Raw genomic sequence first — 117,605 nt, forward strand, 5'->3', positions numbered from 1 at the left:
GAATAATAAATACTTTTTCTATATTGATGTGAAAACATGGAAAAGAGTGTAGAAAAATGCCGGTAATTAATTGAAATAAACTTTCCCTTTCTTTTTTTATGTAAGCGTAAAATAAACATGATGTGGATTCACATTTTTCAAATATTTCATTTAATAAATTGCAAAATATGTGGCAGCAATATGAAATAGTAGAACAATACAGCGAAGAAGAAAGAAAACATTTCAAATCCGACAAAAACATCGTGATACTCACATGACAGACGTTCCCCAGCTGGTTACAGCAAGGCACTTTTATAACTGACAATAGTACTATAACGGGTCAGAACTGGTTCGGATTCGATTTTTTAATACGTTTTTGTATTGATTTGTTTCTCATTTAAAGAGAGATATAGAGGTGGTTTATTATGGCCAAATTATTTGTTCGCTCTTTTCACTGTTATATGGTTTGTTTACTTTCTAACAGTTGTCATAATGAACTTTCATAAATGGAGAATTCGAGAAAAGTATAGTTGATTCAGTACTATGTTTGTTAAATATCCCCAAATTATAAGTATCTATAAAATATTTCTTTCCTTAGTTTGTTTTCGTAAAAAAGTATTATATGGAATGTTTCATTAGAATAGAACTTGCAAATATTTATAATATGAAAATACAGAGAATATTTAAGAATTGTAAAGAAAAACTAAAGAACTTGAACTCACTAAAGAAATTGAAATAGATGTGCAAATTCTTACACACGTTCGTTAATTTAAGCTAATTTAATAAAGACTGATTTAAAAATACATTTTTATCAATGAAATAAAAACTGAGCTTTTCAATTTTAATTGTTTTTTTGTTTTTTGTTTTTTTACTTTTTGATGTTTATTTTATTATTATTTCTATGATGAAATCTTTAGGATATTTTCCCTCAAACCCACTATTTAAGGGGGTGAGTAGATTTGCACGATTCATTGACTCGAAAATTAATTTAAATAGTAGATTTATTGATAATAGAACACTAAAAATATTAAAATTCTCTGTTGTCCTAAAAACACAAGTGTACAAAATTAAAACTCCAGCATATCACAGGAAATGTGTGAAGATTGATGAAAAAAACCCATTGGTATAAGAATAAAACAAGTCAATTAAGTATAAGTTTTTAAAATCAATTTTGTAATTCAATAAGCTTATGCTGTTTGTTGTTGGTGTTTTTTTCCAAGAATGCATAAAAAATTATATTTATTATAAGCGCCTTTAGATAGAGAGGGAAATTACCTGACAATATATCACTTATCGGATACACAATATTTTCTGTTAATAGAGGGTTGTTATATATAACTCAGAGGGTTGTTAGTAGATATCAAGAGAAATAAAAATTGCAGAGGAACATGGTGACGTAAACTACGTTGAGAGGTTGAAATTCGAGAAAACATGTACATTGGCTTCAACGTCACTCTGAAACAACAAAAAATACAATATTAACTACAAAAAGATTCATTTGATTTATTATTTCAAGAATTACTGGAAATGGGGGTCATTGAAGCTTCTTGCATGCAGAAATATGATAATAACACTTCTCTGATTCCAATAAAATTTATTTATTTTTACTTGCAATATTTTATTTACACTTTCCAAAATTTTATTATGTTTTTTCACATGGAATATTCTAAATCAAATTATTATTTTTTGTTTGTTTGTTTCTAGGATAGCTTAGTGTTACCACTTATTTTAAACTTGATGCAATAAATCAATGATGATGATGATACGATGATGCGATCAAAGAAAAATATTGTCACTAGTGACATTGTACAATCCACAATGATGTAAAAATAATTTCCAAATTCCCTCGAAGATACCAGATATGCTTTTGATGGCTGCCGCAGCGACAGAAATCCACGTTTTGAGATTCTCCATTGTGTCCATTGACTTCGCATAAACGAATGATTTAGGTGAAACAGTTGAATAAAAATGGACCAAAAGGAAAGCCAAGCAATGGATCCCGCCCGTCCAGTATAACTTCTTGATATGTAGCATAGATGAAACTACGCAGGAGAATTTGCAGGAGACCATCATGCATGAACATCATGCCTCGCAGCAGTGCGACTGGCACACTTTGCAACATTTCTAGAAGGATGTGTTGCAGAAGAACGAGGTTCATTGCTTCATTCAAGAGTTCGGGCAGTAAGTATGTACCCAGAATCACCAGGAATTTCTACCAACAGGCTTGTGCTAAACCTCTTTTGTAATTTCTACCTTATACTGAATGGGGACATCCATCACCCGTATGTGTGCATTATGTGTATTCATAATTCCTTCTGGACTCAAGACTCGCAAGTGTTTTTCGTGATTTTCACTCTCTCGACATGGGTTGCGACACCTGTTCCCTTGTAATTTTTATTTCTCTTGTCCTCTATTAGCAATCCTCTGGGTTGCCAGTCTATTAAACCTCTGCACTCGGATGGTGCCTCTTCACTCACCATTCAAGACGGTGCATCCTTTTGGCGTTTTGTTTATTTAATTTTTTCAATTTTGAATTTTAAAAACGCCTACAGAATGTAGATTAAATTTTCAAAGAAATTCAACTTAAAACAATTACGTATGTTTATTTTTCAGAGCCATAAACAAATCTTTGTATTAGGTGAATAATTATGCATCGAATTACTTTTCCGAAGACAAAGGGTTAACACTCGATGTAGATCTGGTGTGCGCTGAAATTGAATTTTCTTGTTAGAGATTTTAAAAAGTTATAAGAATATGAGTTACAAGGTCCCGCTGATATACATAATTCCATTTATCCACACTTGAGGAAGACGATATTTAACTTTTCAGTTTGTTTTCGCATTTCTCCATTAGATTTGCCGTTAATTGTGTTGCCATGAAGCATTTTGAGAGTTATTTTTTTTTATCTTATGACAAAAAAATAGATATTTCTGCTCTTTTTTGTGTTGTGCATAGTTTGGTAATGAATTATCCAAATGAAATGAATTCCATGCTTGAGAATAAAGATTTATATCTTCTATTTTTATTTTAATTAAGTTCTGCCGACTCATCTTTGTATACTTTGTAAGTTATGAATCAGTGTGGATTGTAAGTGAATAAAAGAATTGCCTAAGCAACAACTATGTGATAAAGGCAAGCTGGCCCTTGCTGGGCAACATAATGCCAGATTCTGAGAATCCTATCAGTTAATTTCCAATTCAGTGGCCCTTCTGCTAAAGAAAGTGAACACATCATCGAAGGAAAGACTTTATACCATTCCACCGCCAAACTGAAAAAGCCTAGTGCCAATGTGTTCCCAACCTCATATATTTTGTGTACTCGAAACTTGAATACTTTTTGCATATAAACGAAAATTATGTTAAAATGACTTAGGACAGACAGAATTTATGTATTTTCGTCTCGGATTTAAGGGATTAAAGTCACTGTTCAATTAAATATCTCCGCTCAGACAGAGTTCATTTTTATTAATACACTAAGATTTGTTTAGTTTAGTATAATTACATTAACGTGCAGTTTTAAAGCAACATTGGAGATATTTGGGGACGGAAATAGTAATTTTAATCCGCGATCAGATGACGAGGAAAACACTTGAGCTGGCACTCATCTCCAAACTTCCATGCCACACCAGCGAGAGGATGTTTGATCCTTAGGGATTTAGCGTGCACCAGATCTATTTACACGACGGTCCTTCGGTAGAATTGGATTTCGAATTTGAAATCCTCCGGTTCCGTAGCGAAGTAATACATGAAAAATCGAGATTGTATGACATCTAATAAAAAATATGGTAAGTCTAAAAATCTAAACATTACTTCTAGATTCTAAATATTGCTTAAATTTTAGACTTCTCCAATTTCGAAAAAAATCACTTATTTAAATGTATTAGGTTTACCAAATTTTATTTCTTTAGGTAAATTGGATTAGTGTTTTTGAATTCTCCTTTTTACATACATGCAAAAGTAGAACCGACAGACGATCAATCCCTTGATGAATGTTATTTCAAATTCGATACGTATCTATATTAAAAAACTAAGCCAAAATATAAAAAAAAATTTTAAATACTTTTCCCAAATTTTATATATCTAACTCTTTCAGTTTTGCTCGGACAAAAAGATAGATAGACTTCCTCTGAATGGATATCTTCCAAAATTTTATAGAAATCTATTAATTTGGTGTAACGAATATGCATCAATTTTATCCTTCTAGCTTAAGGCGTTTTTTAATTATCGTGCTTTTGACAGACAGTGACAGTTGACAATTGACAGACAGATATAATTTCCAAAATGAGTTTTTTGGATTCAGAGATATCTAAAAAGTAAAAATTCGTCAGATTCTCAAAATGATTTTTTGTGTGTGTGGGATAACATTGTATACGAGAAAATAAAAATTCTATTCTTTAAGATATAAAATTTAAATAATTTCTAAAATATAAAAGAATGCATTCAAATAAATGCTGTCTTATTACAACTTTACAAAAATCTCCGGGCTACATCGGATACATCGTGCTAAACTGAAAAGCTGTTTAAATAACTTTCATGTTTAAACGCTTTAAATGCTTTTGAAAATGCCATTCCGAATTATTTTTTTCCAGAATTTATTATGATTAAAATAGAAACGTTTATTTTGTGATTTAGATACTCAGTACCAATAATTTGCTCTTTCTATTAAAAAAAAATCCCCAATTCATTTGCTATAACGAGCATTATTTTCTTTAAATTTTTCATTCAAGCTTTGTTAAGGAAAATCATCATTCTCTGCAAAGTTATTTTTAAATATCTGACAGAAATGTAGTGGTTAGTAGAAAGAACTGGAATAGCCAATTTCTTTACCATGTGGAATCCATTTTTCAATATCATTACCATTACTAGCACGAATTTCATAGTGAATAAGAAAAAACACATTGGCACGTGTTATATATAAAAACTTGATTTAAGGAAGTAGTATTGAATCTGCAGAAAATGAAGTGTTCGCCTCGACATTATTTCTATTCGAATGTAGAACCACCACTTCAACCGTTGCCATTATTTCTGTACAAAATGTTATGTTACAGTACGACTATTCTTTACAGCAGACTATAAAGAATAGTCGTGCTGTACAAAAATACATGATTTTTAATAGTCACATTCATTAGAAAATACATATAAATCCCGAAATAATTTTATAAATATCTGCCTTATTCATAATTTGTTGTACATGGATTCTTGGAGAAAAAAAACTTTTTAAAACTTTACTTTTAAAACTTTTTTTTTAATTCAATGTCAGTAAAATTAGTTTCAAAGCTTCTGGACTTCAGTTATGAAACTCAAATAGGAAAAGAATAGTCGTGCATTTCGACTGTATATATATATATATATATGGTCGCGCATTCTTCAACTGAGTTGAAGTATGCTATATCAGATGTCGTCCTTATTTTTGGCCGTGTCCCTTTGATTGCAGAAGTTGTGGACGTGTCTGCTGAGTATTATATCTTTGAAACTATCTATAATAATATTATATATTCTGACAGTTAGTATGATTAAATATACGAGAAAATGCCTTATACTGTTATAATGGCTTTTATTAAAGACCATGCTATATTAGATGCCTAATTTTTTTCCAGTAATGAAACAATGTACATAACATGTACTGTAACATAACATTTTATAAATAAAATAAAATTAATGTAAAATACAAAACTGAAGTCAAATAACATTTTCTTATATTATAGAATAACATAAAAATATATAATAAATATTAATGTACTTTTTAGCTAACTATTGAGTTGTAGTAGAGCCTTTGTCTATAAAACCTTTCACAGCAGCATTCCGTTTGATGCGAGATTCATTTTGACTTTATCTTATGGAGATATTAAAATTATTACAAAATTCTTGATTGTTTTTTCCGTAACATCTCTTTGTTCCGCGTAAAGATATTGCTAAGAAACGTCTTATCAAAATAATGTGGCTGTTACTCAACCAAACATTCTCACCTGACAGTAATAAAAATCCTCTAAAATTACTTTTTCTTCTAAATGTTTGTCATAAGTGTTTCTTGATTTCGTTGTTTTAGTGTTTACCATATAAGGCTCATTCGGAAACCTGTTTTTACATAACATTTTCATTATCTTAAAATTCAAAATAAAACCTTTCATTAAAAGCAATTTGATCGTTATACTGGATTTATGTATTTATTTATTCAATATCTTTTAATTTTATATCCGTTAGCGGTAACTCAAAAAAATATTTCATATTTTTTCTGAGCAAATTACTGAAACCCATTTTCATGAGAGCAGTCATTGAAAGTCGTGTATAATAATTTCTTCAAAGAATTAAAAAATATTTTTATACACATACCGCTTAATTTTTAGCTTTATTCTACAGGGAAAAAAATCGAGGAAAATTATTTCTTTTCGTGGAGAGATTTCATTAAAATTTTGATACAGATTTGTAATTTCGTTATAAAAGCTGCATGGGGGATTTCGACCACGCAGATCGCTACATTTTTGAATAAACGCGTTCACACACACTGATACATTACACTGACACTGATATACACACACATAGAATTCGAAAATGAATTGGGGACGTACATTATATGCGGAATAAAAATAAATCATGACGCGTTGCAATCTAATATTGGATTTTTCAATTTATTTTAAATTCCCATAAACTATCTATTACAAATTGTATTACACTCTTTTATCATCTTGATTTGATTATCAAGGGGAAATTCCGTAATTTCCAGTCTTGTTTTGATGTGCTATAAATTTGAATATTTATGTATTCTGGTGGCATTATTTTAATATTTTCAGAACTTAATTATCCATTAATGGATTAATTTAAAAAAATTGCTTCCAAACGAATGGAGCACCTAGAGATGAGTTAAAGAAAAAAAATTGGTCTTCTTATTTTATATTATTTATAAAAATGACTATTGACTTTGAAGACTATGATTTCAAATACAAATAAATAAAATGAATTTTTTGAACCTCTACTAATAATAAAGATAAGTGTGTGTGTGTGTGTGTGTGTGTGTGTGTGTGTGTGTGTGTGTGTGTGTGTGTGTGTGTGTGTGTGTGTGTGTGTGTGTGTGTGTGTGTGTGTGTGTGTGTCGTTTAACCTACAACCACCTAATTTGACACTTACAAAAGTTGGAGGAGAGAAATTTTCATCTCTGAGCAATTTTTTTTAGTTTTAATTAGGATGTTAATTAATTAAAAAGTAACCTGAGTTTCCCCATTTTTCTCCGATAAATTCCAAAAATATTATTGCATAAAAATGAATTCGTCATCTTTTCAATATTTAAAAAAAATCATCCTTTTAATTATATCAATTGAATGTTCATATAAATGTTTTCTGAATTTTAGCAATTTAGAAAATGTTTTCTTGCCTAATTACCGACAACAAATGCATTGTTTCCCTGAAATTCAAACTGTTTTTATTTCTTCCTATGTTGAAAGCTAAATAAGAAGTAGTTTGTTTGATATATGTGTAATTTACGAGACGAATAAAAAAATGAAGTTACAATACCGTTAAAACTAAAAGATAGATGAACCAGACGTTTTAAGTAGCTCTATTATTGATTTCCACTAAAAAAGTTCATATACACGAGGAACAGAATATATGTAAGACAATTAAAATGAAACTAATTAAATGTCTGACAACTGACATGATCATGGATATGAATATGTAAATTAATTAAATCTAACCAATGAATATGTAAAATTTAATCTAACCAATATCTCTAACTGATCCCCAAAGGCGAATAGTAAAGAAATAAAATTTGTGTTATTAAAAATTGGTTTTATTATTTTTCACTCCATCCCTTTGAAAAATCCAAATAGTAGTTTCCTCTTTTAAATCTGTCTAAAAATTTATTTTTATTATACGAAGCAGTGAAAGTCGCACATTTTGCGAAGGTCGTCTACTGAAATGATATTTTTATTTTCTTCATTTGATAAGTAAAACATGGCAGTTGTAAATTCGATAGCAGTTGGAGTGTCCTTGCACTTTCCTGCTTAAAGGTTATAAATATTTAAGTTATCTTGCGGCCCTTGATATTCGTAATTATAGACATTACAGTTCAGACCTTATATGCAAAATATTGAAGCTATATGACAAAATCTATTCTTCTAACATTTATTCGACAGTATAGAAAAAAACTGAAATTCAACGAAAATTTTTAAGCATCTCTGAATCCTCAATTTAAAATAATAATTTTCTATAGTATCAAAACTGTTCCCATATTTCTCTAATAAAAAACAAATTGGATATAATTTTCATTTGATGATATTGATTCATGTAATGTCTTCATTACATGACGAATTTAACTAGACCTTCGATCTTACAAGGATTTTCAAAAATATAATTATTTAAATTCTTCATCAAGTTTAGAAAAAAAGAGAGATTTTAAATATTAAATTGAAAGAATTTTATATGAAAATAATATATTTTTAAATTTTAGTAAACATTTATTTAATAAATTCTCTAAAGCATTTTAATGAATTGCTATACTGATTGAAATTCTACAATGTATTAAATCATTTTCTGGAAATCGTTTTATTCTGTAGAAACTTGCAAAAATTTACAATCAAACTAACATTCTTAAGAAAAATATGCGATAGGAATATACGAATTATTTTTAAAAGTAAGTTATGGGCAAATTTGATTTTATAAAATATATTTACTTAAAATAATTTATTTTGTTTTGAATGTTCATCAAAATATAGAGAAACGTATTCATTCCAAAGACTCTTTTTTCTTAGATGTTTCAGATTTGCAAAAAGGAAGCTCATTTTTGTGAAAGTGCATATATAGTACGCACTGTCAAAACAAGGTTATGAAATGCCAATACTTTCTCCAATAACATTCTTAAATCAATTTATTTAACTTTGTCAGCATATTCTTACAAATCATTCATTTTCCGCGTACTTGCGACGCTAACCGAAACACTTGTCCTTCTGTCGCACAGAGCGGAACATTCTTTTTCAATCTTTTAACGCATGCGCATTTGAACTCCGCGCTTCATTTTAACAGGCGGTGATCGCTCTCCATTATTGGGATCATTCGCGAACTGCTTTGGATCTAGTGAAGAAGGAATGGTTCAAAATGGGTGAAGATTTGGGATTAAAAACTTTGAATGGATGTCAGGATGAGAAAAAATTCAGAAATGGAGCAGAAGCCGGAGGAAAGGAGAATGACGGTGAGTGATCTGTTTCATTAAATATTCACTCAAAATTATTTTTATGCGATTTTCTTTTTTTTAAAATTAATGAAGATATTTTCTAAATGTAATAACAATGTATTCTATTCAGTCAGATGCTGGTGAAACGCCGACAGTAAAAATTTGAATTAAGGAAAAATTTGTTTAATAATAATTATGAAACTAAACTAACTAATTAGTATAAAATGATATATTATATTAATTAGTAATTATTAGTACTGCAAGAAAAACCTTTATAATAACGAAAAACAATAAGAACTGCAAGATAATAATAATAAAGCAACAATAGTTTTAAATTAAGAACATTTAACTACTAAATTAAGAAAATTTAATTACTAAATAAATGAATTTTAATTATGTATAGATAAATTATTTAAAGAATTTTAATAAATTAAAATAATAATTATAGCCTAAAAATCAATATTTTATTAATTATATTCCTACTTCATAAATTAATTAGAATTCAGAAATACGTATCCCAACAGATGCTAAGTAACATTTACACGCCGCACTGACGCCATCTAATTACTACTTGAAATGAAATTTGGTTAAACTGTAATGATGTAACTGTTATAAAAAATATAAATAATTTGAAAAGAAAAAAATGAAACAATAGTATCATTCATGCTTCTCTAAATGTTATGAACGGCTTTGAAAAATTCTATCTTTTAGAATTTTATATGAAACTAGTTTATATAAATTAATCATAACAACATGAAAGTATATTAGTATGAATGCTCAGTTTTATTTTTCGACTTTTATTTATTATTTGAATGATATTTATTACTTTATTTATTATTGTTTTTATTTTTATTTTTTGTTTGAAGATCATATAATTCAGGATGCTTTTCCCAGTTATAGAACTTTGCAAATAAATATTTCCAGACTAGTTTATTATTGATATGCCAGCAATGATTTTAACAAAAGGACATGCAATGAATTTAATCTAATAAAATTCTCCAAGAGTTTCTTTAAATTGCAAAATAATATCGAAAACATATAGAGCATCAAATTTTAAATGCGATAGAGTATGTAATTAGCAATAAAGGAATAAACATAGATTATTTTTTTTTCAAAATTGTTATGTATGATTTGAGACGATATTATTAAGATTTAAAAGCGACAGAAATTATGTAAGACTTTTCTTTCACGTAAACAAGGTGAAAGTTAGGTGGGGCTTTCAAAGTACATTTGTTTGAAAACAAAACATCTGCTGATTTAAATATAACCCCCCATACTATCTCCAACCAGGAAACAAACGAATCTACGGACCAAAATAACTTGTTTTGTTGAAGTTAACTTGTTTGCCTAACAATTTGTTAATATTTTAAATACTTCTTGTTCAAAAAAATAGATAGTAAGTGAACAAAGAGTTCTCTTCCTGTTGGAATATTTATCAAATTGCATCTATTCATTTTTGAAAGCAATTGATTATAAATACAAAAACATTTCAAATTAACATATTCGTGTATCCATATCTAATTCTATAACAACTAATTCATTCATTATTTCTACACTTTCCGTCTTATTCTGCTTAATTCTTTTGTATTTTTTTGAAATTGCAAATTATAATTTTTAGAATTTGCTATCACATATTAACTTATTTAAATATTTAATCTAATTATTTTAAAACTTCATAGAAAATTTGTCTTGTAACAAATTTTTGGGTTTCTCATTAATTATATTTAAATTTGAACTTGGATCATTATTTTAAGATAAAAATTTCATTGAGCATATAGGAACTTTTATAGAGTTGCAATTGTAGATTGTTTTAAATTTTTGATAACAAAAAAATACTTTAGAATTCATCTCTCGGCCTTATCATGAATATCTACATAGAACTTTTATAAAATGTAGTCAAAAAAAGATTTTGTAAATGTATTATATCCTTAAACCATATCGATTTTTATCTATAAAATAATTATAAATGTATTAAAATTTAAATTTAGGTTTTATTATTTCGTAAATGTTATATTTTTTGGCAATGATTACTGAAATATACCAAGCAATTTTTGCTCTTTCAAAAATAAAATGTAAAAAAATATTCATTGAATTGTAATAGCTTGCACGGCGTTCTCTAATTACATACTTTTTTCAAAATTTGTTTTTGAATCTTATTACGACAATTTAGGCTCAAATAAATATGTTTATTATTTTTACGATGGAATGCCAGTACGGAAACAATTAAATTTATGCACCAAAAATTTGTACATCATATTTGTTCATTGTCAGTGACGATTGACGTATTGAACGGTCTCTGTAAATATGATTTTTGCATAGCTTAAAAGAAAAGAAAAAAAAATATATTGTGGTGGGATATTGATTTCATGCATCTGAAGTCTTTTATGAGCAGAAAGAATTTGGTCCAAAAAGTCATAATTTTTTTGAAATCGTGGAAAATTTTAAACATCTCGTTAAATGAAATTTCTTAATTAACCTTGCCACACATATATAAACAAACCGACTGACACATTTTCAAAAATGGTTTCGTCGAACTGAGTTATAAAATGTAGAAAATCATCAAAATGTCTTGTTCAAATTTTTTGACAATTATAATGCTTTATCCAATTTTTTCTTCAAATAATATGGAGAGTAATTCTTCGCATATTCTCAGAAAATAAATTATTTTTGGATTAGCATGATGTTGTGTCATACTTGCAATATTTTACATTTTCTTGTCTTTGATATATGTTTCTTGGACATTAATCAAATAAGCAATAAAATTGCACTTTGAAAAGGAAGTTCCTATCAGAGAATTAACGTTAATCAGGGCATGACAGCTTTGTAGCCGGTATATCTGACAATTATTCAAAGGCTGCTTCTGGAATGCGATCAATCTTCCTATCCTTTTCTGATGACGGAACTGTCTATTTGTTGGTCTATCTATTAACATGACAACTCATTAACATGTAAATCTAGACTAATGAAATTCGATACTTGGCCTTCACTTCTAAATTATATATCTGTATTAAATATTGGACTAAATCGGTAGAAAGGAGGAGATACTGTCACCCAAAATAAATTCTAAATTCTTTCGTCTATTTGTAGGTCTATCTATTAACATGACGTTTCATTAACATATCAATCTAAAATAAGTAAATTCTATACTTGGCCTTCACTTCTAAATTACATATCTGTATTAAATATTGGACTAAATCGGTAGAAAGGAGGAGATACTGTCACCCAAAATACATTCCAGATTCTTCCGCCTTGTTGGTTTATCTGTTAGCAAGACGACACGTTAACACATCAATCTAGACTAATAAAATTCGATACTTGGCCTTCACTTCTGAGTTATATATCTCTATTAAATATTGGACTAAATCTGTAGAAAAGAAGAGATACTGTCACCCAAAACACATTCTAAATTCTTGTGTCTATTTGTCTGTCTATCTATTAACATGACAACTCATTAAAAGGTATCTGCCTGGGTTCGGAAGCGCATTTTAAAAAAATCCTTTGATTATCTTAGTAGATTTTCTTGGTGATTATGACTCAAAATAATGAATAACATCAATTAGAAAAATATAAAAATAATTTACTTAATTAAATTGAGGTATATTAAGTAAAATTTGAGGAAATTAGAGCAAAACACTCTACATTAAATTCAAATTTTCCAATTTGAATTATTTTTCTACACAACATAGTTATTGTGCTTATAAAGGCAATGAACTTAAAGCTAAAAAAAGTATACAAATGAAAAAAGTTATGGATCTTCAAGCATTTTTATGATAAAAATACTGTAAAAATCATAGGTACTACTGGCAATAAAGTGCTAAAAATAAAAAACTATTAATGTTAAACCAAAATCCTTAGTTCATTGCCTTCATAACACTTATGGTAATATATATACAAAATCTCAAGAAAATGTATCCATAAGCTTTTGTGGAACTATGTTTTGCGTAGTAAAATTTTGACAAAAAACATATTCTTTAAAAAATGCCTTTAAAGTTTTTATTAGTATACATCTAAAATAATATTTCATTTTAAACACTTAAAATGCACCACTTCTGTAGCAAATGCCTTCCTTATTCTCTGTTTTATTAAATTGTTTTTCTTTCTGATAGCCCATTTTATTTTTCTAGACAATTTTGTAACAGGCAAAGAATGTCTTTTTGCAGAAACAATTCGCTCGTTGTCGAAGCTACTGTATTGTGTTAGCCTGAAATGACTTGGAATAATACCCAATTCATTAAAAATTTCTATTATGATAGAAAAATCCATCATTGAATAACAATACAGCTAATCCCTAAACTCAAAGTTTTTAACTAAACATGCGTATTTTTGGGAATATTTATCCATAATAGATTGTTCAAACTTTCATTAACATTTTGTGCTCTCCCATGAAGGCATTTTACCAGAAGATTTTGGTCACGTAATTTAATATAAGCAGGCTTAATAAAATTCATAATATTTTTTGGGAGTCCTATACTTGAGTCTTCATAATTCTGCTTTCTGAAAGTGCACGTTGGTATTTGCACCAAGAATCCTTTCCCTTTGGGCGTTGTCCATGCATTGAGTTTTTATTTCTGGAACAAACATGAGCAAATGCAGCAAGTGGTGCACTTTGAATCTGCAATAAATTACCAGCATTTGATCTTATTGCAATGCCGTAATAGTTTTGTAATATATTTATGACAATATCTGTAAGCTTTCGTTTACAAATTTCGTTAATAAATTTTTTAAAGCTCTCAGTTGAATAACTACTCGCTTTTGAATATGCCCTACACATTCAAATTTCAAAACAGAACATTTAATGAATTTTAATGAGTGAATATTAATGGTATTGAAGTGCAAATAACTGACTTCCGGTTATTTCCGTGCTACTTCCGGTTTCGTTTTCGTTAATCTTGATTTAAAGAAACATCTATATCTTCGGATATAATAATCGTAGAAACACAGCAAACACAGATTTGGAAACGTAAATAATTGGTCTTTCAAAGGAAACAATAAAAAAATTGTGATTTTTAGACAAAAACTGACTTGACAACCTAGGCAGATATCTTTTAACATGTCAATCTAGATTAACGAAATTCGATACTTGGCTTTCACTTCTAAATTATATATCTGTATTATTAGACTAAATCTGTAGGAAAGAAGAGATATTGTCACGCAAATACATTCTAGATTCTATCGTCTATTTGTCGGTCTATCTAATTAACACGACGACTCGTTAACACATCAATCTAAACTAATGAAATTCGATATTTGGCCTTCACTTCTAAGTTATATATCTGTATTAAATATTGGACTAATAATCGATTTAAAGAAAGCGATACTGTCTCTCAAAATACATTCTCGATTCATTTAACTACATGACGAAGTTAAACCTAAACCATACCATATTGTGGAATTATGCTAGTGTAGAACTTTCCCTCCTGTCCACACTTTTTGACATAAACATGTGCTTCAACAAAAATCGTGTTTCTTGTCTGTAACCTTGAATTTTTTCATTTAAGGCCATTCACATGATAGAGCAATTTCCTGAAATCGACAATCACTCATAGAAGGACACCGTTATAGTTAATTATACATTGATTTAGATGCATTGTAGTCGATCATTGAGGCCCAGCCGATAACTCAAGATAAAAGCTCAGTACCGGAAAGTGTAACTTTGTTAAACGTTCTAAACGACAAATAGCATTTTAAATGCCTTCGTCGTATAATCATTCGGCATGAGTACTGATGATTCTGGCATCATCACAAAACATACAAAAAATCACCAATTAATTAAATCCAAGAACATGGGCATTTGAAGGTCACGTTATTCTAATAAGCAAATTTTTCCCTCCTTTCATTTCATCTTAATTCTATCTCATATACAAAATAACAAATATAATGTATTGTCATTTGTCAAATATAATGTAAAAACTTGGATCTTTTTCTGACTATACTACGAAGCACGAAATGTTCAAATGCTAAAATCTGAGCTCACTTCTAAACAAATGGCCGAAATTGTAATCAAGAGGAAGAATGAGAGATCATCTGAGAAAAAGTTACGCTCCTTTTTCTTTTGAAGCCAGCAAATTCCTTTGTATATCGTACGCATTGCAAATAAAAAAAAGGCAGATGAATGGCAATATGTAAAAAGTCATAGCCAATGGAAGTGTTCTGCAATGAGTCATGATGTGAATATATGTTCTCTATTCACATTATTATAACCCATACGGTACTCAGCCGTGTCGCATGCAGTTGAGAAACTTATGAAATATCGTTATTGCAGTTGTAAAAGTAATAATATACATAAAAAAAATCATCTTAATGGAATTTATTATATGAAACTTCTTCAAATCACCAACTGATGGCAAATTCATAATTCCGTTTAAAGAGATGTCTTAAAACTTCTTTCATAGATTACATCCAAAAAAATCTATAAAAATACAAGATTGCACTATTAAGACCCCATACTAAATGACACTTTCCTACTTTTTTTATTGCTTTTTCAGTTATGACGCTCACAAACAGACACAATATCTAAGATATTTGCATAAATTCAAGAAAGAAGATTCGTCAAAATCTCGAGGTCGTATTTCTTAACTTATATTCTATACTTCATGCAATCGAAAATAAAAAGAAATGAAAGAATTTGGAATTCGTGCGAATTGCAAAAATATGTGCGTGCTCATTTTTTCACAATATACAATAGGAGGAGAAAAACATATCATGAAAAATCATATAAATTATCAGGCGGATCTCCCCAAGACTTTCTCACATTTTCACTAATAAAAGTGAGTTTGTGTTTTAGACGCGTTTTTTGCCAACCGAATTACAATTACAGTCACAAAATCATATACAAAATTAATTAAGTCACTGCGTTTTTGAATTCGGGTTTGCATGCTTTTGAAAGTACAGACCGACAAACGTCCAACCCTTTGTTAGATACGGGTTAAAATTTAATAGATGTGCATAATTTAGATGATAAATCTGTGTACCGAATTTTATCTATCTAGCTCTCTTCGTTCTGTAGTTATCATGATAAATTATATTCAAACGTCAGATACAAAGACTTACTCTGAATGTATTATTCAAAATTTGATGGAAATATACAAATTTGGAAAATAGATCATATACCAAATTTCATTGATTAAAGTGTTTTGATTAAAGTGTTTTTGGGTTACCTTTGTCACAGACATTTTCCGAAAATTGGTTTTTAGAATTCAGAAAGATCTAAAACGTGGAGATTTATTAAAATGTCGTGGTAATTATAATATCTTCTTAATACTTCGAATACGGAAAATAAAAAATATGATTATTTCTTTAAAAATTAAACGAAAATTTGACATCGCCACACTTAAAAGAACCAGGTGCTCTACAAGCAGCTTTGTCAAAGATTTTGTCGATTCATGAGTTATTTCACCGGCACTATTATCTCATGTCTCGAAACAATCTCGTATATAAACAAATAGGCGATGAGATAATAACGCGCAGACGCCGATTGTTTTGAAAGACGCCTCACATAAAACTTCGAGATCTCTCTTTTATGGTTTCTGGAAGCAATTACCATGTGCCGGCATTACGAAACGTGTAATCTCGGCTATAATAGCAGAATAAACGGCCTTTAAATGCCAGCGACCATAATTTAAGGTGCAAAGAATGTTACAACCAAATGCCAAATGCCTTTGAATTTAAAATGGTTGTAACTTTTGAATGCTACGGCAAACTATAAGAAGGAACAATCATATATAACTAATCGCATAATTGGTCACATAAGAAAATCTTATTGCAATGAATGAATTGGTACGTAAATTTGCATAAATTGCGAAATGGATACCCCTAGAAGAAAATTTCCTCAAAAGCCGAAAAAAAAAAAAAAAAAGAAACACCTTGGAAAAATATTTCATATGCTTACAGTTTAAACTTCTGAATGCCCAACTCAACTTTTTTGTATATTCACAAAATATGACATACCTTCATTGCATAAGTGAGAAAAAAAGTCGATTATATATGTATCTGCTTTGAAACGTTCCTGCGCTTTGTGGCCCAAAGCAATGAACATAAGAAGTCTTTCTTTAAAATGCAAATTAATTTGGTTTCACATAATAATAAAAAAATGTTCACTCAATCAACATGATAATGATTTATTTTAGTTTTAACTTTTTTAGTAATTTGCAGAAATATTTAGGTTCTTACTTACTTATATATATATATATATATATCTCTTTATATATATATATATATATATATATATATATATATATATATATATATATATATATATATATATATATATATATATATATATATATATATATATATATATATATATATATATATATATATATATATATATATATATATATATATATCATCGAACAAAAATGGCTAAAGTAATAAAATTCTTGTCGAATTAACCATAATTTGTAATTAATTATTTCCGTACTTACAAATAAATATATTTAATTATTGTGATAGATAATAAAAGAAATATCAACCACCATTTTAAGCAAACTGTTCTCCCATCATCTATGTATTTAAAATAATTGGTAAAATAAAAATACCAGTACTCCAACCATTACCCCTGCAACGATTTCGGCATTTTTTTTTTTCCATATGAAAGCTAATGATACTTTGATACATCATCAGAGTAAGACTTTGCTTCAAAATTCCGTCCAGTTCCGGTAGAAATTTTAAAAACATTATTCTGTTGTACATTCTCCGCAAAAGAAAAACTTTGACAGAATTCGCCAGTTCACGGCCATTAAATAAAATATTCAATATATGGATTTCGCTTATTTTTATTTCATGTGAGATCTAATGACACCCTAAATATGTGATCAAGAGTTGTCTTCACCTTCACTTCCATTTTAGAAGGATATTGCACAATAAATACAAAGCCCCACTAACAACAGTTGGATCGATTTCGCCACTTAGTATAGCTCATCAAGCAGAATGTCAAATCATTACTATGCATCCATAAATTAAAATAATACTTTCTTTTACCTTTATAAGATGAATTCCATAAAAAAATTATCAGTATGACAATATAGTTATTTATATATAACCATATTTATAATATTAATATATACTATAAATATGGTTGGCGAAGGCGGTTGTATGGATAAGATTAATATACTAATATTAATCTACTAGGATGTGCTCCACTTTTTTGCTACAAATATATAATAAAAGTATAACAACAACAGCATAAATAAAAAATAAACAATAATTTATATTAAATTATACTTGCACAATAACGATAGAGAATTATGATTAGTTAGTTATTCTTCAATGTTTCGAAATTATCAAGATGATGAAAATTAGCAAAATCGATCTATTTAATGAGGTTCTTACAACATTTTCTTCAAAAGAAAAAGGACTGATTAGACAATCATTGATGGTGTATTTAGAAGCTATGGGCATTCATATGAAATAAAAAATTTCAAAATCGGTACAATAGTTGTGAATGGGGAACATAATAACTATAACTGGGAATTGATCTTTCCCTTTTTCTCGAAAATTGAGAGCGGTGGGGCCAGGTGACCATTGATGACGTACCTATTGTACAAAACATTTTTATATGAAACAAAAAAATTTTGTAATCAGACAAATGATTCTGACTTGGGGACCAATTCATTGAGTTACGTTACCATTTTAAATTTATAGAGTATGATACTTTGGTTTCCTAATCTTAACAAACAGATGTCTGTAAAAGTTCCACCGGACTTTAGTTTTCGCTTTCATGCGCCGAAATTTCAGGTCCGAAGCCTGATATATCGAGAAAATTCCACTTAAACCAAAGAAGCTTCGTGTAAGTGAATTTGGTGCATGCTAACTCCGTCGGCCCAAATACCCTCCAATTGATGAAGCGCTTAAGTTTGAGATGTGTGCCGACTGCAATACCGTTCTCATCATTTGACAACGTTTTAAAATTGCGAGGTCTGTCTCAAGATAATTCTCTTGCTACTAAAATTGAGCTTAAATGTAATTTGAACTAAATCTTTAAATGGATGACAATAAATTAATAAAGTAGCATTTAACGATTTTATTAAAAATTCGATACAATTAAAATACCATGAAAAATTGTTAACCGGATTACAAACGGCAGGAGTAAAACCGTTTCTCCCTTCAGATTTTTAATCCCAAGATATAAATAAGGATTGTAATAAAAAGCCAAGGAAACAAAGAAGTGAGAAAATAAATAAAGCATATAATTTTTAACCCAAGAAAAGAACTAATATAACATTCATTCAAATTGCAGTATTCAGTTGCCATAATACAATAATAGTACAAAAAGAAATAAGATTAATATAATTTTTATAATATATTTATCTTTCTTTATATTAAGCTATTTTTCTCTATTAAATTTAATTCTTTATGTAAATAATTTTCTAGGCAAAACTAAGCCAAGCTGGTAGTTTTCCATGTGTCGTTGAGAACCTTAGTTATTTTTTTATTCCTTTACTGGCCGTCTTTCTCCAATAGTTGGTTCACCAGAATTAATGCTCGCTAAAATTTGCAATTAGATATTTTATGAAACTTGATATCTTAATAACTTTTTCAGCAGAATATTTTTAAGCTTCAAATTTTGATGTTCGTATTACCCATACTATTCGTTGAACTATGTACCTCCCTAATATTCTTTCAGCTCCTTCAAAATTCGAACTTTAAAACGGAAGTGATTAATGATAATGAGCGGAAGTCCAATACGAAACTATTTTTACAGAAATCATTTATGTTTTGTAAAGTATTCATACAGGAAGTAGGATCGTTCAGAATTTCTTGCAGGTTAAATTTTAATTTCAATTTATGTAAAATAAATTATTGAAAAATTTCCTTAATATATTTTTTTAATTAATTAAAAATAGAAACTTAAAATTTATGTGTTAAAAATTGATGTCATTAAAAAGATAGTATTTAAATTTTAAGATGACGTAAAGCTCATTTTTGTGTTGCAATATTTTCAGAAGTTATCAGAGAAAAACATGAAAAATTCGTTTAATTTTTAATTAATTAAAATTTCAAAAAAAATTGTTTTGATGTACACATTCCTACCTTCCAAAGTTCATAAAGGTTTGGAGTTTGAAATCAAACAATCTATCCTGAAGGTCGCCAATGCATGTAGAAACATCTGTATTGTAAGCAAAGAAAGATAAAGAAGCTTAAATGTGTTAAGACTCAACTGGATTTCACAATCTTTTAATTGCTTCTGATCTATGTGTAAGACAATTCAATGCAAAGCAGGCAGGCTTTCAAAAAGTTACTCGACGGAATCATTTGATCCTTCTTCAGATGAATTCTGTTTGCTACCCCTTTCATTATAGTGTTTTGCTATCCTCAATAGGATGTTAACTAATACAATTGTGGACTTAAAGTCCTCTTAGAAGCAAAATTATTTGGATAGAGTTGACAAATTCAAATATATACAGCACAGTGAACTGAAAACAAACAAACTTATATCTAATCGTGGCTAACTTAAATCTTAACTGCTAGAGAGAGGATGTAGTTCCAGTGAGAAAAGTCATTTAAATGGAGTAAAGAGACGCATTTTGTGTTGTTTTAGACAAAAAAAAATGTAAAAATAACGAATTCGTTTTTTTTATACAACCCCAATCCTTTATTCATATTTAGTAAAATATTTTTAGCACACTAAAACTTTAAAAAAATATTCCACTGCTCTGAGACTAAAACTGACCAAGTTACGAGGTTTTGAATATAACACTTTTTACAAGATTTTAATCATTTCAATTCCTTAAGGAAGATCATCCAATCTATGTACCACGTTTTCTCATGGCAGATGTGGATTCATCTAACATAATGAAATTAAAAATTTTGTAAATCGGTTAATTAAGATCACACAAGAGTGCAGATTTGGTTTTGCTTAAGAGATTATTGTATCTAGAAATCTTTATTAAATAGAAATATAGATGAATAAATAAAAATAATAATTTCGTAATTTTCTTAACAGTATATTTAATGATTCAAACACCCCAAAATATAATTTTTTACTTTCTTAATAATATTTATTCAACTGGAAATATGTTCCTCTCTTTTACAATTTAGAAATTAAATAATGGGCTACTATTAGACTGGACACTCTGTGCGTTCATTAAGCATTTGCATTATTTCAGAAGGCGCTTAGTAAGAAAAAAACCCATTTAGCAGTGAAACCAACTATCTGTGACTCATTATTTTTATCATTATGCGAGAAAAACTTTACTGGCATTATGTTATATCAATATTTTCCCCTTGACTACCAATTTCTTTCATATTTTTCCAACACGTTTCCAAGGAAAATAATTTTTCTTATTCAGAAACAAAATTCTAATGAACGCATGATCTTGTGTTTCGTCAGGAACAAAGCTTTGAAAGAGACAAATGACGCATTCTCTGTTATTCACGCTGACACGTGCAAATACCTTTACCTTGAGGGTCCTCCATGAATGATAATATTTCGAATAATAGTGAAAGGAATAGAAAATGCGCCTTCAAACCTTAGAAACCTGAAGTTAAATTGCCCAGGACCATAGGCAATCGAATTTAATTTCATTTCTGAAATTACATTACTAATAGATATTCTTCTATGAAAAATATGAACTAATGAGATTCAAATTTCTACAGGTTAAATGGCATTTCATTCAACGAGCATCATGAATGCATGTTACGATCTTAAGCTAACAAATCTTATATTTTTCTCATATATTTGAGACTTGCACTAAATTCTTCTTCTCAAATCGATACCTTTTAATCTAACTTCTTCGGGCTCTGGTCAGAGTGTTGCTTTAAAAAACATGATGTTAATATAACTAAACTCGGGCTCCGATCAGATTGAATAGATTAAAGAAATATCTGGTTGAGTAATACTATTTCAAGTGTTTTTAAATATTCGAAATTTTTAAAGTTGTTCATTTTTATCATTTTTTATGCTCTATTGATTATAATAGAAAGATCTTTATCTTTTTCTCGACTTTAACACATTTAAATTCGACTTTAATAACACTTTTCCCTCGACTGTGCCTGATTATTATAATTATTATGTTTTTTACATAAGAAATTTCAAAAATTAAAACGATCGGAAAGGCAGAATCCTAAAAAAAATATCTTATTTAAGGCAGAATCCTAAAAAAAATATCTTATTTAAGGCAGAATCCTTAAAAATATCTTAAAAAATCACTATTTATAAACCAAGTTTATTTTAATATCGACAATAAACCTGCTGCCATCAAAATATTACTGTTTGAATGGAACGTAAAAATTTATGAGAAGACTTTCTTTATAATAGTATATTTTATTTTACAAAGAAAACTCATTAATTATTATTTAATCAGAATTTTCCTTTAATAAGTAAAAACCAATACTCATTATTAAAAATGAACACCAAATGAAAACTTCTGTTTTTAGATGTTATTTTGGGTGACCTAGCTTAGAAAATCTGTAAGAATTTTATTTACTCTTTTAAACCTAATTTCGAAACTTCATCTTTCGTTTCAGTTTATTCTGATCTCTAGATAATGGGCTTGTTTACGTAGTATGTCATATAATAAAACTAACCCTAACACTGCACTTTTTCCCTTTACAAAAACTGATAAGGCTGTCTTGGAAAATCAGATTTCTAATGATTCTCAGGGTCACTGGATAAAAAAAAAGCAGTTTTGAAAGTGTAGCTATATAAAATGTTGAATTAAATTATTAGAAATCAGGTCTGCACCCTTGGATTCTCTATTAAGAATTCCATTTAGAATGATTAATCAGGACTGATTTTTACTGGTTTTAGGCAAACAAATAGTTTCGAATTTAATAAGTTATTTTAAATGCAATCAATGTCAACTATACCTCTGACCATTTTTACTTTTTAATTTATAAATTGGACCATTCCGTGGAAAATTCGAAACAATCATTGAAAAAAAAATTTGATCTATTTATAGCAGTCAAAACTTGCATTACATATTTCAAGATTTTTTTTGAATTCAACAATATTTTTTTTATATTAAAGCCACAAAAAATAGCATCATATGTCCTTTTTAATAAGTTCTTGGTTGAAAATCTGCTGACTAGAAAATATAAGAGTAGAATACATTATACAGCATTTTATATTAAGATAACATCTATCGGAAGGTTTTTCCATACATGTATATAAAAAGAAAAGTTATCGACAGTAAATTTTTACAAAATGAAAAGGTATGTGGTAATTGGAGATGAAACATAAGAATCTTAGAAGTATATCAGCAATAACATAGAACAAAAAACTGACGATTCGTCAATAAAAAGCCGTACATTTAGTTTTATGATTTCCGAATCTTATATTTACATTCTTTGTAACAGTATTTACTTTCATACATATTTATTTAATGTTTCTAAATACCATTACTAATACAAATTTATTTTTTCAGAAAAATTAATTGTTGTCACCATAAAAAATGAAAACGTCTAGCTGTGACGATTTGCTGTCATTATCCTAATAATTATAATTGGCACCTGGCGTATTTTCCTTATGAGCAGAGACATATCAGAACGAAAATCACTCATTCGAAAATAATAAATCCAAATTGCCTCATTTTGAAACATCCAAATGGAGTTAGCACATGAATCCTGTACATTAATATTTTTCGCCGAAATATTATTTCAAAGTTATATGTAACTAATGATAATTATATAAAAGTTTTCTTCAAAAAGGTCTGATGAAAATTTATAAATGGAATATTCTGGATGAATGTCTACTAATGAATGTCCTTTATCTTGAGGAAATCAATTCACAACCATGAAGTGTTCAGATTTTTCTAATATAGTTTTATACGATTCATATCCTTTAAAAGAAGGAAGGACTCCTAGTCCAAAATTATGGATGATTCTCTAAAAACGCATTTGTAGTTCTAAAAACATTCACACATTTGTGGAACTCACCGATCTAGTAAGAACAACTATTCTGCACACCTAAATATAAACAGAATGTGCACAATATTGGTTGCATTATGTTCGATTTTCGAAGATATAAATTTGAGAAACTTTCTGTTCTATAAACTATTTTCCATCTCAATTCTACCTTGAAATATTTCGCTAAATCGAGTTTCATTCTGGTATAAGCATCATCTCCAGGCGCCGAGGATCTTATAACACTGAAGGATGATTCTCATACATATACGTCTTTTATAGGAACCCCATGAAAAATCTATTTGATGAAGTTCGGTGAGCGAGGAAGGTATTCTGTGATCCCCCCCATAATCTATTATTTGTTGCCCTAATATGTCAACTCATTATTTTTGTAGTTAGAGCCGGGGGGGGGGTTCTTATGCTTTCTTCAACGTAAATCGTGTTTCAATCGAGGACAAACTAACGTACTTTGCGTGCATTGTATTCGTCGATTTCATGTGCCCAAAATATATTTTCAAATTAAATCAGAAATTCTCCATAACTTTGACAAAAGTTTTTGGTCTCTCTAACGAGATACCTATAAAGATCTTATATAACGAGATATGAATGACTCTAGAATTGATAATAGTAGACGTCATGAGAATCTTCTTTCTGTAGTACATAGGCATCGTCTTAGTGGCTGTATCCTAGCATGGACAACCAGTTGTTATTGGTGCAATGGATTTGCGTCTGCTTCTTGCTGAGTATGTGATGACGAATGATATGATCTAATCTATGTAAGAGCTTTTATGGCAGGAGAAAATATCTCAAGGAATTACGATTTTAAAAAATTTACTATTATATCTAAAATAGATTATAACAAAAAATTAACATATTTCAGAAGAATAAAGCAATCCAATTTTTTTTTCTTTATCGTATATGAAGAGTAAAAAAAGCATTCCATAATCATCAAAAAAAATTCGAATTCGATATTTTGATGGATCTCCACATTTTAGACCTCCACAGTTCGAGAAACACATTTCTGGAAAGTGTCGGTGATAAAAATAACCCAAAAACATTTTGAACTAGATAGATAAAATTTGGTATACAGTCTTTACCCCAAATTTGTAGATTTTTATCAAATTTTATGCAAAATCCGTTCAGAGCGAGTATGTCTGTCCGGCTAATCGAATATAAGTTAACTTGATAACTACAAAATGAAGAGAGCAAGAGGGATAAAATTCAGTAAACATATGTAACATCAATAGTGTGTGTCTCAAATCCTAAGCCTAATTCATCGAATGATTGAATGTCAGTCTATCTGTACTATTTTCAGAAACATGCAAACACGATAAATGAAAAATGCAATGACTTAATATACCAAATTTTGTATGGGATTTTGAGACTACAAATGTCGTTCTGTGTCAAATTTTGGTTCTATTTGATTGGGAAAAAAAGCGTCTAAAACAGAAATTCGATTTTCATATACTATTGTTTGCATGCCATGGTTTAATCTCCAAAACACTTGCTAAAGATTATGGGATATACTCAATAGAAATGCTAAATTCATGGCAAAGGACAATATTTTGTAAGTATGCCAATGCCATACAAAGCTTTTTCTGGGTCAATACCTTTATTAAAGACTATGCGAGAAAGTTTTGAGAGCACCACTTTCACTGGTTGATATATAGTTTATTCAAGCCATGAAAATACTTAATAGTCATTTCAAACAGTATTGTATTTAAAATGTATTTTGTAGAATTTATCGACGCTTGGTTTATAAAACTTAAGCAAGCGTTCTGAGTTTTGTGAAGAATAAGATTTAAATATGGTTTTAAAACTAATTTATTTTACATAACTTCATTATGCGTAATTTTTCTTTATTTCAGTTTTAACATTTACTGTGGATGATGCTGTAAACAGAGCTGGTTATGGAAAATTCCAAATACGATTATTAATATTAGCTGGTATAGGATGGGTAAGTACAAGTTCACAAATAAAATTTGCCTTGAAAAAAATATAATTTTTGAAATAATTATATATTTTAATTGGCTTTAAAGCTAAATTTTAACATTTATTGAATTGGTTGGTAAAATATAAATTAACAATTTATCCAAACAGTGCAATAAACTATATTAAGGAAACGTGTTTTTGTGAAATATTTCATTTTCCAGATAATCACACATAATGAGAAAGAATTCTGAAAGAGAAGAATGATAGCTTTTATGGTGTCTGACAGGGAAAGAATTATGGAGGAAATACCTGACAATTTCGAGGACATATTCATCAAAATAAGTTATCTAATTATGTAAAGCATTTATTTTAGCTTACAGTGCTAATACAAAGTATAAAAGAAAAGGAAATGAAATAAATAAATCTATTATAAACAGATTTTAAAAACATACTTTTAGTTCTGTAATAAAAAGTAGATTTTTTTTTTAAATTCCACTTATTGGACTTCACTTTGATTCATTATTATAAATATTACGGAATATTAAAATGATTTTTTTCAAATGCTGTCCCATTGAATAAAATCTTAATTATATTAATGAATTAATTGATTGTTAATTGCTAGAAATATTAAGTATATTATTATCGAGAAGAGACAAGAAAAAAATGTCAAAAAATTGAAAAGTCATTTATAAAAAGCCATCTTTACTAACACAAAAATGAATCGAGTTAAATAAAAATGTTTAATTAATTGTATCTTAACCAAAAAGTATTTTGTAGCATTGGTAAGAGAAAATTAAGCTCAAACGCAAAATAGATTTGATAGTGAAATCGCATTAATATAAAAACGTAGTTTATATTTCGAGATTTGACTTCGGGGGGGGGGGGTTAAAAAGTAGTTTCTGTAAAATTTTTTTCTTGAATATTACATTTGTCGTCAAAGGATGTTCTCTTTAACTTTGTTGTTGTTTCTTATCTTTCCTGGATTGAACATCAATTCAAACCAAGTCCAAGAGATCGAATCGTATGATAAGATTGTTAGCTAACTCCCCTTCATTCACCAGCTGCCTCACAAAGGCGCCAATACATTCATTCATATGAGGGGAGAAACGTCGGCCGAGCAGTGGCAAGGGGTATACATCTTTTGGTCTCTGAAGAAGAAAAGACTTTTTATATGGCCAAATCTTAGCCTAGATAAGATAGATCTTTAACTTTAATGTTGTAATGCAAGTTTGTAAATTCGATTGCTAGCTCATGTTCCTTCTTTATCCTTTGATTATCGTTCAGAATATATGTGGTAGTCACAATGTAGACCTTATGAAGTTTCGAATGAAGTCATTAAACAAACTGACCAATTCAAAATACCCTGCATGGGTACCAATTCCAGTCACTAATTTTCCCAATAAAGTAAAAGAAATTAAAATTTGAGTTGCAATTAAGAAAAAAATCCGAAAAACTTTTAATTGGAGTTTGCTTTATGTTAATAAAATAGAATTTTGTATTCGAAATTTCTCTCAATTCTTTATGTACTATAATGTTGAAATTTTGGACACTTAATGTTTAATTGTCAATTAATAAATAGATTTAATTAATTTTAAGACCATACACATAATTTCATATGATAGCGGATTTAAGAAAAAAACCATAACACGATTCTATAATATAAATTACCAAGAAAGCTAGAAAGTAATAATTAATTAAAATAAAATAAACCTAGCTTAGTTCATAAACAAAAAAGTGCTTTTAAACAATGTTTTGATTCGTCCTTTCGGAACAAATAAGAGAAGAAAAAAATGGATATCGAACAATGTTTTGAAATGAGGGAAAATTGAAATGTTATTAAATTAAAGAAACACTTATCTGAAGAATTATTTTTGAATCAGCTGCATAAGACACGAGTTAATCAACTAATTTTTTAAAAGAAAAATCACCTTCAAAATTCAAACAATTTCTTCACAACAGACATGTTTTGACATTAAAGTCGAAACTAGAGCTACATTTAGGAGAAAACTTATGTTAAAACAGAAACTGTTGAGCGAACAAATGATATATTTTTGTATCTTCTATTTGAGACAATCAGTTTGAATTTTTGCATTTCAGATCCAAAATTGTAAATATCATTTGTCATTTTCTAAAAAAAATAAGTTTTCTACTTATTGAATAGAAAAATATCGTTGCATAAAAAAGTGATTCATTCATTTATTAACCTAGTATAGCTGACCTCTGTTTGTTGAGTGCTGTCATCGCAGTAGGGCTTAATGGGAAGTTTTGAAAGGCGCATTAATAGATATTAAGCTTTCAAGGGCTGAAACATTAAACGGCCAATTTATTTGAAATCGCTCATTAATATAATAAGTTGACTCCCGCGTTGCTTAAAGTAGATGACCTTGGACTTCAGCAAGTTGGTCAAAAGTGAAACCGAATTAAAAGAAAAATATTCAACAAGGCTAATGAAGTGTGATATTCAATTACAGTGAATAGTAAAACTCCATTCGAAACTATAAACATTTACACTTTGGTAGGATGAAAATTAAATTTTTTACTCCTTGACCTTCGAATTTATTTGACTTCCAATTAGATGAGACATCTTATTTGGATAGTCCGTTCCTCTTTCATTCCATAAAAGATAGCAAAGGAACTTGAGATCTTGCAGCGTGATTTTACAGTTCAAATTAATTACTTTTATGTCTTAATGATAGATTTTAATATAAAGTTTTGCAATTCGATGCTCGAATTGAAGTTGTCATTGTACACGAAAGAATTAATAGAACAATTAAAACAAATTTTCACACTGATAAGATTAAATTCTCTGAAATTAAGAGTAGCTTAAAAGAAAATATATTTGCTTTCGCTTCCATGTTAACTTTTATTTTCTCATATACGAAGGATAGCGAAAGTATTGTAATCACCAAGAAATTCGAGCTGAGGATTTTGACGATTCTCCATATTTTAGACCCCCCCCCCTGAATTCAAAAAAACGCCCACTTGGAAAATGTCCGTATGTCTGCGACAAAAATAACTCAAAAACTTTTTGAGATAGACAGTGAAATGGGTCTCTTCCCCAAATTTGCTGATTTCTATCAAATTGTGAGCAAAATCTATTCAGGGGAAGTCTGCTTTTCTCTTCTTCCGAAAATAAATTAACACGATAACGACAAAGCGAAGAGAGTTGGACGGATAAAATTCGGTACACAAATTCAGCTATTCCTATAGCGGTATCAAATTTTGAGCCAAATCTTACAAGTGGTTGACCGTCTGTCGATTTGTACTTTAAGAAAGATGTAAATACGATTACTGAAAATCGCAATGAATAAAATAGATCAAATTTGATATGTGAATTTGTGGCAACAGGTGTAAATTCTGTGTCACTCGGCTGGGAAAAACCCATTTAAAATTGATTTTCGGAAACAATCAACTGCGTGCCAGGGATTAATCGCTAAAAAACTCAACATGGATCGCATAACAAATTTAGTGAAAATGTTAAATTAGTATCAAAGGTTAATAATTCGTAACTATTGTACGTCAGTACCCTTCTCTGGGATAAAACTTTTGTTAGAGAGTATGCGAAAAAGTTTAGGGGAGACCTTTCCCGTTGGTTTCATTTGTTTGGATTTTGGCGGGAAATACGTAAAAGAAAAATCGCCTCACTAACTATGTAAATTCTGGATGCTCTTGAGTATAAAATAAACAAAGGTTGCTTTACTGCATTAATGGGCTGACCATCGATGATGAGCAGTTCGTTCTTCTTAGGAAGGAGTTTCAGCATGAATTGCTTGTAACGGCAGTTATTTCACAATGATTCCCCAGTTTGAGATTGTTTCATCATTCGCAATACTAAAATTCTAGAGCAGGATGAAAGAACATTTTCTTTCATATATCAGTAATAAGGAATGATTTTGACTGTCAAATAATCACACGATGTAATTGGTTAATGATTCATCGCTCATGACAGGCTACACATCTTTGCATGGGTTTTACATATGATGCTCATAATGAGATCATTATGGTACACAGTAGCTATAATATTATATATTGTATATAAACATGACCCGAATATAATATAGGCCGTTTAATTATATTAGTTTATGTCCTAGTCATAAGTCGCGCTTTCGCTTTTCGCTTATTCAGTTATTTGACTAACGATTCGTGGTGGGCTGAACGACGACTTCCTCGTGACTCCAACCATGGGTCCGGTTATTAGAATAAGACCTGAGTTTGTTTCATATCTTCTACGATCTTCAATGCAACATCTATAGGTAAACAAATGGCTCTTATGGATTTAACGTGTACCATGCTCACATATACAATAGTTCATGAATTAAATCATTCCTAAAGCTCAGATTTTGCTATCAAGTCACTGGTCAAAATGGCTTTCAAGGCTCCATGCCTCGTAATTTTAGAATAAATAGATATTAATTTTCAATATAATTATGTGCTGTGCACGTTGCATTCGCTTGTCCACTGATTAATTTATAGCTCAACATGTTGATATTTTATGAAGAGCTTTTCTAAAAAAATAATTATATGTATTTAAACCATCTAACACTAAACGTGTTCTAGATAAGCGGACGCCTTAGATAAATTGTGAAAGGTTTCAAAAAGGACACAAATCAACTAAAAAATGCTTTTAAACATTTTTATCATTATTTAACAAATGCATTAAGAAATCTATATATTTTTTTAAATTTTGACTGAAGTTTCTTTTAACAATATATATATATATATATATATATATATATATATATATATATTTGTTTAACAGTAGTTTGTAATCGAAAATGTATTGTAAATATGAAAAATTAATAAAAGTGTATTCTTTCCCCAGTTCTCATAAGTTTATTCTTTGTTGTTTTTCTGGTCATTTAAAGAAATTCTCTTAGATTTTATTTTTACTAGAACTGATAAAAGAACTTAATTTAAATTTTATTAATTTTATGTGTCTGGGAAATTATTTATTTTGATCAAATAAACCATTGAGAGATGAAATTCACTACTTTTAACCTATGATTAGATGACAAGAACAGCAAATGAATTGGACAGTTCCACTCTCCAAACATACTTTTACTCTAAGGCAAATATATAAAGTTTTGGACTAAACATTTTAGATCAAATTCTGTCTCCTAGTAATTGAGAATGTTGGGCAAGAAGTAACTTATAATACTCATGAATACAATATCTTAGAAAGAAAACGTCCCATACGTGAAAAGATTTTTTTTATAATTTTGAAATGAGATGCACTTATTTATAAAAATCATTTAATTACCTATAAAATCCATAATGTGGGTGACGAACTGGTCTCCAAAGGCAACTAGTAATAGTTAAATTCTTGATCAAACTGTGAAAAGGACAGCATATATAAATTTTTCTTTTACATTCTTTTATTTTTCTGCGCGAGCCGCAAGTTGCAGCTGTATGATGTTATAAATAGAAGGGGAAAAAAAGATTATATCAAGAGTTGCTGAATTAATCGGTATTGTGCTGATAGTCTTTATTAGGTGCCTAAAAAAATTTCCGAATTTTACGTTTCTGATTTCTTTCACTGCTTTTACGAACAGAAACTCTTGACAACAACGTCACTTAGAAGTATTGAAACACTGTATTAAAAACCGTTGTGTAACAAAAAAAGTTTTGAATACATTTAACCACTCGTAAAAAAAATCCAGATATTACAGCTTTTAATCCTGATTTATTTTCCCTGTCATAATATTTTTTGATATAGAACGAGTTAAAAATGCAAAATTATTTTATAATACCATCATATTATGACCATTACATTCTTGTTGATTATTTTTTAAAAGATGGAGATTGATGGAATTTTGATTGAATGGAATAATGATTAGAAAAATAATTATGTATAGTATTATGGTATGCGAATGTAGGTCATTTTCCATTAAGTATTTCTAATAAACTCTGTTGTTTTGTTTCAGATCGCAGACGCCTGTGAAATTTTCATCCTGTCCGTAATTGGCGATTTCCTGGCATGCGACTGGTCAATGCACAGATGGCAAATTGCCTTGTTAACCTCAGTGAGTACAAAGAGAAACTATTTGAAATATTTGAAGCAGGAAATGTTATTAAATATGATAAGAACCAATTGACCGAATGTGGATATCAGCAATAATGTTCTGACCCTGTTTCATTAAAAGGGATGTGAAGAATAACCCAAATGTTCTAGAAAATTCAATGTTGAGATTTGTTATGCTATTTTTAAATAAACGTTTTGCAGCTGTATAAATACGATCGTTCGTTCAAAATGTAATGATTTAATAATTTCTTGGTTGAAAAAAATGAAAACAAAATTCAATTTTTCGTTTTATTCGTTCTCTTCAAAGTTTACCACATATATTTATTGGATTACCCATGATTGTGATCGTATGCAGAAGGCATTCGTCAATATAGAAATGGGTTTTATAGAATAAAATAGAACTAAAGATATTTCATTTTGAAGAATTTCTCACTATATGCTAAGGCAGCCTCTTTTTCTCTTTTCATGTAACTCTATACCAGTACATTGACATAGAATATATTTTATATATAAATAAAAATTCTGAAAATAAAACGACAATACTGAATATTCGTGAATATTCGTTTCAAGATGTTTAAAATATTTTGAGACCAAGTTGAAATTAAAGGGACAAATAAAAGGCTATTAATAATTATTATAAAGAAACCTGCATATAATATAATTTTTTTTCTTAACTGTATCGCTGTGTTGTATTAATCATCCTTTTTTTTTAATTTTTATTTTCGTTCATAAACAAAAAATGTATGTTAGTTTAAGTAAATAAGTAAATATGATTATAGAAATAAAAAAAAAATGTTATTTCATTGAAACGTAATTTCATGTTAGACATACTCTGTGTTTGACGAATATATTCGTTATCGCTAAATTTTTGCTACACAATTCAGATACTCAGTTTCCTAAAAGGTCAAACTGTTGACTGGTTAGTTATCTTTCTTCTTCATAATTTGAAGGAAATAACTCAATTTTTATCTTTCGTCAAGATTTTTTTCTTGAGAAAGATAAAAATTGACGAACGCAATGCAGCGAGATGAGAGCAATGCAGTTAACGTACTAGAGAAGCAGAAAGCAAGAAATGGGAGAAAGTGTTCAGAACTTATGCAATTTTTAGAAGGAATTGATAGATCCAACGTTTTCTTTCTGCAGGTTACGATTAAGCAGATGTTACAGTTAAACAGTATTAGGAAATTATTTTTAGAAAGTAGATTAATTAGAAATTATTTATATATAAACATCAATTTTTCAACTTATTAGTTAACCTGATCCATAATTAATATATTAAAAGCTCTCATCCATGATGATCTCATACAGATTGAAACCGCTCAAGTATGTGATCCAAACAGCTATTTCCTTGTTGTCGCATTCGTTGTTGAGGAATTGAATCTACAATATAATTTCTTTGTAAATTGTTAGAATTAGCTTAACATATGAAATAAGAACATAATTGTTATATTCTAACCTTAAAATATTTTTCAAGATAAAATAGTACATTTTCAAAGTTCTCAAATAAATTACTTTTTTAGATCGTGTTTGTCGGAATTTCAATAGGAAGTCCAGTTTTCGGAATTCTTGCAGACATTTATGGAAGGAAAAAGGTGAGATTTTTTTTACCAATCTTTTTATCATGTTTCATCAAATCAAATTATCATTAAATTATTTTCATATCATCATTAAAGTATTTAAAAGGAATATCACTTTAATACGAAAATAAACGTTATTCAATTTCGATGTCATTTAGGTTTTGTAGTTTTTTTTTAAAGAATAACCAGGAAGATGTATACAGAGTGGGCAAAAAGTCCGTAAAAACTTTAAAAATTCATAAAACCCCGAAAAATAACCAAATGTTTGCAGGTTTAGCATTGATTGGGCGTTGTATTTTTTTTAAATAAGAAAAAAAAATTCAAAAAAATCGGACAGATAGTGTTGGTACGAATGACTTAGTTGGAAATATGCAAACGGGACAGGCGATTATAAATACTTACGCTCTTGACTCAAAACCAGTTCTCCGCTGCAATGCCATGTAAGTAAGTGAACAAGGATGCTAATTGGGAAAGATAAAGTTTTATTGATTGGTCAGGCTGTTTTACATGAACCGGGAATCAGCGACTATTTCACTGCGTAAGTTCTCACTTCAGAAAAATGTGAAGACTGAAAAAGGGCCTTTAACAGTGGCTGGCATTATAAAGCTCGTTCAGCGATCTGAAGAAACTGGATAGCTGGAGGATCGTGTAATGTCTGTACGACCAAGTCTAAAATAGACACGTCCGGCTCGATTTGCAGCCCAAATGGAAACATTAGCGTGAGAATCCGCTGCAGGGACTAGCAGTGCAAGGGAAGCTGACAGAAGCCAAGTTTCCATGGCCTCCAGATCTGACACCAACAGACCAGCTGTCTTTGGGAAAATTTAAAATCGCAGGTGTATCAATCCCGTCTATCCAATCTGTTGGAATTGAAAGATGTAATCTGCCGAGAGCTGTCATGTATACAGCCGGACATGCTGCACCTCTGCCGTTGCTGGATTTGTGACACGCCTGCAATGTGTTATCACCTGTGGTGACGGACATGTGGAACATAAATGGCTATAATAAATGGTTTGGTAACATTATTTTTATTATTTGCGTGTCTTTCTGTTCACTTATGTACAAAACGCCACCTATTGGCTGTTTTTTTTTCATTATTATTATTTTCTTATCTTAAAACAAATCCCGTGACTTATCGATGATAAATCAGAAAACCGTCTTTTATTTTGCTTAATTTTTTGGGTTTTATAAAATTTTAAAATTTTTATGGACTTTTTGCCCACGCTGTATAAAACTGATAACAAATATCCAAGATCATTTTTTTATTATTCCCTTTCTACATAAGTTTCGAACTCTTCCAATAGATGGCGGCACAATACACCAATTTATCGGGGTGCAGTTCGAATTTTATCACCTTATTCACTTTATTATTTATTTCATTTTATTCATTTTGTTATTCGCAAATAACGAAAAGTTCACCATATTACCAATAGAATTTAATGTATGCGCCTAAAATGAATAAAAAATTTGATTCCAATGCACAAATATACAAAATTTGAAACAAGTTTCTCGTGACTCTCGAATTAAAACAAAAAAAAATCTCTCTTAAAATTAAATTGATCAATTCTCAAACACAACAAAATGCCCCCATCCCACAAATCGATCTTCCATCTAAAAAAAATTCTTTATATATAGAACTTTTCCGTGAATTGAATTTTTCTTGTTTTTCTATATCGAATAAAATATCTACCTATTGATCAAAAAATTCTCACATGAAAAAGGATATGTAGGTATTACAGCCAAAAGTGATCGCTAATTTAATTCATAAGAAAGAAAGTAAATGATTAAAAAAACTTTTCCGTTGAAACTTTCTGTAGTAAAATCTCTCGGAAATCTGTAAGTATCTTGAAAAAACGAACAAACACTTGCCATTAGGACCATATCTATTCATCTTTTAAAAATCTTTGTCTTAATATAAATTATTATAAAAAAAATTTCATTTCGAAATTCAATTTATTATTGTTGTTCAGTTTCTAACCTCTGCTTCTTTTCATTTTTTATGCAACCATAAAATATAAAATATCTCATTTAAATTGCTTAAAGATCACAACCGAAAAAAAATTTCAGATAAAATAGTATCAAGAAATCAATTATATCTGGCACTTTTCTTTTTTTTTCTTTTCTCTATTTGGTAAAATAATTTCAATACTGGCAAAAATGAATCCATAAAATCTGATAAATCTAATATATATATATATATATATATATATATATATATATATATATATATATATATATTATAATCTTGTAACATTAATCTAATGTGCTTTGAAAAATCTGCATTCTCTTTTTTCGATTTTTTTTTCTTTCTTTTTTTTTTTTTTTTTTTTTTTTTGCTAGTGACAAAAAAAGAAGCGGATTCCTGTTTTTCAAGCAAACCATTCACTTGCCCTAATTGTATCCTCCATTAGAAAAAAATATATTTTGATTATTTTTTATAATTATTAAAATTATTTATATATGTATATATATTATTAATTTATTTATATATAAATCATTTTATTTTTAAAATAACGAAACTTAATATATATTTTTATTTTATTCTGAATTATTATCTTTTTTTTTATGTTTCTCTTCTTTCGGTTCTATTCTTTCGTGTACGAAGTAGGAAAAGAACTATTGTAATAGTCAAAAAATATGAACTTGACGTTTTGATGAATCTCCACATTTCAAACCTCGTACAGACAGTGTAAGACCTTGAAGATCGCAGTGAAGAGAACTATTATTTATTTTCTGAAACGCTTACAATCAATGGAAAGAATATGGATACTAATCAAGGGCATAAATTATGATTCTTTTGAGTAAAACAAAATAATTAAATTAATTTATAAACAAGCCTACCATGGAGTCAAGAGATATAAATTAGAACTTACACTTAAAAAAAAACAGTAAATACACATAAACTTAAAAACAAAATCATAACGTCCGAAAGGCGCAAAATATAATATATTGCACAGTAATATCAAACAGAATTATAACAATTAATTAAAATACAAAGTAACCATACCAAGCTGATAGAAAGAAAATGCACAATTAATTTTAGATTCCAAACACGGTAGAGATTTATTTACTATTATTTATGTATTAAATGAGTGCCAGCTATTTGTCAGTTGCAATGAAATCTTCGAAATGCAGGATTCCAAGCTCTTGGCGCGGCTCCACCGAAGAACCGCAACCTAAGCCAGTTCGGTGTCTGTCGAATCCTTCGTTGGCGCGTTGCGGAATCCTCGAAAAGAGGGCTCACTACCCGGCGCTGGCCAAAAATTACAAGGTTTGTTCCAATGCAGTCCAAGTGTTACTTTAAAGCGGAACTCTAATATAACTAAATTAAAGCATGCCAGCTATTAATCATAAACAAAAACCCGCCAAAGATTGTTCGGTACCAATTGTTAATAGATCTTAGCTCAAATATCGTTCACCCACGGCATAAGGCTAATGTAAAAGTACCGGATTTCTTTATTATATTATGAAGCACAAACTTTCATATGCGAGATACTGAAATTAAAAATCTGAGCACTCATGGAATTTACGGTATTACCCAAGCTTCACTATTTTATACGTTGTTGAAAGGTTAATGCGTTTATTAGATAGTATACGAGAAAGTTTCGGCATCGATTCTCATATTTTTTTCAACATGCTTTCTGCCATTATTTCTCGATCTCTTTCAGATATCGAGTCTATTTATTAAGAATAAATAGCTTGTTGAAGCTGGTCCTACAAATAAATGAGATGTTTTCTTTATTTTACATCTTTTTACTAAAATATATATTTCTACATCTCTATCATTTCTTGATAAATTTTTTCAGTCTCTGGTGGGATCTTTGGCCCTCCTGTTCATCTTCGGATCTGTGAGTGCTGCCTCCCCTTCTTACATATGGATGGTGGTGTTCAGAGGGTGCATGGGATTTGCAGTTGGTGGACTGGCACAGGGGTGAGTACCATTTCTGTATTACTTTGTCATTTATTTTAAGGAAGGTACTGGCAGTTAAAAAAATCGTTTTGACCTTTTTCGTTTTAGATTGACACTATGCACCGAATACTGCCCAACAAACATGCGAGGAAAGGCCGGCTTGTATTTGTGTGTAGGTAATTTCCAGCACTTCTTAATTCGTATTGTGTTTATTAACTTTATAGTAGCATAATAACTCGTCAACATTTATTCTATTACTCTATAGTGGAGAAATATGTTAAATGAAATCTAAGATTATCTTTCAAGATCTTTTAGTTTGATAATAGAATTTAAGGATCTGCTAGATTAGGATTACTTGTTATAGCTATTTTGTAGGATATTAAGGATAAAACGCGCCATTTTTATGATTCGAATCTCTATACTTTTAATCTGGAGTTTCATTTATTATATTACCATAGCATATCAAAGTAGAAAAATGTTTGTTTATAGTGAACCTCGTAGTTGCGAATCTCTAAGATGGCGATGACAACATCATGCCAAAATATCAATTCTCAAACTTCATGCAACACTAATATGAAACTATTAAACTTCTATTGCGGAAATAACGTCCATACAGCAAGTTTCAGGTCAAATCAGACAGGAAACTCTAGATCTCTTGTCCCAAATATGAAACTTGTCACTAGCCCTCTCTCCCTACACTTAATATTTACTCTAATGGAGGAATAAAGATTTCAACCCTGTTTCTTGGTCAGAAAAGTGAGATTAACAACAGACCATTAATGCTAATTTAGGGAGCAATATTATCTCAAATTATTTGATAGACTTTACATACATCTTGATTTGCATTTTCTGGCCGTATTTTTTTTATTCTATTTATTTGAATGTGAAAATTTTCTTTCTAGAAGTCTTGTCAAGATTGAAATAACGACATTAAATAAATCCGCGCTTGCAAATTTTTCAAAAAAGCTTACTTTTAAGAATCTTAATTTTCTGTAAAAAACAATCCTGTCCGGAATTAGCCAAATTAAGTAAGGTATCCTTCGATTAAATATTTTTCTTCTTTAATTTTATGTGAAATTCAGTAAGAAATTATATTAAGTTTCCTTTTCAAAAAAATTTATTTTACCTCATAGAAAAAAAGCCACAAAAGTATTTCGATAAAAGTAATCAGCTTTGTTTTTAAAAAAGATTTTTTTTCTCTTTAAATAAATGAAATTCTTTCACATTTTGTTATTAATTATTTTATTACGATTAAAAATTTTATCACGACGTTTGATTATTCTGATTCTTTAATAATGTATTTCAACGCATTGCTTTGTCCAGATGATTTCAAATCCCTTCAAACCAAGTTTGTCTCTTAGTTAAAATGTGATTTTTAATTATATTATATTTTTTCTTCACTTAAAATATTAGAATAGATTTATTAAATCTTATTCTACATGGAGTGTCCATTCTTTATAAGATTATGTTTTTTCATGCATCTTAAGATATTTTTCCTGGGTTTTTCTTTCAGTATTTTTGGTCAATTGGAACAGTTGGTGTGACGCTTTTAGCGTGGCTCGTCATGCATTACCTGGACGATTGGCGTGTCTTGTTGATCATTGTCGCCCTGCCTTCTCTGGGTGGAGTGGTAGTTTGGAAGGTAATCTCCATTTCGAGTATAAATCTTACTTTTACATCCATAAATGAATGTAATCTGAGGCAATTCTAACTTCACAGAATTTTTTCTTAAATTGTCCATAAATCAACTCTTTATGTCTCAAAAGCAAGGTATGATTTTTTTAATGTTATTGAATATCTACATTTTTAAATTTCTGCATAAAATAGTATTTTAAAAAAGCATCCATGGAACAAATATATATAAAAGCTAAAAGTGTATTGAAAAGTGGAAGGAAATTTTTTTAGCTAAAAACAGACAGAAAAAAAAACTTCTGGTTTATCAAATGATTTGCACAAAGTTCTGCAGTTAACTTAAGAAGAATATTACAAAATTCCTGAACTAAGAAATAGATTGTGTTTCTATCAAGTATTCAAATATTGCCTTCCAACTGATCACAAACTGACTACTCCGACTGGCCTGAAGGCACACGGAAAAATTTGAATGACCGGACCGCCACAACAGCAATACTAGTGGGAACTGTGGTTGAGTCCTAAGGGCCATCACCGGCCACGATACACCCTTTCCCTAAGGAAGTACGTACCGTCATCGATGGGAAGAGTTTGGTCAATGTCAGTTTTTCACCTTTTATTTATGTGTTGGCAATATTATGTTTTTATGTGTTTATATCTGTTGTTTAGGAAACTTAACACAAAAAATTATATGCAAGGAACACTCATATTAAAAAAACCCTACCTTTGCGCTTTTTTGTGTGTGTTTAAATCCATCCGAGGGCGTATATATGAGGGCGCCACGAAAACGTCATCAGATTTTCACAACTCTGTGCCGCGGACCGTTAAAATCCAGGGGTCGTTGTACCTCCAAAAAAAAATTCGTGGGGACATTTATTGATTCTCTCCCTCCCCCCCCCCAAAAAAAAATTATAATCTACTATATCCGCCATTAAATCCATCCATTTTTTTTTCAATGCTTCAAAATATCTTTTTCTTCACAGATAGATATTGAGATTGTTCAATTAACTAATCCTCCCCCCCCCCAAAAAAAAAAGACGAGACTAATTAATTATGAAATAAAGAAAAAGAAATTAGAAAAGAATATCATAGAAAAACTTCCTAGCAAGTTTAAAAAACATATACAAAGAGGCACATCCATGTCCCAATCCTATACTAATCACATTGACCAAACTTTATTGGGAACTATTAATAATTACCGGTTAAAGTGAATACTTTGCGATATTTCTCACGTTGATCAAAAGAAGCGGTTAGTATTCATTGTGACCAGTTAATATTAATAATAACCGATTACTCACATTGATCTTAATATATACACGTCGACCGCATCAAAATGAAGCTTTGGATTGACGTGAATGCATGCCGAATGCAGTTAAGCTATTAAACAACTATTATGAAAAAATCTAGCAGAAATACCATGTCTAAACGAGCCAAATTTTAAATACCTTCTTTTCTGAGACATACATTATTAATCCATTATCTACAGAAGTTTAAAAAGCACACAGATGCTAAAGCGCCTGGTGCGGTTATAATAATAAAAAAAGCATTTCATTTTTGTGTCTGAAAAATAATTGTTTTTTTAAGTGGTATCCTGAGAGTGCCAGGTACTACCTAGTCAGCAATCAACGGGAGCAGGCCATCAGGGTTCTGCAAGAGATGGCTGACATGAATGGCGTGGACCTGCCCCCCGGTCAATTGGTGGAAGTCTCAGATGAACACAAAAGGGGTCAGGTGAAGGACCTCCTCAGCAAAGAATACAGGCTGTCTTCTATACTTTTCTGGTATATCTGGTAAGTATAAAATAAGCTTTTAACTTCCTAAATAGATTTTTTTCAGGCAGTCCATTGAGCTAAGAATTTATCTGACTTCCTAAATTAGTACCACGTTCAGTTTCAGACATGTATTCGTTATTCTAATGCAGGGATGGGCGGGCATTTCCAGTGTACTTCTAATTTTTTCAAGGTTTTGCTGTCCACCCAGTGGCGTAGGTGTGGTGATCTAAAAAAAAGGTCCACAATATTTATTACAACTTAATAATAAATACGGAATATGTACTTACCTACATAATTATAAACATAATAATAATAATAGCAAGATGCAAGCTGTCTGTACCAAGATTAGTGTGTATTGCCCGTTTAGATAAAAAGCAAGAAAAATTAGCATACTTGGGCAAAATATTACTTTTATTAATTGAAAATCTAATTAATTTTGCATTGATATAATTCCTCAATATGCATTCTGGCCAATTCTCCTCCTTTAAATGACACCAACTGCATCATATTATTTGTTTATATAGTAATTCATTTCATGAAATGCGCTTTTCTTAACATTAAACATATTGTTCGTTCTTCGACTCGAAAACCTCCACACATGTACACATGTGTAAAGATGCCTTTATTTAGTCAAACGAGGATTAGAGGAGTATGAAAGGATGTGATGTTTACATTTAACAATAAAGTGAATGCAAATTATTTACAGACTAAGACGACATAAAAATTGCAAATAACTCACAACATTGTGGAAAATAATAATAATTCACAATAAAATACTTCAGAGCATATTTTATTCACTGTAAGCGGCCTAAACATTAAATTATGATGAATAAATGGACAATTTCTGTTCTTAAAATTGGGTAGTTCACTTTTTTACAAAATAATAATAATTTTTATGTTAAAGCACTTCTTTTTTTATTTGTTATTAAATTTTTTGATAACATTTTGAGATTAACAACGGTAGATAATATTAGTCACTTTTAGTGATATTATATAAAATATTGTTCGTGCTATTCCCCAAAATTTTTTCCGCTCATGAACCAGCCATATAAGCAATCAATACGCAAATTTGATTTAAAATAAAATAGTAAGATAAGGAAGAATCGTTGAAAAGTGGTAGTCCCGGGATACTTAAACGAACAATGATCTCCTGTAAAATCGGATTTTCCTCTTATTAGATTTATCGAATCCAGTTGGTTGAAACCAGAAACAGAGCTTGTGTATATAAAGTCACAAAAACAAAAAAAAAGAACGTTTTTTGTGTTTATATTATATTTGTGATACCCAGTGTATATTATTATATTCGACCTCAGTTTATCATTGCGATGTTTGAATATTCAAGATCGAATAAATTCACTCCAAAGTTACCTTTGGGGCCGATGTGAACTGATGGCCACCTCTCGGCTTTGGAATCAGAGGGTTTCAGGTTCGAGATCCGATTCCACCAAAGAACTATCATATAAGCCGGCTTGATACACGCTAAATCAATCGGGACCAAACGTCCTCCCACTGGTGTGGTGTGGAAACTTGGAGAGGGGGTACCAGCTCAAGTGTTATCCTTGTCATTCTGACCGCGGTTCAAAATTACGACGTCCGTCTTAAAATAGCCCTAGTGTTACTTTAAAATCGGAACATTAATATAACTGAATTAAACTAAACTAAGTTTCAGACCATTGTGACTTCATGGGAGCGATTTTAAGATGGAAGGATCGCAGGCTTAAGACACGATGATACCGTGTATTTGGAATTCTTATTTATTAGATCTTTTATCGAAGAGTTGAAAATGCTGAAAGACCTTATGTTATTGGGTCATGATAGATTCGAGTGTGATGTTTCTAGATTTGGATTCGTCCTCAAGAAGGTTTAATATCATTAGATCCATCATTTATAAATATAGTCCTCATGTAATTTCAAAACATACTCTGTTTCTCCAATATCGTAACATTTAACATTTTTTTTATTAATTCCAAAAAATTTCAGATACAACATTAGTTTTTGTCGCAGAACTGATAATAATCCTAAAATGCAGATAAATCTGAGAACAGATGTCGATGTCTGATTTTTTTATAACTCTGCCATTTATTCTCTGATGATATTAAACAAAATGAATTTTCGTTTGAGAGATTATATGAAAAAAAAATTCGTGTCCATGTTACAAAAATAGTATATTCGAAGAAGAATTTAATCTTAAAAAAAGTTAGGTCCGATACTGTCCTCGAATTATTCTTCGTTTATGGATTCTAAAAACATATGTCATGTTGCATCTTCTTCCTTCCATCCATTCGTGACGTATACGTAAGTATCTTCTTTCTTCTATACTGAATATAACTAGATTAGTTTTCTCTTCATTCTTGTTAAGCGTTCCTCGTATTATTAACTGTTTGATATCTTACTAATCTCTGCATCATCAGAGGACAAAAACATGCGCTAACATTGTTCGAGATACGGCAATCATTCCTTCTTCTTGACATGGATGACAGTAGCGACTCTGACGATAGCTTTCACGATGAGGAAGACTACCTTCAGAGAGAGGTAGAATTAACTGAACCTATTCCAGACGTTCATAAGCAAGCCTACATTCTTATCGTTGGGGATTCTCAAACAGGGAAATCCATGCTGGCCTGGTCTTTCACTCGCTTTCCAAGGACACCTGCCAAACGATACCACAACCTCGCCATCAGGTTCGAAAATAGAGGTCGAAGAAGGCACAGAAGTAGTATCGGCTTGCATTTCTTTTGTGCTCCTTTCAGAAGTGGAGACGAAGACTGTTTTCACACTAAGCCCCCGGAACGCCAACCGTACCATCTGATCATCTACCTTTTTGACGTGAACCGACGACGTACTTTCAGAAATATTTTGTACAAGTGGCACATTGAAGTGGCCAACTACCTAGGAGCAAATCGATTGCCTCCACGCCTGTTGGTGGGAAACAAGATCGATTTGAGGGTTTCTGAAATAGAGCAAGAAAACTCAAGTTATGATACAGTTTGGACTGAAGAGGGTGAAATAAGTACCGCCATTGTAGGAGCTAAACAGTACATCGAAGTCTGTGCTTTAGCCGAGATTAACACCAGAATGCTTTTAGTTAAAATTCTGAGAATGTTAAATGTCAGCTGGGAGCCTGATTTTTAAGAACATGATATTGCTTACTCTTTTTTTATGAAAAGGTTCGAATTTGCAATTGGAAAGAAGATTTTTGTCTTCGTGGCCTTTTTTTTATTCTAATATTATTTTAACATTTTTAAGTTCTCGAATACTTTTATAAAATTAGTAATTTTTTTCTTTCTTAGCTTTATATTGACCTTTTTTGACTTGTACATCTTGTTATGATAATATTTTACTATTTGAAAATTTCAATAGTGACAATATTAACCGTCAAAATTGAACAAAATGTTTTTACTAAATTTTTTAAAATCTTGAAATTGGTAAATTTTAAACAGTTAAATTCGAAAATTTGTAAGAATTGCCTTTTGTCCTTTTATATTATTTCCTTCTTTTACATTTTTTATCAAGTTTGATCTTAAGAAACTCAGTTATGTATTTCATTCAAAATTGAATGCGTTAGGAATTTTAAAACATTCTGCTGCTAATATTTACTGATTTTGTATTTTGTCTATAGCTACGTAATGATTTTATGGCAGTCTTTGTTTCAGATTCATTCTAATCTAAACGTTGCATAATTTTAAATAAAATTAATAAATATAATGGTTTTCGAATGAGATATAATATTGAATCATTTTTATTTCAAATTTGTTAGTTATCTCTTTCATCGTATTAAAAATTTGCATAATTTAATTTCTTAAATTCAGCTTATCGCTTTGTATTTCAAGATATTTCCTAATTATAATGAATGTAAATGATTGTATTTCTTAAGACATTTATATCTTTGCTTTTTAAATAAAATGCATTTTAATGTCTTAAATTTTAATTCGTAGTAAAAAGAATAATTTCAAGTAAAATATCTTTCCTTGAAAATTTAACTTTTTGAGTTAATTTAAATATTGATAAAAAAAAATAGTTTCAACATGAGAGAAAGTAGTGATTGAAATATTCATTGTATATTTTTCGAATTTTTAATGCATCAATCGAATTTAAAAATGATTTCGTATCAGTTTAATCTATATTACTGCCTTGAAGAATCCCGTTTATGGAATCGTTTGTTGATCTGCTGCATCGTCTTAGGGTGGTGTCATTTTGCAAGGAATTCATTTTGAATCGTTCCCAACTGCTGATTTTAATGTAATTTTTAGAGACGTCAATGTAGAAAAACTTTCGATTTTTTGCGTCTGAAAGAATTTGTTGGAGGATAATTCTCATATAAATCAATAATTAAATTATTTTAAACTTAATAAAAAAAGATTTCAGCTTGTTTATAGTCCTAATTTCTTAAATTTATTTTTAAGAACAATTTAATATTCCATTGCAATTGCAATCCAGGGGAAAAAAACTAAGCAATACTGTAGTGAATTTTTAAATATTATTCCTACATTATTTTGAGATCATGCTTTCAAAGAATATGGGGGCCGCGGTGGCCTTGTGGTAAGGTCTCGGCTTCGGAACCGGAGGGTTTCAGATTTGAGACCTGGTTCCGCCGAAGAACAGTCATGTAAGCTATTCTGGTGCACGTTAAATCTGTCGGGGCCAAACGTCCTCCCGCTGGTATGGTGTGGAAGTTTGGAGATGGAGTGCCAATTCAGTCAGATGACGAAATGTAGTCCTCGTCATCTGACCGCTGTTCAAAATTACGAGGTCCATTCCAAAATAGCCCTAGTGTTGCTTCGAAAACAAATGGGACGTTAATATAGTTAAATTCATAAATTTCAAAAAATATGTATGTTTTTGCTTCGTTTGAAATAAAGAAATTTCATTTCCACGTTTCAAATAATTTCCCATCTGATACAGTCGGATACTATTCATTGTAAGAGTGTTTTGTAGGAATAATTTTTAATGGGAAAAAAGCAAACTTTTAAAATTTCCGATTGTATTAAAAAGAAGGGTTTTTTTTTTTCAGCACTTTGAAGAATCGTTAACTAAATAGCGGTAAAGAAATTAGTCTTTGAAATTTAAAGTGTGGAACAATGCCTACTGCATCAGAGTTTTATATTAGTTCCAGTAGATGTTAAATCCTTAAGTTTCATATGTCTTTTTGCTATGTACGGTGTGAAAGTATGAAGATAGGATTAAATATCGTCAGAAATTGATCTCATCATCTGCCATAGATCAAAGACCCATTCCAAATAACCTTATACGGTTTTGAAATGAGACTTTAATCTAGTTTGTTTTTTAAGTTAACTTTTAGCATCTTGATCATGAATTCTAATGCTATCCATTTCTGGAACACATAATAATAAGATAGGATACTCGTAAAACTTTTGCTGAATATCGTTAAATTAGTTGGCTTCTCGCAGAACAAATTCATTCTTTATTCAATGTAATTATTTTTTAATAATCTGACTGATGCAAGTATTTTATCATATATATAATATAATATACAATGCTTAGTCTTCTTTTTTATTTTATTTTTTTGCATTAGTTTTGTTATATATTTTCATAATTTTCACTATTCAATTGAAAACATAAAAATCTGCAATGATGTTTTAAATTTAAATAAATGTTTTTTCCTGTTTAAAAATGTTTCACGATCTTTGAAGCTTTTGAAAATAGCACAGTGACTTAGAAAAAGCCCCCGATATTACATATAAAAATTTCATATCATTATTAATGATTCTTTCGAAGGATTACTTCGACTCACGAACTTCTTTATTTCCTGTTTTATTTTATAGAAAGGATGAATTTACCTCTGAGATCCATCAGATTCTATTACGAATTTTCCTCCGAGATATGTTTCTTCAGATAAAGTATTCTTCCCCTTCAGATGTATGGAAGTTTAAAGACGGACACTAGATGTTTCCAGCGTTAACTGACCACGGCTCAAAATGTTTTCGTTCCATAATGTCGTGTAAGAGGGAATGATGCACATTAAATCCATTAGGGCCAGACATCCTCCCGCTGGTGGGGGAGGGGTCACTGCAGCTCAGGTGTCGTCACCGTCATCTGACCGTGGTTCAAAATGATGAGGTCAATCCCAAAATAGTCCCAGTATGTTGCTTTAAAACGGGACATTAATATAACTAAACTAAAACAAAACTCGGAATTCAAATTTTGATTTTGGTGAAAATTGATGAATAGAGTTCCACGATCTTAATAAAAATGCTTTAAAACTGAAGAATATTGAATTGTCGATAGTTATTTTTTTTTCTAAAACATAGAGTTTAATGGGAATTTTTTAATGATTTCTGGATACAGTTAATGCGACTATATAAAAATGGGAATTACAAATTTCACTTATAAGGACTACTTATCTAACAAAAGTTTTATGGGAAGAATAGAGGTCCAGTATTTGGTTTTGTGGTGCCTTATGGCGCAAAAGCAGAGGTCTTGGAATGTTGATAATTAAATTGACTTCTAAACCTTACAGATGCGAATTCGATCGTTATAAAAATTGGTGCTCTGAAAACTTTAATAATTAATGAGATTTTAACGAAAATTTTGATGAGGTTATCGTGGTTAAACGTTTTCTGGTAATTATGATACAAATATAATTTCGAAACGGGATATGTTATCCGCAGATCATTGTTCTATATTTGATGATCTGATCTAAAGTATTATCAAAGCATTGAGTTTTTGGAATTAAAAAGATATAATGTGACGTTTTCTTCTGAAATCTGTTTATATTCATTGTAGTGTTTTTTTTATTTATTTATTTGAATGTAAGTACTATTTCAGCAACAAAGAAAAATCCTTCATAAGGTATTAAAGTTACAATTTTTATTTGCAGATTTTTTTTTTGTCTTTACACAGTTAATATTGTATTATTTTAATTATTCATCGAATATTTTACATGAAAAGGCTTATCAATAAAAATAATTCAAGCAGATATTTTTCACTTATTACAAAGATACTGTCCCATTATTTAAAAACTCCAAATGGAAACCATGCTCTTAAAATATTATATCCAAAAAATATTATCTACATTCTTGTAATACAACATAAACATTTTTCTCAGTTATTCTATTAATAGAAATCTTCTATTAATAGAAATATAAAAAGTAAAAAAAAATGCAAAGGAAATCTAGTAATATTTATATGAAAATATGGGAATTCGTTGAAACACTCATTTAATATATTGTAGGTTCTTGGAGTTCTTTTATTTAATACGGAGAGCTGTATTACTTTTAGATAAAAGTGTACATATATTTTTATATTGGGATATAAAAAAAATACAGATTTGAGTACAATATTAAAATAAATTCCATATTCATTTTGTAGACAAAGAAATCTACATAAACAGAGTCTTAAAGCTACTTAACTACTGCACAAAAAATATTTTTCATCATATTTCTAAATCGGTTTTCATAATTTTCGATATTTGATTTATATAACAGTGATTAAGTCAAAACCTCAATCAATTTAAAAGACAAAAATCTATTTGATACACTTTAGTATCTCGTCCTTTATATTCGCATATGAATTGAAATAGCATTAATCATCTCAAAAAAGGATATGCCATATTATTAAAATAACTAATTTTGCGCATCAAGAGGTTAAATGTATACAAATCGTTCCAAACATTACATACAAACTCTCATTTTTACTTTCTCGTGTACGAAATACACAAAAAGAAAATATTGTAATGATTTAAAAAAAATTACGAAGTCGAGATTTACTCTTTACATATTTCATATTCAAGAAAGTAAAAGACACGCTAGATACATAATGCATATTAAATGATATACAAATTTATTAGCAACCCAAATTAGCACAACAACACAAATGCATGAACAATAAAAGGTGAAGCGTGTATTGTCAAAGACGGCAAATCCATTGGATGTTTACTGCAAGAGCTTTAAAGGTTTGTTATTGATATTAAATCTTATAGGCCATAGTATCAGCCAGTTTCCATACAATTTCAAATATAATTATTCATACACCGAATTATTATGCTGTAATAAATATGCGTTTCATTAAATTTTTACAGGGTGTATTCTTTTCTTTCGCTTAATTTTTAATTGATAAAAAGAGTAGGTTTCACCATTTGCTTTTCTGATCCCATTTTATATTATAAAAATTATTTATTTTCATTAAGATTTGTAGACAAATTTTTAGAATATATCACAGCTTAATTTTTAAGTTTAAAAGATAGCTACTTCATTTTATTTCACCGTGTAATATAAGAAATGGGTTAGAATTTTTTTTATACTCGATCGTTTTAGATATCTAATAATATCATGGTTTGATCTGCTAAATAACAAAGTGAATACTGCATTTGAAACGGCCTCGTAAATTTGAACAGTTAATGTATAATTTTAATATTATAATATTACATAATAAACTTTCAATATTTATATATGTTTTTAATCGTATTTAGCTTTTCATTCAAAATCTTTTGATAATATACCTGGAAACTGTAGAAACATATTGAACGCGGTTCGCAATGAGAATCGTCTCTAAAATGTACATTTCCAGATAAGACTGGTGTGATATGGAAGTTTGGAAAGGGAGGTGCCAACTCAGGTGTCGTCCTCGTCATCTAACTGCGGTTCAAAATGACGAGGTCCATCCCAAAATAGTCCTAGTTTTGCTTTAAAAACGGGACGTTAATATAACTAAACTAAAATCCGGATAATACTGCTTGAGGGAGATATTATATGAAAGTCTGTAAAAAATCAAAACAAAAATTAATTACTTTATTTTAACATTAAATAATCTTGTACAATGGACCTGAGTTCAATTTTAATAAGTAAATTGCACGTAAACACAGCCTACGATTATCAATTCAAAGAAAATTTTAAAAAAGTGTGTTTCTTGATTGCTCGGTTGAACATTTATCGCACAAAACTTGCTCTTAACGAGCACCATTGAAATAGAATAAATTTTTGACTTTCTACTATCTTTTACAGGTTTGCCACGGCTTTCTCATACTATGGAATAGCCCTCGTCAGTCCAATCATCATTCAGGAGGGATCGCTGTCGGCAAGTAAGAAAATAATAAACAGTTATTGTCATTATAATTAGTTTTCTTAGTTACATAATTGACCGGTTGCTTAAAGTAAACACGAAATGGAAGTGACAAAAATTTGCAGAATATTTCAATCTTAATGCAATGAGCAAAAAAAAAAAAAAATTAGGCATTACAAGTATGGAGGCACCTCTTTTCTTATTGATTTATTTTAACATTTCAACACTTTATTTTCTTATATACATAATATAAAAAAGTATTGTAATCGTCAAAAAATTCAAACTCATGATTTCGACGAATGTCTACGCTTAAACCTCCTTGTTCAAAAAACGCATTTTTGGAAAATGTCCGTCTGTCTGTCTGTAGCCAAGATAATTAAAAAAAGGCTTAACACAACCTTGGGAAATGAATCATCAAATCTCTCCTCATCAAAATTTTGAATATTTGGGATTTCAATTCATAGCGTGAAGGAAGATAAAAATTTTCAGCCATTTAATTGGCTTAATTGCATTCTTTACTTTAATTTAAATCAATTACCTTTCGTATAGAAACAAACTTTCCTCACTTAATTCTTTTTTATGGTGAAAAAATAATTTTGATTTCTCCATTATGGATATAAATTGCTCAAAAATTTGATGCGCTAGCGTTCACATTCTTCTCTAGATATTGCAAGACAGTAAGGTGATCGTTATAACAATTCGTTGTAAATCTGAAGTATTTAACTAAAATATTTCTTTGAAACTGATATGTTTCAACATAGGTTTCATTTTGATATCTTTATGTAGAATATTCCACACCAATAGGCATTCATCATTTTCATCGATTCTTTATTATGACAGTTTTACAACTTCCTTAAATTGCTCATTCTATTTCAAATCCATTTAAGTGAGATATGCAACAGGAATGACCTGATAATCGACTTATTCTGAGTATCTCAGCAACAGGATTAGAAACTTCTGGAATGGTAAGATATACCTAGGCGACTCGGAATCATACTGCAATGCTGGATTGAAATGTTTTCCAGGTGCGGTAGATGGCATCACACGTACACGTTTTTTCCAAGTGTTTCTTAAGAGATTCTTCATCCTGATATTCTATAAGAGGATTCAATGAATATAACCAATGGCTTCACAGCCATCCAAGTCAAGACATCATGATCGTAATCACTGATGTAGCAAAATCTGAACGCAACTTAAGTGAGACTTCAGGTGCAATTGAAGCCAGTAAACCAAAATTTGGATAATATGAATAGTTCATATGAAGAAAAGGCCTTTTCACTTTCCCATATACACAGATTGGCATTTCGATTGATGACGTCATCAGAACTTTATTATTTTTTTAATAAAAAAAAAATTTGTTATTAACGTGCTCGTTTTCATATATTTTCGGTAGGTAAAGAAATATTTATGGAGTGAATCACTTCATGCAAGATTTTATTGTCGTTCAAAGTATATGGTATATTTTAAATCGATTTTGAAAGTGTTTTTACGATTTTGGCCTGAATTATTCTTTTTGTATCCAAATTTTAAATCTATTGAGGTAATTTCTATATCATTTGTTAATGGTCTAATATTTTTTTCCATATGTACAGCTGTAAAGTCATTGATTCTGATCATTGAATCATGCTATGGACAGCTGAAATAAATATTCTCTTTAAGAAACTTTTGTGTATATTCCGTGCACGTACAACGTTAAAATTATGCATATTCTCTTAATTGCAATAATAGTGAAAATGTTCTATAAACTTGATTGTAAAGGTCATAATCTAAATAAATCAAATTTTGAAAGCATTTACAAAATGGCGACGAGAGTGAGAAACTGAATTACGTTGGTTTAGATTATTGTTAATGTTCATTTACTTTGCAACCATTATCTATTTTCAATAAGATGATTATATTCTTAATAAAATTTCATATTTCAAAATAACCAAAATGTTTACAATAAATAGAATTTTAAAAATTGGAACCAGCAGAGACATTTGTCTATTTCGGGCTGAATGAGTTTCTTTCTTTTATTCTTTTTAAGTTATGAATAACAATAACACAGAGGAGGCACATTTCGGAGACATGCAAAATGTTATGCCCTGCACGGAGTTCACAAGTGCGAACTTCATCGATCTTTTGTGGACCAGCGCAGCTGAATTTCCTGGTAAATATAACAATTCATTTTGTTTCTTTCAATAAAAAGTTTTTTGTAGAAAGCGTTAAATTAAATATGCAAAGCAAAAGTAGAACGAACGCTAATACTTTATTAAAAGATTTTATACGCTTGGCTGTCTGATTTCTCAAAAAGATTGTTTATAAATGCTTTTCATAATTTTCATAAATCAATACAAAAATAGCTATCAAAGAAATTTGCAGAGGAACAATTCACAAAATAAGACAATAAAGTTTATCAAATTCTTTGCTAAAGTAAAAGACAACTAACGTTGAAAGCGACGATCAATCGTTTTAACGTTTAAGTACAAATTGCAATTCGACAGAAATTGCATACTGTTAAGTAGTTATTTTTCTAATAACTTTAACAAACTATATCGATTCATGCCATTAAAATTAAAAATTTTCTAAAATATACAAATAGCTTTTAGCATTAAACCAACCGAACCCACAAAATTGATAAATTTCAGATTTCTAGATGAAATTTATAAAAATTATTCGTTTTTTGGTCAGTATTCATATGAAAATTTTCAGAAAATAAATTATTGTTCCTGCCAATTTATAAACTATTCATCACACGAATTTTGAATTCGTTTCTTTGACCTGTAGTTCTCTAATTTATTATTTTGAATTAATCACTTTTATTTAATTCAGTTTTCTTCAGGTTTGTAAAAATAAAATTTTATCATCCCGTTTTCATTTACTAACTGATGTACTAGAATTTTCGCTTTATGTTCATTTCTGCATACTGGATGGCATTATATTATCTTAATATTTACATAACTGGGTTAACATTAGATAGTTTAATTCAATTCAATTTTAATTCCGTATTATTGGCACCATCTGGTTATGAATTTGAGAAAGAACACATTTCAAGTTTCCATAATATTTATAACAATGAATTATAAAATTCAAAACTTAAAAATAGTTGATAATTGAAATAAAAAATTATATTTTTAATGTATTAAATATAATTTTGTGATTAAAAACTGTTTTTGCTAAGTAAATATGTTCTCCACAATATTTTTTTGAAAAAAAATCATGTAACCTGTTATTTATTTCAAAATGAATGCAAACATTCAAAATAAGTAGGCTTACTCGTGAGCCTGTTTATCAATTATACTAGAGATACACTGTGTTGGACACAAAGTCGAAACCATGGTATACTTTTTAGTTTAAGTCATGTGGAAAAGTATTGTTGAAAATATTTTTCCCTTCCAAATTATTTTTCCAATTGTCTACTGTTTACTCCAATGTAATTCAGTATAGCTGATTTTTCTATAGCATCTGATTTATCATTGTATCTCTTGTTATAGATATGGTCAGGTGCTAACTGTATATATATGATGATATTTCTTAATTTAATTTGTATGCTAATTAATTTCCTCATTTTTATCTTAAATTAATCCATGTTACTTTATTCTAAAACGTTCTCTTATTTTCTGATCCAAATCCCACTTTCTTTTTTACTTAATTCTTTCTAACTTCCTTCGCTCTAAAAAAATGAAGAGTCTGACTTCTCTAGCTCCTAGCGAAGGAATCAAAATACCTAACGCTTACAGCATATTTTCTGAAGATACCTGTCATTCCCTTTCCTAAATTGATACGTGTCAAAAAAGTCCTTATAAGAATCTCTTTGTAAAATCACTAAGGGAAGTCATATCACTGAATAGTCTCCGAACCACAATTCCGGCCTTGAAGGCACATGGATAAAAAAAACTGAATGACCGGACCGCCGCTACAGCAACACTGGTGGGAACTGTGGTTGAGTCTAAGGACCATCACCGGCCACTTTACAACCCTTCCCTAAGGAAGTACATCCTGTCATCGATGGAAGGAACCAGACCCCCACCTTTTCGTGTACCTACCAGGGTAGCGAGAACCAACCACCGTGCCCGAAACTTCTCATCCTCAATTACGAGGTGTCCCCTCGGGGGGAGGGGATAAGCACTAAAAGAAAAGCTTCTCAAACTTTTCGGTTGTATCTCATTGATCCTTTTCGTTAACAAATTATGCCCTCCCTTGAAAAAGAACTAAAGTCAATTCCAAATTTGTCTTTTTATCGGCCGCATATCTTCAAAGCTATGCTACATATATAAAATTTATTAGGTACCGCTGCATTTTTCCTCAATAAATTATTTTAACTACTTATTCATACTACTATTTGCACTTTTTATTATTCAAATGTGACTAATTTCAATTTCAGGTTTGATACTATTCACCATATTGGTAGAGAGGTGCAACCGCAAAGCTCTTCTCAGCACCACTTGCATCATCGGCAGCGTCCTCGTCATGCTTCTTCTGCTGAACACACAGTAAGAATCCTTATTTAGAGGCTCTATTTATCTGTTGATTGCATTGATGGCACAACATTCCGGGCGCAAGCAAAAACTCGCCAAATAATGTAGAATTCCGCCAAATTTCTAACGCCAAATTCGCTTTTGGTTCACAATTGGCGACATTTGCGCCCGGCTAACGGAAAAGTACCAATTCTTCTTGTCCAGGAAAGTTTGGGTGCAAGTAATACTTTGAAAAACAAATACCAGAAATAAAAGTAAAAGAAATGAGCCAAATTTCTTACAGCACCGTTTAGGAAGCATTTCTTCACTGAAAACTATAATAGAAAAAAAAATATCGGAATCTATTACGCTGAGGGAGTTAAAAATATTGTAACGGAACTTGTTCTAACTTGGCGAAAACTAAAAGGTTCGGTGGTAGAATGCTATGAACTGAAAGCTACAGTTCGTAAGTTTGTGTCTGACTGCAGGCAAGTTGCCTAAAAATTGTTTTGTTATTGATTTACTTTCTGTTATTTATCGTTTGTTCTATAGAGTTCTTATAATTTCCGTCTCTTTCTAAATCTGGAAGATTCAAGTCATTTCATCTTGTGGATAAAAATAGATGTAATGTTTCGTTCCTTGAATAAAGTCTCGAGTTGAGATTAGCGAGTGTTATTTTTGACTTTAGTGAACACACGGTTAATCTTCGCTAACTTCTTCTAAGCGACAATATATTCTTTGTTCTGCATCGAATGCGTTATTACTATTTCATTAAGCGAGTCAGAGTTTTTTTTTTATTATTATTTATTGAATTTTCTGTGTTCGAATAAACCTATGCATGAATAAAAGCTAGTTATGGAATCATAAAATTAACATTTAATAAATTTTTTTATGCTGGATTGAAACAAAAGTCGAAGAACTGAATTTGATTTTCTTTTATAATTTTATATTTATGTTGATTTTTTGAGGGTTATTGCTAATATTTTCTTTCGGCAAAATTTTTATTCTGTATTTGTCATTACTTTATTTTCGGTTGGTTGAACACAATTTATTTCAATCGCATTTTAATTATTTTTTAATTGAGCATTCACTTGTGAACATTCACAAAGAGTAGATCACATAAGGAAAGAAAACTTTTAATTTTTTTTTTTTTTTTATTCATTTGAATTTTAGCTGTGTCAATATTAATAATATTTTTTTTATTATTTCTTAACCATTCCACTAATGTGCATGAGATTTCTGCAACATCATTCATTATTTAATCTGAAAGAATCATAGTTGAGGTATTGTTAACAGAATAACAGCCTTTCTGGAAGGACACATCCTCTACTGTTTATAATAATTGCTCAATTTTGTATCCTGTAATCGTAACATATGCATGGAATATCGATTGAGGGATGTTGTGTAGTTTCGGATGAAATCTTCAGAACTTCGTCATACACCGTCGATGGTGTGGAGAGAACTTGCTAATTATGGTTTTGAGACTGTGAAAGATTTTATTCAATTCAAAAAATAATTGGATATATCCTAATCTAAAATTTAGTGGTAAGATTAAAGAATCTGTTCTACACATTAAGGTATTTCCATATCAGTTTTAATACCATTGTCTGGTATCCCTTCTTCATATGAAGATACAAAAAAAAACACCTCTGAATTTTATAGTGAATATAAATAGAGCTTGTCAACACAATAATAGTTCTCTGAAGGAGGATTCGAAGATTTGACACGAGTATTTAGTCTGTCAAAGCAAAATTCAGAACGTTTAGCATTAGGTGCCGATTCCTACTTTCCAAATTATGTGTGCTACATTTGGTAGTTCTAGGTCAGATGGTCTTGACTTGTAAAACATTAGAACACACGCATTCTTCTTCATTATAAGAAGAAATTCAATATGATTTGTATTCTGCATATATATTACCCCTATAATTTAATTTTTCCTTTATCTCAATTTAATTTTTTTAAAAATAATGTCAAATTCGAAACCAGTATTAAAACCCTACCCTAGACTCAGTGGAATATCGTTAGCACTACAATCAATATTGAGTAAAGTAATTATTAACTTAATGTTACAGCCACCAGTTTTCAAATATCTCAAATTATATTCGCTGTTTAATAAAATTCAACTGATCTCAACTTCTTTGCTGCATTCAAATTACAATTGAATACCTTTCTTATACATTCGATTATGTACTGATCCTCTGATATAGCTAACAATTAATGACAGAACAAATAATTACTATTATTAGTTACTGCACATGTATAGTTATTATAATTAACACTTTCAATGCTATTAATATGCAATCTAAATTACTGAATCTTCTACTAATGTAATACTAATTACTTAAATCTACTACTAAATCTAAATTACTAATCTATTACTAAACTACTATACTAATACTACGCAATCTAAACTGGCATAAGAGACAAATTTTAGCAAACAGAAACCTGTAATTGGAAGTATCTGGAAGACGAGTTATCAAGTCGGTAGCATTGAAAGTGTTAAACAATGATAATAATAGTGATTATTAGTTAAGAATTTATATATAAATATCAGAAATATAAGAATATGCATAAATATATTAGTTGGCTATGTGTCTAAATTATAGTGTCGCTTATAACTAAGTTTATAAGACTCTTGTCCATGAATTTTCCGCGATATATTCTAATTTACAGAAAAATCCTTTTGTTAATACACAGATGATGAAGAAAAAGGCATTACATTTTTATTTTACATTCTTTTATTTTCTCTCCTGCAATATTTTTGTTGAAATATTTTTGCAGTAAATTTCTAGGCAATGTTATAATGTAGTCATATGTTTAGTTAGAATCATGTATTCAGTTTTCTAAATATACGAATGAAAAGATCGGGTGACAGAAGTTCTGAAAATGATTCTTTTTGTAAATTTATGTGATTCATTCGAAGTGTATCTTTTTTTTTCAGGAACATTATCACCTTATCAATTCTTTTCGCAGCCAGAGGAATCCTACTAGCAGATTTTCAGTTGATTTTCGTTGTCACTTCAGAGGTAAAATATACTTTTTTCTCTCAGGGTCTTAAAAGCAAAATTGTTTTCTGATGTAAATATTGAAATGCATGCTGCATTACAATTGTATTAAATGTAGATAAATAACGAAATTTTTAACACATAGTTAATATTAAAATAAGATTATCATATTTAGTTGGGAAGGATTTTAAAATTAGTTATTTTCAGTAGAGCTTAAACAGTAAAACCCTTCTTCAGTCGCAGTGCACTACAACATCTTAGTGGCTGGTGCTCTGCAAACGATGGAACCATCGTATCTATTTTGATCAAACTGAGGAAGATCTCTCAGAACCACGACGTTCAACTCCAATGGATCCCATCACAAATAAAATAGTGGTAATGAGATCACTGGTAGATTGGCCAAAGAGGGTAGTGAGAGTGAAACACCCCACTGGCTCTTCACTTACGTATCAAGAAATTTTCTCAAATGAAAGATCAAAATTCAATTTAATATGGCGTATTTCACCTGCGCACCAATGGTACACGGGAACATCCCCTGACACTCTGCTGGAATTCAAATGTGACCGTGGCTCTCACATTGCTCTGGCTAGACTAAAAAGTGGCCACCTTAAGTATCTTTCTTTTGAAAGTGATAGAAAAGTCCATCCCAATTGTAAAAAATGTTGTGACCATCCAGCTTCACCGGATCACATTCTGAGTTGCATCGGATTTTCAAAAGGAGACAACATCCGATCCAATTATTATTGATTTTTTTAACTGTCAACAATCTACTGGAGCTGATTTGGCATATGTAAGATCTTTTGAGGATAAGCAACAACAATAACAGCAGAGCTTAATGATTCCCATTCTTTGCCTCTAAATGCTCTAGAGAATTGGTGATATAAATTTAAAGACGATTACATTGAGTTGTGATTCATGAATGGTCATTTGACAAATAGCAGTGCTTTTAAAACATTCGATGTCCATGTTGAACAAAGGAATAAAACAATAAGATATAAACTAAACATATACGTATTCTGCTGACGGAAAATTCTACACTGAATAGAGACTTTCGCTGTCACTCAAATAATGCCAATAGTTGACACGCCACGCATCGTGTTAATTTTGGCGAAATATTTTCTTCTTCAAAATAAAATTTCCTGTATTAAGAATAAAAAATTTTATCAAGTTAAGGATGCGATACACAATTTGATTAATAATAACTGTTCAAAATTTTGCCAAAAAGTCAAACTTACAGAGACAAATTATTTTTACAACGGAGCATATACAGAAAAAAAACGGTAAATAGATATCTCAGGACGTCACACTGCCACTTTCAGAAACATAATTTTGAAAATAGTTACTCCAGAAAATCAGATAAACTTTTCCATGGAGCCTGTTGGTAGCAATCATGAGCCGATCAATTGATTTAATCCAATCCCAGATCAGTATTCGATATTGAATTACCATTCTGGATAACATTCCCTTGTTTCATACAGATTTTCAAATCCCGCAAGGTCATGTATACCCAACAACTATCATATCTTTTGAAAATATGGTTTCGTTCTCAGGAGATAACCAACTGGAGTGGTTATCGTATTCTTTAATAATGATGTTATTCCACCCACCAAAAAAGTTGCGGACCTTGGGCAAGACAGACGTGGATTTGAGACGTACAATAATCACGAAATATTAATCTTCGGCGTGATATTAGCAATTTTGCAGAATCGATCGTGTGATCCGGTTAGTAGTACCCGAAAATCGAAATACGCTTCTGAAGCGCTTTTTCCAACCTATTAAAATAAAAATTTGACACAGAACTATAATTGCAGTCACAAAATCATATGCCAAACTTGATATACTTAAGTCACTGCTTTTTTTGTGTTTATATGTTTTTTAAAGTACAACCTGACAGATGGCCTGACAAATCCTCTTTGGATTTTAAATAAATCCAAAGAGGGGTTGAATTGTTTTAAAGAGGAGAGCAAAATTTAATAAGTGTCTACACTAAAAATATTAAATTTTATCTTCCTAGCTCTCTTCGTTTTATAGTTATCGTGTTAACTTATATTCGAACAGACAGATAGACGGACTGCCTCTGAACAGAATTTTCTCAAAATTCGATAGAAATCTTCAAATTGGGGTTAAGAACATGTATTAAATCTAGCCCGTTTAGTTCGAAGCGTTTTTGAGATATAATTGGCTCAGATGTACAAACAAAATGTCAAAAATGAGTTTTTTCGAACACAGGAAGGTGTAAAATGTAGAAATTTATCAAAAACTCAAATTCGAATCTTTTACTCTGTATTCGAAAATACTTTTTCTACATTACGTATATGAGAAAATAATTCAATGTGCACTACGGTCTATTGCTATAAGGCCATAATAGTATCTGGCGATCGTATATTGCCTTTGCATCGCTGTCGCTCTGTGTTGTCGGTTGTTTTCTCTGAAAGAATGGAACAACATCCGTTGTTCTTTTGGTAGTTAGTTTATTACCAAGGCAATCTTTCAAGCGTTTGTGAATTTATGATCTTTTGTGAAATTATATATATCCTATATTACCTAGGGCTTTTTTCCCTAGCATTCTTTCAAATTATTGAAGAAATATCCTGAATCGTCTTATATAAAATGCCTTCATATTTTCTTGATAAGAATATTTAAAATTTCAAAACACTAAAATATTAAAACATTCAAACAAGTAGAGAATAAAATACTTAACACAGATAAAATAAATACAGAAAATAAATCATTTCTTATGTCATGTACTTTATTAGAGATTCTAATAGCTCTTTAGTGAAATTTATATCAAAATGAAAGACTTGAAACAATTTTTATGTTTGTCTAATGAGCAAACATAGTTTTAATCGATGACATCTCATCATTCAGAGTGTTATTTACGACTTTCACCGAAAGAATTAGGAATGAAAAGTATTACTAACTAAAATGTGAATCTTTCAGAAGACATCGAAATTAAAATATCTCAAACTAAAAGTTATTCAAAAATAATTCTGGTATATAATGTATAAATTTAACTCCTTATGTTGTAGACTATATTAGAGTAAAAATTTCAAATGCCGGAAGAACACTAAGTTTATTGCAAGTTTTATCTGTGTGCCTTGTAACTGCTCTGCTAGACTTTTCATGGATATTTGAGCTACGTCCATTTTCAGGCAGAGATTATGGATATGTCAGTGTTCTCTAAATAGAATTATACTTTTACAATTGTATTTCTGACGCCCAATGATATCCTTCATAAGTGATTGATGCTGCAAATGCTAGACTTTTCATGGATATTTGAGCTACGTCCATTTTCAGGCAGAGATTATGGATATGTCAGTGTTCTCTAAATAGAATTATACTTTTACAATTGTATTTCTGACGCCCAATGATATCCTTCATAAGTGATTGATGCTGCAAATGCTTCAGAAGTAACACGAAATCTTTGAATGTCCTTTTGTAAAGTATTCAAATTTTATTTATTCCTGCCTTTATTTACAGCGTTGTCTTTTGAATCAATGAATGTATTTTGAATTTTATTGTGTATAAATTATTTTTAAATGCGTTATAATTAGATTCAATTTTCTGTTATTATGCGTGTACAATAACAGTTCACGATGATTCCATGGACTAACATTGTTTCGAAATTTCATTATGTTCCGACTTCAATTATTATCTTTTGTCGCAAGAAATCTTCCTATTAATCACTAAGCAGATGTTGTTAGATAAATTTTTTTCATAAAATATCATACTAAGTAATAAAGCTTTTTTCAGTTATTGCAAATGTTATTTATTACTTATGGTAAAACTCTATTTTCTGGGGGGGTTTTTTTCAGACTTATCCCACAACTATACGTTCTGTGGGTATGGGGTTCGGAAGCTCATTCTGCAGAATCGGAGGCCTGGTTGTACCGTACGTAGCGCAGGTAGGTACAAGAATTTCCAATAAAGTAGATGATTATTTCTCATAATCCATAGACAAATAAGCTGTTCCTTGAGTGTTATTATCAATACTTTAAAATAGTTACTACTAGTTACTAAAAATTACTAGTAATTTAAAATATTTTTACATAGTTAGATTAAAGCTCCTCTTTGAAGTTGAATGAAGATATTTGGAGACGGGACTAGAATTTAAAAGGACTACTTGGAAAGAAAAATCACTTGTGTACAGCCGTCCACCCGCTACCTCTGAACGAAGCATTAACAACAGGATTTATTATGACCGACTGCTAATATATTCTCCAACCAGCTGCGCTGGCAATTAAGTAATCTCCAGATTGAACAGTCTCCTTAAGGAGGTCTGACCCCTCCTCTTTTTCCATTGGCACATTGTGTAGAAACAATCATGCATCCGTTAGCATCTGTCCCTAACCATTTGTTTAAAATAGGGGAACTCATTATTTATACTGCTGAGTTGCAATAGTTTCTGGAATTATTTACAAAATTTATTCCACAACATTTTCCGGCTGTCCTTCATGGAGCTTTCTATTAACTTATAAAATTGATAAGCATAAATGACAATTCTTAAGCATATTTTACGATCACAACTTCATTGTTAAAGCTCGAATCTATTTTTTACGCTTTTACTGTAGCTCATGTTAGCTCGAATTTCATTTCAAAAACCTTCAATCGCTTGGTGAAATGACTTATGGTAAAAAAAAATATTTATTTCTCTGTAGGGAAATGAATATCTTTACAATTTAGCCCCATTAGTAATATGAAAAATGGCACTCGTTCTATTTCCTAATTTTTTTTCCTTCTTTTAACTTATTAATTTTTATTCTTTAATCATTTCAAAATTTTAGTGATGCAAAGGGAAAATTTTAATTTATATTTGCATTATATATTTTATTTTTCTTTCTTTTTTTTAAAGAAAATAATCATTGTTACGCAACAATTTTAGCCAAACATCGGCGGGTTTAGGATTGTAAAATTAGTCTTTCCTCTTACTCTATATTTTGAAAAAAAATTGAATTTCAGAGTATTTTATGAGTATTTGGAAGTGTTTTGAAATATTGAATAGAATATAATAATAAGAATATATAATGGAATATATAATTGAATAGAGTATGAAGACAGGAAATAGCATAGTGGATGTGTGAACCTTCATGGCTGCATGCACGGTTCTAAATCTGTCCAAAGAACTCGGAAATGAGCCATCAGTAACGAACAAATTTCCGTTCTTGGATCATTGCCAGAAACTCTGTGCTATCTTAAATAAAATATCAAAAATGTAGCGAATACCTATTCATTTTTCTTACCATCCATACCAATTTTCTCTAAATGTCTACATTAACATTTCTTTTTCTTGTAACTTACTGGTTTCTGTAAACTGTTAAGAATTCCTCCAGTCATAATTCTTTTTACGAATAGATAAGCTTCTTCGCTTTCAAAACTATAATCGTGAGCTTTAATATAGTTCCGAGTAAAGTCTGTATTTTGGAAGAACAAATTTGAAAACGTTTAACTATTTTGTTGATAGTTTGATATGTATGGTGTCTCATAGACATACACAGTTTGAGACATATGGTTATCATCCCAGAAATTACAATTCTTGGTTTCTTCGATTGCCTATATCACAGCACCGTGTATTTTTAAAAGTTCTGCTTGGAACATGGTGTTCTATGGATGCAGTTTCCTTTCCCATTCAAGTAGCTTTGCGTTATCCCGCAGAATTACGAAAGCGTTACCCACCATTTTGGAACCATCTGTATAAATAATGAAATCTGTAGAAAATGTGTTTACTACCTGCATCTGAAATAGGTTGATTCTATTATCAAGATCAAATTTCTAAAGATGCAATTTAAAATAAGGATCTTTTCATTCGAATTCCTTCGAGAGAAATAGACTAAAAATAAGGTTTTGTTGGCTTACTTATAGTCGAGAGATGTGATCACAATGGATTTTATTTATATTTACTTTATCAAAAAACTACACTGCTTCGTTATTGATTCACAACAATTCTCCAGTTCATATTAATCTTACAGTTTGATTGCCAACAATTGAACCAATGCACCTTACATTTCTGATTTTTGCTTCAAGAGACAAACTCTAACGACTTTGGTGAATTATTCTTTGACTGTCAGGTGTACATCGGTAGGGAAAACGCTAAACCAGCAGGAGTCTTCTCTTTAAAACTTTCGCGCAGACTCTCCAATAAAGTCTTATCCTCTTATCCCCCCCCCCCCTCCTCGTATAAAATTATGGATTTTGGTTAAGGTCACGAATACCCTGCATGACAATGGCCAAAAATAGTTAAGAAATCTAGATCTTTAGTAGCATTTTTACAGAATCAATCGTACGGATATTTATTTGGATGTCTTTTTCTCGACAGATTGATATCTAAATTTGACACAGAATTATATTTATAATCACACAATTACACATAGCATTTCACGGATTTAAGTTATTGCAGTTGAATGCATGCAAAATACAAACCGACAGACGGTCAACACTTTGACAGATTTGGCCCAGAACTGATAATTATCTACATGGTACATGCTAAATCTGTCTATCAAATATTTTTAGATTATATGTCTATCAAAGAAATATGTATCTTTTCATTTGGTAGTTATCGTGTTACTTTGTATTCGAACAGTCAAATAAACAGATTTTCTGTGAATGAATTTTGTTTTGAAGTTGACAGAAATCTACAAATTTGGTCTTAGGTCCGTATACCAAATTTCCTACATTTAGTTAAAAGCATTTTCGAGTTATCGTTTTCACAAACAGGCATAATGCGAAGAACATGTTTTTCGTACTCGGAGAGCTCTCAAACGCCGAAATTCGTCAATATCACGCATTCGAAATTTGTACAGTTACAGTTATTTTCTCTCTATTTCGTATACGAGAAAGTGAAAATTAATCAATAATGATTATCTTCGCTGATGTGGCGGTTCTTTCCCAGTGGTATGTCATTTGATTATGTAGAAAATCATGTGGAATTAGAAGTATGTCATTTCATTGTTGTGCTGTTAAAAAAAAAAATTTGTATGTTTTTTATTCAATGAATGTCAAAAAAAAATTCCTATCTTTTTGACATCGATTCCTCTTACGAAAATTATGAGTGAAATTCTAACATATAAATTCATATTCAACAGGTGCTTGTGGTTGAAAGTCCTGTTGGTGCAATGTGCCTAATCGGCGGAGTCTTGTTTTTAGCAGGGGTGGCTTGTATGTTCCTGCCTTTTGAAACAAGGGGTATGAACATGAAAGTAAGTACATAAGTTTGTTTATCTAAATTTAGTCAGAACATCTCGTTTTGACACTGAATGAAGATAATTTTAAGACCGGATCAAATTGACTTTAAAATGCCGCCATTCCTTTGGCACCAATAAATAAATAGACATCTATTTGGTATCAATAGTCGAGTGGCATAAATAAAAGAATGGACATTTATTTGGTATCAATCAATTTAGATATCCATCAGACATGAATGAGCGATTGGTATCAATACAAAATTAACATCCATCAGACATGAATGATCGATTGGTATCAATACAAAATTAACATCCATCAGATATTAATGGTCTATTAACCTATATAAGAAAATGGACATCCGTTTTGCATCAATAGCCGATTGGCATCAATAAAACCAAAGAACATAATATACTTATTTTTTTATTCGTAATATTGACAACATATGTATAATTTCTTGTTAAATTTCATGAGATTTCTTTTTTTTATAGGAGATCCAGTGAAGTGGCAGGCGGTGTCAGAGATATGGCTCGTTAAAACTTCGGGATTCGACAAGGAAATGTCTGGAATCCCGCAGAATGCTTCGCTGTGGATCTCGCTTTTATTGCTTCTTTACGCTAACATGTGTGAAAGTAACTTAAACTGACAACTTCAATACCAAAGAATTTACTCTTGGGAATCAAATATCGGGAACAAATGTGACTGACTCAATTCCGCTTTTTCCGAATGAGATTTCGGTCTTTTCGGAACGGTTGTGTACATTTAGTGAAGAAACCTCTTCATTTTTAAGTATCACTGATTAGTGCATGAAGTATTAACATAAGCAGAATATACCAGAAACTCACAAGAAAATGACCATCTCGAAAGGAACAACAATTTCTGGTCTTGGAACGTTCTAGGTATTTAGAACGATGAAACGAGGATCAAAACTTGGACAATGTGCCAAAATTCAGACATCTGGTCTCTTAACTCATGACAGTGCGAAACAGTTTGCTAAGTATTTTTGTTTAACTGTGTCTCATATTTATAAAAATGATGTTTCGCAATCGATTTTTCAGTTATTTCAGATATTCATTATCTTTCTGAAATTATATTCAATTTTGTGTTATATTTTACTATTTTTCTAATGCTATATTTTAATAATTTCATTACCACTTAATTACCACTAAATCATTTTACTTTTTTAACATTTATCCCGAGTGAGTGGTGCCAATTAATAATAAATATGAAAAAATTTCATTTTACTCTATCTTAATTAACATTATGAATTATAAAAAAAAATAAAAGATGAAATAAAAGGAGAGAAAGGTATATGTTTCAAAACTTGCATTTATTAGTGTATTTATTAATGTATGATTAAAGAAGACATTACTTTTTTTTTAAAATATGACTATCAAAATCATTGTAAAAGCGTAAAGACTGAAATTAATCACCAGATTAATCCTGTTGATTTTAGTTATATATATATATAAACAAATATAACTAAAATCAACAACATCCGTAAAAAAAATCCTAAAATTAAAATATTTTCTTAGGCTTTCAATTAATTTAGGATTCTTCAGTAATTTAGCATTACGCTTTAACGTTTTTGTTTGTCTTCCAATTCAGTTTTTGATTAAGAAAACGCATTTTATACCTTTTAATATCCTAATAAAAAGCCTTTTTTAATTATTTTTGCTCTTTTGATATTCAAAGGAAATTATACAAAAAAATGTAGATTATTGTAGAAAGAGAATTCTTTAAAAGTTCATTTTTAAATTCGAAAGCAAATTAATCTTTTTTTAATTCTTAAAATTTATTTCATTCTGAAATATAAAAAAAGAAAGCCAAGACAAACCTGGCACATTTTTAACTCACTGAAATAGTCTAAAATCAGGATTAATCTGGTTGATATATGACATTATTATTGTAAAAGCTACAAAAAAATAAATTTTAAAAATAAACAAATAATTACTTTATTTCTCTTTTTTTTTTTTATTCAAAGTGTTTTCTTATGATATTTCAAATGAATTCATAGTAACGGAAGAATTAATATGACTTTGTTCGAAATTTCATTGTTCAAGAGTTTCTAGTGTTCATGTTAAAAAATAATTAGATAATCGCATATTCAAAACATAATATCACTTGGAAAAGAAAGAAGTTACGATTATCTGCTTATTATCATTCATTTTCAAATGTTGTGTCTGTGGTTGTGATGTCCATTCAATTTCATTATTATAATAAAATATATCTATGTCATGTATCTCGGCTATACTTATCATGTATTTTATGGAGTTTTATTTTTGCATTATTTTTTAGATCTATATTTGTATTAGAGCAACCAATTTCAATAAAAAGATATCTATTCTTTTTAGCTAAATTATTGAACTAGTCACTTATGTTTATGTAAGTAAGTTTGCCTTATGTACGAAGGGAAAGCACATTAATCCCTAGACTTCGATCTCGATAGTTTGATGAATCAGTACATTTTATACCATTCAGTTTGAAAACGCTATTTCTGGAATTATGTCTATTTGTCTATGAATCCCATAACTCAAAAACACAAGCCTGCTAGACAAATGAAATATGTTATGAATGAAAATATATCCTTATTTCAAAATTCAGTATTTATATCAAATTTTGAATTAATTCGTTTGTGCGTCTGCCCTTATGCATTTGAACATCGTTTATGTAGTCTTTTGTCTTTTTGAATTAATTTAGGTACATCGAGAGACGATAAACCTAGTTATCATTTAAAGGCATAAATGTCTATTAATCACACCAAAAATGTAAATCCGTCATCAAACCAAATGAGAAGATAGTCAAAGAAAATTTTGAATAAAAACTACGCAGTTTTTAAAAGTTTTATAGAAATCAAATCGTGTTGTTCCATTATAAATGCCAAGTGAATACGACATGATGTAATTAACTGCTGTGCATTTTTTGGAAGGAAAGAGTCTCAACTTCAATATAATTTTATCATATCTATTAATTAAGACAAAAGGATCCTGTTATCTCGTGGACATGCTAAATGGAGATGGGTATATTCCAAAAATGCTTCTGTTTGAACTATAGCTATTGTTATGAGAGTGGATCGAACCTGCGACGCTAGAATCCGTAGCCGCGTAACAAGACCACAAGACAAAAGTATTTACTCGTGTCCCGTAGCTGTTATCTGGCTTATAAGCTTCACCACAGAACCATTATGATGTCTTTTCTCTTCTGCAAGCAACATAGTAACTGTTGTTACTTTTTAACAACATCTTGGTCATGGTTTTTTTGGACAGCACATTCATTACTCTCAAATACATATATAGGGAATATGAATAAGAGAAGATGACAGCATTTTCAGTTCAATGCCATAGATACGCAGCTAAACTTTCAAGTGCTGGCAAAGGAGGAAGTTACTGGTATGACGAAAGACGAAAATGTCTCACAAATATTCATCCGCACAAAGATATTGTAGAAAAAATAATTTGCTCGCTTCATCTGAACAGTAATGAATCATGCCATACCATTCTGACTTTATGTACATCACAAGATAGGACGAATAGATTCCCTTTACATTTATAAAAATCAATGGGTCTGTGTCCACAGGCAAAATGGCAAGAGTGGCTTTAGACACTTCTCAATCTTATTGATAGTCATTTATTTAATTTAAAATGACGAGTATGTCGAATGGGAAAAGTTCACTTTAATTCAAAAACTAGTGAAATAAAATTGAATCTGCAATATAAAAGTAAATTCTGAAAATCTGTAAATCCGGAGCCTGTCAGAAATGTTTTAATAAAACATAAATATCATGGCAGTGTACCCAAAGAAAACCCTACATCAGCAAAGCCAATCAACAAGCTAGGCTGGTATTTGCTAAAATGTATGTAAAGCAGCCAAAAAGAAATTTTGAGAAAACGTCATTTTTGTTAATGAAAGCAAATATAACATTTTCGAATTGGATATGAAGCAAATGGTTTAACGGGAACCAAATGCAGCAAAACATATCAAAAATTTACGGCCTATCAAATAGGAAGGAGTCTGGGGATGCATGGGAAGCACTAGTGTCGGAACTTACATTTTACTTATAGTACAATGAATATATATATATATCTATCTTGACATTCTCAAGCGAAATTTAAAGCAAAGTGTGTGTAAGCAGGGAATCTCGAGACATTCTAAATTGTACCTAGATAATGATTCAAAACGTACTGTTGATATTTGCAAGTTATGAGCCCTCTGCCACTGTCCTAGTGTTATTAAGACTCCTGCATAAAGTTCAGACCTTAATCCCATTGAGCATGTGTAGGATTATTTGCAGCAAAACCTATATGAACATCAAATTTCTAACAAGCAGGATTTAAGAAAACTTTTTGCCAAAGAGGGGGCCAAAATCGATGGATCATTTTGCAAAAAATTGGTCCATTCCATGCCAGATAGACTACGAGAAGTCATAAAATGCAAGGGCGGCCCAACAAGATATTAACTTTTAAGTTTGCACTGTTTTTCGTAATTTATTGAGAATTGTCTCAACACTTTTTGGGCAGGTTTTTCTGCTTGATTTCTTTTATTTTCGCTTATAATCATAATTGCATTAATGCGAGAGCTTTATTTGTTTGTTTGTATGTTTAAATGAAATGTTATGATAAAAATCTGTGAACTCGTAAAGTGCCCAAATACTTTTTTTGACTGACTGCATAAACACAACAACTCAAAAGTGTAATAACTTAAATATTTCAAATTTAATATGTGATTTTGTGTGTGCAAGTGTACAGCTCTATGTCCAATTTTTGCATTAATCAGTTGTTAAAACGCATCTAAAACATAAATTAAATTTCCGGATTCTATTAACTGCATTCCAGAGATTAATCGCCAAAAAATTCATCAAGAATCACATGATAAATTCTGTAAAAATGCTAGGCCAAAAATTCAGGCCAAAGTTAACATTTTGTAACAGGCGCCTTAATCTCAGGAGACATTCGAGCAAAAGTCGAACCTGATTGGTTCGTTCGATCACATGACTTCAAACTATACGTCATGGGAAATCTTCTGTTGGCCATTTATCTTTCCCTTTGGTAATTAGATGCGTACTTTGGCGAAATTAATTTGGGAATAGATATCAATACTGTAGTATTTTGTTTTGTAATTCAGTTGATTAAAATTTTACACTCGCATCTTTTTATAATAAAGCTGATATAGAAAAAATCAGGGTCTGCTACATTTTTCTAAGTTTATTTACAAGTATACATGCATATTTTTTCGAAAGTATTATATGAAATAAATTAATTGTATATGTTAACTGAAATATTTCTTGAATCCCTATTTTCAAATTTCTTTTATTTTCAAATCAAGAATTCCTTACACCCAAAAAGTGAGATACGTCATTTAAAACTAACAATACTAAGGGTGTATGAACTTTATTTTTTGTTGCATGTTGACTATAGTTTCTAACTTTATTTCAGTTTAAAAAAGATGCGAAATGTTTTTCGCAATATACACATACAAAACCACTTTCAAAATTTTTGTTATCACATTTTACTCCATGAATACGTGATAAATGGGCTTGTATCGGCGTATGACTCTGCGTTTTAATGTGCAGATTGTAAACGCTCGATACATAAAATAAACATTTCTTATTTTAGGATATTACGACCAACGATTTAAAGTATTTTAAAGAAATTAAAATAAAAACACAAACTACGTCAAATCCAAGCAACGGCGAGCATCTCACTCGTTCTATTTATTTTTTACAATACCAATCTCGTTGCCAGATGCAACAGCAGAAAAATAGTTTCATTTAACACAAAAATAATATATAAAATATTTTTGATGCAATTACTTCAAAAACAAACATGAACAATTATAACAATTAAACAAATACAAAACATTAATAATTATTTATAATATTTAGTTACGTGTGAACCACAATAACTTGCGATGATGAGTTGCGTTACTCACAACCTGTTCCTACATCACTCCCTTGCCAGTAACGAAGTTGCGTTAATTAGAAAAAAATTGAAAATGACATTTGAATTTAATATGAATAGAATGCACTAGAACAACATTTTATGCATCGTCTGTAAAACGCACAGGTCGTTTTATTTTCCTTCCACAACGTGTTTGTGTGGTTAAAGCAGGCAGTTTCTCGTCCTTTATTGAATCACTTAATGCATTCTTATGTTGCATCCTTTCAGTTGAGCCACTTCTTTTGGGTTCACAAGATGCAGGACTGTTAACAGTTGATGGCAATGGAGCATCAGAAGTGTCAAAATGTGTTAACTTATAGGCTGGTTTAATTCGATCAATAGAAATATTTACATGTTCACCTTTGATTAATAAGGTGAAAAAATTTTGCGTTCGTTGTAATACTAAAAATGGTCCTTCATATGGCGGTTCTAAGGGTTTTTTTACGCGATCAATCCTAAGAAAAACGTGAGTAGTTGTATTTAAATCTTGTGGAACAAAAATGCGTTGTTTACATTTTTGCTTGGGTATTCTTGGTTTTACTAACTGCATCTGTTTTCGCAGATTATCAACAAAAGAATCTGTAATGGACACAGTTTTCGAATCTTCAAAAAACTCACCAGGTAATTTGATAGATTTACCAAATACCATTTCGGCTATTGTAAAACTACAATCGTCTCGAAGAGAAGCTCGTAAACCCATGAGAACCGTAGGCAACGACTCAGTCCATCGAATACAGTTGTGGCATCTAATGGCTGCTTTTAGCGTGCGATGTAGGCGTTCTATCTTTCCATTGCTTTGGGGATGATAAGACGTCGTATGCCGTAATTTTACACCACAAATGATTGCTAATTTTCTGAATAATTCTGAAGTAAACTGAGTTCCTCGATCCGTAACCACGAGAGAAGGTACTCCAAATCGTGTTATCCAGCATTCGTAAAATGCTTGAGCAACAACTTCAGCAGTGATCTGCCGTAAAGGAACCACTTCCATCCAAGATGTGTGTCTATCGATGCATGTCAAACAATAGATGTATCCATCCGATGGAGAATACGGCCCAATCAAATCAATATGAATTACACTAAAACGATCATCTGGCGGTTTAAAAGTTCCAAATTCGGATTTTGTATGCCGCGAAATTTTATTTTTTTGGCAATGTAGACATGCCCGTGTCCAGTTACGAACTTCCTGTTTCAGTGAAGACCAAATGAATCGTGATGACATTTCTTTAACTGTTGTACGAATTCCAGGGTGAGATAAACAATGGATTTGTTGAAACATCCGCATACGGAAAGGCTTTGGAATAAAAGGTCTAACCTTTGATGTAGATGTGTCGCACCATAAAGATTTTCCGGATGGAAGTTGACACTGCTTAAATTTCAAGGATTTACTGTAAAGTCGCAGTTGTTTCAGTTCGTCATCATCAGTTTGGGCGTCAGCAATTTGATCATAGTCTATAGTTGGCAGGTTAACATTAGCAATTCTCGATAATGTATCTGCGACAATATTTTCCTGACCCTTTACATGACATATATTTGTGGTAAATTGAGAAATATACTGTAAATGTCTCAACTGTCTTGGCGACGCTTTGTCGTTCTTTTGCTTAAAAGCAAAAACTAAAGGTTTATGATCAGTGAAGATTTGGAAATCTCTACCTTCCAAATAATGCTTAAAATGTTTTACGGACAAATAAATAGCCAAAAGTTCACGATCGTACGTCGAATAATTGGTTTGTGCCTCATTTAACTTTTTTGAAAAAAATGCGATAGGTTTCAACCCATCAGGTTCGTGTTGTTGCAAAACTGCTCCTATAGCCAAATCCGATGCGTCTGTGTGAAGAGACAGAGGATAATCGAAATTTGGATATGTCAACATTGCAACTTCTGCTATATCCATTTTGCATTTTTCAAATAATTTTACAGTTGCCTCACTCCAAGGCACTTTTCTCTGATCTTTCTTTTTGGCACCTTTTAAAAATTCATGAAGAGGGGCTTGAGTTGCCGCAGCATTTTTTATGTATGGACGATAGAAGTTTAGCATACCTAAAAATGTACGCAATTTTTGAAGGGTGTTTGGCAATGGATACTCTAATATGGCCTTTACTTTTTCAGGCAGAGGCCTTGATCCTTTAGCCGAAATTTTATAGCCCAAAAATTCTAGTGAATCAACTCCGAAAACTGATTTGCTGACATTTATGCGAAGCCCGTAATCATTTAAGCGTTGAAAAACTATTTTGAGATGTGAACGATGTTCTTCTGGACTAGAAGAGGCAATCAATACATCATCTAAATAAGGAAACACAAAGTCTAAATTTCGAAATACTTCGTGAATAAATCTTTGGAATGTTGCCGGAGCATTCCGCAAACCAAAACTCATTCTGTTAAATTCGTAAAGTCCAAACGGAGTAATAATAGCTGTTTTTTTCTTGTCCTCCTCTGCAACAGGAATATGAAAATAGGCCTTAAAAAGATCAATTTTAGAAAATATGACTTTGTTTGGCAAAATGTGCTGAAAATCTTCAAGTCTAGGAATTGGATATCTATCTGGGAGTGTTTGGTCATTCAACCTTCTGTAGTCTCCGCATGGTCGGAAAGATCCATCTTTCTTCGAGACCATATGCAGTGGACTGGCCCACTCTGATTTAGATGGACGAATAATATTATTGTCCAGCATAAACTTAAATTCCTGTTTAGCAGTTTCTAATTTCTTCGGATCTAATCGCCTTGCTTTAGAGTACACTGGTGGTCCCCTAGTTTCTATGTGGTGTTTTACAGTATGCTTTACATCAGAAATAAAAAAATTAGGTTTTGTAATAGATGGGTACAAATACAATAAATCTGAATATTTACAGGCACTGTACATTGTATTTACACTGACGTTTACGGCAGGTGCAATTTTACCTTGAGTAGACAGGTTAGTTATTCCATCAATTAATGTTTTATTCTTAACGTCAACTAACAAATGGAAACGATTTAGGAAATCTGCTCCTAAAATTGGCTGTTTGATATTTGCTATGACAAAAGGCCATTGGAATTCACGACGTAATCCCAAATCAAGGGTTAATACTTTCGTTCCATATGTTTCAATTTCAGTTCCATTTGCAGCATATAATTTATAATCACTAGTTGAAATTTGTTTTGCGGTATTGGGAAAAATGCTAACATCAGCTCCACTGTCCACAAGAAAACGCAAACCCGTTGTTTTGTCAAAGACAAATAGACGATATTTACGGCAATCTTGATTTACTTCCGCAGCAGAACTCGCCGTTAAGTCTGCTGCTGATGCTAGTTTTCCGAATTTGCATTTTTCCACTCGCAAGGTTTCTTGCATTTATCGGGATGACATTTTGCTCCAAATTTATAATGATAAAAACAGTACTTACCAGCAGGATTAAATCGTTTACGAGAAGCGCTGCGCCCCCGATTGTTTTGATTAGCAGCTCTGCTCCTTGAACGACTGCGTTCAAGTTGTAAGCGGTTGATTTTACGCTCTAAAGAAACAATCTGCGAACGTAAACTATTTATTTCACTATCCTGCTGTATATCATCTCTAGATGTAGCATATATTTCCCGATTCGGATGCATTTCTACAATACGGTCAGCCATTTCGGCAAGTTTTCGGATATCTTCATTGCTGACGATTAGGATATTTCGGATGGAATCCGGCATTTTTTGAAGAAATAGAGTTTTCAACACATTATCCGAAATCCCATCTGTCGCCAAACTACGCATTTTTTGAAGTAGTTGAGTTGGCCGTAAATCGCCTAACTCCATTTCTGACACGAGACGCTGAATACGTCTATTTTCGCTTTCTTTAAAGGTATTCAGCAATCTCTCCTTCGCAGCGGTATATTTATTTTCATTAGCATCAGTGACTATATCCCATAAATTTTCAACAAATCTTGGTTCCATCTGCGCAATTAAATAATGAAATTTTGTTTCCTCCGATTTAATACCACTAATGGAAAATTGCGCCTCCACTTGGTAAAACCAAATTTCTGGCTTTTCTGTCCAAAATGGAGGAATTTTTACACTAACCTTGGCTACTTCACCATTAGATGCTGTATCCGCTGCACTTAGTTTCGTTTCGTCTTTTTCGCTGGTCGCCATTGCAGTTCTGTTTCCGGGTCACCACTTTATCGGCGTATGACTCTGCGTTTTAATGTGCAGATTGTAAACGCTCGATACATAAAATAAACATTTCTTATTTTAGGATATTACGACCAACGATTTAAAGTATTTTAAAGAAATTAAAATAAAAACACAAACTACGTCAAATCCAAGCAACGGCGAGCATCTCACTCGTTCTATTTATTTTTTACAATACCAATCTCGTTGCCAGATGCAACAGCAGAAAAATAGTTTCATTTAACACAAAAATAATATATAAAATATTTTTGATGCAATTACTTCAAAAACAAACATGAACAATTATAACAATTAAACAAATACAAAACATTAATAATTATTTATAATATTTAGTTACGTGTGAACCACAATAACTTGCGATGATGAGTTGCGTTACTCACAACCTGTTCCTACACTTGTAAATTGTGTTTTTTATAAAATTCAGCACCGCATAGTGCACACTTAAATTCCATGTTTTTTACTTATCCTTGCAATAAGGACCCCTTCGCAGATTAAATTTGGTTACTGTAAAATTAGCGGGAAACGCATTTGGCGGTTTCCAATTCACTGATTTGAGAAACCAATCAGGTTCGACTTGTGCTCGGGTGTCTCCTGAGATTGAGACGCCTCTCATTTTGTGTCTATTGTACGCCAATGCCATGCAAGACATTGTTATCTACGTATATGTATAATCATACTTTTATACCAAAATAATATGCTTGCCCGTTAAGGCACATAAATAAGATAATTTTAATGCAAGTGGCAACAGCTTTGTAAGCATTGCAAAGTTGTTGTTGAAATATGGATATTTAATTCGTAATATTTTCGCAAATAAGCATTTGCATTTTTGTAAATATTAGCTTACAATATAAAAAAAAACATTCATTGATTATTCATTGCACAACATTAAAGGTAATAAATATTCAATATTATTTTTTAAAACCATTACAAATAAAAATATTATAGAAATTTTAATGTAGCAGAGAAATCCAGCCGGGATAAATAAAATGAAAAATTTATAGATTTTTTACTCTTGCTTATTTTGAAAGGTAATATTCAATTATTTAATATTATTACAATTTGTCATTTCATTTTTAATACAAATTTAAAACTGATTTTAAATAAAATACGTAATTTCAGGTGCGTTTCTTAAAATACATTTCTAAATAACAAACTTTTCTAGTAATATTTAAAAAGAAAAAAGCACCATATTTGGCTGTTAGTATTTGTCTATTAAACCAAACTAAATAAATAAATTAATTTTATTGCAGTCTAATCTTTATTATTACGTAATAAAATTAAGGTAAAAGTTTACAATTGGGTGCCCCTTGATTTTTTGGCGATTTTTTTTACGCCAAGACCCAATTCGGTAACCCAAAAGTAACGTCAATGAAAATAAAACTTTATGGAAACCAGAAGTAGTGCTTCATCCCTGAAATTTGTCGCCAATCGAAGAGGCACCCAAATCTACACTAGAATCAAAATTAGACTGCAATAAAAATATTACAATTATATATTATTTTAAATGTATATATATATATATATAATTTCAAGGTTTTATTTCCAGCCAAAAATTAACTTTTAAAAGCTCACAAAAATACTATGCGTTGTCAAAAATGTCATGAAAATTATGGAAAATCGAAACATCCCAAATATGTTATGAATTTTTCATTACACTTGCAAAAAAAATGAATGCTTCATTTTTTTAATTGTGTCCCCAATTTTAATAGTGGTATACATATTTTTTATTCGCATATAATAAGTGAAATAATTCGACAAAATCGGAGATCGAAAAAAAAAATTTTTTTTCATAAATACAAACATAGTAGGGTTGCGATGACTTTGTGGAATGTTTTGGCTTAGGTACCGAAGGGCTTGAACCCGATGTCATTGAAAATTCTACCGTTCTTTTTTTATGTGGACCCGGTGGAAGTTAAATTTAATATCAAATGTTAAACATCTTCCATCTAGTGAGGCAGGTAAGTTTCGAAATGGGAGTTCCTCTTGATCATGGTGATCTGAACACATTCAAAATAATGTGGCTTTTAAATTTATCGTCAATTTAGTAAACCAAACAAGCTGTAAAAATAGTTATTGTAATCCTATGCACAATATTATTTATCTAGTCATATATCTTGAATTCGCCTTTGGCGATTTTGGCTTTGTTGGCATTATTGGCAATGTGATGTGACGCAATAAAATAAATTTCAACCCGGAGTAGCAACCGCGCTGGTTCAAAACTTCACTTCAGTATTGCAACAAATACCTTCATATTTTTCATCCTGTAATTATTACCTGAATGATTATTTTATACCTGAAAGAGTTTTGCAAAAATTTATCGAGCCAATTAAAATTTAAAAGTCAAAATTTTGATTATGTAATTTAGCATTCTGATTTACATATTAACCTACACCCTCAAAAATTAGAGTTTCGCACTTCAATAAGTATTTGCAAAAACATTATTTTATTAAGTAACTCCAATCGAACTTATTTATTCCGAAATGTATCAGAACTATTTTTACAGACATTTCAAACATGCTTGGTTGTTTTAAAAAGAATAAAGAAGAAAAAGAAGATATAAAAAGTGCAGATAGGAAATCCGATCCTAACTCAGAAGAAGAAATTTCAGATGGCGGGAAAATTCCAAAAGTGACGTTTAGTGAACACATAACTTCAGATGATGAATCTATTTCGACCAAAAGTCGGGTTAAAGGAACTCAAGCAAAGCAATTACCTTCTGATGAAAGCTCCATGATGGAAACAGAGGAAGCAATAAAAAGAGAAGACACATCTGACCTAAAAGCGAAAAAAAGTGCAGTTGATAAAGCAAAGCGATTGATATCTGAAGTGAGCAAGAGAAATATTGTCGATTCTGAAGAAAAATTAGGCAAAGATCCCTCTGATTTTTCTAAAAGCTTCAAAGAGATTCCGAAAGTGGCAATCAGCAAACAAGTTGCCTTGGATGACAAGCCTGAAATGAGTAAAGAATTTATAGACGAAATTCAAGCGAAACAGTTGGTTTCTGACGTTTGGGAAGAGGCACTTAAAAAGTCAAAATCGGAAACCAATGTAGCGAAGAAGGAAGCTGCTTTTGATAAAGTAAAGAAAGTTATGTCTGCAACTATCATGATGAGAGGCGCAGATTATAAGACAAAGTTTGATTCTAAATCGAGCATTCAAGGAATTCCGGAAGTGACCGGAAGCAAACACGTTGCTTTGGACCACAAGCCAAAATTACGCAAAAAAATGGTAACTGAACAACAAGCAAAGCAATTTGTTTCTGACATCGATGAGAAAGCTACGGACGGTCAAGCTATAGAAAAGACATCTCAGACTGATTTGTCAGATCTAAAAAGAAAAGAAGTTGCGATTGATAAAGCAAAAAAGCTCATTTCTGCTGTCAGCAAAAGAGATGCTGCTTCCGAAGACGAAAAAATAAGCGAATTATCGTTAGAAGTCGATAAAGGAAATACCAGTAAAAAAGAATCCGCTATTAGTAAAGCCAAACTGTTACTTTCGGCAATAAGCCAGAAAGACATAACAAGTGATAAACAACTACTAAATACCGAAACAACTCCCAAGAGCGAAGAAGCGTACTTAGAAGATTCAGATATTCAAATATGTGAGTCGATAGAATCATTAAAGATAGACTTCGGAGGCGGTAAGTAGAAAGTTTTCTCTATTTTTTTTTCTTTTTTTTTTTTTAATACTTTTAACTGCATAACGAAAACCAATGGGAGCGGTGCCCACAAAACTTTCTCGCACATTCTGTAATAAAGTTTTATTCCAGAGAGTAACTTGCATGGCATTGTCGTACTAAAGTTACGAAATATTAACTTATGGCGTGAATTTATCATTTTTACGGAATCAATTTTTTGGTCCTTGGCTATTCATCTTAGCATAAGATTAATAGTTTCTGAATATCAAATTTGTGTTTTAAATGCATTTTTCCCAATAGATTGAAATCAAAATTTGGCATAAAACGAATTTACATGCTAAATTAGGTATATTTAAGTCATCGCGTTTTTGAGTTATTGCGTTAACATGCTTCTGAAAGTACAAACCGATAAACAGTCAACCCCTTATCTAAAAATTTGATAGGTGTTTGCACTATAAATATTAAATATGTTTACCTATATTTATGATGCTATTTCGGGTACTAAATCTGCTCAGCTATCCAATGCTGGCAGAATATTCGTAAGTTCTATTATTGAATCGACCGACAGGAATTTTCTTCACATGAATAGTTTGAAAAACAGCCTCATTTATGTCGATATGTTTTTTTTTGTGTGTGTGTGTGTGTCTCATCCGTTCAACACCACGAAAGTTGAAGTTTTCGTATTCTTTCGAAATAAAATACTTTTTTTTTTTAATGATTTTGTTGACTTGCGTTCTTCCGCAGTTAAATAATTAAGCTTTCTCCTCAATTTCCCATTCTCATATTGATGCATAACTTGAATGCGTTGCTCTTGATTTAGAGAAATGCGCTTCAACATCGTTGCAACTTAGATCTATGACCAATTAATGAAAGAAACGTGAATATCGTTTTTAATCCAAAATTATCGGAATCCACTATTATCCAAAAGGAAGCAAGATGTACAAATGATCTTTCTTAACCTGACTTTAAACCTTTCCGCTCATTGTTAGAAATAGGAAGTCGTTACATTTACCTGAAAAAATGAAAAGGGCGAACCCATGCTGTGGCCTTTTACAAGAAATTGTGTGGCCACTGATAGGAGTTATTTTAGCAATAGGTCTGTGGGCCGAAAAGTCCATGCCATGACGAATTGGTATATAAGAGGAATGACAGCTGTACAGGGGTGATTGTTCGAAGCAGTTTCACCGTACAATACTTTCTCAATACTTCTTATACAAAAAAGTAAAAAAATTGCTCGAACTATTAGTGTATATTAAATCTATTACAGGGTGCTTTATATCCTAATACCAATATTATAATATTTCACATCTTTAAACGAAACTTGTAGAAATTTTGTAATTATGACGCACTGAAGAAAAAAATTTTAAATTATCGATTGTTTTGTTTTTTTTTAAATTTTGTGCTTAAGTTAACAACATTTTATTTATATTTTGATTTTCATTGCCTTGTCCTTTTAAGAATAAAATTATGATGTCTATATCCCTGCATAATGTATTTTATTTCGAGTAAGTTTTCTACATTATCATATTCTCAGAATATTCGACAGCTTCATTTTGCTAAGTTTTGACGCTTTTCCTCTCTAAGTTCTGTGAAATTATGATTGTATATCTGAATGACTGCTTATGCATTTAAGAATCTACATTTATAAAGTATTTATGTGGAGCAAAAATCAGATTTAGTTTATTAATTATCACTTGATAACAGTTCGCCCGATCGGATTACTTACATACTTGCTTCAACGAAAAAATCTGAAGCAAATGGTAATTTTTTTGGATTTGGATGGTATGAAAGAACTCAGTGTACATCGGAATTTATGTTAAAAGTCTAAATCGGGGAATCTGAGTATTATGAACAAAAAACAAAAGTGTTGAAATATCGTTCATAAGAAGAACCTGTCAGAATGAATGAAATGGCGATATACACTGTAACGTATTGAGATCAAGTTTCGATTTATAGAAGTGCGCATAGTTAATGAATGAGTAAATAATTTTACTAACAGTATCAACATGAAAGTATTGCCCAGTTCCCAGTATGAGGTTTATGGTATCTTTGTTTTGAAATGATATAAAATAAGCACACTTGAGCAATAACGAGTTTCACTATTCCAGTTCAATTAAAAATCTCGAAGCTAATGTGAAGGAAGGAAAGACAAGTTTTGTCGGCCCGTTTGATCTTTGTGTTCATCCAAACACTACTTTTCCAAATACTTTTTTGTTTTACATTCTGAAACACTCTATACCCTTTAACAAAGGCATCTGGCCTTCATCTCTTGCGACAGGAGATACTCCCCCAAGAAATCACGCATCTACTGATCGCGCCGGTAAACAAAAAAAGTCTACAGACTACTAGTCCTGCTGGATCGGACCGCAGAGGCTCGTTTCGGTACACGGAATGAAATTTCTGAACTACAGGAGCATCGCCAGTTTTCGTCGCCTAATAATTTGGTCATTTTTATGTATATCTAATCACTCAAAATGTTCTATATTATTGCTCAAGTATAATTTAAAATACTGTGATAAAAATACTATGATATTTTTGTGATTAGATGTATTAATCAAAGTTAATTAACATGACTAAATTAATCGTATTAATGCTCGCCATCTTTGGCGATTGTTTTAATGCTATTAATGCTATTACCACCAGTTTTCATTTTTAAACATTTCAAAATTATATATCTTTGCTGTCTCAGATTTACATTTCTCTCTAACTAGTAATTTTAATTTTAAAAATTGAGGATTTAGTTTTTAATATTCGATGTTAAATTAATGTTAGAATTTTCCGCGAAATTCATCTTTTCATGCTTTCCGCAGTCTGTATATGAAATTAGTTTCACTTCATTCATTCGTTTTAGGCAAAGTTATTTTATGGCCCCCCTGTATTTTAAATTTACTTTTAATAAGAAATGTTTTTATAATTTCTTATTACTAGCAGAAATACACACTTATAAGGCGAGAGAGAACAAAGCACGCTTAGATCACAACGTGATCCAAAACGAATCACAATTTGATTTTTTTTTTTTTTGGAGGGGGGGGAGGTTAATGAGCGAAGCGAGCATGGAGAATTGATATAATAAAAAAAATCAAAAAGCACAATTATAAAATCTGGATGGATAAAATCTGGCAAGGGGATTTTACACCAAAACTTTAAATATCACTTAATTTTTAACCAAACCATCAGTGGGGAAAAGAGCCATTTTTTGTAGGTGATCGTAGGTAATCAAGCACGAACTGAATTCTAGGATGGATGGTCTGAGATAAATACCCGAATTCTTGTCTACAGTGATGAAACATTTTCTTTAGCTTCAAACCATTTGAAACAAAATGAGGAATGGATTGAAGAACTACTTTTTTTCCAACTGTGCAAATAAATATTTCTGAAATATTTTTTAGGAATCGATTACGACATTCAAGATATTGTGAATGAAGCTGGTTACGGAAAGTTCCAGAAGATATTATTCTTCCTTTGTGGAATAGCATGGGTAAGGATACTGAATAATTTTGATGGTAAACCGCCTACTGATTCACTTCTGTATTTCACCGTACGCACTGTTAATTTGTTGCAAATGGATATGACACTAAAATATTAAATTTTATTAAAATCATCCCCTTTTTTTAGAATGAATGCGAATGTCATCTAAAAGGATTAGGTTCAGAAATTAGGTCATGCAACCCTCTTATAACTAGAATGCCATAGTAATAGAATGCCATTTTATGCGAAGACCATTCCAATTTTTTTTTCATTATATTACACGCAAATCGCTTTTTTTTGACACCAAATTCCAAGAAAATTGTTTAGAACACTTTATTATAGGAGAATGTTTGCTATTATTTCATATATTATTTGAATACTTTGTTACAAGTGAATTAACTGTAAAAAAATGTTTTGAGAAAATATTTGCGAAATCATTACACGACAAAACACGGATTTGACACGGATTTGAGAAAAAATTATCACCATCTTATAATTTTTTGATAGCATTTTTTCAAACATTGTATTTATTTCCATCTTCTACCAACTTGTTGTTGTAAAAAAAATCAAAGTTAGGAAGGATTATATTCTTATAATGATTGATTTTTCAAATATATTGCTATGCGGTGTTTCGAAAATTCAAATGTCTAATTTTAAACTGTCACTCATAATCACAAGATATACACATCTTTATAAGTATAAAAGCACCTAAAAACATACATTTTTCTGCGAGCTAAGAATAAAATTTAAAAAAAAAAACATCTGTATCCCAAATACACATCTAATCTGCGACATAGAGTAATTATTATGACATAGTTTTTCAATAATATAAGAGGAAAGGAATTGTAATTTCGTTGAATTCAGTGGCAGCATGGTATCTGAGTTGTAGATACACCAAGAGCCCTGAGTGCAGAATCATTTAGTTGGATTTAATTTGGAAGAAATCCTTTAGTTGGATTTAAAATTGGAATATCACGACCCCTCTATACCTCGCCTGTGGAGTATTTTCATTTCAAAAGCCATTGTCATTGTGGAAACCGGTCACTTCTGGCATGGTGTGAACCAAAAGTATAATCTAACTCGAACTAATATCCTGTCCATTCAAATATATTATGGCATTAGAACTAAATATTCCTGTTTGAAGATTTTGAGGTAGAACTTGGGGTACTCTAATAAGACGTTTCTCTAAGGATTTGGGACACATATAATCATATGTATTACTAAAAAAACTAATTGATTTACTTTCGTAGATTTAACTTAAATCGGAATGAGCTCAGAATATCTTGCATTTAATATACAGTTTAAATATTCAAAAATTTGCCAATAAAGAAAATAGTGAAAATAGAATGGTAGATAAGAGTTTAAAGTTATATAAAGTGAATACCAAACACAAATTATTTGGTTTTATTAATACCATTCTCTACAACATCTATGCTCGGATTTTCCACATAAATGCATGCACGTACATCATCTACAAATATATATATTTTTTTCTTTCTGAAAAAAATTTAATTTTCTTCATCTTATTCAATTGCTCGTTACAAATATCCTTTTGTTGTTTGAATAGTGTTTAATAACAAGGTTGAGATTCACGTTTAACTCATCAGAAAGAACCTTCAAACCAACTCATTTGCTTGGCAGTTAGATCACTTTGATCTTGAATTTCTAAAGATGATTCCAAATCAATGTCTAAACAATGTGTTCCTGAGAAGCTGCATAAAAAAACTTCTATTAATTTATCTAATTGGTCATTTTATTGCAATTCAACTATCTAATTCGATTCATCGTATCTTTTGTATACAGTGCAACAGGAACAGCATTACTATCACCGCCTACTTGCGCATGCTCAGATGTTTTTGAATTTCCGAATTACCCTCGTACTTTTATTATATCTTATTTTTACCATATGTATAGTATTTGAAGAACTTGCCTCCTTTTCACAGATGATCGCCAACTACGAGTTGATGCTCATTACCATAATTGGCGACCTTGTAGCTTGTGAATGGACTGTCTATGGGTGGCAAAATGCATTTTTGACCTCGGTAGGTAGGCATCATTCCATTTGTCTTCTAAAAAGGATAAATTCTAGTCACTGATAAATAACATTCACTCGATTATTACGATAGATTAAAATTGTAGTCTTCTTAACACGTTCGTTGCAAAGGTCGTATTGATTAAACTACGAAATAATTGTCTTATATTCTAGTAAATTTTCATCTCAACTGACCATTTTTTTAACCCCTTAACTGTTTTATTTTCTTTACTCTCTAATAAGATGACACCTTCTATTTTGGGAATATTTTCTTATCTTAATTAAAATGGAAATGCATTGAATACTTGACTTATCCATGTATTTGAAGTAATTTTAATATTGAATTATAATCGTTATGAATGGTTTATTTTCTGCTTACAACTATCAAAATTCGATAAATCGATGCAGGTATGGCACTCGGGCAAAACAGTTAAGCGGTTAAATGTTTACAATAAAATCTGAGCAAGTTTGCCAAACGCCGTAGCGAATTTGTTAAGTGAAAACATCCTTTAACCCGTAACTGTAGACATGAATTTCCTCATGCCGCCAGAGACATAGTCAAAATGACTCCATTGTTATTTTCGTCGTTTGCTGTTATATAACCAACATTGGAATTTATTTTGAAAACACAATACATTTTGGAAATCATGTCATTACCAAAAATCTTAAAAATATTAATATTAAAAATGTTAAATGTTATAATATTAAAGGTTGGTAAAACATTATAAAAAAACTCAAACAATCTTTTGATGAGCCCTTACTTAGTTTAAATATTGTGATATGACACTAAGTTAATACCTATTTGAATTTAACAAATAAAACTGAAGAATACAATGCGGACTGCAATGCGAAATATGTAGAAATTAACTAGTGCGTTGTATATTTTTTCAATCAAAATTTAACTGTATTAACGTCCCGTTTTAAAGCAACACTAGGATTATTTTGGGACGGACCTCGTAATTTTGAATCGCTGTCAGATGATGATGACGGTACCTGGGCTTCCACCTCCCTCTCCAAGCTTCCAAGCCACACCATCGAGAGGCAGTTTGGCCGCGACGGATTAACGTCGTGCAGACCGGCTTACACGACGGTTCTTCGGTGGCATCGGGTCTGGAATTTGAAACCCTCCGGTTCCGAAGCCCAGGCCACCGTGGCCCCTGGTCTTGAAATACAGTGAAGCCTCAAAAGGCGTGTTGCTATTCATAATGTGTCACGATATAGCATTTATAGAACATCGTTTACTGAAAAGCAACTACCAATCACATACTTTAAAAAATTGAATTGACTTTCTTATACAAATGCTATTTTATTAACTTTTAATAACATGGGCTTTAATAACATATATAATATGAAAATATTATTTATTACTGAGTACCTTCGTAAAAAAGGTATTTTCTTTTCTCGTTATCCCATATTTTCCATTACCCCACATCGATATTTCTCTTTCATTTCGCATAATAAAATTCTACTGTCATTGAAAAAGCAATCTTTCGGATATGGAGAAGTTTAAATTCATCAAAATTTGTTCGTCCAATTTTTTGAGGATTACAATACTTTCTATAATACAAAAATAAAATTATAAAATATAGAAAAGGTTCAAATGATTTAGAAAGCGACTGGCAACAGAAAATTACAACCGTCAGCGTTTGTATTCATATTATTTCTATAAATGAATATGTTAAATATCTAGCGCAAATATTTAAATCTTGTTGACAATTCATGATCGTATTTCTTTAGGCCGTGTTCATCGGTGCCTTTATAGGGGCACTCGCTTTTGGAATGTTAGCGGATATTTTTGGAAGGAAGAGGGTGAGTAAAGTTTAGTTTTAATTTTCCATCTATATTAAATTGTTTTGCAATCAAGCCTACATACAGCAGAATGCAAAACAATAAACAATTGAATGACTGAAAATGATTTAAAGAATATTTTGAAACAAACTTTCAATAAAAATACTGTTCTAGAAAAACAGAATTTTTAAAAATAATTTTTATATTTTGAGATCAGTCATTTCTAAAACCTACTAACAGGAGTACCACAAAAATTCAAAATTTAAGAATTTTGCTGATTAGCAAGTTCTAAAAATGTTAAAATAGTATACTAACGCCATTGATAGCACGCATTTGTAGAAAATATCAAAACTGTAGAAGATCAAGAAATGTGCCTATTATTTTATTTTTAAATGCATAAAGCAAATAAGATCGTTTAAAAAGAGAAATCAACAGATTCCGAACAAAATAAGTTTAAACAATTTTTCTTCTTGTACTTTTGGAAATATCTGTGTGACTAAGATAGTAATGATTTAACAATTTTTTCTTCTACAGGTAAAAAAAAAAAAAAAAAAAAATTAAGAAAGCTTTTATTTCCCTAAATATTCAGCTCTAACATATACTTCAAATACAAATTATTATATAAAGTGGGCCATTGTATAAAAATACATAGGTTCCAATAGAGATTCATTGCAAAATGTTAAAAATAAATTATACGTTTTCTATAGAGTAAATGCATCAGCTCGCAATATGTTTCTGTTACATTCATTTATACATACTTAAAGTTCTACATTTCCATTCATAAAATTTTCTGAGACGTGCTTATTTTTAATTTAAAGGAACTCATTCCAAATTTTGATAAAAGCATTTATTTTAAAAATGCATATGTATTCAATACGAAATATCTGTCATATGTAAATATTTTGTCTTACTAGTACATCATCCAAACATTATAGCTTCAAAGAAGCTTGTTAATCATGCATAATGATACTCACTTTGATTGCACATTTGAGAAGAAAAGAAGGGAATTGAAAATGGAAAAACTGCATCTTTAAGACGCATCAGAGCAATGTTGTTGTGACGAGGAAGAAAATAAAATTATTTCCTTGCACTTGTGGGCCTTCTAAAAAGTACCATATTCCAATAGCAAAGAACACTGTGCTATATGTATATGCTAACGATTTATGTCGTAAGTAATCGTGATGCATTTGTAGATGAATACAAACTACGTTTTCTGATTTCCCGGCACCTTTCTAGGAAGTGCGTTTACAGAGCGTTGTAGCGATTACAAACTATAGAAAAGAAATTAACATGTCGACTTATTTTTCAAATTATCGTCATGCTAGTGCATGAACAGCGAGTCCAGAGCTCACTATTCTGAAACTAACATTGTAGAGAATAATTTAACTTGGATAAATAACGTAGAATAATTTAACTGCATCCATACAATATTCGTGGAGTCCATGAATTGATACAATTTTAATTACACTATCGATGTTTAGAATTCAGCAGTTGGATCCTACCTCAGGTAAAATTAAATACTTCTTTCGGAGAAATGCAATTTGGATTGACAAATGTTGCTTTAAAAGTTATAAGAAATTAATCTTCAAAAAATATCGCTTTTGTGTTGTTACTTATGGCACTTTACAAGCCCGTTGGCATTTATCTGTCAGTGATTTAAGTCGAGTGAGCGTCTCTTGTGTTTTCAGTAGCGCCAACTAGGGCCAAGAGAACGACTTAGCTACTTCATTCGCCACATTCGCTTGCATGACCCCTTTTTACAGGGGGGCATATTCTCGCACATCACAGATAGAACATAGAAGAACGCCAATGCCAGAACCGGGATTCGACCCCGGGAAGTCCAGATCACGAGGAAGACGCGCTACCCCTATCCCAGGACGCCGGCAATAGCTCTTTTAGAAGTGTAAAAATCATTTCTTTGTACAGAAAGTTCATTATGGAAGACAATTTTCATTAAAATACAATGCTCCGTTTAATAAAAAAAACTCCTTGGTTGATTCTTTTTTTTTTTTTTTTTTTTTTTTTTACAACAGTATGCTGAATGGTAACCAATATATTCAGTTGGTTTTGAATGGCCAAACTTGTCTGAGCTAAGTTTTGGAAAACACGCTTTGTTGAGTTTGCCGGCAAATTCCAAAAGCCTGTCTTTAAGTTAAAAGTGATGAATTCAATCGCATATGCGCAAGTATTTTTTTAATGCAACTTTGTATAGGTATTGAAGGTCTCATTTTGAATAAGTTTTTAAGCACTTCAATTAATGTATTATCTTATCATTTTTAAAGTTTAATAAATGTTAATACACAAATTGAAGAGGTACAGTAAAATTGAGAGTTCACGCAACTTGGAGTTATGATTAGGTAAAAGACCCATACAGAATGTGATCAATGAAGGTAGTAGATATTGAAGTGCTTCATTGCTTGAAGAGAAACTTGAAGATTGGTTCTGTTAAAGTTACGCAGATCAATATAAAAATGTAATTTGGAAATTTAGATAGTGGGCTACCAACACGGATGATGCCGCAGTCACTTAACCAACTTTCGAAATCCAGTGATGTAATTTTAAAGCATGTTACTAATAAAGCTAAATTTCTAATCGTAAATATCTAAATCTCTTGATCCAAAATTGAAGCATTAAAATTTTTCTGCCTCGTCTGATTAAAATACTGGTAGTAATTGTGTAATAAAGTCTAGTTGTAAAGTTTTTTTTAGATTCAAAATTCTTAAATTAATAAAATTGGAAATATAATAATACTAACCATATTTTTACACCCATACCATGTTATTATTAAACATTTATAATCCTTCGATGTATTTGTTGGATTGTGTACGGCTTCTTTCAAGTGGTGTGGGAATGCTTGTAGCAGTATTAATTCTATTAATGGCCCAAATAGAACTGTCTATGTTGCCTAAGCCTGATTTTGTTTGTTTGTTAACTGCAACCAGAATTTATTCCACTCGAATTTAAGTTTTTGTGATTATTCCAAATATGAAGGAAGCACATTGTGGTGTTCACTTGCAAAAATGCTTTAAGTTCGAATTATCACTAAAGCTAGTACTGCTTCAGAAATTCTATCAATTTTATATTTCTAGAAACAAGTTGTTCGTTCTGATTACATTGAGACGGTATATTATATAAGCATAACGAGCTAATATTAATACTGTATCAGCTGTAATTATGTACTTGCCACTATTAAATTTCTATTTTTAAAATTTTTTTACTGAAAATTTCAGAAATAAGAAATTTTGAAGAAGACTTTTTCGATATTCTTTCTTTTCTTTCAAGTCCCTTGGGATGAGTACTCTTCTATTGTTTGTGATCCTCGCTACGACCGTCCTCTCCACCAAGCTGACCGTCCTGCTCATTTTTAGGTGTCTGTTTGGATTCGCCCTCGGAGGTCTAGGGCAAGTGTGCGTTCATTCACACCTTACGTAAATATTTTATTCCCATATGTTCATTGATTCCATGCAAAAGACATCAAATAACAGAAGATAAAAAAACATTATTGAAACATCAGAAAGTTTACGATAGGTGTAAAAATTATGAGATGATGAATATGACATCTGAGTCTTCACTCTCTTTCTAAAACTCTCACACCAAACAGTTGATGGATGTCTCATTCAGAATAGATTTAATGGACTTGAATCATGATTCTGACAGCCAAAATCTCAAATGCTTCATTCCTATAAACCCGACTGCTTCCAAATGAAGATTTTGCTGTCTAAAAATGGATTATTATGCTTATTTTTAAATTCAGGGCTTTAGTTGATCTTTACGGAGAAGATGCGAAGTCTGTATACCAAATTTTATCTATCTTGCTCTTTAAGTTGAGTAGTTATATTTCTTACTTTTACTTGATCAGGCAGAAAGGTTCTAAAGAATTTATTTCATTCAAAATTTGACAGATGTCAACACATTTAATGTAAAGATTACATACCAAATTTCATCCGTTTAGTACAGAGACTTTTTGAAATATCAAATACAGAAAGGTAGACATAGTTCAAATATGGTTTTTCGGATTCGAGGAGAGTGAATCTCGAGGTCGGGTTTTTTTAACGACTACAGTATACTTTCTCTTTGTATGCTACATATATAAGAGAATAAAAATTCTTATATTGTGTGTTTTTAGTTCCATATTAAAAAATCTCTTAGACAATGAATTGCAGTTTAATAGAATTTTGATGGTAAATTATATCCCCTAAGTACATTTTATTATAAATATCAAATTCGTGAAACAACAGTTTATACCGAATTAATTATAATTTATTTACGATTATCTGCTTGAAATTACCTTACGTCTTATAATAAAGCTCAAATCGCTATGCACTTCAAGTAACCAAGTCAACATTGGTTCTACTTGAAATGCAACAGAGGCATAAATGCAATCCTTCATTTATATCAACAACTTAAGTTTACAGCACGCAAAAAGCTGCGATCTATCAGCATTGCTTTGACATTAAAATAGGTGCTCATTCCTCATACGAAAAAAAGGTTTTGTTTCTTTAAATTCATTCATTTTATGTGCCGAGATATTATAGAATTATTGAAGTTCTCAATTGTAAAATATATAGAATTTACCTTATTCCAATATCTTTAATGATTGGAATCGAGAACATATGATTAATTGCTTTAGATATATAGTAGTGATGAAATATTTTCACACAAACCGAAATTGCTTTTTTTTTTCATTTATTTTATTTTCAAATAACTTGTAAATACATTCAGTGAGATTTTTTCATTTTATGTTTATCAAAACATTAAAATACAATTTCTCTCGTGTAATTTTAAAGTTAACTATGATAATAACATTTTTTTTCTTTGAAATTTTTGGATTTAATGTGATGCTTATGTACTTGAATTTAAAGGAAAGTTTTATTTTAATTTCAGATTTTTACTAGGGATAGAATACTACCCTATAAAAGATCGGGGAACAGCCAGTATATATCTCACTGTAAGTATCTGAATAGGATTACGGAATTTAAAAAGTTTTTTAAAAAAATTAATCAGAAGCGTATATTGAAAATAAATGGCTTTTAAAATGCTTATTCTTCACACACCATCAGTCTCAATACTTGATTACAGGCTTTAAAAAGGAAAAATGCAGTTTCTTGTCAAAGACCAGAAAGGAAGACAGTAGTATTCAAGGTGTCCACTCCTTTAGAGATATACATATAGATCTACTGATAACTGACAAATCTTATAACTTTAAGTGAGAAATTCTTGTATATACAAATTCATTTCATGTTTGGCGGAAATGGTTCTAATGATTTGGATGAAAAAATAAAGAAAAGATAAATAATAAAGAAAAGAAACCAAGAAATAAGCTTCAAACAGTAGATTTAATTAAGCGCAAAAATAGGCTTAGTATCGCCACATGGGTAATTCTGTCAAATATCACCAGATTTTTCTTAGGAAAATTGATGCTCTTATATTACAAAACAATTAGCTCACAAAAGTGATATTAAAAATTTACATTTTTAATGATTTAAATTTCATTTTCGTACAATTTTATCCCTTAATTTTGATATTTTTAAAATTCTATTTGATATACTATCTTTAATGTTCTTTTTAAATGGTTCTGATGGAATTCAAACTCAGTCACCAAATTATTCAATCACGTACTTTTGGCAACCATTAATTCCGTAGTAAGATTTTTCACTTCCGTTTTTATTTCGGAATATATTCATTTTTCTTTAAATTTGCAGTAAATTGATTCAATGAACTCATATTTTTTAATCGCAACAAATAACAAAACTAAATATTTTTTTTAAAAAATCCATCCCATATTAATTTTTAACGACCTAAAAATTCATTAAACCTGGAGTGCAAACTGATCGCCAAAGGCGACTAGTAATTTATATTCATTGCGTCAATAAATGCATTTCGGATAAAAGTCTAATTTTTCTACAATCCCCCGGTCCTATCAATCATATTTAATAAAATATTCTTGATATAGTAACATTTTAAGCAAAAAAAATCCATTCTATTACAACTTAAACTGATCGAGGTGTTTAAAAATCACTATTTTAGGCCAATTTTACAATTGAATTCGTGTAATCGTAGGAGTTATTAAGGGATCGTTTGTTAACTGAAATAACGCACTGCTGTGTTAATTTTTCAAACTATTCTCTAAATTTGCATGCGACCCCTACTAATTATTTAATTACAGCTGAATTTGATCAATTTTAATCATAAAACAACGGGATTTTTTTATCGTATCGAATTATCGACATTATCTTACTAAATAAGCTTGATATGTTAGAGAGACTGTATTAAAAATTGGAAGTGATATGATAACTAAGGTTAATGTTATTAATATCTATATTGGTACATTTCAAAGTAAAAATGCCGATGAAATTTGTACTTCTATTGTCTATCCAGAAAAAAAAGAAAAAAACGGAACTTTTAAATTAACGTATCGATGTACCTATCACAATATAATGATATTGCAAGACGGTAACTTCTAACTAATACTTAGTTGTTCTTTTGAGAAAATCCAATCATTTTGTCATTTTTTTAAGAATAAACAGTGTATTTTTTCAATTTAAAGATCATTTGCATTTCGGAAATAAACAATGAGTTAGTGTGGAATTTTGAGTAAAATCGGCAAAATTCTTTATTAAAACGTTTTAGTTGTCAAAAGGAGCTTATGCAGGGAATTGTTTCTGCCAGACCTTAAGTTTTTTAATGTATCGACGATTCAAATGAAGCGGAACACCCAAATGGCACAGGCTGTTACACTATAGTATAGTATAGTATAGTATAGTATAGTATAGTATAGTATAGTATAGTATAGTATAGTATAGTATAGTATAGTATAGTATAGTATAGTATAGTATAGTATAGTATAGTATAGTATAGTATAGTATAGTATAGTATAGTATAGTATAGTATAGTATAGTATAGTATAGTATAGTATAGTATAGTATAGTATAGTATAGTATAGTATAGTATAGTATAGTATAGTATAGTATAGTATAGTATAGTATAGTATAGTATAGTATAGTATAGTATAGTATAGTATAGTATAGTATAGTATAGTATAGTATAGTATAGTATAGTATAGTATAGTATAGTATAGTATAGTATAGTATAGTATAGTATAGTATAGTATAGTATAGTATAGTATAGTATAGTATAGTATAGTATAGTATAGTATAGTATAGTATAGTATAGTATAGTATAGTATAGTATAGTATAGTATAGTATAGTATAGTATAGTATAGTATAGTATAGTATAGTATAGTATAGTATAGTATAGTATAGTATAGTATAGTATAGTATAGTATAGTATAGTATAGTATAGTATAGTATAGTATAGTATAGTATAGTATAGTATAGTATAGTATAGTATAGTATAGTATAGTATAGTATAGTATAGTATAGTATAGTATAGTATAGTATAGTATAGTATAGTATAGTATAGTATAGTATAGTATAGTATAGTATAGTATAGTATAGTATAGTATAGTATAGTATAGTATAGTATAGTATAGTATAGTATAGTATAGTATAGTATAGTATAGTATAGTATAGTATAGTATAGTATAGTATAGTATAGTATAGTATAGTATAGTATAGTATAGTATAGTATAGTATAGTATAGTATAGTATAGTATAGTATAGTATAGTATAGTATAGTATAGTATAGTCATTGTTTTCAAATATCCACGAGATTTCTGTAAGATCTCGAAGTAGCAAAATAGCATTTCAGTCAATATTAACTGAAAATCTGCAGATGCATCAAATTTTGAACCAAAATTGTTTCCTTGCCAATTAACTGATCATCAAAACGCGAGACATGTCGCAGCGCAGAATTTGCCGGATCTTCGTAACTCGTATCAAATTTGTTTAAAATATACTATAATTCTCTAGATTCGATCCCATGGATTTTTTTTGTTCCCAAATTTGAAATGAATCATAAAAAAAAATCGGCGATTTGAAAAAAAAAAAAGGAAAAGAAAGGAGAAAATTTCATCACTAGATTTACATGCTGTCTTACAAAAGTAGATCTAAGAGCCATTCCAGCAATGAAAACCCTTCTGGGAGTAGTATTGTATAAATATGTTGAATACAACTCTCATTCAAAGAAATACTTAACAACTTTTGATTTATTTTGAAAGTTCGGTCTTTTTAAACATACTATGTAAACAAGCATATAATATATAGAGGTACTTCTCAAATGGATCTATAATCACCTTATTTACAGTATTAATCCCTTTGTATTATATCTCGACATGCAAGCTTTGATGCAAAGTTTGATAGTTGTTTTCTTTTCTTCTTTACAGTTTTACTGGAGCGCTGGATCGCTACTTCTCATAATAACAACAAGTTTCATCATGCATATTTTGGATAGTTGGAGATGGTTAATGATAGTGTGTTCATTTCCTGTTTTGTGCTTGTTTTTTGCTATTAAGGTATTCTCGATGTTATCAGTTTTTATTCTTTCATGATTTACATTATATTTTATGGAATGCTAAGTAATTTATATTAAAATCTGCAGTTTGTATATAACGTCTACTTAATTCTTTTAGTTGTGATTGTTATATCTAGTAATGATTCTAAACATATGAAGTGTACCATTTCTATTTTAAAAGCCACAAATACATAAGAATTGTAAAAATAAAAAAGAACCAAATTTTGAGGAAATTACAGCAATATATTTCCAGCCAGTGATAATTAGTATTTGGTCTGTCATTAGAATTTGGCACAGATCGTGAAATTTTAATGACTTTCGTCAACGGCAACGTTAAGATGTTTCGGTGTTCCGCCGTGTGACAAGGCGATCACCAGCACCTGCACATCATAATTTGGAATAGTTACTTTAATTTGTATGTTTAGGGAAAGATTAAATTAATTGAACTAGTTTGGACGAGTACATAATGCTCTAACGTCATGAAATTTGGTATAATTGTTAGATTTGAACTTTTAAGGTATAATTATTAAAATAAAATAATATTTAGATTATTTATGGGAAAAAAAGAACTTTAATGAATTTACGTTGCATGTGCCTTTTACTATGGGGACTTATTTAACTATACTGAGTTAGTTATTTTCGAAAAAAATCCAGAAATGTCATGCTTGTAGCTAGCTCATCGTAGCTATCAAAGGCCGAAACAGGAATAATTTTGAGACTAATCCACTAGATTGATAACAGAGTTAGTGAATTCTCAGTCTTTTTACTGATGTAAAATCAATATAGAAGTTATCAATTGCAGCTCCTAGAGCTGTGCACAGCCGGATCATATACTAGCAAGTGAAGTAACTCGTTACGAATCTGAAGTAATTTTTCAGAGAACTTAATTGATGTTCTTTTGATGAATTCCGAAACAAGTTCAATTTGGAGGTCGTCGTGAAGTATTTTTCTTCTGAAGTACCAGGGGGCATTAATTATCTTCATTAGATGTTTGTTTTGAGAACCTTGCAACTTCTTAATGTTTGGGGCAGAAGTGGCCTCCCAAATTTTAGAACCATACATTAAAATTGATCTTAAAATAGCTTTGTAGAGCAGAAGCTTGAGCCTAATCGAGAGATTATTCCATGGAGAAACTAAGTTGTTGAGTTTAACACTCATAGTTGTAGTTTTGGTGATGGCCGCTTTAATATGACTATTAAAGCTTAATTTATCGTCTAAAATTAACCATAAATGTTACCAGCAGTTAGCTTGGCGATTGGAGAAGAAAAATATCTCGAGTACTGCTTTCAGATTTAGAGCAAAATAAGAACGTATCTGAAACTAATCGTTTAATTAAAACTAAAATGAATTTGATGAAATTGTAATTCACTTTTTTTAATGTAGTGGTACCCTGAAAGTGCTAGATTTTATCTGGTCAGCCATCAGTACAGCCGAGCGGTGAAGCAATTGGAGCAGATGCTGGAGATGAACAAAGTGAGGATACCTCCAGGGCGATTGAAGAAAGTCTCGCAGATAGAAGAAAGAGGAAACCTTCTGTCTCTTCTCAGGAAGGAGTACATAGCAACCACTCTGATGCTTTGGTACATATGGTAAGTGGGAGTGATTTGCTTTCCAAACATCTGAAAGCAACAATTAGTGGAACGCTTTGGATCCCATATCAAATATACAGAAGATTGAAATAAAAACATCTCTATTTGAAACGCAGTGGAGAAGAAAATAACGATTTTCAGATAGTCAAATATCGATTATACGAGGGTTATAAATAAAATAACGGCAACGTAACTCAGAACATCGAGCATGCGCTAACAGGATATCGGAGCGATGAGGTGGCGCTGTTGTCGATGGGTAGAATATTTAAAAACCGTCTGTTAAGTAAAAGTGGTAGTTGTTCACCTACTCTCCCACCCATACTTTCGGCACGGGACCAGACTGAGTAGATCATTCATCACACCTACACAGTACAAGGCACATCTCCTGTCAGGTCTGCACGCTGCTGGGAAGGAGATAGCTTTGTGAAAGAGGCGGGCGCTCCCAAAATTCTTTAATTCCTCGTAAAAAAGTAGTAGTTACTGCATGGCATTGAATTGGACAACATCGCTTCTACTGCCTTAAATCATGTTTAAATCAGTGATCAGCGATCATGGATTAAAAGCGAGATTCCTCTTGGAAAAAGTGCATTTTAATGTTATCGAGTATTATCTGTAACCTATGGCAAAATGCGTTACATATAGGATGGTTCTACGATAGGTCAAAATACTTAATGCAGGTTGGACTGAAACTGCGGATTTGCACCGCACAAGTTTGTCGTCCATTCCTCAGCATCACGTTGACATCGTAAGTAGTCTCCTTTTCATAACCCATCGCAGAACTGTTCGGAAATTATACGTTAAAATCGGTCTCGGTCATCAAACAGAGTGGCACATACTGAAGAAAAGTCTTAACATGAGGAAAATTGCTTCCCGGTGGGTTCAACTTCGACCACTAACGCGCAGACAATCTTTCTATCGTGCTGAATGACAAGACTCATTGTCATTTTGCACAAGTTGTAAATGATCTTTTGCGACGGTGGTCTTGGGAGGTACTCTAACACCTTCTCTACTTCTTCTCTATACCTTCTTACTCAATTGATATGAATCTTTGTGACCACGACCTCTCTCCAAAGTTGAAACAATCCCTCCGAGGCATCCAATTTTTTTGACTTACCATCTGCGAGTCGAGCAGCAGGGCAATCCGTCGCTGACGTCAATAAGCAACACCTTGCTAACAGTATTTAACGACTTCTTGATATCTGGGAAAAGATACAAGACTTTGCTGGTGATTAAATTGAAAGAATGTAATGTAATTTTTTTGTACTTACTTTTAAAAAATGTTTACCAAGTACGTTGCCATTACTTTATTTACAACCCTCAAATGTATTTTTAGAACGTGGGAAAGCATATGACTCAAAAAATATTTCTAAAATGAATAATAAAAGAAGGGTAAATTTGCAAAACTGTATCAGGCCCAATGTGATATCTATCAAAATTGCTATATCTATTGCACTTCAATATCTATGCATGAATTTAAGACATCACTAGACATCATTATGAGGTCCCTCTTTTCATAGATTAGTTCCTTTTTGTCCAATTTTTTTAGCCCTTCTTTTTGTGCTTATTTAGTTTCACATTTCAATATATTTTTAACTTAATTGGCATATTAAGAAATTTTATTTTATCTTAATAACTGCAAAAATAAATTGTTTTCATTTATTTAATATATATATCGTAGGAAAAAAAATCATTAAAGCAGCAATATTCTTGAAAAATTAGCATAATTATTTGCTAACGTTTCCTTTATTTACAAACAAAAGGCAAACAATAAAATTTACTATAAAAATGCAATTGTAAATAGTTCCCCTAACCATATTAATAGTTTTACTGCTTAAGAAAACATTTCTCACTCAATAATTAATAATCAATAAGTTGATCACTTTCGTAATATTTTCATAAAGTGAGTTCAAGTAAATATTTCAAATCCCGTGATTTATTTTGTTAAATTTCATTTTAAAATTACTATTTTACTTTAAACTAGTCGCCTTTGGTGATAAGTTAAAAAAGTCGACATAAATTCTCTCTAAAATTTTCAATTCAGTATTTTATGGAAGTTGGTCTATTAATAGCGTCTTCAACAAAATATTTTTGAACTTCTATCCTAGAAACCTTCAGCCATTCTGTTCATTGTACTGTATGTCTCTCTCTAAATTTCTGTCACCTCCCGTAAAAGTTGAACTTTAAATTAAAATAAAAGTGATAAAACTTAAAGTAATATACAACATTTTTTGCTAAAGTGAAGCATATTTTTTTTAAATATAAAGACAAAAAGCAGTATCGTTCAATATTGAAGTCTTATATGCACTATAGAATAATATATACAATATCTCAAAATATAAATATTCAATAAAAATTTCTCTGATTCATCATGAAATTTAGTTATTCGTTTTATTTTCAAAAGGATTAAATTAAGTAAATAATATTTTCTTTTTGTTGACTTCCAAAAATTATGAAATCAAAATAACATACAGTCCTCTGATCCTAAGAAATTCTGTTCTGCGAAGTATTCTTGATGCTTCGACTTTTAAATAAATAAATAAATAAAAATTCTATATTCTGCGATCAAATCGGAATGAATATGAAGCTCCGAACATAACAAATTTGCAATCAGCCTGGAGAATATGGGCGCTGATTGGAGTATCTTCTTTGAGACAGTCGCTGGAGTGATATAAAATTACGCATTTTTATACGATATTAATATTCAAGTATTCAAGTTTCAATAACTCATTCAGTTTTATGCGCAATAAAAATTGACTTTTTTTTTTTTTTTTACTTAAAACTACTTGCCTCCAGCTGGTTCGCTGGGGGTTTTATTTTGGGAATTTCAATTTTCGTTAAATAGTGTTTCATGTCTATGATTCCGCCAAATGATCGGATATTAAAGCCATGTTATTTTAATTGTCTCATACATGTGCTTTGTTTATGGTGTGCATGAACTTTTCTAATGGAGATGAGTCCTATTGCATCACAGCACTTTTAAAAACTTTAATATTCAGTTCGTCTATCTTCTCAATTTCGCGGTGTTGTAACTTTTTTTTGTTTGTCTTGTAAACTGCACAGAAATTCTTAAATTTATTTAAAAATTAAGATTTGTTCTTCAGTTTTCAACAATGGTAAAAATTATGCGACTAGATAATTGGTGAAACAATGGAAACGGCTTGAACTTCAGGGCAAAATGCTCGAAATCAAGCACACAAAAAATATTTTTAAAAAATTACCAAAATGCAGCAAAAATTTGTGTTACTTTTAATTTGGTATCATAAAAAAACTATTGTTTTAAATCTTGAAACATTACAAAATTTACATTTTTGCGAAAATATTTCCGAAAGTTATCACAGAAAAGGGGCAAAATTCAACATATATTTAATTAATTAAAATTTTCATACAAATTTCAAAAAAAAAATTGCTCCATGGTGCACATTCTCGACATCGAAGTCCTACATATGCCAGATTTGGTAACTGTAAATCAAACGATCTCCCCTGTAGAATGAACACTGAAACACACATATATGCACGCACATATTCATCTTTACTAATAATAAAAGATTTATGTTTAAGGACTTGTGTCACTATCTATTCGATGATAAAAATGGACTTTAAAAATAGGTCTGTTTAATTCGATATCAATTTTACATTACTATTTTCACTGGTTATTAAGGATTAAGTTTCATTATCAAAATGGTCATCTTGTTATGAAATAAAGCAGGAAAATAGAGCAAGAAAATGAGACTAAGGATTAATTAATCAAGAAATTAATCGATCTCCTTACAATATGTTTTTCTTTGTATTGGGCTGATAATATATGTATATTGTTTCTTTTGTTTTTTGTTAGCTTTGCTGCCAGTTTTACATATTACGGAATCATCCTGATTACACCATTTGTGGTGAAAATTGGAAGCCCCAGAGGTGAGTTGTATCAAAGTCTGAAATTTTCGAAAGCAGCATAAAAGTAGTCAAATTTGTTGAAACTTAAATTTCCTCACACTGAAAAGGAACAGAAAATGCAGCCGTGATCAATCGAATGCAATTTTGTGGTTTTGTGGATTTAAAAAAAATTATTTATCTTCTTAAGCATAAAAATTAATTTAAATTACAGCATAGCATTTCGTAAATATAAAGTTAAAAATTATACATTTTAACAATGAATGAAAAATACATTATATTTAATCCAAGTATCGTTGATTTCGAAACGACTCTGGATTTCTGATGATTTCCTTCTTGTTGTTGTTGCACTGGTCATAGACAAGCCCGCTGACAAAGTTAGTGATTTTAAAGCGACATTTTTTAGCATCTCTTGTTTCTGTAGCGCCATCTAGGGTCAGGTGTGCGTCTTAGCTACTCATGCGTCACTGCCCTTTCCATGGGACGGTCTTTATTCATTCATTTCATTCACTCATCCACTGATCGTAATTTAGACCTGAATCAGAGAATGATCGCCTCTTATCCAGTACCCCCAGTGGTATTGTCTTAACTTGGAGGACATTATAACTATGACAGATTAATGCGTGCACCAACTATCATGTATACGAAGAGTCTTCAACCGGCGGGGTACGATCTCGCAACCCAAGGGATGGGAATCCAACCAGGTTATCCCGGCCTATGACTTCCTTCTTAAAACGCTTGACAAAGGAAGAAATCTCAAAAGAATGAATTTGTTTTAGTTGCAGAGCAAATGCATTCTAATAACTGTAACATCACTTTTGGTAAAAATTACGACATCACACCTTTTATGCCCATAAGAAATTAGGAATTTAATAATATCGATTCAGATTTTGTGGCTCTGCAGATACAAAGTGTACCGAAAATGACTGACGGATTTTGAAAATCAATGAATAAACGACGGAATACAATAGAAATGTATCGTCAACAGCCTTACGCATAGGAAATCAGGAATTTTTTTCCCCACCTAATTGCAAATTTAGTCAAAATTGCCAACGATAGTTGGCGCTTTACAGCCGATATGCTAAAGGTGTTATTAAAACGAGATCGCCATTTTGTATCTAATTTTTGCCTAAGATCACGCCACGTTATTGCTGCAAATGGGGGTTATTTTGAAAAAATCATTGTTTAATTTTTTTTTTTTAACAATCCTTGCAGCATTTTTATATAGGTTTTTATTTTGCCTATTTTGCAGTGCCGCCTGTCGATGGTAGGTTAATGAAATTTTTAGTATTGTGAGATAAAATTGTCTGATTTTTTAAGAATAAGGCCGCAAATGGTACATTTCTATCACGTTCCATCTTTTTTATTGATTTTCAAAATCCATCAATCATTTTGGGGACACTCGGGAAATTATGACCACTTGCAACTTCTTTTTATCTGTGGAGAGTTCCTCAGAATTTCGATAATAAGTAAGAATGCTCTATAAGATTCAATTTCAGCACTATTACAAAATCATGAAAGGGGCATGATATCCTTTTTAGCCAGAACAGATAGCCTTGTACATATTTTTTACTTGATATCAAATTTGTAGATTTCGATCAACTTTTGAACGAAATCCATTCTGTTCGGAAAATAAATGAACACATTCTCTACAAAATACAAAAAGGTAAATGGCTAAAATTTGGCACACAGATTATTTAACATTTAAAGTATTGATCTAAACCAAATTTTGAAGCAAACAGGGATTGGATAATCTGTACTTTCGTATGCATGCAAACAAAAAAATTCAAAAACTGAGGTAAATTTGGTACACTTTGCATCTAAAGCACCGATTTCTATCAAATTTTGAATCAAATTTGTCAAAGGTTGACCGTTTGCTGGTCTGTACTTTCACATGCTGATCAATACTATTCTTCAAAAACTCAACAGAAAAATAGAATTTAATATGTTTTCTTTTTACTAAAGTTTTAAATATGTTAAGAAATTTTTATTTTCATTCAGTCATAAACTCACTTCCAAAATGCACGATAGATTTTCTTCACTAAAGTACGAAGCAGACAACGTTTGTATGCGGGTTTCTGAAAATAAAAATCTGAGCACTTGTGGTACTCATGACTTTCCCAAAAGTTCAAACTTTTATGTAAGACAGATTACGCCTTCATTAAGAAGTATGCGAAAAAGCTTCAGGGAAACCATTCTGTCTAGTTTAACAAGAGGTTAGTTCAGGAATGGTGCATTAGCAAAAAACTGTCATTGCGTCATAGCTCTCTAAACTGTCATTACGTTGCAACACGAAGTCCTTTGATTCAAACCAAAATATTTAAAATGCACTTGGTACACATATCTGCGGGTCTTTAGTGAAATCGAGTCACGAGTCCATGATCTTTCGATCCTGAAATTAAAACTCGCTCATCGCAGATATATGCAAATTGTATGCTAGTTAGTTAATAATAACGTCCAGTTTTATAGCAACTCAGTGCTACTTTGTCACGGACCTTGTAATTTTGAATCATGGTCAGATGAGAGGACGTCACCAGAGCTGGCAACCATCTTTCCAAACTTCCACACCACACCAACGGGAGGACGTTTGTCCCCGACGGATCTAATGTACACCAGACCCAATTACACGACGGTTCGTCGGTGGATTCGGGTCTCGAACCTAAAACACTCCGGTTGCGAAGTCGCTAATGGCATTGTGGTGAATGCCTATCATAAATCATATATCAATATGAATCTGTAAACTACAGGCTCCGTCGAGGCTGTGTGTGTTGTAACTAGAGCGCTGTCTATCATCCAGGTATTCACATGCAGGATGCTTCTAAAAAGCTATTCTCTCCTTTTTCTTCAGAACTCTCACGTACTCGCCTCAGTGAAGCTTGTAGTCAAAATTAATTGTTCATTTTCTTAAGTGAAAAAGTAAATAAAAATATTTTTCTAACATGTCGCAATAATTGGAGAGTCAACAACGACTGCACGCAACTCTAATTACGACAACATCAAACCGAACATTTATCCAAATGCAGGCAATGTGCGAATAATTTTATTCCATACTTTATACAAGCTATAAAATGTATTTGAATCACAATTCTCTCGTATATTCTTGTAGTTCTCGCTGAAACTTTTGGAAACTCTACTGATGTATTCACAGCACAAATACCATGTCAGAGGTACACTTATTTACAATATGTGCATCTTTTTTGGACAACGACGTCTGAAATACCAGGTATGCTTTTAATTCTGTACTCTTTCTCTGTTCTCGGTACCCCAGTGCATCGAACGTGTCGAATATTATTTCACCAAAAATAAACTGAAACATACATATTTTTTTATATGAAAAAGTCGCACTGATTTTTATCGCAAATATCTCATACAATTACATTCATATATCTGAAATCCTTTAAAAGATTCAATTATTTTCAAAATCAGCATTTTGAAGAAATTTTCCGCTTCTGTTAATATAATATTTTACACACAAAATAAAATTTCTTTTTCTTTTAATTTTAATAATGAAAATTTTGGAAACTTGACAAATTTCTTTGCTTTAACAAAGACTTTAAAACTCCGAAACATTACATATTTTCAGAAAAGGGTAGGAAAATATATTATTTAAAATAATTGTTGGGTTATGAATTTAGTTATGTTAATCACATTATTTACTGTAGTATGATAGATTTTATGGTCATAATAAAGCTCAATAGTTTTCGCCCAGAAATCTTTAAAAAAAATCTACATAGTTCATTTCTTCTAAGTAGAGCAAACATTTTTTGAGAAGATCAGAAATCTACGAAATTTATGATTATTTATTTTAAAATTTGAAAATGATACCTCATTAAATTTCTTATACCTGTCCCTTATTTTTGGTCACTATTTAATTTATAAATAAATCTTATTTGAAAACTTTAAAATAAATACATCAAAATGAAATGACAACTATCCTTCAAAGAAAGGGAATCGGGAACTAGATCCTTTTAAAAATTTGATTAAATAAATTTTTGGTACTTGGTTAAACATAGATGGCATCAGTTAATTAATGTACGGGGTTGAATGAATGGATTTTTATATACAAATGAATAAAGCATTTTTTATATAAAAATTTAGTTTTTTAATTGCTGAACATAAATTTTCTATAATTTTTTTTCTATTTCCATGCTGTGCTAAATCATATCTTGAGCTTTGCTTTGAGTTTGCTTTAAGTTAAAGTGGCACGATTGAATTTTCGAAAACAACTTCTTATTCAAAAAAAATTATTCATTGCAGTAGAACAAATTAACATTTTGAGTTTTCCACGGCCTTTTTAAAACACTTTATTTAGTCAACGGATGAAGAAGTTTTACAGAGTAACTCGTTTCGTCGAGTAATCTTTGATTTTTTTTTATTTTATTTTTTTTACATTATTCTAATATGATACGACAATTTCAGGTTTGTTCGTTTTCATCGTCCTGATCGAACGGATGCAACGCAAAATGCTCCTCTCCGTCTCTTGTATTATTACAGCCATTTTGTTCTTCATGCTGCTCATCAATACAAGGCAGTAAGTAGATGCTTCTTGTCAAAGCCTTTTCTGATGCCGCACAACTGGTAATACAGTTCAAGTAAGCAGGTGCATTTTAATGTAAAACTAAACTGATCAACTACTTAATCAGTGGTCTTATGACTCGCACTGCATGGAGCCACAAAAGGCCTTAATCCATTTGTATGAAGACAGCCGGCAAAGAATAGTGATATCATTGGAATTACTAATTCTAACTCTAATAATCACGCCGTGTTCAAAATATCTTTATTTTTTCCAAAGTAAAGTAAGCTGCAACTTTTGCTAATGCTTCTGATTAGAGGAAACCTTTCTCGCACTGAATTTGGAGCTGATTTATAATATCAGTGCATGTGTTGCTTGGATGAGTCAATTTCAGAGACAATTTCTCCTTGTTTCGTATTCAGAAATATCTGAAAGGTCAATATGCCCTAAAATATCGAGATTCAGTTTCCGATAACTGAAATGTTTTTCTCTGTAATGCACATCATGTATGAGAAAGTACATGTTAATACAAAACTGAGGGGAAGCAGCTATATAAGAGCATTTAAAAGTAAACTAAAACTCAAGTCAAAAAATATTTATAAGCCTTTATTTTTTTATTCTTATTTCTTTATCATATTACTAACCACCTCAAGTGACTTGCCGATTCATCCGAAATATAATTATATTTGATTTCAGATAAATAATTTAGATTGAACTTCATGTCCCTGATTCCACAAAATTGCCTGACATTAAAGCCGTGTTATTTTAACTATTACATTCAAGTTCTGTTTATTTTATAAATGAACCTTGCTAATGCAGGCAGTCATATGACATCATGACGCTGTTAAAAAAAAGTAAATGTATGATGGATCTATTTTATAAATTTCGCGGGATTATGACTTCAATTGTTTATTAAGTCTCGCAAACTATGCCGATATTAAACAAAATCCTTTTTCTTTAAATTTCAACAATGGAAAAAAATAATACAATCGGATAGTTGATTGAGCAGTGAAAACGATTTGAACTTCAAGGCAATAATGTAATCTATGATGGAAATCAGACAAAAAAATATATTTTTTAAATGTCAAACTTCAGCAAAGATTTATTAAAAAATTATTAAAAAGACAACTTCTTTTAATTTTGAAATGGTGTAAAAATTTGTTTTTGTACAATAATATTTTCGAAAGTTATCATGAAAAAAAAAAATTCGAAAATTTTTAATTAATTGGAATTCTAATTAAAATTTCAAAAAATTTCTCTTAAATGCACATCTCCACCTTCCAAGTTATATATATGCAAAACTTGGTAATTATAGGTCAAATGCTTGAGCCTATAAAACACCAACACTCAATGAGCTCACACATTCATTCATTATTATTAGTATAGATTTTCTGTCCTTCTCTAACCAATCACTCGCTTTTTTTTATATGCATTATTCATTTTTACTCGACTCATTGTTCTTCCAGTACAGTTGCCATGTTTGCAATCCTGTTTTTTGTTAGAGCCTCAGCTCAAGCCTCCTGCATGCTGTCCCTTCTCATGATGTCTGAGGTAAGTACACACCAGTAGTGGTCGACCCGTCCAACAAGGCTGCAGCACCACCTGGAATTATTTTTTTTTAAGTTGCATTTTCTTTTCTCCTCTAATTTGCGTGTTCTTCCACATTCAGGATTCGATGCTTTTTTTTTTTTTTTACTTTGATACCCAAGCAGCGCAGCATACTGCACAATACTGTATGATACTGTGCGATAGGGTATCTTAGTATTCAATATTCAACAGTATTATACAATACTGAGAAAACCATTCAATATTATATCATATATGCGTATGGCGCTAGATAAATCCGACAATAAACGAAAAAGAGGAAGGCGACAAAAACGTGAAAAGGAAACAATAGCAAGAAATGGAAAGTCCATTGTATACACGTATGAATAATTGATTTCGAACCAATCCCCTTCTAAATTTTGAAACACTGAAATTGCAATTAGATCAACTTCGGGGTGGAATGGAGCAAACATGTGTCTTTTTTATTTATTTATTTATTTTAATTTCCATCCAAAGCTAATTTTCGTTCTTACAGGTAGGGGGAGGGGAGGCCTTCCCAATTGCCTGTTTATGAGCTACGGTTTCGGTTCTTACTGTCTGGGCAGAGACACATTTCATTTATTGGATATTCATTTTCTTTTGTGAGCAGTCACTCTTTAAAAAAAAACAAAAAAAACATAGAATTTTTTTAATGTTATTCAAGCGAATCTTTTAATAAGAAATTGTCAGATATTACTAATTATTACATGTAAAAGTCGATTAACGTTGCTGATGATTAGTTCTTATATGATATATTTTCTAGACGAACATTATCGAGCTGACTGCGTGGATAGAATTGTGGGTTTAGTTTAATTATTTATACTAACGTCCCGTTTTAAAGAAACACTAGAGCTGTTTTGTGGCGGACCTCGCAATTCTGAACCGTGGTCAGATGACGAGGACACCTGAGCTGTCACTCTCTCTCCAAATTTCCACACCATATCAGCGGGAGGACGTTTGGCCCCGAATGATCTAACGTGCACCAGATCCGCTTACACGTCGGCTCTTCGGTGGAATCGGGCCTCGAACTTGAAACCCTCTGGTTTTGAAGCCGAGACCTTACCGCCAGGCCACCGCGGCTCTGGATAGAGGTGTGAGGAACACAGTTTTCTTTTCACAAGGGATTCTTATGATATTTCGTTTATGTAATATTTTTCTTAATGCCACACATTTCATAACTGTCTTTGAAATAAAATTTTTTTGACCAGCTGGTAATTAGAATGCCGTATCAACAACAATCTTTAAAGTGATCTAAATTAAGCGCTGTATAGGTTCGATGTTCAAATCGATAGACGTTTATTTTCCTATTCATTCAACTGTGTTGTTGCATAATCAAGAATTTGTATTTCATTACGCCTGAGTTGTATATTTTATATGGTATATCCTTTTCTTTAACAATTTACTGTTATTTACTTTGACTGTATCCCCCCTGGGGAGGGTCACCTCGGAATGAGATGAGAAGCTTTTAAATGGTGGTTGGTTCTCGCCACCCAGGAAGATACACGAAAAGGTGGGGGTCTGGCTCCTCTCATCGATAACGGGACGTACTTCCTTAGGGAAGTGTTGTACCGTGGCTGGTGATGGTTCTTTAGACAGTTCTCGCCAGTGTTGCTGTAGCGCCGGTCCGACCATTCAGTTTTATTTATTCATGTGCCTTCGGGTGGGTCGGTGAGTCAGTGATATGACTTACTTTGACTGTGTCTCTCTGTAGCAGTCAAACTTTGCATTTGCGACACCATGTTCTATTGAAAATGTTTTGTTATGAAGTTTATATCATCCCTTCTTGAAATCTGTCGATGGAATTTCGGAATACACGCCTTTTCCTGAACTTATGTATGCTCATATATTTTCCAGGTCTATCCAACTACAATGCGGGCCATCAGCTTTGGCTCAGCATCAGCATTTGCCGTATTAGGAGGAGCGATAGTGCCATTTGTAACTCAGGTACATTGTTTTACAAATAATTCATTGATCTCGAAACAATGAAGAGATAAAAAATAGACTAAACTAACATGCTGCCGGATGCTGCAATTATTACAGTTTTTTGGTACCAGCATCATAGATACTGGTAGGGGCAATACAATCTCAATAGCCAGTTTTGAGAAATTCAGAGAACAAAATATTGGTACGTTTATTTCACTTTAAATAAAAAAAAATTAAAAAAAAAAAACATGTAGAAAGATATGATGAATGGGCAACATTTGATTTCGCTATGTCATCATTTGGTATATAACAGACTTGTAATATCGACCATAAGTTCTAATTGCCTGTCAATTCTTTTTTTTTTATTTTAAACTAAACAAAAGTATAATTTTGATGGATTGAAATGACAAATGTAAATGTCATATGCCGTACTTGTTACTGTGTAGACTACTAGTGACGAAATTTTTACTTGTTATTGTGTAGTTTCTGGTAGTATGCAGTAATGTAACCCATATATTTCTGACATAATAGAAAATTATATCATAATATTGAATAGTGTCACTTAACGCATTTTTTTATTCTTGATTGTGAGTCACCAACTTTGGAAGCCTAGTTATGTAAAGCTAAATGGTTTTTCTCCACAGAGAAAGATACTTTTAAAAATATTGTTACTAAATTTTACCGGGGTTGGTTTGGATAGTGGGAGTTATATGGTGTGGAGAACGCTCAATCAGCAGGCGGCAGTAGAAAATAAAACAACGACGTTTATTTATACGAAGACACACAGGACAGCCCAAAGATGACAACTATATCTTCAGCCGAGACGTGCAGCATACAACAGCATACACAGCAGCATACAAAACAGCATACAACAGACTCTACTGCAGACAGTAGCACACAGCTTAGTTCAGCACTAGCTTCACTCCGTCGCTGCTCCGCTTATCTCTGGAAGACCAGTTCTTAACCGTCGCTTTCGACTACTCTCTGGTTCACAACTCCTCTTCTCTGTCGCTTCCGACTACTCTACCACTACTGGGTCCGGACTACTCAATTCACCACTGCCCGGCAGCTGCGGGTGCTTCCTTTTATAGGTCTCAGGAGGCGGCGCTAGAAGCCTCTCAACCAATCAGGAGCGTTCGAGGCGTAACTCGGTTCCTACTGGACGGATCGGGAAAATTCTCGTTGTTTCGGGTATAATCTATTTTGGCGCCAAATTCGTCGCCAAGCTCTGAGACCTCCCATGGGACCAACTATGCTGGGAAGCAGCATCACAGGTTCGTAATAATATTGTGATTAGGGATTGCAATACCGGACCAAAAGTTCAATACCGGTATTCGGTATTTTTTTAAACTTAATACCGGGATACCGGTTTTAATACCGGTATTAGAAATTTTAGAAAAAGGAAGAAAACACAGGTGTTTCTTTCTTTTATTTGCCAGCTTTGTTAGAGAGTGTAAATATCACAAAAAATAATTTGTAATTTATAAATTATAACAGTATATAATCACAAAAAAGTAAAGAAACATCTTATTTATTTAAATCACAAAAAAGTGTAAATATCACTATTCAGTCTGGGGTACTATTACAACTTTTTGAAATGTGATCCTAAGAAACATAATGCATCAATTGTACTGTCATTAAGCCTGACAAGTAATTTTGTGTAAAAATTACCAGCTGTCGAAAATGCTCTTTCGGCATCTACGCTAGTTGGTGGTACTGTTAGCAATACGCGATATACTTTTTTCAAGTATTTACCTCTAAATCCCTCATCTTCAAATAAATCGATTTCTCGTCGGATGGTTCTGGATTTAGCTGATTTCTGTATTGTATTTTGATTCGTTGAAATTTTTTTATTTATCTCTAATTCTAATTTTTGTTCAAGGGACAATTCATTTTCACTATCGACAGTAGTGACATCATAATCTTCGATAATTGAACCGAATTCTTCTGAATGTGGATAGGTTTGTGGGTAAAAAATTTTAAGAAACTTTACTCTAAACTTAATCAGATTTGAATTGGTTATTTTCTTTTCTTCTTTTTCATTTTCATTTTTAAAATCATTATAATTATGTAAATACCGTAAGACATTTTCTATTTCAGTATGCCTTTCTTCTGTGCGATTTTTCAATGTAATATATAATTCTTCAGATAGTGATGTGTGCTGTTCTTTCAGTGACTGCAACATGAAATTTATTGTTGCATTAGCTGTTAATAAATTAGAATCTCTCCGACACAATGCCTCAATAGTCAGTTTTATTGGAAGTAGAGCTGATATAGTTCTGGATATTAAGTCGAATTCACTATCTGAAAAATTAATTTACAGGTTTAAGTCGATTATTGCTTTTTGGAGTGGACTTCTCAGTTTCAAAAATCGTTCCATCATTAGGAGTAAACTATTCCAACGTGTTTTAGAATCTAATATTAACATATATTCTGATTTATTTTCAGTTAGTATATATTTTAGTAAAATATCCTTTTTATAGGGGAACGTTTAAATACCTTAATAGTTTTTCGAACTTTATAAATTATAGGAAGCAATTCTTGATAGGTTAATATTTCATCCTCATGAGCAATATCTTCTTCAACAATTACATTGTCATTATCTTCGTTGTCAATATCACTCTCACTCTTACTCTTTTCAAAGTTGGAATCCGAAACTTCTATATCCACAGTATTTGGATTCTCCTGTTCTTTACTTTTTGGTATAATACATCTATTACTCCTAATTGAATTCCATGTGCATAGCACAACTGCTGATTTGCACCAATCAACTTTCCAACTTTTTTCATAATTGTTGCTCCATCAGTCGTTAAGGATACAATATTTTCTTTCAGGGATAATCCATGTTTCGCTCATTTAGATTTAAGCAACTAATTAAGCCGTTAATTAGCTAATTAATTTCGCCCGTTATGGAGACATAAAAACAAAACAAAAAAACGCATACTACTTTGCTATGTTCGCGAACATATAGTGGAGAAATTTTAAAAAATTCTAGTAAATACCGAAAAACCGGTATTTAGACTTGTGAATACCGGTATTACAAAATTGTACAAATGGCTCAAAATACCGGTATTCGATATCCCGGTATACCGGTATTGCAATCCCTAATTGTGATGCACTGACGAATGCAGAAATTTTGCTTTTCGTTTCTTATATTTAAAATGAGATTTTTGCAAATAAATAGGGCTGAGATGAAAATTTACCATATTTGAACTAATAAAAAGTTATTAAGATCTTTGTCTTCAAATATTAATCGATTGCAGGCTTTGGTGATACCTTATCCTATTCCTACGACTTCTACGACTGGTTCTCTCATCCTTCTGGCTGGAATAATAGCGGCCTGTTTACCAAGAGATACAAAAGATACACGAATAGAGGTAAGCACCTTAAAAATATCGAATCGGTTTCATTTTCATCACTACGTACATTATAGGATTCATGTTCCCTTTACGGTAGTGATTAAAACGGAAATTACTACATCAACATTAAATGGTCACACCTAATGAAAGATTTTTATTATTATGCAAGATAGCCATAAATAGGTGAGGTATTGTAAAGAAAAGCATTCAATTGAAATGTAATCAAATTTGGTCGACATACTAATGTAATTAAGACACTTCATTTGCGCATAAAACGTTCAACTTTTGTCCAGAACCACAATATGGTACTAGTATACACACAGCAGAACCAGTCAACTAACGAAATGATTTTTAGAAATCATATTTTCCCTTATCTCTTTGCTGGGATTTATTTCTCATTCCATAATTTGCAATGTTTATCATGTTCACGGATAATTAATTATCTAAGCATTTCCTAGGAATCGGCCACCACGTTCTTCGGATGTTTTTGGTGGTGGGGCCAACAAAAGATTGTGTTTTAGAAAGGGGACGTATATAAATTAATCTCTTTGAAGGATTGCACAGCGCTGCAAATCAGACAAATGAACACTGAACTATTGATTTCTGTTGTAGAGCATGTAATCCAATGAATACGCTTCAAAATAAGAAAAGCTTAAACAGAACGATTCATTTAATCTCATGTATCCCCGATACTGAAATAAAATTTATATTGGCGACTGTGATTGCTTTATAATTTTTTTGATTAAGTGATTAGGTCGCATATAGAGCCCCATGCTATAGTCATAGCGTGAATTTGATTTTTTTTTTCCTGCCTGAATTGAAATTTAAGAATAAAATTTGGTTACATTGTGTGTAAACATTTTTAAAAACGTTCTCTATGCATGTCACGTTACTTTGTGACTACCTTTATTTAAGATGCTTCAGCGACAGCCTAGAAGGGTTGTTTTTAGACATTAAGAAGCCACCATACAGCATCTATATTTAATTGCAGGATCTCACCAGCAATCATCTATACCACGATGCTTCAAAAACGGGACAGAGACCCTAAGATGAATGGATGCTCCATTTTTAACTCCTACTCGATAAGCAGAAATTCCAATGTTATCTAAAAATTTGGGCAGATATTAACTGCAAATGTGGATCAGAAGAGTCCAGCGTAATCAACAAACTCCTGCGAAAATGCAAGTCTTTTAGTTTTTTAAAATATTCTCAAGTTGTAATTTTGAATTCTTCTTGGAATGATGTATAAATATTTTTTCATAAAAATAATTGTCACAATCATCACTACGATTTCATTAAAATGCTTTTAAAAAATCAATAAAAAAATATGGTAGTTTACTTTCTGAGTAAAAAAAATGACAAATGCAAATGAATGAATCAACGTTTAGAATAAGCACAAAAAACATAGATATTCTTACAGACTGGAACCAACGTAGTTCAAAACTATTCATCCAATCAAATTATAGTATTAAGAAATACTTAGAATTAAATATTTCATAACACCTTACTAAATTAATAAATAACAGAATAACAAAAAGCTTCGGACAAGCAAATTATTTAAAGCAGACTACTCTATACAACTTCAGAATATATAATTCAACTTCTCCTAGCGTCATTCCTTTTTCCTAGCGTCACCACTTTTGTTTTGCAATGAGTAGTAGGCTTTAGTCCATAAGAATCATGTTGAAATTATCCCTAATGATAATCATTCGAACTCCTACAAATAAAGTGGGTTGGTCTCTCTTTCGACTTTAATGAAATACCTCCGTTTAGTCTTCTTATCTTTGGGCTTTTAAAAGACGGGAAGGAAAGAAAGGGAAACAAAAAATACATGCATTCAGAATCGACCTCGGAAATCAAATAAAATTCATTGCACCATTCTCACTGTGGAGAGAAAAGTTTAAGCGGCCTAGGTTATTTAATTCAGAATTAAGAAACCATATTTCCCACTAGTCAGTGGCGTAGAGAGGGTAATAGAGTCCGAGGCCTGACGAGTCTTTTTTTCTGTCCCATAATCGTTACTGAAATAATTCAGTTAACCCTTTCTAGGGTCGTGGGAAGTATGCTTCCCATCAAATTTATCAATCTTGGTATGAAATTATGTAGGTTGACATAAGTTCTGACAGATTTTTTTTTGTAAGTCAGAAACTTAGAGGCTTCAGTTCTTTATCTCAGACAAAATGATGCGCCTTGATTTGTTACTTAATTATTAATTAATCAAATTAAATTTATCTAATAAGCTAAATGAATCCCTTTTCTTATTCTAATTTCAAGCCTAAAAATATTTTAACATAATGACTAGAAAAAAATGGCCCTTTAAAGAGTTAAACCGAGAGGCGAGAATAGTATAGTAGAGCCAAAATATACAGTACTGAAACTCGCGCATCTCGAACACGTGGTTGTGTTTGTCGACGAGGCATTGCTCCAGCTACACGTGTTGGCAGTAGTGAAAAGGAATTTGTGTTGTGTAGTTGTTGGAAATGGGTCTTGTCGAAGGAGGAAAGTATTTATAATTGAGCATTATTTCCGCTCATACGGAAACTGTTGTGAAGGTGGACCGAGTTTGAAAAAGGTGGCAGAACAATTCCAAGGGAAGTTTAATAAGACGGTTTAATAAGTGATCGAGCCATTTCTTCAGGATTTGAGAAGATTCTGTCGTGCAAGGAACATTCAGATGAACAGACAGTGGTATCAGCAGGACGGGGAGATTGTTTTAAATTATAAGCTATACTACTCGAAAATCTCTAGCTATACTGCAAGAAAACTTTCCAGGACGAATCATTTCACGTGGTACTGATTTCCCACACCCGTCCCATTCCCCCGATCTTACAACACCTGATGCCTGCTTGTGGGGAATGTTAAAGGAGAGTGTGTTCAACTGTGAAGATCCACCAAAAACTGTGCCTGCATTACGTGAGAAAATCATCATTTTTGCAGGAGTCTGTAGCAAGCTTTGTTTCAGGATATGTTTGAGAATCTGCGTGAACGATATGAACACTGTCTACAGCGAGGCGGTGCACACTTTGAACACTTACATTACGCATACCGGAGTAAATAAATATTCTAATAGTATTATGTATGTTAATTTGTTTTGGGGGAAAATAAACTCACAGATGACAATAATGTAATTCTGTTCATCGTTTCATTTCAGTACTGTATATTTTGGCGCATATTGTATTTATAAGAATCTCTTTATAACATGAGGTACTTAATTCCTTCCAATAGTTCAGCGGTTTCAAAAGAATGAATAGTGGAAGGGATAAAAAAAAGCACTGTAGTCAGGTTTTGGGATAGTTAATTTCGAGAGGTTGCTCGAAAGCTTTTTAGATCGATTTTTATCACCAGATGACACTGAATGGAACTAGACCAGAGAGACTTGTTAAAAATCTTGCTATCCCGTGTTGTGATGGTAGGAATACAATTATATTACACGCATACGCTCTGAAAGTATTTTCTAACAAAATTATAGTATAGATTCTTCTATTTCATGCTCTTAGAATAAGAGAAGCGTTATAACTGAGCATGAGAATTATCGCTGATACATAGCGAAAATGGCAGAAAATTTGCGTATTACGCAGTTTGTAATCATATATGGATAATTTCGATCACATTTGAATGAGTTTTCTATAGTAACTTTAACCAGCTTAATATTTTTTCGCAAAGAAAATATCAAAATGTTTGATTTGGGTTCCTGTTTGCTGTCAATCTATTTAGGAAATTAAAAAAATACCGCTTTCTTTCTGAATTATTAAGAGGATAATAATCTTCGATAAATTTAATCCATGTTTATCTCAAGTCCAAAAATATTAATTAATTTTCCCGATCCTTATTTTTTCTCTCTCCCTGTTTTAAAAGCTCAGAAATATTTTTAAATAAGTGAAGTTAAAAAAAGGGGGGCTTAAATACACAATATTCTCTTAAATTTAACTCGAATTTAAAAAATGCTATTTTTTTTTTTTTTATTCAAATACATTTTTAGTAAGTTCAAATCGAACTGTTATATATATATTTTTTTTAATTTTAATGATTTTCCAATGACACAGTTTTACATTGATCTTTAAAAATAGTATCAATATTCAAATAATCAAAAATGGTAAAGTAAAATATTGTTTGAAATAAGTTTAAAATAATATGTATAACTAGTTTCCTCTGGCGACTAGCTTGGTCACCCACATTATTGACTTTTCAGACTGTAAACGATTAATATAAAATGTAACTTTTTTTTTTAAATTTCGCTTTGTTATTTGATACGACCGAAAGACGTGACTTTTATAGAATCAGTTTAATATAAATGATTGTGGGTGAAACTTAAAATGTATAAGATGCGAAATCAAAGCGAAAGTGAAAATTCCGTTTAAGTTTAGTTTAGTTATATTAAAGCCCCGTTCTAAAACAACACCAGGGCTATTTTGAGACGGACTTCGCAATTTTGAACCGCGGTCAGACGACGAGGACGACACCTGAGCTGGCAACCCCTCTCCAAACTTCCACAGCACACCAGCGGGAGGACGCATGGCCCCGACGGATTTAAAACGCACCAGACCCGCTTACACGACGACTTCTTCAGTGGAATCGGCCTACGAACCGAAGCCGAGACCTTACCACTAGGTCATTCTATTTCGTAGTTAATATCCAAAGAATTATTATTATTTTTTTAAATATAAATTTTAACATTGGCAAAACCATGCAATTGAATGTTTTGGTGGAAATTAAAAAATAAAAAATATATATTAAATGATAAAGGGAAGAATTGTATAGAAATGAAACTGAAATCATTAAAAAAGTAATTTTTCGAATTTTAAGAATGTAACGAGGGTCGGGAATACGCGTCTCGGAACGACTTTAAAATTTTAATTAAAATTGTTGTTAATTGAAAATTAATAAAATTAATTTTGGCGTTTTCTCGCTATAACTTCTGAAATTCCATTACACAAAAAAGAATTTCAGACCGTCTTAAAATTTTAAAAAATTGTTTCCTTAACAATGCCAAATTAATACTCATACAAATTTTTCCTACATTTTGGCTACTTTTTAAGATTTTTTTTGTGTGTGTGTGTCTTTTTTCTAACAATACCCTACATTGTTGCCTTGAAATTCAAACCATTTTCATTGTTTCATCAAATATTTTAACTCGTATGACTAATAATATTCTTCTATTGTTGAAAACTAAAGAACAAGACTTCTGTTTAATATCTACGTAGTTTACAAGACAAATAAAAAGGCGAAGTTACAATACCGCGAAATTTAGAAAACAGATGAATCGAATATTTACGTTTTTACTAATGTTTTAATAATGTTTGAAAGCACAATATGGAGGGCGATTTATTCTGTAATAGTGCGACAGCAGTAGATTTCATTATATTTGATTATCCAGTTTGATATTATATCCAGCTAGTTATCGAAACAAGAACCGTGTTAGCGAAATTCTATTGGTTCCTTTTTTTTTATTTATTTGTTTATTTTAGAGCAAAACAATCTATTTCTTTTACTTTGAGATAGAGAGCATCTATTCGAAAAAGTAACCGTTTTGCACATAATACGTATTTTCGTATTATTTCATCGCAATTTTGAAGGACGTGAATTTTAGTTTTTAAAAAGAAAATAATTTATGTAAAAAGTCAAAAATACTAGAAAACTATAAAAAATTATTCAATATAAAAACTAAATAAAAATAATTAATCATATTATTGCATATTATTTCAATTTAACTTCGGTATTTATTATTGATAACTAACTGGTACCCGCCGCGTTACTGCTACAAAAGAAATAAGTCTGGCAATATCATTTCAAATATGGAACAGTTATTTTGTTTAATTAGGAATGATAGAAAGAATGATATTTATTTTCTTGTCGACAATGAATACATTCATTTAAATTGAACGATATGAAAGGAGAAATATAAATAATATTTATTCTATTTTTATTTTTTGACTTTATTTTTCAAGTGTTTTAGAGTAGACAATATTTTCTTTTTACCCCGTCTTCAGAAAAAACACATTTCTTGGTTGTCCGACTCGTGGGTATCTAACATACGACTGGCCCTGTGAAAAACATGGATTTTCTAGGTTCAGTCTGCACTTGAAGTGACTGACCTTGCACCTCGTTGATGATCATCGAGAATGCAAGTCGAATAGGAAACTGCAGTCGTTTGAAATAAAAATGCATGTCGATGGGAATAATGGGAATGCGTGGAGTGGGCACATCTTCTCCAACCGTTAAGAATTGTTGCCTCTTGCCGTGTGTCGGTCTTCTAATTCTGATTTTGATGCGCATGATCGGTTAGCTCAAAGATGTTGTCTTTCGATCTTGAAATTCTGAAGCACATGAATTGGCAATTCGTAAACAATCTGTCTCATTGCTCGCTTGTCATTCCTCGTTTATTTGAGAAATTTGAATTCGCTTCTTTCGTCGTGCTGCGCTGGTAGGTTTACGACGAACCAAGTGACGAACATTTGGGAGGCATATTTTTTGATGGAGCATTTAACACGATATACGCTTGTATAACCGAAATAGCGTTTGTCGATTCACTGAATAAATAGAAAAATTGCTGTTGGCAGTGGAAAACTTACCTTAATACAACTTACTTCGATATAACTATATATATATAACTTACCTTGATCGGTACCAATAATAATAATTCTATTTTGTATATGTGCATAATTTTACGTACGTTGAATTGTCATTGAAGAAATACCAAGCAGCCTTTCCATTATTAGAATTTTCTAGGAATACGATCACCAGCAGTTTCAAATTTGCTGTATGAGAATTAATCTTCGAGCTCATCTTTCAAACCAATGTCAGTGATCTCCACAAAATTTTCTCACGTACAATCTAATAAGTTTATCCCAGAGAACGCCATACCATTTATTGAACTTA

General features: G+C 31.0%; 2 protein-coding genes across 2 annotated transcripts; both read left to right on the plus strand.

Annotated features, from left to right (window-relative positions):
• The first annotated feature begins 8,900 nt into the window (after window positions 1-8,900).
• LOC129968537 (synaptic vesicle 2-related protein-like) lies at window positions 8,901-66,701 on the plus strand. Its single transcript, XM_056082524.1, has 15 exons — window positions 8,901-9,156; window positions 25,851-25,939; window positions 31,839-31,937; window positions 33,457-33,528; window positions 37,320-37,444; window positions 37,532-37,595; window positions 38,937-39,065; window positions 40,637-40,842; window positions 49,785-49,861; window positions 51,869-51,991; window positions 54,206-54,314; window positions 57,220-57,304; window positions 61,099-61,188; window positions 64,363-64,476; window positions 64,951-66,701. Exons 1-15 carry the CDS (start codon window positions 9,063-9,065, stop codon window positions 64,960-64,962), a joined length of 1,488 nt encoding a protein of 495 aa, XP_055938499.1. The 5' UTR covers window positions 8,901-9,062; the 3' UTR covers window positions 64,963-66,701.
• Window positions 66,702-77,055: 10,354 nt separating this feature from the next.
• LOC129968401 (putative transporter svop-1) lies at window positions 77,056-111,992 on the plus strand. The gene is made up of 15 exons (XM_056082259.1): window positions 77,056-78,181; window positions 81,568-81,656; window positions 83,590-83,688; window positions 85,416-85,487; window positions 88,749-88,894; window positions 90,351-90,414; window positions 93,752-93,880; window positions 95,263-95,468; window positions 99,301-99,374; window positions 102,457-102,573; window positions 103,770-103,881; window positions 105,330-105,414; window positions 107,302-107,391; window positions 110,634-110,747; window positions 111,721-111,992. The coding sequence occupies exons 1-15, from the start codon at window positions 77,056-77,058 to the stop codon at window positions 111,775-111,777; spliced, it is 2,580 nt and encodes an 859-aa protein (XP_055938234.1). The 3' UTR covers window positions 111,778-111,992.
• Window positions 111,993-117,605: the final 5,613 nt, after the last annotated feature.

This window comes from Argiope bruennichi, chromosome 5 (genome assembly GCF_947563725.1).
Source record: "Argiope bruennichi chromosome 5, qqArgBrue1.1, whole genome shotgun sequence".
Lineage (NCBI taxonomy): Eukaryota > Metazoa > Arthropoda > Arachnida > Araneae > Araneidae > Argiope > Argiope bruennichi.

Excerpts from the sequence above, each read along its gene's own strand:
- LOC129968537 (XM_056082524.1), top strand. The coding sequence starts at position 9,063 with ATGGGTGAAGATTTGGGATTAAAAACTTTGAATGGATGTCAGGATGAG. Across the intron at positions 39,066-40,636 it reads GTGGAGTGGTAGTTTGGAAG|TGGTATCCTGAGAGTGCCAG; the intron begins GTAATCTCCATT and ends TGTTTTTTTAAG. Across the intron at positions 51,992-54,205 it reads CAGCGCAGCTGAATTTCCTG|GTTTGATACTATTCACCATA; the intron begins GTAAATATAACA and ends TTTCAATTTCAG.
- LOC129968401 (XM_056082259.1), top strand. The coding sequence starts at position 77,056 with ATGCTTGGTTGTTTTAAAAAGAATAAAGAAGAAAAAGAAGATATAAAA. Across the intron at positions 99,375-102,456 it reads GAAAATTGGAAGCCCCAGAG|TTCTCGCTGAAACTTTTGGA; the intron begins GTGAGTTGTATC and ends ATATTCTTGTAG. Across the intron at positions 105,415-107,301 it reads CCCTTCTCATGATGTCTGAG|GTCTATCCAACTACAATGCG; the intron begins GTAAGTACACAC and ends TATATTTTCCAG.